Source organism: Vanessa atalanta, chromosome 9, assembly GCF_905147765.1.
Source record: "Vanessa atalanta chromosome 9, ilVanAtal1.2, whole genome shotgun sequence".
Lineage (NCBI taxonomy): Eukaryota > Metazoa > Arthropoda > Insecta > Lepidoptera > Nymphalidae > Vanessa > Vanessa atalanta.
The window spans coordinates 10,958,174-11,074,574 of NC_061879.1; the positions used below are offsets into that span (position 1 = coordinate 10,958,174).

The window sequence follows — 116,401 nt, forward strand, 5'->3', positions numbered from 1 at the left end:
ACAAGAAAAGCCGGCAAGTACCTACCTACTATTGGCTGTTCTTCTTGGTAGTATCAACATTCCGAACTGGCGCTTACTTCACTACAAATTCTAAAACAATATCCCTCTGCTGCATCTGTCTATCGGAACGTGATAATCTCAAAAATTACTGAACAGATTTTCATACAGTTTTCGCCTGTAGACTGAGTGATTCATGAATAAAGTATAAATCATTAGGTTATGTGTTGATTTGCTGAAATATGATGGTGATTGTGGATGTCGGATAAAATCATACCGACTGATATGCGCCACGTAAACCAACAGTATAATAATTGTGTATTACAATATAAACGTTATATTTAGACACTTATTCTACTCGTGAGAAGGACACAGGTAGCTAATTAAATATAATTTAATATTATAAATTTAAAAAAAATACATTTTTGTTTTTTTTTTACATTGAAACGATAATAAAACAATAATAAAATAATAAAACAGTTGGTACACTTATATAAAATCAAAACGCTATTGGAAAAGTAACAGTTGGAAGCACAATAAAATAATACGTTTGATGTGACGCTTAGTTGATTCTGGGAATGTGATTCTCTTTAATCTTTATTTTTTTATATAAATTCCGATTTCATTATTTCAGTTAACTATTTATCGTTATGTTGTTACAAATAGATGGAAACTCTTCAAAGGTATTAATTACTGTTAAAGAACCCGGCATAGAATTAGATCGTTCTGACTGACGTACCTGTAGGTACGCACGTACCTACTTATTAAAAACAAGCTTTCATTTAAATGCGTTCAAAAGAAATAAATAAACGTTTACGTAAATAAACATATATAAAATAAACGTTTTTGAGATTTATGTACTCGTATTTACTTAATTTGAATTTTTTTATACATAAAATTATACACGTCAAATTATTTAATTTACTTGTTTATCTACACAAGTAAATCTCTCGACAGCCAACTTATGACAGCTCGGTACATTTTTCTAATTACTATTTGAGAGTTGGAACTAGACATTGAGTGCGGCAACGAAACATTTTGATTTATTTACTATCTCAATCGTACCGATCAATCTCGTTCGTTTGTTCTCCATCTTACGTAACATTGGCGAAATAATCTGTGCCCTGCCGGCACAACTTAAATCCATTAAACTAAGAATTTGATTGACCATTTTGATTGTCAATTCAGTTATTGACACTTGACAGTTAATTTAATGATGGTCTCTAGAATTGAATAACGATATTTGCCATTGAATAAAGTTCTTGTTTAAATATAAAAGGTTATTATTTTGCTGACGGGTTTTGTGTCTTGTATTTATTAATAATAAATGAAAAACAATATAAATTTATGTACATAGCTTTATTTTCGATATTGCAAGGTTTTATACCTATAATACAACAAATTAAAAATTTTAACTTTGTATATGCAAAGGAATTTATTTCTGTTGTCAACAATAACAAAATTGTACTTGTTCATTGAATGAGGAATGCATTCGTCGTATGCAAAACAGATTTCAAAAACATTAAAATCTGTTTTGAATGATTTTTATAAATACAATTGTTAAATAAATTATTTGATATTTGTTATTATATGTTATAAAAATTGGAGAATGGTAATATTTATTTTTAAAAGATTAATTAAAGTTTATCTAGCAATAATGCAGGAATGTAGGTTACTGGAAATTTATAAAACTAATGTATACAATTTCTAGGAAATACATGCAATTCCGATCCTACATATACATATGTGTAAAATAATGTTTCAATGTTTCAAAGAAATGTGTGTATTTCCTAAGAATTGTATGCAATTCCGAGACGATACTTGGAAATATATAAAAACTAAACAAATCCAACTCTGTTAACTCTGACTCTGCGATGTTGACGGTCTTACCCTCAGTGTTTCTCAAGAAACCTGCAGAGCAAAAAAGAGATGTATATTACGTAACGCCGTAGGCCATCGAGTTTTGAAATCTCGATGATGGTTTTATAAAATGTTATAAAATATTCTTCTTTCATAAACGCGATGCGAGACTCGGCGCCATTTTGAGATCTTTATAAATTTCCTAGGAAAAAATATTATATAACGACGGGTTACATACTTTTCTTGTAGGCTTACTAAATACACGAGTTTTATTTTAAATTACTATGTATGACACTTTTTTAATCAGAATAAAACAATAAGTCAAGTGAGAGTGACTATAATTCTGATTAATATTAATGAATCGGGAAAAGATAAGATTTTCAACAAACATTAAAAAATTAGACGACGACTCGTCATCAGACGAAAGTTCCAGCCAGGAAAGTTGAAGATAACGAATTATAACTGTCTGAATAGGTTTATTTTACTTTAATACATATTTATTTTAATTGAACTTGAAAATATTTAGTTCAATTTTTTTTGTTTAATTTCGGAGGTACAAATCTATTAATGTAAAGCCATTCGCTTTTTTCAAAATATATAAGTTTTAGGTTTGATTGTATTCTGTAATTTATAATATTTTATCAATATTTGAGTCGATAGACCTATATATAAAGCGATTATTCTATATGTAATGTATGTCATTCCGTCTATATCTATAACACATGATAATTGTAAAAAAATGCAAATGAATTAAATGATAAAAACCTATTCTTTTATTGTATTCAAATTTCCGTTTCCATACTGTTCTCTATTGAGGAGTTTCTTCGTCTAATGGCTTTAGACGAAGAATTTTTATACAGAGTATAAAAATGCAATGTCGTTGGAACTGAAAGAAAATGTAAAATTGCAACTCTATTAGATAGAATAAGCGATTCTTTGTTTCAGTGATTTCATAGGATTTCACCAACACAAACAGACATTGCAGTTTAAATAAAAGCTTGTAAAAGACGTACACATTTATGACATTATAATATATGTAATAAGTTATATATAGAACTTATATATTTATATACATAAGAATTATTAACATTAAGTCCTTAAATATATTCCAATTGAATATATATATTAGGTCCTATTACATATGAAATTAGCGTTACTGACCACTTTGATCTGAAATATCTCTTTGGTTAAGAATTCCAAATTAAAATTTATAAAGTCATTTAGCTGGTATATTTGAGTTTTGAAAATATTCATTCATTTTTTTTTGTTCTTAGGCGTCGCTTATTACCGCACAATGGAAGACATGAAATATTGGTATATAACGACACTTTGCCATTATCATTATTTTCTGTATCCATCTGTGGCTACCGAGCGATCGTGGGTAGGCGGGCGAGGAGAATTAAAACCACGTGTTTAAATGTTTTACAATATAACAGTAATACAACCAGCACTTTCGATTTATTATAATAAAGTAACGACGCTACGCCAGGCACGTCTTGCTTACGAAAAATGCTCATGCATTACACAAAAGAGCCTGAAGTTGCGTCAGAGTGAAGAAACGTCCAACCGCACTATATCCCATGTTACTGTCAAAAATGTCATTATTACTTTTTTTCGTTTCTTGACACTCTCAAAACACAGTGGCCCGTCATATAAATAAGTACGAATTCTACCGTGGCACCAGTGCTGCAGAAACAGCTCGAAGGATTAACGTACGTTACGTACGTACGTACGGTACGTTTTTGGTTTTTTTTTATGGTATAAGGGGCAAACGAGCAGGAGGCTCATTAGCAGCCCGTAAATGTCCCACTGCTGGGATAAAGGCCTCCTCTCCCTTTGAGGAGAAGGTTTGGAGCATATTCCACCACGCTGCTCCAATGCGGATTGGCGGAATACACATGTGGCAGAATTTCAGCAGGAGGCTCACCTGATGGAAAGTGACTACCACCGCCCATGGACATCTGCAACACCAGGGGGGTTACAGGTGCGTTGCCGGCCTTTAAGAAATAAGTACGCTCTTTTCTTGAAGGTTCCCAAGTCGTATCGGTTCGGAAAAACCGCCGGCGAAAGCTGGTTCCTCAGAGTGGTTGTGCGAGGCAGAAAATGCCTTAAAAATCGCGCTGTTGTGGATTTACGGACATCTAAGTGGTGCGGGTGAAATTTAGAATTTTGTCAAGATGTCCGAAGGTGGAATTCAGCTGCCGGGATAAATCCAAACAATTCCTCGGAACACTCCCCGTGGAAAATTCGGTAGAAGATGCAGAGTGATCCAACATCTCTACGCAATGCCAAAGGATCGAGCAGATCAGAAAGGGCTTGATCGTCGATAATTCGAGCTGCTCTGCGTTGGATACGGTCAAATGGAAGGAGCTGGTACTGGGGAGCACCCGCCCAGAGTTGAGAGCAGTACTCCATGTGAGGCCGAATTTGCGCCTTGTATAGACAAAAATAAAACTGTAATAAAACTGTATTAATCCAGTACAAGCAAATCGGGAAAATAAAAAAACTCAAGCGATGGATACCTCATGGAACTCGAATGAGTGAGTTTAAAATCCCTTCATTATTTGTGAAGAGAAGTGGATACTGTACGATAATCGGAAGCGTACGTCGCTATGGCTGAACCCTGGAGACCCAGCCAATCATACCCTAAACTAAAATCGACTCAGAAAAAGTTACTTATGAGTGTTTGTTGGACTAGCGCCGGTGTCGTTCACTACAGCTTTCTAAAAACTGGCCAAACGATTACGGCTGATATCTTTTGTCAGCAACTGCAAACCATGAAGGAAGAACTAGCTACTAAACAACCGAGATTGGTCAATCGTTCTAGGCCACTGCTGCTTCACGACAACGTAAGACCACACACTGCGCAACAAACAACCCTTAAGTTAGGTGAGCTACAATTGGAATATCCCAATATCTAAAATTGGAATAATATATATCGTACTCCCCGGACCTTGCTCAAACAGATTATATTTTTTTTCCGGAATTTGGCCAACTTCTTACAAGGACAAAAATTTAACTCCGATGCGGCAATCCATACCGCCTTCAAATAGTTTATTATTAGATTATCGCCCCCATGGTTTTTTTAATAAAGGGATCAATGAACTACCTATGAGATGGCAAAAGTAATAACAACGGTGCATACTTTGATTAATTAAAAATATTTTACTAAAAATACTTTATATTCCTTCCTCTTCCACAATGATTGTACAATAACATTTATCGTCTATATGTAAATAAATACATACATGTAGGGTTTATTTATTTTAGATAAAGGATTACAGATATAATATATACAGAGAGTTTCGAACTATGAACTATTAAGTAAAGATCGCAATACAAAATTAAATACCTAAAATGAGCATCCGTCCGTCTCCGTCTATATGATATAGGCAACATGACCGTCATATAGCTCCATCGAATGATATTCTAATAAATAGATATGTTATACACTTACTAAACAACAGAAAAAAGTGTTCCTCGCCGTGGGCCGTTTATTTTACATTTCGCTACAAGTAAAAAGGAAAGCTTGATAAAAACAATAAGAATAAAAGAGACAACAAGATGTTTTAATTGCGTGCGAATGTAAACAAATATTATTCGGGCCACCAATCACCGCTCGTTGCCATCATAGACTAACAAATTCATTAGGCAGAAGGTACAAACCACGTGTACAGAATTTGTAGCCGGGATTTAAGCCTATATAACAAATAAATAGTATAAAAGGAAGGTGAAAAACTTAAGACGTTTTAAAAAGAAAGAAATTCACATATTATAAAAACAATCATACACCTACGAAAAGATTCAATTTATTTATTTTTTGTCTCTTAGAGAGCATTTTAATAGTAAATAGTTTAGTAGTTGAGTAAGCTGTTCTTTCGGAATGTAATCTTTTTTCTTTAAATCTTTCAATATCAAGGCTATGTTGGTAACACGTTTCTTCAGTCTTTTATTTTGTTGAACTAGGACTTTGTTTTTTTTCTGCAACAGTTTTGTCTTGCATGTTAATTCACGTACGCGTTTTTTAAGTGCTGCTTTTCTGGGTGTTTCAAAAATATCTTCCATATCCTGTACGCTGACATTGTCAAGACTTGTCGGGGAGTTTTTAATATTTATATTAATGTTTTCCTGGGAAATAAAACAATATAAGCAAAATATATCTCGTCACTACTGAGGTAGGCTAGAAATATATATAATATTTATATATATACAAATATTTCATTTAGGTTTTTACTTTTTTATTACCTCTATAACGGGAACAGCGTTCTTTTTGAGAAGTGTACGACCTTTGTTTGACGAATATTTATCGGTAGCTTTGAAATGATTGCTACAAATTCTACTACTTTTTGAAGGCGTCCAACTGCATTCACTTCTTTGTTTACGAACAATTGCGATCCATTCTTGAAGCTGAATCTCAGAAGTCGGAAACCTACGAAGAAAAGACGGTAAATAGTCAAACTCGCTGTTGTCACACAGTAATAGTAATAATATAAACGATTTATTTCTTTGTTAACGAACAATAGCGATCCACTCTTGAAGCCTGATTTCAGTGGTAGCTTTATTTTAACATATTATGTTGACGATAAACTATTTATATTTTCTTTTCTTATATTCGACAAGTTTAATTTATAATTAAATGTATCAAACAAAATTATAAAAGGGTTAATAAAAGAAAAAGAGAACTTTGGAGTAATGATGACTTTACTGCCTAATATTCGCATCTGTACTTTTATTATATGTCCGGAACGCATGCATCCTTGTCGTTCTTATGACAAAAAATGTATTTTCCATCTCTTTCTTTTTTCTAACCTCCAAATATTAGAAAATAAATGAAATATATTAATAAATCAAAGTATATTGCTTACTTACATGTGGTATGAGATCCCTTGTGTTTTATTAACTTTGGTATCGTAATTGGTACACTTTCTAAATACACACGATGGCATTTTGGATAGTTATTATGAGGAGCGGGAAACGTATTACTCATTGTCGTGCGCGACACAGACTAAAGACGATACATCCCAATTAGAACGCTTTCTAGTCTTCACCTTTTGCGCGTTTTTAACATATCTGTTTACAAGAACATCATTGGCTCCATCACATTGGAACCGTTAGAATTTTTTTTTTTTTTTAAACTATAATTGATGCTAATGGCTGTAGAAATCGTTATTTCTTTTTTGGACTATCAATAATTACATAGAAAAAACATCAAGTACTTCTTAATGTTCTAACTGTTAGAAATTATTTGACATAAAGTATGAAATGCGTGCTAAATCGTTTGACGTTTAATGCGTTTACCAAAAAAAAAAAAGCGCCATTAATGTTTTTTTACCCATGATGCCAATGATTATAAATTGTAATTATTGTCAATAATCACATTATATTGGCTTCTGATATGATAAAAAAAAACTTACTTATATTAGGTATGATAACAATAAGACTTGCGACATTGTTCTGTTTGCAGATGATACATCCCTTATTTTTAAACTTGACAGAAAAATAAACAACTATGACGTTTCAAGCAGTGCTCTGTCCCGGGTTCTTGGTCCAAAAAAACTAAATGTATTTTGTTTTCTCTGCCAAATGTCAAATCAAATTCTTCTTCTTCTTCATAGGTATTCCATTTTAAATAATGAAAAGCTTGAGTTTGTTGAGTCGACGGCCTTTCTAGGGATAGCCCTTGACTCCAAACTTCAGTGGGGCACCCATTTGTATGCCCTAGCAGGGAAACTAAGTAGTGCAATTTATGCAATAAGAACAATAAGAAAACTCACGTACTTACGTACTGCTAGACTAGTTTATTTTAGTAATTTTCAGTCTTATGTCATAGAAAATGTTGCTATGGTGTAATGCAGCAGATATTGAAATAAGAATAAATACTTTATTCTGCAGAAAAGAGCTATCCGAACTATTTACAATATTAGCTCTAGGACATAATTACGCGAAAAATTTAAAGAAATAGGTGTATTAACGGCTGCTTCACAATAAATTTATGATAATATAATGTTTATACAGAAGAATATACAAAAGTATTCCATAAAAGCTGACATACATACAATTAATACAAGAAATAAGAATAAACTTGTAACCCCTACTTTCCGTTTGCATACGGTACAAAGAACGTTTTTGGGCAATGGTATACGCATATATAATAAGATACCGGGAAATGTAACCAATTTACCATTTATGAAATTTAAAAAGTTTATTAAGACTAAATTAATAAATAAGTCTTATTATTCATTAAAAGAGTACTTTTTAGAATAAAACGCCTGGACTTAGGCTCGGTTTCCATCACAGGACACTAATTATTGTAAAAAAACAGCATTGTAAATCTGTTTATTTGAAAAGAGCAACTATGCGAGTTTCTTGCCGTTTCTTCTCGCTTTTTTTTTTTTTTTTTTATGTCATAAGGTGGCAAACGAGCAGGAGGCTCACCTGATGGAAAGTGACTACCACCGCCCATGGACATCTGCAACACCGGGGGGCTTGCAGGTGCGTTGCCGGCCTTTCAGGAAAGAGTACGCTCTTTTCTTGTATCGGTATCGTATCGGTTCGGAAAAACCGCCGGCGAAAGCTGGTTCCACAGAGTGGTTGTGCGAGGCAGAAAATGTCTTAAAAATCGCGCTGTTGTGGATTTTCGGACATCTAGGTGGTGCGGGTGATATTTGGAATTTTGACGAGATGTCCGAAGGTAAAATTCAGCAGCCGGGATTAATCCGAACAATTCCTCGGAACATTTCCCGTGATAAATTCTGTAGAAGATGCAGAGCGATCCAACATCTCTACGCAAAGCCAAAGGATCAAGCAGATCGGAAAGGGCTTGATCGTCGATAATTCGAGCCGCTCTACGTTGGATACGGTCAAATGGAAGGAGCTGGTACTGGGGAGCACCCGCCCAGAGGTGAGAGCAGTATTCCATGTGAGGCCGAATTTGCGCCTTGTATAGTCTTAGACGATGGGCCGACGTGAAATACTGTCTTGCCTTGCTGAGCACACCAAGCTTTTTTGATGCCAATTTGGCTTTGCCTTCCAATTGACCGCGGAACTGAACGAGACTCGAAACATCAACGCCAAGTATTCCGATACTAGCTGTAGCGGCTAACGGAATGTTCTCGAATCGTGGAGATACGACAAATGGTGTTTTTTTAGCAGTTAACGCGCAAACTTGCGTCTTTTTGGGGTTGAAGTGAACTGAACTCGCTGGAGGATGATGATTCCGAAACGGTGGCAGTATTTTAAAATTGACGATTCAAAAACGCTTCGTTGTGAAGTTTAATTGAATAAACTTGATTTGATTTGATTTGATATTTATCATTTATAATGAAATATTTGGTCTATTTATCATTGGTAAGGCATTTAAATAAGTTAACTTAAAGTTCGTGCTAAATAAATCGACTTAAAGTATAGTGTAAACAATGTAGGTAGTTCTTGAGCAAGAAATAATTCAGCTTTTTTCGTCAATGACGTCACGTCGGCGGATCACAACTAGCTAACAGCCACAGATAGAAACTATTAGATTTTTAAAAAATTTTTTGTATTTAAAGCAGTGCATGTTATATGTAATAATAATTATATTATATATTATAATTAATCATGAAACCAGTCAGTCGGAGCAATCCCGAGTATATATTAATTAAATAATTGGTGCAATTGTATCTTACCGCGCAATAATTCGCAAATATTCGACGTAGTACATAATATTATATTGAAATACAATAAACTAATTACAGTACTTAAATCTAACAACATTTCTCTTCGGCCGCTCATAACTTGAGATTAATCTTTGTACTTTCAGGTCTCAGCAACATCCTCCAAAGCAGTAACTAGCTAATATTTAAAAAAAAAAGACGAGGGTTTTATAGGAAAAAATACTCACGAATTGCGATGCGAATATCAATATTCGCAAGTGAGATTATAATATTTGTAACAATAGAAAGCAATTTGAACATATTAAACAATTTAGTGAATGAAACTTTACTTATAATACTAAATGTTTATATTCATTTAGGATTGGGTTATTAATTATGCTTGTTAGTAGTTACCTATAAACAACATAGAAAGAACGACGGATAACGATTATTTCATTACAAAGAAAAAGGAAGTATTTAAACTGTAGTGATTGTACATTATCAACAATATTATTTAGCAATAAATATAATTGCAAAGGGTAGTTAATATGAGAACGATAGAAGTAAACGCTTTGTCATAATTACGCGAACATAATCCGAATCGCTTAATAGGAGTCTAACTTATTGTAATATTATACATAATTAATTTTAAGTTAACTTTAATAGAGCTTGTTTTTATGGTCTCTTTCACTTTTAATAAATAAAATTTCTTTTTAATAATGAATCACAAACTTCGTCAACACTTCTAATAAGCTATGAAATGGACGGCATAATTTCTGTAATTCACATATCATATTTTCTCAGCCGCTGGGAAAATTACACTTACAAAATTTTATTGGCAACATTGTCTTATTATTCATCCCTCAGTAAAATAAGGCTCTGAAAAGAGAATCTTTTAAGTTGGCGGGTCAAATTGTTATTCTTTTTTTCTAAGTAATCCAAAGACCACAGCAATGAATTAAAGATTATTTTTTGTCTATGGTCGGCTTAATTTGATAGACACTATAAACAACTGTTTTGTTTATTATTCTCAAATCTCTCATTTTTAAATATAAATATTAAAACGAATCTGACTAAAGCACATACGATTCTTACATCAAATCATTAAAAAAGTACGAAATGAACAAGATATGTAGAATTTGCTTAGAAGAAGGCGTTTTATCGTCAATTTTTGCAAAAAATTATGCGGTATCGCTATGTGTAATGATACAATTCACAACAAAAGTTAAGGTAAATTGGTGGCAGAGATTGATTATTACACACATATAAGTTATTGTTCCTACTGTATCTGTAAATCTGCACTATTTTCAGATAAGAAGTAACGATGGTCTACCAGAACAGATTTGTAGCAACTGTGTTTATAAATTAGGAGTAGCCTATCATTTTAAGCAATCTTGCGAGAGCGCAGATACACGACTTCGTCAATATTTAGGCTTACATACACCAAATAGGTATTTAAAATCATAATTGATAAATTGTTAAAATTTGAATATAAGGAATTCTCATCATTAAAATATTTTTCTATTACAGAACCAAAGACGCGATGGTTATGACTGATGCTATGGTAAGTAAAAAGATTAAGTCTATTTGTATTAAATATAAAAATGTTACTACATTGTCATATAAAACGAAAAATGGTACTCACGCCCGTGAACAATGTACTTATTACAATGTTTCAATTACTTACACTATGGTTTATATTTATTATTTTTACAAAATTTTATACAAGTTTTTAATAGAGGACCATATTAAATATCACTTAGATTTTTTTTAATAGACACTCAGAAAATAATAATAGCAATTTATTTTATTATTTTTCAGGTTGTAACTCAACGGACTGTAATTAAAAATTGGTAAGACATTTTATTATCAGGTTTCTATTTATAAATACAATCTCAAGTTTATGTTGCCCTTACAAAGATACTCTGTACCTGGTACCAATATTTATGGACTCTATTTTTCTCTTCTGTTTCTTAAAAATATTAACATTTTAGCCACTCATGTCCTAATATAAAAAACCTAATTTATTAAAACTTAATTTGTTCGGTTAGAAGATATAAAGTGATTATTACTTCTTAGGTGTCCATGATTAAGCTAGATGTTCTTGACATTATTCCTGTTTTAGTAAATGTAAAATTGTAGAACAGAAAAAAAGTTCATCGAATTATAAAAAGAAAGCTGAATCTGAGAAATTAAAAAGAGGACCCAAACCAAAACCGAAACAGGAACACACTTGTTATCAATGTGATAAACAGTTTAAATGCAAGGCACAATTGGAAATGCACATAAGGTAAAAATAATTATTTTTAGTGCCCTGTAGTTTACTGTAGTCTAAAGCCTCCTCTCCCTTTTGAGAAGAAGGGTTGGAGCCTGTTCAAATGCCAGTTGGATACACATGTGGCAGAACTCCATTGAAATTAGATACATACAGGATTCCTAACACAGTTTTCCTTCACCCAGAGCATGAATTTTAAACACAAAATTAAGAAATAAGAATTCAGTGGTCAGCCTGGCTGCTTATGAAAAAAGTGTATTAATTCAATTTAATTAATATAAATTTTCAATTAAATGTATCATTCAATGTATCGTTATCACAACTCTTCTTCCTACCTTGTCCTAAAATTGAGGCAGGTGCTATAAAAAAAAAAATAGAATGACAAATTTATGTATATTATTATTAAATATTAAATTGACATGTATTCAATTTGTTATGAATTATACCAACTTTCTGGCTGCCTACATGACATGTATGGAATTCATACTTGTCTGTTGGGGCTTATTCTCACAGAAATGTATAGTTGATACAAGATGCTCATAGTTCTGCATAAACACCCTAATAACCAGTGCTAAATAATAAACATAATGGCATTAAAAATGTTACAAAATTACATTATTATTTTTTTAAATATTATTACAGGACACACACGGGAGATAAGCCATTTACTTGTATGTTTTGTCCACGCAAATTCACTCAAAAACATAACCTGACAATACATCTTCGTATGCATACTGGAGAGAAGCCGTTTCAATGTGATGTATGCAGGTTTGTGATAAAGATATGTAGTATGAAGTGTTACTATTATCATCAGTCTTTTGCCTTGTTTACCACTTTATACACTGTACATATCAATTACTATAGAGGTAGCATAAACCCTTATACACTCATACATATCCTTCTGACATACTGTTAAAAAATATATGATTTAATTTAGGATATAAAGATGATCCTATAGTCAAAATATTATCTTAAAATAATATGAAATTACAAATATTTATTATTATTTACAGTAAAACATTTTCTGCTCAAGGGAATCTACAGGCGCATTTAAAAATACACACTGGACAAAAAGACCATGTAAGGATAATTACTTTTGTTTGTTTTGTGAATTTAATGTATTAAAAGAATATAATCAATTTATTTTATATTTTCTTCTAGGTTTGTTCATTATGTAAAAAATCTTTTATAACGTCAAGTGAGCTTACAAGGCACATGTTTAAACATAGAGGAGTAAAAAACTTCAAGTGTGATATATGTGGTGCTGCTTATGTGCACAATAGAGACCTGGTAAGTATTGTTAAAATGGTTACTAGATATTGTGAGTAGATACTCATTCTTATTATGTGATATTCTAATTAGAGATTATGTACACTATTCTCTTAAAAATAATAGTGTTATGTACATTCACATCTCTAATTTGAAAGAGCTATATGAATTTATATCTCTTTCTCTTGGTTTTGTCTTATGGTGGTAACAGGTCTTCCTACTCAATAGTAAGTTAGACAACAGTATAAGACAGTATAAGATCAAATTAGAATGTGATTGGCAGTTATAAATGTACAATCTCTGTTAATTAATGTCTGGCTGTATATTAATTCGCAATCTTTATTTAAGAGACACATGTTCTATCTATTGAACTATATAGCTCAAAGCATAAGTTTCCAGTCAAATTAGCATAGTTGTAAGTTTTCTTATATTAAATCTAACACCAGAAATCAAGACTAAAATGTATTTATTATATTTCAGAAATTGCACCAGTTGAGGAAACATGAAATATCTGAAAAAAACAAGACTCAAAATGAATATAATAATAGCAACAATATAGATATAATTGGTATAGATGAAAAAAAAAGTATGTCACAACCTGTTAGGCACGATGTTACAGATAACAAAATCCCAATTAATATTATATCTGGCAACCATACACTTTTATCATATGAGAATAAAATTAAAGAGGGTCATCAATATGCGAGTAACTTATCAGTTAATGATCCTTTGCATTGTACAATTTGTGGAGAGAGCTTTCAGTTTATGGCACCTTTAGCTCAGCATTATCTTAATCATCACTCAAAAGTATAAATAATATGCAGACAAACAGTCAATCAGGAATTTCTAAATAAAAAGTTATGACTATAATTAAGTCCTGCTTTCTTTGTTAAACAAACTTTATAATACTGTGAACTTGAGGCTATATATCAAACTACCTGTCCTTTCATCCATCTTGAACAGCATGGCTTTAATAGTATTACAACCTAATGCATCAATATGCTGCATTTAGGAGCAACTAAGCTATTCTACACTGCATCATCTGCTTCCAAAGTAACTGCTCTTCCCTGCTGGTGATGATGATGTATAGTCTAGAAACTTTTTTGTATAAATGAACAATATAACATAATGCAATAACATTATCAAATTGGACTGATGGAGATAGAGAATAGTTTCAAACAAATAAATTTGAGTTTAAACACATTAAAGAGGTGGATTAAACCTTTTTTGATTTAATGTAATATTTATTGCTAATGTACTAGTAATAGTACTACTACTATAACTGTATTCATTTTAGATTCATGTTATTTATTAAGTGTAACATGTATTTACATGTTATTATTATTACATAAAGCAATAATTAATAATATATAAATAACACCAACAAAAAAACATATTCTCATTTTATTTACCAATATACCCCTATGATAATATGATAACTTTTATATCTGTGAAAAAATTAATTTATTATTGTATGATTTAAATGTAGAACAGAACTATACAAGTAAACAAATGCAGGTATCTCAATAAGTTAAGAATTTATTAAAAAAAAGAATTGATTTGTAATAAAAGAAGTATATCTAATCATAATTTATTTAATTGAAAACATAATTCTGCACTAGCTTCTTGGTATTTTTGCATAACATTTTTTAAATAACGAAGTTTTAACGGATTGGTACCCATGGCTCCAATACATCTGCTATCTTCTTTCTCTCTGTAAAAACATTGTAAAATAAAATATTGTTTTAAAACTTCGAAATGCTAAAATATGCATGTGGAATCTAAAATATAATGTTCAAACATCATGTTTAATGCTAATCAAATTTAATTATTAATGAGATCTTATGGCAAGAATGCTTGTGAGCATTGTAAAAGATTTTCTCATTTTTTATATCTATAATCATCGATTCACACTGCTATAATCCAGTGAATGAAGGTTTTATGTTGCAGATTTTTTGAGTTACAGTGGTTGAGATTTGTTAAAATAAAAAAGGAACTTAAATTGCTTGCTAATTAATTAATTTGCAAGTTTTTGTAGTTGCTTTATTATTAAAAATGAAAATCAAAATTAGGAGGTACTTTGCTTTTGGTGCTACAATTTTGAACTGTATAGACCAAGAACATATGTCAAATTTATAAGTAAGTAAATAGTACTCCAAGGGGCAGACTTGAGCATCTTATATAGTATACAGTTTTTTTTACAAAAAAAACGAAAGTAATATCAACTGACAATGCAGTCCTCAATGGCAGAAGTGGTGGTGGTTTTTAGTATATTAATACTATTAGTGACTTCCATGGCTACCTAAATAATAGTATTTGTAGGTTTTGGTTATTCTTGTTTACAAATATAGAATATAGTTTCAGTATAGAAAATGTTTAAACAACATTGTAATCTGATAAAATTGACAATTAATAAATTAGCCCTTAATGATGTAAATGTTAGAAATCAGTAACATAAAAATAGGAACTTGGAATATTTTTTTTTAATTGGAAAATAAAATGTTTTAAAATAAATAACCTAGAATAAAAGTAGGAAACACTGGAATTTATCCTATTTAGTGTATAAATCTATATTTATTTATTATAATAAAATTACTGCATACCAGGTGTCGGAAAATCATCAGGATGTAATTGTATGTAGTGCCTTAGAACTGCGTCTTTCTCTGCTAAATATTCTTCACGTTTATTTGTAACATACGTTAAAAGTGATGTCCATACAACTACGCCTGCAATATGCTTTTGTATTCCTAAAAATTACAGTCTAATTAGGAGTGCATTTTAATTTATTATTATTTTGCTTTTGCCATTATGTAATGTTATTACCGCTAAACAGTGGCCTTTTTGTGCCAAAATTGAGCATAACGCCTGTTCCGACCCCGAAAACTGTACCGAGAAGGTACGGCCAGTATTGATTTAAAACAGGCTTCTTTCTTCCTTCATTTCCTAAGTTTAGTAACTCAATTGCAGTCAAATTCGAAGACATTTTTATTATTTTTTCCTTCAAGACTCAAATAGGTCTGAGAGTTTTCTTCTTGATTGAGATTAAATTGTCAATGTCATTTGAAATTGAAGTTAAATAAAAACGTGCTGCTAGCTCTAAAAATTGTATTAATCTGTCTATTTTGTCTTTAAATATTATTAAACCTAAATAATTATTTTATGTTATTATATATTCTATTATAACTTATCAAATAAAATTTAAAAATAACAGAGAGGCAAATTAAAATTGTTTCAAAAATCTAATAAATACAAACCATAGAATGCGCACTATTATTTTATTTATATAATCGAATTAAAGTATCGATAAATCGATTAATAAAATGTTATGGTGATGACTGATCAATCAATAGATGCATTTGTCAAAAATTTAAAAACCAAATGAACAGAGTTCTAAATTGTGAAATGATATACAACAAAAGTATAATTAATTTTTGATAAATTTTTTTAAACGAAATTTTATAAAATACATGATATATTATTCATATAGATACTATTCCTTTATTTTACTACCTACATATTAAGGTTACTAGTAAAACTATATTTCCACAAATTTAGGTTTTTAAATGTTCAATACTGCTATAAATATAATATAGGATATAATTATTAAAGTTTTTTTTAATAAAAATATACTTTCTTTAAGTGGGTAATGCTACTACAGGTTCGGTTCGAAATGTAGATTATGTCGAGAAGAATCGACAAGAAATTATGTTATTCAATTGTTGGGAAATATTAACTTTTAAGTTATATTGCTATTGAGTAACAATAATATAATTAAAACTTTATGATCTTATACAATTTCGAGTCTAAAATATATTATTTATAAAAACACTGCAGCACTGGTGGTTTATATCGTGATATATTTATTCTTTAATTCCAAAATACAAATTTATATTCTACTACAAAACATAACTACTCAGAGAAATAAAAAAATATATAATTTTACATCTTTTATCAATGTTAAAACTTATCTGTTATAATTATGAAATTCAAAATTATACTATAAATATTAAGTACAAATTTTTTTTAATAAGAGCTAGCAAGTATTTGGATAATCACACATCTGTCAACTCCGTTTCAGAACTTTCAGATAATACTTGTCAGTTGTCAGTTGAAATCTGTCAAATTTTATTTACTAACCCAATAACACACTCACGTGTTATTTGACTTAAATCGAATATAATATATTTATAAATTGAATATATTATAATACTATAGTTACTATAATCAATTACTAACTAACTAATTACAACATGGTGAGTTTCAAAATGATAAGTATTCATATATTTTTTAGTCAAACATATATTGTTCTTTGATTATTACAGGGCAAGCAAAAAAAAACGAGAAAAATCGTCGAAAAAAGATTTGCACAAATGAAAAAGATTATTAGTCCAAGTGATAATAGAATAAAAGCTAGTGAGAGAGCGGACCCGAGAAAAAAAAAGAAAATTGATCCACATGAGGTTAAGATTCGTGAAGTACCGCAAGCGAGTTCTGCTTTATTTTTTCAATACAACACCCAATTGGGACCTCCGTATCACATTTTAATTGATACAAATTTCATAAATTTCTCTATAAAGAACAAATTAGATGTTATACAGAATATGATGGATTGTTTATATGCTAAATGTATTCCATATGTAACGGACTGTGTTCTAGGGGAGTTGGAAAAGCTCGGTCGTAAATACAGAGTTGCCCTAAGAATTATAAAAGATCCACGATTCGAAAGACTTGCTTGCTTACATAAAGGTACATATGCTGATGATTGCATAGTGCAAAGAGTAACACAACATAAATGTTATATTGTCGCAACTAATGATAAAGACTTAAAGAGGAGAATACGAAAAATACCAGGCGTGCCTATTATGTATGTCGCTGAACATAAGTACACTATAGAAAGAATGCCCGATGCCTATGGGGCTCCTAAAGGTGCAGTATAGTAAATAAGTCAATAAAATGTTATTCTATACATTTTGTTTTATTTAATACATAAGTAGTATTTATATTTAGTACAAATAAAAAAGTCTAAAGTTAAGAAAAAAGTCATTTATTTAATTTTTCTTTATATAACTTATATGTAAAAATCTAAAAGATATCACCTTTGATTATTTATATGCCTAGAAAGATAGGCAAAGCTGAGAATGCATCAAAAAAATTGTTGCCAGTTTGTCACTAAGTACATGCAAACTAGTAAAGAAGTATAATATTTGGCTAGCGTCAAGCTGTCAAACGCATGATAAAATAAAATTGGCTCTTTTGTTTAGTTTTTTTGCAGTGCAACACCATCTAAATATATAAATAATCTGAGGATAAAATCTTACAAAACTTACTAATTACTAGTTACATGAATTTCATTTCAATAATTTCCTCATTGAAAGTTACTAATTATAAAACTACAGAAATAGAACTCACAATGACATTATAAAATTCTCAGTATAATAATTTTAAGTGTATAAATATTACACTCACAGTTAAATTACATGGTACTAATGGCAATCACTTGAAGATGTAACAGCATAGACTGCTAAAATATTTGTTATTATTATTTACATACAGAGAAATATACATTCATATGACAAATACTGCTTTAAAAAGAAACTAGATATGAAAGGCTATTTTCGTGACATATTAAGAACATTTTTGAATTACAATTAGGCAATTAAATTGTTGAGTTTAAAGCACCTGGAGATCCAACAACGTCAATGATTTCACCTAAAGGCTTTGCTTCTCCATCAGCATTAGTGTTGCATATTGAAGGAGGGATGCTTAAAGTCTGAAACAATCAGAATATTAAAAGTAGTAACTAGGTCAGGTTAATGCATCTCTTAAAAATAATTTTTTGTTAAATATTTTTTTAAGGTAAATTGAGATTCTATTGAAATACTACCCAATTTCAGTAAAAGTAATAAATATATAATAGATAGTACTGAAAGGAAAAGCAACATTAATAATTATTATAAATAAATGTTACCACACTTTATCATTAAAATAATACAAGATAAAAAACATAATCACCTTTCCTGGATTTAGAGCTTCGTATTGATGTCTTAAGGCTTGCAGTTCAAACTCACACGAGGCTAGCGCATTCTTCAGATCCAATGCCAGAGCAAGATCAGAACGTAATTCATTAAAGTGTTTGCAAATAGCTTCAGTTGGGGTAGGAGCAATATCTGTATGGAATTTGATATTTTAAATAATATTCAAGATTTATTTCATGCTATGATTCATTGAAAATATTCTATTCTCTAAAGGTACAAGTAGATGACACATTGGACTATTAAATCCATGTCAAGCCTTTGAGCAAGGTAACTGACATAACATGACATAACTGCATCACAATGTTTGGTCTTCAATTGACAACTCATGAAGAATTAGTAACTACTAAAGTTACATAATTTTATTTTAAAGGTCCTTGATAGACTAGGCTGAATTAATGAAATTGCTCTTGTTCCAAATGACACTATAATACCTTAATATCTTATATTTAAAAATTAAAGGTCAAATGAAAACTTACCAATATTCATAAGACGTAACTCTTGTTCAATTGCTTTTGTTTTACGCTGGCCAACACCTGGAGGTAATTTCATACGTTGAGACCGAAGCCACACACCAGTTCCACGTGCTTCGGGAAACTTTATACCAGACCACTCTACTGTCTGTTGAAAAAGAAAAAAAATATATTTTAGATAAAATTATATTAATGGTCTAGCAGACAAATGTGCGAAGTGCATAGTAATTTAATAATTACAGCAAGAAAAAATGGTAAAAATGTATATTGAAGCAGTAATAACAATTATGTATTATTGTACAATTATAATTATTATATTATATATGTGAGAACAACTTCTAACTTATATTTTATCAGATTATTTTAATTTAGGCCCATTGGTCCCAATGTTTGGCTAAAGCCTTTTCTGCATTTGAGAAGACTAAAAGCTTATTCCACTATGCTTGGTTCTTTGATACACATAATCCAGATTCTCATCAAGACAAATTTAATGAAACAAAATTAACAAAAGCAAATTGAGTTATGTTTTTCTGGGTTTTAACCTGTGATCTTTGATTTAATGTAAGCCATAGGTGATCTTAGCTAGCAGTAAGAATGTAACTCACAACAGTCTCCACTGTACGCACTGGCCTCTGCTGGGTTGCCAGCTTTTTTTTATGTAGCTTCCTATCGTGTCGCCTCACTATGTTTGAAACTGTATTCGTTGGCATAGCTGCTTCATTGGTCACATTAGCCTGATTGTTTGTAGTACTGTTACCACTATCGGCTCTTGATATTAACTTTTGTAAGTCCTGTGTTTTTCTATCCCTTTCACGTTTTCTTGCTTCAATCTTTTTCAATTCTGTTAGTAACATCTGTTCTTCATCAATCTAGAAAATAAAACATTTATCAATACTCCCAAGTGGCAATTACAGATTACAGACCATCTTAGGATACAATGAAAAGTCAATACATTTTTTCAATAGTTATATGGATAATTTAGAATATTGTTACAAATAAGTTGGCATTTAGCTGTCGGCAGGTATAAAAATCTTCATTGCATTATTAGTAATATATGTAATGGTCAAATTTAATTTAAAAAAAAAATCATGTTCTTTGATTAAGGAAATAAAACCCTTAATATTGAAATATCTTAAAAACCTTGCTAAGTGCACTTTAATGTTATAAATATAAAGTTTCTTTACATTATCATGTTTGATATTACTTTTTATGTACTGATAATTGACTGAAAACTTGCATTCCATAAAAGTAATTTTGGAATTTCAATGGTAAATTTTAAAATAGCTTACAACCTAATATATGTTCTCCATAGACCTATACTAGCAGGCCTAGGTATATTTACTAAAAATGTTTTGTGTGTCAGTTGTGTACCTGTTCTTGTGTTCTGTCAAATAGCCTTTTCAATTGTTCCTTTCTTTTCCTTTCGTGTTCAGCATCATAATGATATATTCTTTTTTCTCCATTCACCATTGTCACTGTGTTAGACCATGGGTTTGTCTTAACCTGAAAATTTAATAAAATATAAATAATAATCATTGTATTCAATTTTGATTGTTAGTACTATGATGTAGTAGATCTCACTTTGCTTAAGATACTACAAATATTGTAGTATCTCTCTTTTAAATCCTCCACACTTCTGTCTCGAAATGCAGCTTTATCCCATCGGTCATGTATAACAATGAATCTCAGGTCGAACCTTTGACAAAGGTCAATTAAGTGGTCAGTTTCTGCTTGACTCCAATCTTCTGATTTAAGGTATTGATTATATTCTGATTCAGAGTATGAAGGAATTGATACTTGCTGTAATAACATTGAAAAATTAATATAATATATAATAAAAATTAAACCCGTGCAAAGCAAGGGTTCTAGTATTAAATATTGTAATTGATTATTAAAAAAAAAAAACAAACTGCACAGTACAAATAGTTATTAATAATATAACATACCTTATTGAACTGTGCAAATGGGTATTCTTTAGCTTCGTCTGAGGCTCTTTTCCAGTGATGAAAAACAGCATTGTCTTTGCGTGCTGGGTTTGTGAATGGTGCCCATACCCATTTTCTCACTTTTCTCATACCAAGCTTTGCTTTTGTTTGTTTATAGGCCTTCCCTTAAATAATATTAAATAAATTTTTCAAATTAAGATATAATATTGGTTGTTATATATGTTATACAAGATATAAATTTTAAGGTCAGCTAATAGTATCAAGTATCTGTAAAATTCACCATGAGACATTGCATGCAGAGTGACATATAACATGTCTTTGTTACTGTTTTAATATATTAACTTATGTAGTTACCGGTATCCGTAGGTAGAAGAGGAGGCAAGTCCTTATTATCGTTGTAAAGCAAGGCAAACACTTCACGGTGCATGCCTTCAGGACGCCGTACAGCCTTAGTTGTAACATATTTCTTTTTTACTTTGTCACCGTGGATAATACTGTCCCTTGTTATTTCTGATGCTCCTGGGTGTTCTATGTCTAATATATCTAAAATATCTGCCATTTTCTTTGCAAACTTGAACTTTTTCTTAATTGCACTAAGCTATAAATTTTTTATCACTTATATATTTAAAACCAAGATAATAATTAGTTTACATTTTTATAAACACACACTATGTGATTAAAATTTATATAATTAATTTAATAATAAAGCTTCAAGTAAATATAGTATAGGTAATAAAGTAGCTTGACCAGCTAGAAGCTTCACGGACAAATTAATTACAATAGACATCAAATTCATAAGTCAAACTTCAAACGATACAGATACAAAATATAAATATTAGTCTGTGTGGCGAATCCTACGTGTAGCAATTATTACAATAATAAAGCTCCCATTAACGCAGCCCTTCAATGCTAACTTTGTTGGCCTATAATTTGATATTAACGTATCAGCTTAAGTGTTTGTGATGAGAAAAATAGATGAATAATTTATAATAGAAGATGTTTCGTAGAAGTTTTTGTTGGATCATGGGCTCCATTCACAAATCCAGTAAAACATTACACATAAAGTTTGTAATAAGTGGATTATTCAAATATCACGATAAGCTGTTTTTGGTTTATATGTCGATATGTTAAAATATTCGCCTATTCACATTATTGTAAAGTTGATATTGACATTATATTTGACAATTGAGTTAGAAATACTGGCAAGTCGGTCACATTGCCCAAATATAAATATTTAAAAAAAATCTACCGTTTAATTTATACAATTCGAACGGATAAAACAAATGAAAAACTAGAGAAAAAAAGAAGTTGTGTGATTAATTTACGGAATTGTAAATGATAAAATAGTTGTGTTGTTATTGATGAACCAAAGCAAAAGTGAGTTTATATCATTTTTAAATATTTTACAAGGTAAGCTAAAACCGAATACATAATAGTAGATATCTAAGAAAAGGAACAGGTAGGTAGAACAATAGGTATGTGTATATCGTGTATAAGATAGTCTCGTTGGTTTAGTAGCTAGGTTTAAGACCGCAGATCCCGAGATTCTGGATTTAAACATCGCGTCGGGTCGATAAAAAGTTATTAGTTTTTTTTTTTATGGAAAACTTCTCAGTAACACGCTGGAGTCTGGAAGTTGGAAGTGTGTACACCCGTGGCTCGGAAAGCAGGAAAATCCGTTGAACATGCTCCTGTACTCTTGGGCCGTATCGGATTTGACATCGTATCGGATTATGCGAATTAGCTGGTCTCGCTTGACTGGCCGCTGTGTCAAAAATCGGTCCTGACGACGTTGCTATGTATCAGATTTTGATTTGATTTGATTATTTATTTGAAAACGATGAGGTCAGAATCTAGCAGTATGATTATAAAAAAAAAAAAACTTTAATGCTTTAAATATAAATATAAAATATGAAGAGATATGTTATATACATACATCACGATACGGCACACGGGGGCGGGACAGTAAAGTTTAATGTATTTGATTATTTATGTGTAGATAAAATTTCAAATCTACAAACGCGTCGAAAACAGACACTAAGTACGCGCAGTCGCGCACCCTAAAGTAGTATGGCGTGTGGCGACTGGCGAGTGTTAAGCATACCCTTAACACTCGCCACACGCCATACATACGCCGTGACATATACATGTCACGCACACCAAGATAATAACGTTGGTCCGTTTGTTTTAGTTATTTTTAGTGACACTCTATCTATATTTAAATGTATACATATATAAAATCCAAAATTTAGATATAATCTTCAATAGCAACAGATCCGTTAAAAATGTTTTCCTAATTAGATACTGACATTCTGTGCACATTTATCGAATGCTATTGAGATTATCTGCAACAATCCAGTAACGGCTTTGTTTCTATTTCCTTCCAATAATTGTCACATCAAAACACTTATTATTCTTAGATGAAACCAATTGTTGCAGTGTAGTACGTTTTTAGATCGCAAATTTGAGAAGTCGTAGTGAAATTTGGGACAGAATAGTTTGCAATGTTCGGTGTTTGCTTGTTTTGGTGTGTGGCTCCACTTACAGCTTGTTCTGTAGACAGTTTTGAATTCCTACTACATTACCATACTATTTTTTATACTGTACGATTGTATAGTAGGTAGTTGCTGCCTGTTACATCAGTTTACAACGTCCATCAGCCGAGTATACAGTGTCTTAGCTCTCTGTCGTTATTTAATATTTATTTTATTACAAGTATAATTAACACATTAAAAACGATTGGATTATTAATAAAAGTTAAATTACATATTCGTGCTATTTATTCATCATTTATAAGGTATTTTTCGGATGTGAAATTGATTGTCTGAAAAACATACTTATTATATGAAAACCAGCCATTAAATTATTTAATAAGCTTTTGTCCTAATTTACAATTCGGTTCAGCGCTCGTCTAATACCAATTGAATTATCATACGGTACCTGTAAAGTAAAACAATAAATTATACAATATGTTAAATAAATGATGTATACGTATTTACATACTACTTAAATTTGAAAAAGTATTCGTGCATCCACTCGAGTTTCGGTCAAATTTGGATCGCAATAGTATCGGAAACTTATCGTTAACGATTTAAATTAGTTGAATTGAAGAATCTATACGTTTCTCTAATATTTACAAAAAATCTTACCAAAAGACCGGCAACATTTATCCAATAAAATCTCAGTCTTTCCGATTCCCTAAAGTAACCCTCAATGATATTGTTAAAAATAAGGGTTTCTCTTGTTTTATTCAAAAAATCTGATTGACCCGACCATTCGAGATGATTGATCCATTCGAGCTGCCCTAAAAATTTTAAAAATATTATAAAAATGTTATTTTAAACGTGACATAAACAGTTTGAAACAGCGTAGTTTATAAAAAAAGTTCTCATTTGTAATCCGGACATTCAGATTAAGGTTTTTGTACTTCTTTAATATATTTGCATTTCATTTCACAATCAGTCGCACAATGGTGCGGCTGCGGAAAATATAGTGATTGCATCACAGATTATGCTCCGAAGTCTCGACTAATTTAAAGAATTTAGAGAAAATGCAACCTTTGTTCGTTATTCAGTTTACTAACTTGTATGATTTCTTAAAATAATTAATTGTTTTATTTCAAATGTATTATTATTAATATTTTATAAATAAATATTTGTAAACTAGCTGCTCGCACCGGCTTTGCTCAGCTATATTACAGATTCCGTCGTAGGTACACGATTTGCTACTACTGGACGTGGCGTTATACCTATAGTCCTCTTCGATAAATGGGCTATCTAACACTGAAATTATTTTTCAAATCAATCCAGAAGTTCCTGAGATTAGCGCGTTTAACCAAAAGAACATACAAACGCTTCAACTTTATAATATTAGTATAGGTCTAAAGAAAATAAAATAGGTAACTCTTACCTGGAGTGTTTGAAACTGCATCAAGATTACCGTTGTAGATACTAATACTTAAATTTGTGTTTTTGAGAATGTGTTCCACTAAAATATAAAAAAAATAAATGGTAATTTATGTTTTTATTTGTCAAAAGTTGGCCACATGAAAGTAGGTCAGACTTATGACTAGTAGTATTTGTAGTAGTAGTAATATGTAAGTTTCGTTGATTGAAATAATCGATTGATGATTGTTTTTAATGTGTATTTTTAATAGCGAAATACTTTATATTTTCCACTTTCAATCGTAAAAATCCAACTGATGGTGCTACAGAAGGTTCATCAATTACTATACCTTTGCACATTAGTTTATATACGCACTCAGCTCGTCTGCTGAGTCTTGCTATTACGAGTATCTTCTGAAACAAAAACGATTTAATTAAATAGAAGTAATACCTTTGTCAACATTAGGTTTCATGTAAGTCTTTTTGAAAGCATGTATGGCATCATCTCGCCGTCCATCGTATTTAACGGAATCTTCAATGCCCAATGCTGGAGCCACAACGTTATTCATAAAATCATTCATATTATTTTTCATATTGAATTCGCTTTCAATGTAACTCATCTCCCCGAAGTAATCTAAAAGAATACTCACATTATTATTTGTCTTTTTACGATTATAAAATACATTGTAAATCAATTTTAAAAATAGTGAGTGAAGTAGAGTATATGAAGCTGATAAAATGAAAGTTAGTAAATATAATAAATAAAAGTAACCTTGATTAGGCAGTCTCGTCATTTTTTCAACAATGTGATCTAAGTTTACAGCCACAGCTCCAGCGTTCTCATTGATAAAAGATCCAAGTGAAATGAAATGATTGAAAGCACTTTCATATTCTTCTGAGCTAACTAAGTCGGTAATTGTATTTGACAAATTTTTAATAGCTGCTCGACCTTTTTCATCTATGTAGCCCAGTTCTTCTAAATAGAAACCAAGTTTAGTAAGAACCAAGGCTGGCGAAACTATAGGATTCCCGAGTATAACTCCTTTAAAATTACCAGATATATCTTTTTCCTGAAATTAAAATATTGCCATGAGTAATAATTGAATGAATACTTATGCAACAAATTAAGATGAACAAAAAATTGCATTGATTTCGATTTTCAAGAGTAATTTTTTTTGCAGTAAACGATAAATTGCATGAGGATAAAAAATTTTTTTAAGGGGCCGATATGGCCCACTGGTTTGTACGCGATAATTTCTGGTTCAAACTCAGGCAGGCACCACTGATTTTTCATGTGCTTAATTTGTGTTTATAATTCATCTCGTGCTCGGCGGTGAAGGAAAACATTGTGAGGAAACCTTTCGTTGAAATTAGGCACATGCGCCTAATTTCAACGAAATTCTGCCACATGTTTATTCCACCAACCCGTATTGGAGCAGCGTGGTGGAATTTGCTCCAAACTTTCTCCTCAAAGGGAGACGAGGCCTTAGCCCAGCAGTGGGAAATGTACAGGCTGCTAATACACATCATACATTACGTATATAAAATATTTTTTTTAAACTTACTTCCGATAATCTTATTGCCAATGAGAGGGCTAATTGAGAACCATCTCCTTGGCCACAAATATAAATTGGTGAATTGTTGTACTCTTCGTGGAGAGAATAAAATGACTGTAATGTTCTTAGTAAATGTTCGACTGAAAAGAAATATTATTATTATTTTATTAACAGGGATAGAATTACAGATAATAGATTCTCATTTAGAAAGTAACTTACCATTTTGTTCAATATCAGGAAAATCGTCGGTATTTTTGGAAACGATTGAACTAAAACCAGTACCCAAAGGTGCATCGACGAATAGTAAATTATAATCGTTAACCTTTAACAATAAAACATAATATATTAAAATATTTGTATCATGTTTTTAATTTAGATTAAAACTTTCTAACAAATAGTTGTCACCGATTACACATCGCTTAAATACATGGTCAATGTATGTGAGGTGCCAAGAATTTAGACAGTCAAGTGTTTAGAAATAAATATTTAAAGAATTCTTTTGAAGATAGTTCACAATAAATAGTACACAAGAAATTGTAGGTTAACCCTTTTTTGGTACATAAAGCAACTGATTTTCTTTATTGAAAAAAAAACGCAAATGGGCCAACCATTCGGTCACTATTATATGGGCAATAACCTATACGCATTTTCACTAGAACAAATATTAACTATTCTTTACTACGTAAATGCGTCGTCAATTATGGAAGCTTTTACTTGTGCGTAAATACAACCACAATTACCAAGAAGTATTACCACCAGAAAATATTATATATTTTTGTATGTCGAAATACGAACCCAGGAGTCGTTTCTTCTACTTATGTTATTGTCATACGGACCAAACATTCTGAAGTTGGCTAAAAAACTTGGTGGTGTTCCAGTAGCTCCGTGTAACCACATCAATACAGGTCGAGATGTTGGAGATGCAGAAAGTGTTGGGTAGAACCACCAAAACATATTTCCTTGGTCCGAGATTCTTGTATATGCTGCCGTGTACTTGACATCTCCAATACCTTTTCCTTCCAATCCTAATAAAGATTTGATTGACTGATCAATAATGGTTTATAGTTGTATACATAAACATAATATAGACATTATAATATTGTATTATAAATAAAGACATCAAAATAAATGCCCGACTTACGTATTGTTTCATAGAGTTCGTCAGCACGAATTAACCACCAGATCAAAACACCCAAGCCAGCACCTAGTATAACTCCTAAAGTCACTAAAGTAATTATTATTTTTTTCGACATTTTAAATTCGTAATATTTACTATTAGGCTACTGACATTAATCTACCGATGTCACCATCGATAGATTAAACTCGTATTGTTATTAATCATAAAAAAATATCGTTTGTGAAGATATAAAAAGGAATTAAGATTGTACAATTGATATTTCATTACTATGCAACATATTTTTTTGATTAGGTATTTGATGTCATGCTTTATTTAATGCGTAAGTAAGATAAAACTAATAAGGTTCAGAGATCTTAATATATATTTAAAAAATACATTCTCGAGTTTCAGTAGTGCCAATAAATAGACATTTAAAATTAAAATTTAACGCAGACTCATTTTGCAATAAGGCCAATGGGATTACAAAGAATGAACATTTTGATCCCCCAAATTAATGATAATGGCCATAAGTATGTTAGGCGAACTTTGAGTAGCAATATTTAAATTCGACATATCGATCAAAATGCGTAGACACTCGAACTTTTTGCTCTCAGCGTTTAACTCAAGGCGCCCTAAAATATCCTTCTTACATCACTAATTGCTTGATATAAGATTTAATTGAAAGTATATAATTGAATATAATGTAATATAGAATAGAGAGAGTCTTAATTTGAATTGATTAATTACCGAAGATAGACCTGAATGTCTTGGAATAGATCTAGATAGATGGAATAGTCTCAACTTATATCCATCAAATAAATAAAAATGATTGTAGGAAAAAAATAACCTCGAGACTTGTATTGCTTGATGTAATCTGAGTAAGTGAGCCTTCGTACCGCTATCTACATATTTCCGCTGTCTTTCCGCTCAGTAATATATTGTAGTTAGTTTGTATACGCGTAGATTTTATAATGTCTCACAAAATTAAATAACAATGGGAATATTTTTCCAGTTCCGTATATGTGTTTTGTAACAAGGCGAGACAAATAAATTGCGAGGTCTATTTAATGCATAAAGATTTATTTATATAATAACATTGGAATGAATAGAATAAAAAAAATATCAGATTTATACTATTTAATAACAAATACATCAACCGAATGACGTCATGTCACGAAGAAAGGCATTGCTTCCTTCTGGGTTGTCTCGTGGAACCTGCAATAGAAATAAAAATTTTATACAAAGCAATGAATTGTAAGTAAAATCAATTAACTAAAGTCATAGTTATGACCATAACTAGATTATTTTAGTAAAGGTAATTATAATTAATATATTTGATGTAAGAACGACTGCGATGCGATTATGCTCTTAAAAAATCAGTGACCCAAAAGTTTGATTTACTGAGTGTTACATGCGAAAAAGGGTTTTTTGAAGTAGACTAAATGTGTAGCTTGTGCAATTGTTGACCTGCTAAAGCTGAGTCTGCACGTTATGATTGATTGTCCGTATAAACTGTCGACCAGACTGACAATAATATTATGATGTATCTGCGAATCCTATTATTCTGGGTACAATGCTGATTTGTTTAACGCCACTATCGCCGCTATCAAAACTCTGCGAGGTTTTGCAAAAATTGCGTCAATTTACTAAAGCGTTATGGATTCAGTTTCGTGTTTCGTTGTTTGTTAAATTTTTGTTTGTAGTTTTAACTGCAGCTGAGAAAGAGCGTGTATAGACAGGACTTTAGAGTGGAATGATCATATTTTTACTTGATATTTTAATATTTGTTATTGTGTTTTTTTTATTACCAATCATTTAATCAGATTCAAATACCGCTTATACATTACTTTCCATTCGGTAATATATTTGTTTACTCACGCTGTGTCCAGCCATATTTATCCAGAAAAATCTAAATTTGCCGTAGGACTTGTAGTAGCCTTCAAGCCGATTGTTCTCCCAGATCGGCAGCCGAGGTGCGTTTTTATATCCGTCAGCTCCCGGCCACTTAAGACGATCAACCCATAACATTTGTCCTGGAAAATAGTAAAGGCTGTGAATATATGATTTATGTTTTGTCGTATGTATGATGTTTGCATTGTGCTACCTTAGGAATCTTACTGGTAACCAAAATATTAAATAGCTTCATTTGTTCAAAATAGTTACATAATATATGTTTTTTTTATTACCTATTCGCTTTGAAAAGAAACAGTTGTAACTTTTTAAGTAAAGAATACCAATAACATCATATGAGTAAGTATCCTAGAATATTGAAAATTCTTAAGGGAAATTGTTGCTATTATATAGGTATTGTCTAATAGTCTGTAAAGCTATATTATAATAGTCTGTAGCTTACTGGTCTATTTCGCCCGTTTAAGAGACTTATGGAGCTTTATTTATTAATAGGTATATTATATAAATACAACATTAAATTCACGCTCGTCACGTCAATTATTTAAATTTAAAGCTGGTGACACTGCGAAGCGATAGTTGCGCTTATATTATAATACTAAATCATTATCAAAGCGCGACTTACCTTCTGATATAAGTTATACGAATACGTTTATTAGTTTAGTAGGTTTTTTTCAGTTTGACATTAAAGAATAAACAGTCTCATTTATAGTAAAAATTATATTTATAATCGTGGTACTAGTTCTTTTCGCTAAGAAAGAGAATCATCGATCTGATTTTGATCAATTAAAGTACAGTCTAATAATAATAATATATAAAATATTACTTACCAGGAGTATCACAGATTAAGTCAAGATTACCGTTGTATTTAGTGATAATAATATCTGTTTCGTTAAGGAGTTTTTCGACTGGAAAACAAAGAAAGTTTAAATAATATTTATATATTTTGAATTTGTAGTTTTTATATTTTTTATATAAGACAAAACACATTATCTGCCTTGGTTTTCATGTAGGATTATATATTTTTTTTGTATGATTTCTGTAAGCGGACGGGTGAATGGTAAGTGTTCTACAGAAAGGCGTCCATAGACATCGGCGCTGTAAGAATGCGCTACCTACGTTTAGAACTACTTACTATAAATGTTCCTTGTGCCTGCAGTTACACTGTCTCATTCACCCTTTGGTCTGTTGGATAATCTCCGTTGGAGAAAAATCAACGTAACCAAAATCGGTAAAGATGATTGCCCATTATATTAATCATCAACTTTTTAATTATTTCGATGACGTCCATTTTAAGCAATGCCTATTTTAAATTATCTTTTTTAATAAATAATCTAATCTCGGAAATAGGTAAGTGATATAGATACCAAGTGAAATTTAGATATTTTATCTTTTATGAAATAACAATTTTTATATGTATATCAGTGAGAAAGGGTCAATGCTTAGTTTTGTGGTCCTCTGTAGAGTTTTCTTACTAAAACAGTTCTAGTTTTACTGAACGTCATTTGAATGCGATTAAACAAATATTTTTGTTTTTGACTGTCACATAATATTTGTATTAAATAGTAATACGTAGATTATTTTTTTAAAGTATTAATTACAGTGTTATTATTCGATTAATATATTTTGTACAGAAAAATGACTTTTCATTATTCACCTTTTTATCTCTTTGTATTTTATTTTATAAGTAATTCAATTCATAGTGTCAAATGTCATTTTGCAAGATAAAATAAATGTAAAGCTACCAGGAATGTAAAATCCTACTGAAATTAATTGTCAAGAGACGAATAATTGTCATAGCGAAAAGTTTTTCATTTATCATTTATACATTTGAATGACTCAAAAAAAAAAATAGGTCTTCGATATGAATTTGCAATAAAAAAAAGTTCATAGTTACCGCCGTCAGTAACCGGCTTCATAAAGTCTTCTCTTAAGTAATTGAACACCACATTTGAAAGGGAGCCCCATGTAATATTTCTGTCAATCTTCAACCACTCTTTAACTTTTGTATTCATTAGCTCGTTAAGGTTCCACTCTTGATTACGAGGCGACGTGTAGTGTCCGTCACGAATCATCATGTCTCTTGCAAATTCTAGACAAAATTTATACATTAGCAACCGTATATACTCAAGTAAAAAAAAAAATTATAAGTAAAATGTAATATTACCGTAATCATTTTGAAAAGTATCCGGCCGAGAAGTCCACGTTTTAGTCAGTATATTATAAAAATCAACATTTGTCGTTCTCCTAAACACGGCTTGCTGGGTTGCTGCCCATTGCGACGTGGATTCGTAGTATTGTTTTTCATCAAAAAGTCGTTTGGCTTCCATAGCATTTCTTTGTATGTCATCGTATCCTGCTTGGTCAACGAGGCCAGCTGCGAGGAGCAGAGGTCCCCAAGTTAGTGTGGCATCGACTGGTGAGATCCATGCGTTACCCATAGCGATACCTCGCAAATTTGATCTAATTGAACCGGCTAATTCCGCCTGTTAGGACATAATTTCCGGATTTTAGCAAACAAGTCACATGTTTAATTTATTCTCGAACCTTAATGTTAATGTCACAGAATTCTCATACAATATTATACGAAGTGATTTACAGGATGCTAAATAAGTGTGTACATTACGATGTGTTTCAGGTTTTAGAGTCCCGTAGTTAAAACCCGTCTATTTTTGTCACGTCCGAGAGAGTAATTTTTTTTTTATTACATTAGCAGCCTGTAAATTTCCCACTGCTGGGCTTAGGCCTCCTCTCCCTTTGAGGAGAAGGTTTGGAGCATATTCCAACACGCTGCTCCAGTGCGGGTTGGAATACACATGTGGCAGAATTTCGTTGAAATTAGACACATGCAGGTTTCCTCACGAAGTTTTCCTTCACCGCCGAGCACGAGATGAATTATAAACACAAATTAAGCACATGAAAATTCAGTGGTGCTTGCCTGGGTTTGAATTCGAAATCATCAGTTAAGATTCACGCGTTCTAACCACTGGGCCATCTCGGCTTTAAGTGTAAGTAGAGAAGAGTAAGAGTAAGAGTGTAAACTTAGTATTAAATAAATAGTTATTAAAGTAGCAAAACAAATCTGGAGTATGATGTTTATCCGATGGAGAAATATTGTGTATATTCCGTTTTCGTTGATGTGTATTTTTTTTATGACCGGAACCCTACCGATTGTTTACTGAAACTTGACTTGATAATATTAGTTTATTTTACTGGTTAACAACTTTTTGTCATATACGCTTTGTTTCATGACGTCTACCATTTCGAGTCTATTCAATTTGTACGTAAATATTCCACTTTGTAAGTACTTTTAACGTAAGTAATATTAGTAACACCCTGTAAATGTCCCACTGGGCTAAGGCTGCCTCCCCCCTTTGAGGAGAACGTAAAAAGTAATGATTAATGCTAAAAAAGGTACGTGCGCATTGATAAATCCAAATTACATTAAAAAGAGGCATTTGAAAATATATGTTTTTTTTTTAATTATATTTTAGTATTCATTGGTAAGATTAAAGATTATTCACTCTTCTTACCTTTGATTTAATGAAAACAATAGTAAAATGTTGTATTCATTAAGGATTTAAATATATGTACATACCTATTTTACCTTTGTTAAGTGTATGATTACTCGTTAAAAAAAGTATTCATGCAGATATTTAAACAATTAAAGATAATCTTTTTAACATATTGTACTTCAATAAGTGTTAAAATAATAAAATATCTTTTATTAATATTAAATTATTAATATTAAATTTTTTCGATATACATGTGATCATTATGAGTACAGTAATTATTTTAGGAATATAGTTTTTTGTATTAATATTTGCTGAAGTCCTCAATGTCAATAACTCTTATGTAAATAAATTACAGTTCGAATCCGTTTCAAATCGCCGTCAGATTATTAACACACATAATATATCATACATATGTTTTATGCGTCCTGTGTGAAAACATGAATACAAAACAAATCCTGAATAATGTACGTATTCTAAATTATTAAAAGGGTAATTTAATAAGTACCTCACGCATTCGGATACCCATGTCAATTGCCATTTTCCCTCCGTACGATTGTCCGTAAATGTAAAGTGGAACTCCTTCAAATTCAGGATTAGCTCGATAGAACCCTCGCATCAGTTCAACAAAGTCCAAAGCTGTAATATAATGGGACGTACGGACATTTGTATGTATTTTATTATGAACATAAATATCTTTATTTTCTTCATTATATATAAATCAAAATGGTAGGGCTTCGTTCAAGCTACTCAGGGTAGGTACCACTCATTATACAAACGTGAGTTAAATTAAGAGGCTGAGGAAGCCAGTATAACTATAGCCATAAGTCTATGAGCGTTAAGTTACTTACCATCGGATGACCCATTTTTCAGTAAACCTACTTATTTTGTAAAAAAGAACCTCTTTATTTTTATAGTTGAGCTTTCGTCACAAAAGTGGACCGAAAGAGATCGCTAAAGCGCTATGGCTGTCTGCTATGACGATTAAAATATAAAATTTGGGTGCAATATAATTAAATTATTATATATATATATATATATATATAATAAGAAGTACCTATCTCATCATTAGTCCTTGTCAAATATTTCAAATCGTCGACGTAACTGAATCCCGTACCTACGGGATTGTCAATAAAAAGAACATTGAAATTCTTAACCTGAAACAAAATTACATTTGATAAACCTTTTAAAATTAGCTAATATTTTATGGATATTGTGAAACAATAAATTGTGGTTTGTTTTATTGTATCGTTTTGCCACTAGGAGCAATATAGCATAATTATAAAAATAATTAGGTGGATTTAAAATTCAATTAAAAGATTTGTTGACATGTTAAGCTAAAGCTTGTTAAAAATATTATACTAGTAATTAGTTGTTTGACATTTTTAAAAACAAAAATTACATAAAAAATCATCCCTAGTATAAAGATGCACTAGTAGTTTTCATTAATTAGACACGTATATGATCTACAAATCTTTCACAAAAATAACTGTTATTGTCCATAAAAACTTACTATGATATACGGCCCTGGCCGCCTAGATTACTACAAAATATTATAATATTTAATTAGCTACCAGATTTGGTGTGAATTCGTAAACACTAAACGAAAAAAAAACATACGTACAGCAAATAATTATAAATATTTTTTCATCGTTTGTACCACATACCCAAGTATAATTTCTTTCTTGAAGCGATAGATCAAGAGGTCCAAGTATTTCGAAATTTCCAATTCCAGTAGAAGAACCCCCAGGACCACCTTGTAGCCACACAATGAGTGGTCTTTCTGTGTGATTTGTTACATTTGCAGTTGTATGGAAAAGCCAATAAAACATGTGGGCCCCCTCGCGAACGGTTACATGCCCAAAGTCTTGCTTAAAGTTTTCGAATTGAGCTGAAAAATAATTAAAACGTGAATACGCATTATCTGAGAATCATACAAACCTGGTTTACCTGGGAAAATCGTCTCTTTTCGTAAATTCTATTTTAAACAAACATTGCCGATGACATTCGAAGCTTCCTTTCTCAACTCCAACGTAAACTTATTTCGCGATTAACCGACGCCGTGATTAAACGACTAATTGTTTCTTATTCGAAAAGTATGGGTTTCGGAGTATATTTAAATCTGATTTATTTAACAAGATACGCATTTATGAATAGCTTTATTATATAATTAAGAAAACGTAGGTACTTAATGACAAATATTCAGTTTATTCAACTAACTATCCATCGTATCAGGTGTACCTAGGAGAGCATTATATTCACCATGCTTTTTCTGATGTTTTGCATGTTAGTTATTAAATTGTTATAGAAAATATACTAGGAAGCAAACAAAACGGCAAAAGTATTCGTCATTAAATTAATTGGAATGCACAGTAGTTTCGCAGAGCTTCCGAACACTATTCAAAATTTGGAACTACCTTGAAGAAGTACCATCGGCATTTAAAATACTTAAATTAAAAGAATTAATAAAAAAAATACTCGTGGATTTTATCAAAGATTCAGCAAATTTTTAGTTTAGAAGAGAAGTGTGTACTACACTCAGTTCGCAGACAAAACAATTCCATTAAATAGTACATGGGCTTCGAACAAATATTACGAGATTATATAGAATTTATTTAGAAAACATTTAAGGATTGAATTGCAATTTTTACCTTTATTTCATCCACTGAACTGATCTATATATAATAATTTCTAGAGGTGTCAATATCCCTGATTAGAAAGCAGTTTAAATTTTGACACAAATATATCTATGTTGCTGGTAAAAAAATAGAAATATATCCTGCCAAGTCTCTTTCACTAGTTTTTTCTCAGGTCTGAGGTGCTCCTTTTTAACCAGGTTGCACAATTTTCAAAGTCAATAAGGAAGTTTAATTGTGCAATTTAATAAATTAATTTGAATTAGACTATTAAAACTTGCTTAAGTATAAGGATTTTATTTAATTGTGTGTCAAATGATATATATTTGTATATCATTTAATAGATTATGCACTAAATGTTAAGTAAGTTGAATGTAAGTTATATTTAGGCATTTTATTGAATTTATCTTGACATGAGAAAAGGCTCGTATGAAAGGTAGAATTTATTTTTAGACTGAACCAAACCTGTGGATTGATCGATCGTTGGAAGCCGGTTTACAGTGGCTCGTATCGAGTGACGTTGAAAGCATAAACAAACTATTCATGTCTGGCTAAATTGTCAGTAATAAAATTCTATTTAAATATTAATTTACATGTGTTGTAAACTGTCATTCTACTAGACGTATATTTGAGTACATCATTTTATAAATCAGAAGATCTTATCACCCTCTACTATGACTATTCAACTCAGTTTTCCAATATATAGTTGCACTAAGCAATAATATTTAGGTAAATGTTATTTGAGCCAATCAGAAAGAAACACTTTGAGCGAAAATAATCTTCTTGTCAGTTCTTAACCAATTTGGTAATGATATATTATACATAAAATGTAACCGTTTTTAGTACATATTTATTTGAATATGTTTTTTTCATAACAACTTACGGTAATTTACTTTTGGGTTTCGGTTTAGGATGAGAATTCAGAGACTAGAACAACATATATATCATTTATCTGCCAAAATTTCTAACCAATTGTCTAAAAACTCATACAAATTTTTGCTTAAACTTTTATTTTTTATTTTTAGGTCTTAATGCCGGGCGGATAGTTAGTAACAATAGTTGTAATAACGCATCAATTAGTTTAAATAATGAAATCTCACCATGTACATGCTTTCCTGATATTATTGTAACTAATAACAAACACAAAATCATATTTTAGTGAGTTCGTTCCAATTGTGGAACGCCCCAATTATTTTTTAAACTGAACTAATAATTGTTACCTACCGATACAGAAGCGATATCATTTATCTATTACCGAGATTAGATTATTTATTAAAAAAGATAATTTAAAATAGGCATTGTGTGGAATGGACGTCATTAAAATAATTAAAAAGTTGACGATTAATCTTTATCGATTTTGGTTACGGTGATTTTGTCTCAACGGAGATTATCCAACAGGCCAAGGGATAAGTATTCGTATAATTTTATAGTGTACTTTGCGGAAACATACTTAGGTATGATACGCGTCAAGTTGATTTACAGACTTTCGTGCGTGGCTTTCCGTTAAAAATAATTTTTATTCTGAGATTTCTTCCACTAACTTTTAAATTCTACGTATAAGTCCTACATCTAATATGCTTAGTATATTATATTTATAATGAAGAAGAGGCATATTAATTATAGTGAAAAAATATATGAAATGTTACATTTATAACAATATAATGATTAATAATATCAATAAGTTATAAATACTAACGAACATAATATTATATATATATAATAACAACGTAAGTAACCGATAGCTGATACACAAATTATTACAGTAAAATAAATAATGATTAGTTATTATATTTGCAATTGACTCGAACAGTTAAAAAATATATTAAAATAGTTTCTCTAACATTAGTGTTTATAATTAAAAATATTGAAACGGTTTAAAAAATATAATTAATTTCCTTGTATACGTCTACGTCACGTATTTAATTATTTATCAATCATTTTGTTCCTTAACTTCCCATTAGAAAAAAACCCGTTTAATTCAAAGTTTTTTTATGAACATCGCAAAAACATAAGTAATTGTTATGATTACTTTGTTTAAATGAATATTTGAGTCACGTTTCTATAGATAGATACTATGTAATAGAAATTAAAAGGCTTTTTCTGAAAGCAAGAATTAAAAGGTTTAACTATCGAATTTAGTTACGATTTACTGAATAAATTTTCGTTATTTCGTCGGTTCACTGCAAAAACTTGTTAAGTGACAAAAACAAAACTTTTAGAAAAGCAATTAATAACTTTGCATTAAATTCTCTAAATTGTTATATTCGTAACTGTGAAAGCTATAAAAAAGTTGAACACACTTGAATAGATAGATAGATTACTTTATTAATTTAATGGAGTAATAAAAAATATAACTTTGTATTTTTAACTTTATAGCTAAATATTTTTATTAATGATTTAGTGTCCTTTAAACTTTGAACGAAATTAGAATTAAGGATTGAATTAATTAATTATGTCTGTCTATTTTAAATAGACCGACATAATTATTTAGGTACTTGAATAGACCTGAATTTTTTTAGTTAAAAACTGATGAAGTCCCTTTTCATATTTGAAGCAAAGTTGAAATCTAAATCAGTCCAGCCATTTCACATTCAATAAAAAGTTTGAGTATTGCTTCCACCATTGGTCACGTTGAACTTGCATTTCGAATCTATTTATCAAATTTAAATTGGATGCATTTGAGCATTAAAAATATTTCAAATCATAACGATTTAAATATCTTCTTTTACAACGCCGATGTATATGGGCCATGGTGAATACTTACCATCAGGTCTTACATTTGCCCGTCCACAGTAATAAAAAACATTATTAAAGTATTCACAGCGCAAGATAGACCAGCCGTTATGTAAAGACTCTTTTTTGGACTATAATGTCAACCAGACTTAGTGTTAGTATTTTCGTGATAACGTTCTCAGCAAGGAAACCGATTATTACCCAAAGATTGCGCGTTCAAACCCAGTTCGGGCACCACTTAATTGTACGTGCTTAATTTGTGTTTATTAATACCTTAGGATGTAATCGTTGGCATTGAAGAATCCAACGATGTTCTGACACACGTGTGTTTACACTAACCCACATTGAAACAGCGTGTTAGAATAAGCTCCGTACTGTCTCCTATAGGCGTGAAAGCCTTAGCCCAGCAGTAGGTTAAAATCAAAGTCAAAATAAATATTCATTATTCAAGTACGCTTTTATAAGCACTTTTGAATCGTCATTTAACAAACTATATTAAGTAAAGCTACCACCGGTTCGGAATGTAGATTCTACCGAGAAGAACCGGCAAGGAACTTAGTAGTTACTCTTTTTTAACACCTAAAACTACAGTCATGTTAGTTAAATACAATTATATATGTATGTTATATATCCTGCCTGGAAGTCAACAAGCATTAATTCCAAGACCTTTTATCATATATATAATCTTGTATTGAATAATATGCCTTCTTTACCAATGTATGTTTTACAAATGATTTGAATTTATGAAACGGCAAAGTGAAAACATTTATTACATTAGTCATTAGTCATAGTTATTACTTTCTGCAATATTTACCACGACTTTATGAGCTTTTATTGATTTTATTTATATTGAATAAAAGTAATTAATTAATCAAAATATGCTGTAATATACCTTATATTTATGTATACTAATTGTAATATAATACAGTACTGTTCGTGTCTATATTTGTCAATGTTATCTTTCTCGGTATGTTTTTTATTTTTGTTTAGTTTACTAAAATTAATTAGTGTTTTAGTAATTGGAGAATTATGAGAAAAATTGTTATTATACGAGTGAATAACTCACTTGTTCAATAAACAATATGTATATATGTACAGTTTATGATACAGACAGGTAGACGGACGAGCAAATAAGCCACTTGTTGGTAAGTGGTCACCACCGTCCATAGACATTGGCGCTAAAGGAAATATTAACCAATTCTTACATCGCCAATATGCCAGCAAGCTTGGGAATTAATATGCTGTAACTCATTGTGTTGTACTTATACTGGCTTACTCACCATTCATACCAGAACTCAATAATAAGTATTGTTGTTTGATGAAGACTATTCGAGCGGATGGTACTTATAAAAAACAAAGCCCTACCAACAAGTAGAGTTAATAGTAGGTACTTTGAAAAATTTGGTCAGTAATATTTTGCTATCAATTCATCCTCCAGGATGGTTTTGTTAAGAATAAAAATCTCTTTAAATTATTTTAATTTGTTTTTCTTGGTAATTTTTATTTAAAACAAATTGTCAGTAGCTCTCACTTGGCAAATTGGCGTCCATTCTATTGTATGATTGAAGGAAGATAGTGCACTTATATTTGTACACATATACTTGTACTATTGTATATATTGATGCATTCGCTACATATTTTTAATATTGATGGGATTGGCGTTCATATTTTACAAGAGATTATATTCGATTTTCCATTCTATTCCTTTTAAAAATAAGTTTCTACTAACAAAGCATAGCAATGCTTTCTATAAATAATTTAACTGCCAAAAAGTATAACAAACTTTAGATATTTTTCCGGATAGCCTTGATTTCCAACGTATCTACAAGACATTGGATACCTCTTTCGTAGGGAATAAATCCTTTAGATTTATCTACAAAAACGACGTTGACGGGAGAGGTGTGTGACCAGTGTGCTTTCTCGGTTGAATTGTAACTCGGCCGGTTTCTAGTTCTTGGTCTTTTAACCGGTAATGATATCATCCGTAATTCGGTCTCAATATATGCGAAACGGAAACGAATGCAACTCTTGGATAATCAAAACGTGGAAATTTATGAAAATATGGATTTCCAATAATGGGTGCTATTAAAACTTCTCTCATTTGAATGTTCTATTTTATTCGACTATTTAAAAAAATATTAAAAAATATTTTAAATATCATGGGAAAGTAGGGATTATATGGTTGACATATCTGTATATCTTTGCGTGGCTTTGTCGTTCCCAAATGGATGGACGGATTATGTTTTTTTTTTGATAGATGAGAGATATAGGATAGATTTCAGTGGTTTGCCATCGATAAAAATAAAACGACAAACAACGAAACGTTTTAAATTTGTAATTCAACCTTGTAATATTAAATAGTTATGACGCCAGTGAATGTTCCGTCTAAATAGGTCCAGCCGTTCCAGAGATTAGCCGGAACAAATTATACAGATAAAAATTTAAAAATATGTTATTTTGGTATATCTACCGTGTAACATATGCATTTAGTAAAAGAGGTTATTTTAATATTACAAACAGACACTCCAATTTTATTATATGTATAGATTTATTTTCAAATGCAAAGAGATAATTTAACACCACTGGAACCTTTAAAGAAAAAGTTTTAACTTCATCAGCCCTCGTTCCATAACATCCCGATTTTAATAAAACAAACGTGTTGTATATGTTACCCAAAGGTTACTACAGTAAATCAGTGAAAACCGCATCCAAATCGGTTAATCCGATTCCGAGATTAGCAGTAACAAACGAACGTATAAACAAAAAAAACAGTCAAAAATTCTAAAAATCATATTTATGTGGTCTATTGCGTTAATAGATATCAATAATATTTTTTTTAAATATCTTCTACGTACATATGTACTTCGATTAGTTACGATTTTATTATATGTACAGATTAAGTATTCTTCTTATATTAATCGAAAACGTACTTACTTTATAAGTTAAATATATCAAACTATAATAGTTTATAGTTACTATACTAATATTATAAATGCGAAAGTAACTCGGCCTGATACTCTTTCACAGTCAGCCCACTGGATAGAATTACATAAATTTGATTTCAGGTAAGCTTGAACCCCAAGGAAGGACATAGGCATACTTATTTATATTTAATACCTAGTCGAACACCAAAACCACGGGCGGCAATTAGTGTTATATTTTTTTATATATAGCTTATTACGACAATGTATTCTGAGTTCAATTGTTTTTAATCAACAATATCATTGAATATAACACCCGTGCGAATTCGAAACAAGTAGCTACCGTTATCGGAGAGTATACTAATAATGGGCAGTAATAAGTGGTGTCAGATTAGGTAAAGCACCAGAGAGTTTGTTTAAACTGTATAATTTTCTTTTCTTTTTTATTTTTTTTAATTCAAATAAATACATTTAAATAGACTATCAGCTCTATGTTTGTTTTATAAATTCTAGGGTACAGTTGAATCCTCGATTTAGATAAAGGTTTTATCTAGCACGTGAAAGCGATACACTTAAGAAATAAGTGTTTTCAATCTTTTCTTTTCTTAATCTTGTCAGTTAAGTACGATTAGATTGAGATCATTCTTATGATTTCATGACTTTATAGCTACTTAGGTTATACACATTTATATCTCAAACTGATATTTTACATGTAATGCAGTTATTATTTTACATGTATTTGCATTTCATATATTTAAAGATTAGAAACACTTCGTTGATTATTTAATCTGTTAAGGTAAAATCAGACAGTTTATTGTCGTTCATTTTGGATTTTCACCCAAAGTGACATTTGCTTTACTTAAATAATGAAATATAAATAACTGATAAATTGATTAATTAATTAACCGAATCATCGATGTAAGACATGAATATTCACTCGAGTGAACGTTCAGAGTGAATCGCCTTAAGATAGTTGATTAAAAAGTCGGTGGTGAGTAACGAATAACTATTATAAATAAATAGACTCATTGAAGTGTCTAGATCATTGTATATACCGTTTATGTGAACAGAAGTCACATAAACGGTATATACAATGATCTCACCTTACATTAGCAGCCTGTAAATTTCCCACTGCTAGGCAAAGGCCTCCTCTCCCTTTGAGGAGAAGGTTTGGAGCATATTCCACCACGCTGCTCCAATGTGGGTTGGTGAAATACACATGTGGCAGAATTTCGTTGAAATTAAACACATGCAGGTTTCCTTACGATGTTTTCCTTTACCAGCGAGCACGAGATGATTTATAAACACAAATTAAGCACATGAATATTCAGTGATGCTTGCCTGGGTTTGAACCCGAAATCATCGGTTAAGATGCACGCGTTCTAACCACTGGGCCGCCTCGGCTCATCTCACCTTATCCTTTAAAAAATATAGAAAAATCTATTTTTCCGTTACGAGCGTTTTATTTTAATAGGTAAGGAACTTTAAAATAATAAATACGTTGTATCTTGTAAATCTTCAACTTGGTACTCAAAATAATGGCGCCAGTATTTTATTGTGAATAACAAATACGGTAAACTGCAAAGAATCGCTGAGTTTATTTTATTATATCTATAAAATCTGTGCGAAACGTTTTTAGAAAAGATTTCAATTTTATTTAAATTACCTTGAATGTGTTTTTGACTGTTTATTGTGTCAATATATATATAAAAAAAAAATAATAATAAATAAGGTTGTAACATTGATAACGTTATACAATATAAACCATAAAAAAGCATGGAGTCAGTATTTGTTGATGTCGACAGAATATATAAAATTAATTGTAATTTATTAACACACTTACTCGTATGTTAATTAATTGGTGCTAAAGAGTAAGTACTGAGTTTTTACCTGGATCCTCGTTATAATTTGTAGTTTCCGATCTGGTTAGTTTTCATTTAATATAATCCTGGATAATATCGATTCTAATATACTTGAATAAAGCATATTTTGATTTTTTTTACATATAAATTATAAAATTAAATATATAATGGATTGTGTACAGACACGGAATTATAAATTCGAGTTTATGTATCTTGCAAGTTTTACCCGCCATCTTCAGCCCCGTCCCAATTATACAATTCTACAAATGTTATAAAAACGGTGTGTTGACGGAAAATTACATTCGTTATGACTTCAGTTTGATACTCAATATTCTAGATACAGTTTGTTGAAGTTGAGATGTTTGTAACAATATAGGAATACTTACGATAACGTTACAGTATATTGATTATTTTGATAATAATCGAGAAGTAAGGAACACCTAGTTTCCGACTCTGCAAACTCAATACGTCTGTTTAAAGAGATGTTACTGTTCCCTTCAAGAAACCAGGTACTGTTACATAATATTTCAATTAATTTTATTTTGCGCCGAAGTGGTCCAGTAATTAAAACAAGTAAAACATGAACGATGAATAAACTTGATAATTACAAACATGAAAATTCAGTGAATTGCCTGTCTATATATCATTCGAAGTTTGTGTTTATAATTTATGTAATGTAATGTACAAAATATACCGATATGCCAAGTAAGTATGAAAAATTTGGTATGAACTAAACTTGAACTTCAAGGAAGGAATTTTAATACCTAATACCTGACAACCGAACCCTAAAACGCGAGCGAAGCCGCGGGAGAAATCTAGTATAACTTAAAGTAAGTAAATTTGTTACGTGTTAAATACAATAAATTGAAATATCCTGTGATTTTTCCCTGCCTATCTTAGTTAGATATAATTTTAACTTTAATATTTTTAATATTTAAATTTCGGTTGGGCTCGTGATTTCGTCTAGTTAGTTAAGATCCATATAACGTTGATTTTGTGTAATAACCTTGTTTGTGTGTGATAAACCACGTTTATCTTTTAAATGCGTTTTTAATATGAATATTATGTTTAATTAATTTGAATAATATTTATATATATATTATATGTATGTATGTACTCTCCAAAAAAGCTCGACCAACATTGGTTTAATTTTAATATGTGACAGGCTTACAAAAATACATATATGTATATTTATTAAAATAATAATAATAATTCATTTTCATAAAATACTATTAATCCGCACAATCCGTTGTAGACCTTGCCCCAGAAAGGATGTATTGACTTTCCAGAGCTTGACACTCGATGTTTGTTAATATTATCGTAAACACTTCGTTACGCAAATGTAAGTTTTTAAATTTTGAAAAAACATAAAGAGGCTGGGTAATATTTAGTTTTGGAAATCGGAATAGCAAATAAATGGAAAATATAACTATTCCACGAGTTCATGATTTATACAGTGGCTATTTTTATAATTGATTTTTACGATTATTATATTTAGTTAAGTTCTTATTGTAATCAGGAATTTTACTAACTTATAATGGTAATGATACGTGTCCGATTCCATTCCGGTCCAACTTAGACTATTCCTCACAAAAAATAGCCTCAGCTTAATCGTAACTAATTCTACTCATTACTATACGATCCCGATTATATTCCGATCCAATTTTGACTAAGTCGCAACTGATCGTTGCGTTGGGACTATGATCGACCATGTATGACCAATATCGAGCCACACAATTGTTCTATATATACATCTTACCACACACTTTTTCCTATTGCTTTTATTAGTGAACAGTGGGACGCCCGCGAAACTTCGCGTTTAGTCAAAAAAAAAAAAATGGAAATTTCAAAACCTATGGCAGGTATTGTTTTGATTTCATTTCGTTGTAAACTGCAAGACTGCAAGTTGCAAATCCCCATTTGGCGCCAAAATTATGGACATTATTTAAATTATTTTTTTAATGTCAAATAGCACACATTAGTTCCGTTAGAATTGTCGATAGCAATATACTTTAATTTTGTTTACGTTTTTAATTTTTTTTTTATACAGAAGTAGCACCGCTCTCTATACGGCCAGTAACTTTTTTCGCTATCTAAAATTAAATCTTTGTTAAATTGTAACAATTTCGTAATGTGCAATCAAGAATTCTCTTTATTTATCTGCACATCTACGGCTACAGGACTTCAAAATGAAACCATAATCGATTTTTTATGTGTAGCAATCGTCCCATAATCACTGCCATAATAACTTACGCTATTAATATACAAGATTATAACATTGTAACGGCTCTAAATCTAATTGCAAATATTAAATGATTAATTATGGTTAGATGCAGAAAGTTATTGTTATTCATATATTTATTTTAAATGAACATTACTCCGTGACAGTTAATGTAAACTTTAACATTTATTTTTCCCATTTCTTTTAACAGAAAAAAGTGTACAGGATAATGATTAATGATATAGATAGAATTTTCTGTTACTTTAGAGGTATATAACTCTTATAAAATTTATTATTTATTTTACTTTTACACAAAATATTCCTTAAAAAAATGTAACTAACAAATAATTATTATACATCTAATTTAACAGTTTCATAACAAATTTTAAAAATCAATTTTCCATCTTTGTTTATTTGTTAAACAGAATACGAAAATAACGTAAAGCAAATCAACTTTTGTAAAACATCATATTTCCGTGCCATAGCGTGCAATTCAATTTAAATACTTTTAGAACCTCATATTTTCATTTAATTTTTGTAAGAGATGCATGAAACACTACTAAGTGATATGTTTTAATGTGTATATTGTGTGTATCATAATTTATCTGAATACAAACGTTTTTTGATTCATTTATACATTTTAAATAAAACCATACACAATTGCGGATCACTAAAAGATAATCTTGTATATTTTCGTTACATTAACTCATTATCCTAGACCTTATTTCGCTGAGTTATCATAAACGATTACATTACAATACGCAGACCGTAAATTCAGTAAGAATCCGTTAGGTCGTCATTTAATTCACGCCTAGGTGTCATATTATTTTGTTAGTTAAATGATTTGTTCTGGTCCTTGTCGTTCGACGTCATTTATCGCATTAGCGGTAAAGTACAATCTCACATGACCACTGTGCAAACGCGGATTTTTTTTTTATTCCATTGTGATCTCTAATCAAAACAGATCGTAAGAAGTCGTAGCTGGTGCATTCATAGCCGGCGGTCAAGAGGCACCGGTCTCTCGCCTGCTCTATTTAATTTTTATTCGCAAATTCTCCACGTAGTAGCAAGGACTGTTGTCGCGTATCTAGGAAGACGTACTCGAGCTAATATCGACTCTTATATATTTTTTTTATCTTAGAATAACGTCGTGTTTCAAGTGAGACGCTTGACTCACTTTTTCGAGATGACTAAAATACCAGAAGCATTTTTGAAACAGGTATGTTTTTTTTAATGTATATTTTTTATATAAAAGAAATTTCATCAATAATAATAGCTTATACTTACATAATTCTTGTATTGTTTACTATATTAATACATATAAAATATGAGTAAAATATTTAATTAAGAATTCGATACTGTAATGCAAGTAAGCATCATACATTTTGTTTTTTATATATAGAAATACGGCTTGTAATTTTATTAATAATCGACGTACCATAATAATTTAAATAAACAAGTTCAGATTGAATTGTTATTTCGTTCTCAGGAAGCGTTTGTGTTTTACAGAAATCGTTTAAATAATAACGATCAGCGTCGTTGCCGTCATTATTTTTTATCTTTTATTAAAATATGTTTTTTTATCAAGTAAGTTATTATTAAGTAAGATATTAAAAAAAACGCATTTTGACATATTTTTTTTAAGTCGTTATCAACACTTAGAAAATACTAAGAAATTAATATTACCCATAGGAGAGAATAGGTATATACATAAAAAAGGAAAGACAAATAAATAGATATACAATGAATTTAAAATACGTATAATTAATGAGTTTTTACTCATTATAATGTATCCATTTTTATTACTTTTTTACATTATTAGTAGGGTTATTCTGTAAGTCACCTTCTATTCTGTAGTCACCGCGGAACTCAATCTTAAAATGTTAGGATGTGATATGCGACACTGACAATAATAATTACAAGTACGCATATGAAAATGCTGTATCACCGTCACTTGGCTGTCACCAACCTTCTCGAGTGAGATACGGAGTGAATTCGTAAATAATCGCAATGCAAATCAAATTTTAACAATTATTCTTTTGAAAACGTATTGACGCTTGACGCTTGATTAAAAATATGATTTAATACAGTCTCATATGTTATTCTCTTCATTAAAAAAAATATTATGACAATTATTTTTAATGTAGAAAGCTTTGACTTAGACGTGCGAATGAATAGTTTTAGCAATTTTCCGGTTTTAATTGGACACTAGTCGATACTAAACATGAATTGAAGTTTTAATTGTTCTACTTCTGTCTGTAAAAATGTCACGTTCAGCATTTAATTCCCTAAAATTGATTTAAGTGTTAAATAATGTAATTAATTTAATTTTTTATCACTACGACCTTATTTGGATGAAGAAAACTGCATTAAAAGAAAGATTTAAGCTCTGCTAATCGAAACTGTTTTGTTCTTAAAATCCTTTTTAAGTATGTACACTAAAAATGTTATAGGAAATATTTATAATAAATTAAAAGACCTTCAGTGATGTAGGAAGATTTAAAAGTGAAGGTAATCGAGTAAAATCCAAACTGTGTTTGGTGGTAGGACTTTGTGTAACCCCGTCTGGGAAGACATAACGTCTTCGTTCCCAAGGTTATTAACGCATTGGTGATATGAATTTTTAATATTCCTTAACAGTACCAATGTCTATCGGTAGTAGTGACCACCCGCCAATAGGTGTCCCGTTTGCTAATATCCGCTTACTATTTTATTTTAACGTACGTGGTCAGAATTAAAAGGTAAGATTGTCTATTGATCTGTAGACGCATCCTGCTTATTATTAATAATACACGCAACGATCAAAATATTAAACTTAATAGCAAATATAATTAAATTAAGATAATTAATAATTTATTAATAATAAATGTTATCTAATTTTAACATAGTTATTACGAATAAACTTATAACGTAATACAAGAAATAAAAAAAAATGTATTATAGGTTCAATTCAATCATTTCCCGCTTTGTTTTATAAAAAAGTAAAACGATTTCAATTTCCTGTTGCAATCAAATGTGTTTATGCCATGTACTGACTATCTAAACTAGCGCACCAAATGTTATTCTATTTTTAAAAATTCCAACAATTGCATGCAATTACTTGTATTTGGGAAAATGTATTATGTATTTACGTGACATTATCGTTGTGCATACCATTTCGACTTCTATTTTACATCACTGCAGAGATTACATTCGTATTACAGCGACATAATAATAACATGTTGATTTCCCAAGTAAAGCTAGTTGAATTGGCCTCTAAATACTATTGTATTTTTTTCCTTGATGAAACTCAAGGAAAAAGTGTTTAAACATCACACAAAATTGCAAATATCTCCATTTCGTGTTTACAATTACAGTAAATCTGTTTATTAACTCGTCATGGAGATATACAATTATGTTTCGATGACAATAGATTTTAAATCACATTGTGAAGAAATTATAAACAATGTTCTTGTTTAATTTATTACTGTATGGTTAGAATTATGAACGGGACTGTACCGGGGCCCGCGGGTTATACTCTTTCGTATTAAACTAATTAATTATCTTAAAAATATTTTATTTTTATTTATATCGATCCGATTCGAAAGGTCAGTGAACCAGAGTAATTACGAACACGAGGAACATAACGTCTATTTTTCCATGATTGGTGGCTTTTCACATTATAGGGATGGTAAATATATGCCAGTCTGCCTACATACGTTAAATAATATATACCTTCTAGAATTTTATCTTTTCGTTAGTGATAATTCTGTGATTGATATGTTACGTCTATTCTCTATATACTTCAGACTGAGCAGAGATTTTATCGTAATAAGTAGTTCCGATATTTTAAAGAGATACACATTCGCACTTACAGATTATGTATACATATATAAATATATATTTGCATATTAAAATATAATAGTATCCTTGTAACTAGCACTCATTTACAAAGAGTGATTCTAACAATATTATAAAGTTCTATTTCCCACTACACGCAAAAACTAATCCGATTGACATGGAATTTTTCATAGAGATTCACATAGAACAAGCCAACATTACATTAACAGCCTGTAAAATTCCCACCGCTGGGCTATGGGCTATTACTACTATTACTGTTAACTATCGTAAGATTGTGAACTGCTGGAAATGTTTACAATGTTTATATCTAGATAATGATCTATCGAAGTGAAGTTCGGTTTAATTATAAAAAGTAACCTAACCGGACGATTTTAAACTATTGAAATTTTATTGCTTTAATTTGTAAGTTGAGTCACTGTCCAAAAATATTCGATGGCTTACAATCTTACAAGATATATTATAAATATTCATATATATTTTCATTTAAAATTTCACGGAGATCTATATATATAAAAATGAATTGCTGTTCGTTAGTCTCGCTAAAACTCGAGACCTGCTGGACCGATTTGGCTAATTTTGGTCTTGAATTATTTGTGGAAGTCCAGGGAAGGTTTAAAAGGTAAGTAAGTATGATAATAACGCTAGGAATTTAATAAAAACAACTTTGTTTTTCCTTAGAAATAGGGATGGTCGATTAATATTGATTTTCGATGATCATCGATGTTAGACAATAAAACATAGATGTTTTAAAATTGATTTAGCTTTATTTAAAATATCGTTACATCTATTTCTCAAATTTAATAATTTCTTCCCTTTAGGACGACGCAAAGTTTACAAAAAAACACCGATGTCATCAATTAACATCGATGTTTAGTGCTCAATAAACATTGAGTATCAATGCTCGGTATCGATGTCATTATCGACGCCATAATCATGTTTTTGCAACATGGTAACCAACAAACCAACCAACAAATAAATCGAACCTTTATTGACGATTGATTCCTCTTATGACAAAGAGTGCATTCTGCATCCTACTATCCCCCTATATATTATTACTCTTTGCTTCTATCTTTGTGAGTGACGGTTACAACTACGTGCGCGAGAACTTTCTTTACTTCGGTGATCCTTTGCGATGTGCTCTTTTTTTAACCTTTGTGATAATGACACTTTACTACAAAGGGCGCGAGAATTTTTCTTACTTTTTTTACGATGCCGAGGAGAACATGAGCTGACTTAGGTTGTCGCAGTCAATCAAATATGCGAAGAGCTACTTCACATGTTAACCGTACTAATGACCAGAAAGAGACAGATCGAGAAAATAGTCATATAAAATTAAATGTTAGTAGCATAATGAAATTGAGAGATCTCGCAGACTCAGTGCTCCTGTGATTCTGAAACGATCCTGCATTCCACTGTGATCCAGCAATAGATTATTGTGCCGACAAATAGGTAAAAATTGGGGAAATGACAATAATTGGTAAATATTATAAGATGTTACAATACCAGTTGGTAAGCGTTGTGTTCACAATCCAACAGTGAAGAGAACTATTGTCCATGAATTACAATATTTTCTTCATCGGAACAACAATTTAGTAAACATGTTCAAAATAGCATTGGATCGAATGCCATCCGAAAGCCATAATATTGTCGTTCGAGCTGACAAAACACCTGCCGATGAGCCGATGCCGATGAGGCCGATGACACACAAGGAGGTTTAATTCGCTCACCATTGACGAAGTGGATGATGTCATTGTAGGAGAAAATTTACAGTCTAGAGATATTGATATCGTCGGAATAATGATTTGAAACATGTATCTGAAACACACAGGACTTATAATGTGTTACAATCTCCTTTGATCGTCTGGCAGGGGGAAGATGGGTACCATTTTAATATAAAAATGGTTACACAAGTAACAGGCGCTGATGCCAAACAGATGCCCACAAAAAGTTATTGCTATGAATTTCTATTCATAAAGACTCATGATACGTGTAGGTGAAGTAAATCTTATTACTATCATATTCTGAGGTGCTTTTCCATCAGTTTGCAGTTGACATGCATGTCAAAATTGAGGCTGAACTATTGACATACATCCGTCTGAACCAAAGACAGCTTCGATCAGAAAAATACATTAATTATAAATGCTATGAAACAGTCGGCCCAAAATTGCATGCAATAGTTACCAAACACATGATACCCGTGTATCTATCTGTATCTAAACTCTGCAAGGTTTATACCTTGCAGAGTTTTCAACTGTATGGTCGACGGCACGTGTTCCAAGCGATTCCCAAGAGACCTGATTGCTGAAACCATCACGGGAAATGATGGATACTCATTGTATCGGCGGCGATCAGTTGCGGACAATGGTCGATTGGTAGTTGTGAGGGTAAAAGGAAAAAATGTTGATGTAGACAATCGTTGTATTGTGCCATACTCGCCAATTTTATTAATGGAGAACATTGTAACTCTGTGAAGTCTAAAGTACATATGTAAATATTAGCAAAGGTAGCGATATGGCCGTCTTCGCTATAACCGATGCAAATTATGAAGTATCACAGTACCAGATGGGTCGCTATGTAAGTAGCAACGAAGCAATATGGCGAATCTTTCCATTTGTGATCCATGAAAGACAAATACAGTAGTCCAAAAATATAATATAATAATAAATTATATATTAATTACATGTGTAATATATAATTACACATGTAATTAATTGAAAATAATAATAATAAAACCTCATTTATATCAAGTATTTTTTTATTAATTACGAATTTCTATTGTTTGTTTGAAAATTTATTTTATACGAAAGTTTAGCTTTTTTATTTATCGATTATGGCAGTACGAAGTCTGCCGGGTCAGCTAGTAGTATATAATAATAATTAATCAATAATATGTATATAATTTTTATTATATGTAGGTATTGATTGTGATATATTTTTATTTACGTCATTATTAATTATTATTACCTTAAGACACTATTAATATGAAATATCTATTTAATTTAAATTAATTTTGCTTTGGCTGGCAAATGTATACCGGCTTGATTACGCAATTATGATTTAAGAGAAAAATAAAAGTATTTTAAAATATTTCAAGTAATAGTAGATAGTTTGGACTAAATTCTTTATCTTGGTGATTCAGACTGAGATATAACGCATGTATTATACATGAATGGCCCACGACTCAGCTATTGAATTGGTATTTTGTCGGTCGCCCGATACGGCGTATACCTACTGAAATTACTAGATAGACTTCTTCCGTTGATCATGCGATGCGTGATTTACTTGCCTTTGTTTGCTTTTGAGAGATTTTTGTAGTTAGTCGCGTTTAAATTTTAGGTTTTTTTTAAATATTTATTAATACGCAAAATAATATGTCGCCTTGACGATAGTTAAAGAAAAAAATACATAATTCCACTTAAATTTCAAAAAATAAACCGTCTCATTTCATTCAACAGTTTCGATGACATTATCAAACAATACTTTTTTATCGATCGTTTTACTTAATAATTAAAAAATATTACGAAAATAACGAACCACATAAACACATCTAATGTGTAAATAATTATGAGATGATAATTATATTATTAGTCTTTAATTTGGAAAAAGCTACTGTCACTTTACCAGAATCGACCAGTCAAAATGATGGAGACTATTAATGATAATAATTTAAGAAGGATTATTTACGATGTCATAGAATGTGGTCAGTGAAATTATTGTTCATTGGAAATTGGTTCGTAATATCCTAAGGAGAGACTATTGAAAAATTACATGCAATTTTATTGTCTTTAGTGAAATTATTATATTCAGTTGAAGACATGATGTTTTTTTCTGAACACTTTATTTTAGTATAATATACTATGTACTATGTTCTGATTTCACATTCTCACTGTCTAACTTTGAAATTGTTTATTGAAAAAAATAATACTTTGAATATAAAAGTAGTACCCACCGATTCGAAATGCAGATTCTAACGATAAGAACCAAATAAATCAGTAATTACTGTTTTCCACCAATTACATACCTTAAGTATGTAGATTAAATATAATTCAATTGATATATTTGAAAATAAACAAATAATAATGACAAGTTTTTTATCGTTTCTATTATATATTATTTTGTAACATACCTTATTTTTACCGCTCATACTTCTTAACAGACCCAAAAGCTTTTCGCACGTCTAAATATATTGTCTTTAAAACTACTGGTCCATATTGCAATGAAAAAAATCTGTGTATATCCAATATATTTTAATTTATTATGATTCGTATATCATTTTATTTTCTATACAATTGTAAATAAACCCCATAGAAAATAGATAAGGAATAAATAGTGTAACAGCATTACTTTAATTCGTTTGGCTTGACTATAGTAGTTGTACTTATATCCGCGTATGTAGTTACACGCACAGAAACTTAAAATGACAGAAACTGAAAAGCGGCAATTGGAATAAGCGCTCTTAATATGATACTAGTGGGTCATCCGGTTTTGTTTTCATTTAATTTCATTGCAAACTGCAAGTTACTCATCCACATTCAGCGCCGAAATGATGAAACCTTATTTAAATGATTTTTTTTATGTCAAATAGTATGCATTAGTTCAGTTAGAATTGGAGACTGTCAATCACAATTATTTTAATTTTGTTTACGTTTTTAATTTTTTTCCTAATAAAGCCGTAGTACCGCTCTCTAACCTGCCAACAGCTTTATTCCGCTTTCTTAAATTAATTCTAATAATTTTAGTAAATTGCTTTTAAGAATCTGCTTTATTTTTCTGCACATCTATGGCTGGAGCTCTTCAAAATGAGACCATAATCGGTTTTTATGTGCAGCTATCGACCCAGAATCACTGGGGCAAAATCGGCTTACGCTATTACTATTTATTTTGATAAGAATTCGACGAAATTTATCGATTATTATTGTCCATTTTAGAGATCTGTAAATTTATTTTTACTTACAATGCTTTCCTCGTTACTGTTATATTTTTGGCAGTGTTCGCTGGTTCAAGTTCAAACAATTTGAATAAAATTCCACTTAATGTTAGACTAGTGAGACTAGTGATAATATTCTTAATGTGCGAATTCATTGACCTCCATTTTAATATTTCTGCTTATGCTAAAAAAATACTTTATCGTTTATAACACGAGCATATAACATATGTTCTTTAAAAACATATATAGATATAATTTCAGAAAAATATCTGTTATTATCTATATCTTTATAATTAAGATCGGATATATAATGTTTCCGTTTTCGTTTCCAAAAAAAAAATTTATTCTTATTAAAATTTCCTACCGAGTAATTCCTGCTTGTTTAGGTTTATACAACCATAAAGAATTTGTTGCTCGACTAAATAGATATAGTAGAGTAGAGTCGTGTCAGTAACTCTTGTGGGCAAATGTATTCGGTCGAGATCCCAGAAAGCGATCAAAATGCATCTGTTGCCAAATAAAATAAAAAAAACATGAATTAATGATATCGTGGTTCATACTTTGAACTACATTGCGCACCTTGGGCGTGAAACTGCCAATTTTTTTGTTAAATAAATTATATGTAAACGAGCATAAAATGCCAAAAAACTCCGTAGTTTCTTTCGTCGGTTTTTATCAGGTCAGGGCGTTTTCTTTTTCGAACCGGTGGTAATGTTTACTTTAATAATAAATAAGTAAGTAAGTGTAATGCTTCTATATTTAATTTTGGTTCGATTTGATTTGATTAGAAAATACTGCCGAATAAACCTACAGTTTCTTTGTTAAATTTTAACGATTGTGTTATTATTATCAGTGGAAAGTTAGCTTATGTATATTTATATATTGTTATTACGCTATAAGTGTCATGTCGTTGTTTGTTTCCCTAAAATAAAATAAAAAATTGTAAATTAAACTTTTTGTCTTCTATGCGTTACTTAACCATTACGATTGACATGAAACTTAAGTAAGTTGTTCCGGTTACACCCGTTTAGGATTCTGGCCCGAAGAAAAAATTGTATATTTGTACTTCAAAATGACCTCTTATTCTTATGTGAAGTCGGGACGTGTAGCTTGTTTATATATATTCCGCGGTAGAGTTATCAAGAGAATTGTTAGAGTATTACAAGGTTTTTATTTTAAATATATTAATAAATTATTCAAACTAATTAATAAAGACCGAATTACAATGAGAAATAAATATAAATTTTATTTTTTAAAGGAAAATTTTTTATCAAGTTCAAGTAACATTTATTCAATACATTACTAAATACGAAAATTATATTATAATAATTATTCAGTAGACATGTATTGTTTGATAATATTATTGTGTTGTATATTTATTTGTTTAATATTAATTCCAAGTTTCGATGAATAATCAAGTATACTTGGTTACCTACTTCTAAGTTTATCCTTAAATCCCGATCTATCTCGTTAGAATCCGTACAATGTGAGTCGGTGGTATTTTTAGGTTAATTATGTCGATTTAAAAATGCTTTTAATCTAAAGAAGAAGGCTCTTATTCGGATTTAGATATCTTTTTTAGTGACACCTTCGAAATTAACAGTTTATTTATTTATTACGAAGCAATAACGTAATACATACATGTAAATTGTAAACCGCACGGAGCAGCTAGTCCATCTACATAAGACGTGTTAATATAAAAAATATCGACCTTCCTACATAGAAAGTTATTAAGAAGCTGATTATCGGCTTTAATTAGCGAAATAGCTAATCTTCTAGTTAGATCACATAATGTTAAGATTAACTTTAAAAAAATGACAAAAACCAAGGGAAAACCTATAGCAACATATAAATCGGGGTAGATAATTATGTTTAACGATTTTTATCACGTTTGAACTAGCGGCTGAAACCAATTACTTAATGTGGTTTTCTAGACCGGGAAAGAAAATCCACAATAATATCACTTAAAGTAAGCAAGCCAGCACTGAATATTTTATTAGGAAGCAAAAATGACTCTGTACTGTCAAAAACATAACCATCATGTTAAAAAATTAAAATTTGTGGTTATTGAAAAAAATTAAAAAATGGAAATTCGTTAATGAAATATATAAAATTTTTTGCTGTGGAGAAATTCACAAGTAAAACATCTACACATAAGAGAGTAGAAAACGACTGCGTAGCATAAACCTTTTGCCACCACAGCATACGAATTAACCTTAGACACCACACATCGTGTTTATCATAACGAGGTCTTGTCGTGTAAATCAGCGTTGTACATTGTAAAAACTCGTATCATCACATCGTAACTTACTACGTTGCACTGAATGTATGTTACGTTCGTACCATACCAGATGCCGTAGTCATCACCAAGGCAGACAGATGTTACCCATTGATGTTTTTGACTCGATCGAGTGAAAGTGTAATAATAATAATGGCAATAGCAATTAGATAACGTAAAAATCTTGCCCATTGTAATATTTACAACGGACGTTGTTCCAAAAACCCTCTCGACTAACTTAAACGCCCTGCAAATGACCGCATCCACCATTCCACAATTATTCAGAAGGCAGTTATTCTCAACACCTGCCGTCTCATACGTAAGTTCTTCTCATCATCATATGCTTAACTCTACAATGGCTGATACACTTCACTTAGGCTTACATTTCGTGTATCGGTTTTATTACCTCTATAAAAGGGAGTAAAAAAAAGAAGAAGAAGAAACATAATAAAATTAATAATATATACAAAAGTCTTTGAGCTTATGAAGTTAAAAAGGTTTTTAATTATGATACGATATTTTAATTATACCACGGTGACTGAGTTCACATTTTATCAATTACAAATTGGTACTTGGTTAATTCAATCCGGGTGAAGAAACGTTCTTTGTTGACAGAAACGACCTTCGGCGCTTCGCTGACTCTTCAATTAAGCAATTATAATGAAATGCTTAGGTTTTGACATTGGTTTCCTAGACGGAACTGATGGCTTTACTAACACAGTCTTTTTTTTTTATTTATTTTTTTTCAAGTGCCAATATTAATGGAATACTGCTTTGAATAATACTTTCAAATATTTTTTAATATTGTAGACATATTTTTGGAAATATATCGATTTATCGCGATCTTTTTTCTTCGATAACTATTTTTTTACATCGCTACTTACATTTGCGACGCCACTGACGTCCATCAGATGAAGTATGTTGAATGTTATCTTAGAATCTGAATCAACGACGAATTTGTTTCACATTTATGACTGACTATTTTGTGGAGTGGAAATTTGAGATAAGGAAGAGTAGATAATGTCGGCTATTTTGTGTGTGAAGTTATAGGAAAAAGCAAAAATCTAACGTATGATTCCAAGTATAGACCCAGACAAACACCAGTAAATTTGAATGTGCTTAATTTGTGTTTATAATTAATCTTTTGTCGGGATGGGGGAAGGAAAACACTGTGAGAAAACCTACATGCTGGGTATGTCACATATATCCACTAACCAATATTGGAGCAGCATCTTGGTACAGTAAGCTTCTTGTCCTCAAAAAGAAGAGCAATTTACATTGTAATCTTACAATACTGTCTTTATAATTTAAATGTCCAGTATGTGTATACAAAATATTTTGAGATCATGATTTAAGAGATAGGATGGTACAATGAAATTGCCATATTTTGAATTAATTTCTGAGTCTTTTATATTGAACTTGACTCAAGGCTACGTTAGGATACCACATCTCCCAAGGTTGGTGGGGTATTGACATTGTAAGAGGACGGTGGTGACGTTTTGATATCAGATGGCCTGATTGTCAGTCTAACTATCTTTTCTTTACATAAATGTCACACCGCTAATTAACTTTCATTTTTCAAAAAAACGGTATTATGTAACGATGTAGTACCAATAACTCAAAAACGACTTGACTAATGTAAAAGATAATATTTGATTATATTAAGGGAATCCATATTTGGGTAAAACGTAAGTTATAATAAACCTCGATTAGTCCAAGAAGTTGAGTGATTATCAGATTTTAACAGTCAGCATTTATCACCAAAAGTTTGAGCAAAATTTCAGCGCAATCTTTGGCAAATTGTAGTTTAAAATACGGTAGTATATTTGACCCTACACATTTTACCTAATACTTCTAGTTTGAGTTAAATAAAATATATATTTTTTTAAAAGTGCTGACTCTTTGAGTATTACTGATAAAGGCCATTGTCGTTTATCACTGTCTAGAAATAAAGTCTAAATAAAAAGATTGAGGATGCTGGCGTGTGGGTTTTTCTTGGAGATATCCTGTGACGTAACAACCAGTGCTTATTTTTAAATTATTTTAGTTATGGCTCACCTTCGGCGCTTCACTCGCTTTCCTTATTATTGGCCTGGTTCGAGGATATTCAGCTTCCGCAATACCTTCAATAGAAAACCTGGAACCGGATCTCATTCAGCATAGTGAACAAAAATCATGGATTGGTAAGTATTCAATTAATTTGTTCTTAGCTTATCCGAACTAGAATATGTCTTTGATTGATACTCGATTTTCGCAAGTGTGATTGACCAGTTATGTAAATTGAAAATACGGTTTTTTTTTGTGTAATTTATTTATATTTTATGATGCTGTTATAGATTTCATTGAAATTTCAAATATGTTAACGAGTAAAACGAAACACAAATTTCAATGCGAGTCTTATTGAAACCGACCTGTTCAAGTATCAAAGCGTAGAATGTGAGAATCGGGGTAATTGAATATTATGCTTTCATACGTAATTAGTCTATTTGACGCTGATATTTTTACTCTACAGGTGCGATACCACCGTTAGGTGCCTTCCTGGGCAGTATGTGTTCCGGACCATTAATGCAACGTGCGGGCAGAAAACGAACTTTGCAACTGACTGCACCACTTTGGGCTGCCAGTTGGCTAATCCTCGGATTTGCACCTAACTTTCCGCTCGTATTGTTGGGTCGTATCATGTCAGGCCTTTGCGTCGGTTTCGCTTTAGCGCCAGCACAAGTATATGTGAGTATATTATTTATTACAGTTCAATATATATTATTTAATTAAAGTGTGTAATATTTTTAAGTAAACTTAACGCTGACTTTGTATTAAATGACTAACTTTAGTCTTCATTATATTAAAATCAATTTTTGATTTTGGTATTATGCGTGAATGTTTCTTGTAATACGACAAAATATCTTACTTAGCTGGAGTTGGTCTAGATAATTAATTATATTAAAAAAACGAAGGCTTACACTTAGACTCTAATAACGTTTTGTAAAACTTTTACGACACAAGCTACAATATATATGTGTAGTTACAAGTAGTTACAGTCGAGTATATATATCATCGGCTGAGAGAACGTTCCCTGAACTCCAATTGGTGTTGACGCTTATTACAATAGAAATATAAACGCTTATACAATCTATGAACGGACACCCCTTTTCTTGTCGCTGCATTAAAAGACTTTAATTTAGTAAAAACCTAATTTAGTACAACATTATAATACATGTGACAATACAGAAGTAAACCAAAAGGTATTCAATGCAAGTGTGTCCACGATGGTTGAGGATATAAATTGATCATCGACGTAATAACATATAAATAGTGTACACATAATTATGTTTCATATCTTGATAAGACATGTGTTGCAAAAGGATGCAGAGCTGACAATAATATATGTGTACGGATGTACATTGTACATATATACTTTAGTAATTTTTAACAGCAGTATAGAATGATATATAATGCTCTTTTTTACAAAAGGAACAATTTTTTAGTCGCCACAAAAAGTTTGTGATCACTTTAAATTGTTTGAAAAGTAAATATCGCTATATGTACATATAATAATCATTTCGAATAGTTTCAAATAAGATGCCAAATATAAAAACATAGAGTTTTGAGATTGTTTGTATCCTACAAAACGATACAGTATTGGTAATACTCTTCTCCTATTCTGTTGTTTAAATATATATATTTACTTTTCGTTTAGAAGTTATTATAATTCGATTAGATGCTATTTCCGTGCTACTAGAAGGTTGAAGTCGTTGGAGAATTCATTGTTTTTTCGTCTCTAATATTTTGAGAACAAAATATGATGTTGACTTCAAACGGCCTGCGTAATACCATAATGACCATCGTATTAAATTTTGATTACCTTGGACATAGGATGTTGTCGTTAATGGTATTCAGTGGGAAGTTGACAACTCAAACCAATTTACAGCAAAACTATTTTTTTTTTATGTTATTAGCTAGAATTATACTCACAGGCTCACTGACACAAGTCAATTTTAGTCGATGTAACCGCATAGGTAATATCGACCTGATTCGATTCAACTGTACAGACTATTAAACAAATTAAAGCAATAAAAATCTATTTAGTATAAGTTTGCTATATATAATTTAAATTTACATTTGCCTCAAACTTTTAGTTGAGCAACAGACGTTTCAAACAGTTCCAGTCACGTATGATTATTGTTTTTGTGTAATCCCTTATTTTAATTTATTAAGTTTATTTCTAGTACGTCAATAGTATTTACGTAGGTGATAGATCTAAAGCAGATGTCAGTATAGTTAACAGTTCAACATTGTTACTTATAAGGAAGTCCGTGTTTATTAATAATTGCTCAGTGTAATACAAAACACATTTGTTTATAGCAATGTATAATTAATATTTATATCGTAAGTAAAATATATTCTGCCTTCAAATGCCGTTTCGATTCAGTTTTACTTACATAATATATTTTTAGAAATAAATGCAATTCGATATTCTAATGTAAAAAAAAATTGGCAAGAATGCAATAGTGATTGTAATATTATGAAGTATTTTTATTTACTGTAGGTATTTTATTTTTCGGATTGGTGCTCTCATTATATACACATATTTAAGAATGTTTAGGAATAAGAATACTTTCTAATATGTGAAGTAAATGACATAAAATGTATGTGTATTTGAATCAAGAAATGACTTAATAAGTCTTGTTGTAAGGTAAGCGAATGCTGTGATCCTGAAATCCGTGGAAGGCTCGGATCTCTGCCTACACTGTCCATGTCACTGGGCATTCTAATCTCCTACTTGGCCGGTAACTGGCTGTCATGGAGACATCTGTCGTTCCTCTCCGCCTTGTTCTGTGGTAAATATATATTTTATTACAAACAAAGATAAAGATTTAGTATAAGATAATTAAATTATTATTATTTTAAATTAAATATTCGACAGAAACAGAACGAGATGCAATTTTTTTAAATATTTATCTATACATATAATAAAATTGGAGTGTCTGTTTGTAGTATTAAAATAACCCATTTTTACTAAATGCTTATGTATGTATACACGGTACATTTACCAAAATAACATTTTTTACAATTTTTGTATGTATGTCTCTCTGTCTATCTGTCAGTCTATATGTCTGTCTGTCTGTTTGTTCCGGCTAATCTCTGGAACGGCTGAACCGATTTCGACGGGACTTTCACTGGCAGATTATTCTGGCAGATCATTTTATTTTAGAATTATATATAGAATAAAAATAAAATAACGCTACAATATCCAAATAACTTAAATTCAAACAACGCGCACACAGCTAGTTCTATATATTATTATTTTAAATTTACATAAAAAAAAATATATTTTTATTTGGTCGATATTTAAATTGCACGCGTAATGAAAATATAATACGTGAACATGTTGTCTTTGCGTTATTTATTAATACCATCATTTACTACATACAGATAAATAAATATCAAATAGTGTAGTTAACACTTTAATAAGCAACTTCACTATAATTTGCTGTACGCCAATTTGCGACATAATGACGCTTGTGGCTTTTTAGCGTTAACAATGTATGTATATATAAAAAAATAAGTATCTTATTTGAAATACCCGGGGGGCAATTCTACAAATGAATATATTAATAAATTGTCACTTCATCGCAATTGAATCGAAAAGTAATTATTGCTGTTTAGCCATTTTCCTATTCTACTTATACAACAATCCTATTGCGGTTCGGTCGAATGTGAAACTTATCGTAATCGTTACACATTAGCAGAATAGGACCTCCGTTGCGACTTAGCTGAGATTTAATTTTGTAAGGAATAGAAGAAGTTGAATCGCAATAGAATCGGGAACGTAACGTTACCTTTAATAAATTAGTAGAATGGACCATGTTACTACTTTATACTCGAGTACTCAAACGATTTTGATATTTAGTTATCTTCAAAATTGTTTTTCTTAATTCACTTATTGTTTTTTTTTTTTTTAAATTAAATTTAGATGTTACATCGTAATTAATCGATGATCATGATCAATAAAATAATTTTATGTATTAATGTCTTAAAAATCTTATTAGAAATTGCAAAATAAAAATTATAAATAGCTCAGTATTGCAAAGTATTAGTATTGCGGAGAATAGTAGCAAAATAGAGTAAATATACTTTGAAAATATATTCCAGTTGAATGGCAATTCTGATTATCTTGGCAAAAAAATGAATTAGTCTTTTCACTAGTAGACGAGAAGAGGTGAAGTTTTGGAAATGCCGCTGCACTATTTATGCTTTTATAGTATAAACTAGCTGTGCCAGCTACTTATTATTAAAAAGTTATTGTTGTAGCCTGAGTTACTCTTTATAACATCAGCTATTCGCCAGTGAAAATCCCATTAAAATCGGTCCAGCCGTTCCAGAGATTAGCCTAAACAAACAGAAATACAGACAAAAATGAAAGTAAAAAATATATTTTGGTATATATCTACTATACATATGAATTTAATAAAAAGCGGTTAATTTAACATTACAAACAGACACTCCAATTTTATTATATTTATTTATGTAGTGATTGATAACGTGTATACGTATTAATTGAGATTGTCATGTCCTCGGGGGTATTACAATATATCTTGATTAAATAGTTTTGATTTCCGAGATATTTGTCACCGAGTTTGGCGGTCAGCAGAACTATATTTTTATTATTCTTATAGTTATATATGACCTTAGATTATTTATATATATATAGATAGAATGTCGCATAACAAAACAACTAAAACAAACGGGCTAACTTTATTATCTTGGTGTGCGTGATGGCTACGCTTTACACGTGCCAAACGTCAAACTACTTTACTAGTGTGCATGTAGTTAATGACTAACAGTTGGTTACTATTTCTTTCGTCAAATCTCAAGACATCTGTTCATAATATTATATGTTGTATATTTTGTGATATACTGTTGGTTTTGGTTAATAAGAATCATAATTATATTTTATTTCTTTTAGCGGCTTTATTTTTTGTTCTACTCCCGTTACCTGAGTCTCCAATATGGTTGAGTTCAAGAGGCCTGGACAACACATCCGCGGTCAAGTGGTTGCAACTCTCCCAACATGCCATAGCTACCGTCAAAGAGGACGATCAAGAGTGAGTTTGGTTTGAATAATTAAAGTACATTAGTAATTTGATTGCTCGATTATATATACATCAATGCCAATGATCGTTAAACCAATCTGACAAAATAATTATGAATACGAAGTAAGAAAACTGTTTAGTTTGTTTTTTTTTTTTTTAATATCGCGCTAAAGTAAATAAATTATTATCTCAAATGCGTTGTATGTATATCACCAGGTCTATTATAGTTATTGAGCTGATTATGGTATATTTAACTTTTTTTATTCTTGCAGGCACAATGAAAAAGTAGAAGAGCCCAAAAGTCTATTTACACGCGAAGTATTCTTTTCTTCAGCGGTTATCAAGCCCCTCATTGTTGGGTTTGCCTTGCTCTTCTTCCAACAATTCAGCGGTATCGACGCCGTCATCTTCTTCACAGTCGAAATATTCCAAACCGCTGGTAAGGATACGTATAGTCTAGCATTTATTGTAACATGACAGGACTATGGTTAATTCTGATAAAAAAATAAGCTATTTATTACGCACTTGTCTTTGCAATTTCAAGGGACGCGAAACAAACCCGGAAATCGTCGATCGAAACCCAATCTTAGATTCGTTAGCATTATCACTATCTACGTATGCACTAAACATTATTACAAGCTTGCAATTTCTCATGATTTTTAACACAGATAAATGTGGTTTTGAACTTAACAAGAAAACCGTCCTTTGTACTAAGAACGTTCTTTTTACATAACTTTTTTTTGGTTTCTGAATTTAAATGGACTTAAGTCCATTTCTAAATTTAAAAAGTAGAACATAAGCACATGCATCCCCAATTTTCGTCTTAATTTGTTGAAAAGGTAATTATTTTATATAAACATATATATTTTTTCCTGACCTTCCGTCAATTCGTTTTTTTTTAAATTATATTTAGCCTTTCTGGGATTTGGCATCTTTCATAGTGAAATTATAATTTAAGTATCTATAAATGAAAACTTAATGAACTGAATGAATATAATAAAAATGTTGTCATATTGAGCCTAGTTGATATTATCGTGTGATTTATAATCTGAAAATTAATGTACTTTATAGTTTTTGTAATGTGTTGAAAAAAATTGTTTGTTTCTTGTCAAGCATGTTTTGATATCGTTGCTAACAGACTTCATGCTGTCTTATTTGATTCTAGGCATCATAGAAATCCCTTTATTGCCCATTCTGAGCCCCATCTACTTTTTCTTTCTTTCTTGACACAATTTTGTGCTTAATATATGCATTCTAATATTGAATCAGTCGTAATTGTTCCCAATTTTTATATCGCAAGGCAAGAAAACACCTTAGTCTGCAATAACAGGCGCGTAAACACATCCATATACTCATGAATATATTACACACGCACACACACTCATGGACATACAACACATAAGCGAAATTTGGAATAAAAATCCCTGAGGAAATTAGTGCAATTATTCAATGTTATGTAACAATACAATACTTCCTCGATATGTATTTCAAGGCGCAATAATAACATAATTAAGCGTTTAACGTTTAATGATAATAATGATACGCTGGCTCCGGCGTCGCGTTGATTTATTTTATTTAATTATACAACCGTGTAACGTAAGTAATATTCATGTCTTTGCCAGTTCTCATGTGTAGTACTGCATATGTGCATATCAAAAATACTCCTTAATTCGTTGGTATTGTTCTATGAAAAGCTTTTAATTTTGGTTCTAAAAGGTCTAATTGGTTCATTGATAGTGATTTTATCTCTTAGTTTTGTAGCCTTTGAAGACTGTTAGTATGAGGTTGTCTTTTGTTTAAATATGTAGGCAGACTGGCAATCAGAGCAAGTGAAAACACCGTTTTTATTTGTAGGAAGCAAGCTAGACGCGATGACAGCGACGATCATAGTGGGCGCAGTGCAGTTGTTCAGTAACGGCGTCAGCACCGTCCTTGTGGACCGAGCGGGCCGTCGGCCGCTGCTGCTGCTCTCTGCGGTCACAATGTGTGTTTCCATGTTGTCCATGGGAGCTGCTTTCTACTTTCAATTTGAACACAACTCTTTACTGGGGTGAGTTAATGTACTACGAATATTTTATGAATTGCCTTTAATTAGTAATATGTATTAATGTTATTCAAAAAGTAATAGTCTGTGTCCGATATATAGGAATATTTTTTTTATTTTTTATTATTAAGGACCATCAGCAGTCACTACATTTACACATGTTATACATAAAAACATATACTAAATATGCATTTTTAGGTACAATAATTGATCACGTTAATAACATACAAAAAATAAAAAAAAGCAATAAAAAAAAAAAAATTCGCGTCGATTGGTCCATATCCTCACAAAGACTCTCATTATTGTTTGTTAAAACAATAGCACTATTTGTAACGAAGTTTGTGTTAGGGATTTCAATATAATCTCATGCCTTTTTAAAACGGATGCCTGAATATTTTGTATATGTTTTTTTGAAAGGAAAATACGGAAGGATAATATTTTCAACTCTGTTCAATTTACGTGAAATGTATATAAAATATTATGGAATATTTTTTTTATATTAAAATTGCATTCTAAAACACAACTCAGTCCAATGACACGGTGGATATGTGAAAAATAAACAATTCGAAACGGTTCTAACTCGAGTTTCACGTTTATGACGACCATTAGAGTTTTCTTTCAAATGATTTACTTTATTCATCGCCATGTACTTGTTAAATCAAATTCAATTCCTTTGTATGTGCGGACAATAGTTTTTTTTTCCTTTTTAATAGTTTAAGGAACGCTAATTGAATGTTGACTCTTGGTTAGCGCGTATTGACATGTGCTCTAAATAACATAATTATTATTTATGTACAAATAACATACATCAGTGAATCATCGCTTGCCGAATTCGTATATAAATATAATATTTACGTATACTTTAGTGATATTTGTTACTATGTAAATATAACTCACATCGCTAGTAAATTAAATGTTTCATTACTGGGCTAAGGAGCCCCTCCTTTTTAAGGAGAAGGTTTCGAGCTTATGTCAACACGCTGCTCCGATGCTGGTTGGTGGTTACACATGTGGCAGAATTTCATTGAAATTAGACACATTCAGGTCTCTTCACGGTGTTTTCTATCGGCGCCGAGCACACGTGATGAATTACAAAAAATTAAGCACATGAAATTTCAGTTTTGCTCGCCTGGTTTCGAACCTGCAATCGTCGGTTAAGATGCACGCGTTCTAACTGCTGAGCCATTTGGCGAGCACTAGTAGATATGATAAAATTTATTAAAATTACATGAAGGTGGAAGTTTCTTTGTTTCTTTCAGCACCAATAATACTTCGGGCATAAAAATATACGCAGATTTGTGTGCACGTCCTGCGTAATTGACTAAGAAATTCAGTTACTTTCAGTATTATTAGTATTTTAATGAAATCAAATTGTAATCCAAATTTATAATTTAATTAAAAATAGGGTTGCGGTTCCGAATCTCTTAAGCCTTAAGATATTTTTGCCGGCACGTCTTCGAAATGTTTTCAAGCGAAATTTATTTTAAAATTTAGGTAAAGCCTGTTAGGGTTTATATAAATGTATATTTCTTAACTAACTATTTTTTTTCCGAAAGATATACTCAGATGATTATATAAATTCCACGACAACATATACCGAAGGTATTTTTTGTATATATTCTCCATAATTCTCTAGTCATTGAATTAAAGAAGCAAAGTATTTATATTTTATGAGTTTATCAAAAGACAATTTCTAAAAAATAAATTAATACAAACGTGACCTCAATGCCATTAATATAAAAACTGAAAACATAAATTAAATTAATTACTATTTTAATTGTATATTAATATATTTTTTTAAGCAAATTCAAAATAATTAATGAATTTACGCTAAATTGTTATCGGCGTACAATAGTATTAGTGACATTCATAACTGCGAGATGTTTGTGTGCGTGAGAAGACTAAGACTTAAGACTAACTTTTAACTAGAGAATTAAGACGGCAAAAATGTATAAATTAAAATATTGTACGTGAAGTTCTACACAGATGTGGTCAACCAATTCGAAGAATATTTTTCTGTTATTCCAGTAAATACTACCAAAGGATTTAATGCGTCACCCAATGACGCTTTAGGCTTATTTAAATTTTACTTTCCCAAGATTGAGGTAGAATTTTCCTTTGAGAATATAACTCCTTGCGAAGTATTAAAAACTTTTAAAACATTGAATCTTAAAAGGACCAGCGATCTATGGGATCTATCAGTTGCAATTATTAACAACGTAATTGTCGACTTGGCTCCTTATTTAGCTGTCATCTTTAATAAATGTGTAGAATCTGGGATTTTTCCTGATCTATTAAAATTAAGTAAATAATCCCATTAAGTCCGGTGATAAAAATGACCCAAAAACTATAGACCAATCACTATTTTGACAATACTAAGTAAAATATTTTCAAAAATCGTGCTTAATCAATTGTTATTATACTTTAACTCGATCAAGTTATTATATATACACTCTCAACAGTTCGGTTTTACCAAAGGTCGCTCGACTACTGATGCGGGTATAGCATAAGACTTGCGACATTGTAATGTACATGTATCATCTGCATTATTCCTTATTTTTACACTTGATAGAAAAATAAACAACTATGACTTTGTAAGCAGTGCTCTGTCAGGGGTTCTTGTTTGGCTTGACATAAATAATTTGGTCCTAAATGCAGAAAAGATTAAATGTATTTTATTTTAACTGCCAATGTCAAGTGTCAAGTCAATTCTACTACGGTTTTTTCAATAATGAACGTCGAATCGACGATTTCTAGGGATTACCCTTGACTCCAAACTTCAGTGGAGCACCCAATTGTGTACCCTAGCAGGGAAATTAGTAGTGCCGTTTATTTATCCAATAAAAACTATTTCAAACTCACGGACATAAGTTCTGCTAGACTAGTTTATCTATATACTATAGATAATGTAGCAGATATTGAAATAGTATTTATTGTGCAGGTATATGGTACAGAGAACTTTTTCGGGCAATGGTATACGCATATATAATAAGAAATAATACACAACCAAAATTACCATTTAAAAAAAATAAAAAGTTTTTAAGACTTAATTAATTTATTAATCTTATTATTCAATAAAATAATACTTCATAGAAAGAAAACGCCTGGATTTAGGCTCGAATTCCATCACAGGACTGATTGAACTCTAATTGTGAATAGCATTGTAAATCTGTTTATTTGGAAAGTTGCTATTATTCGAGTTTCTTGCCGTTTCTTCTGTCGGAAGCTGCTTTCCGGAATGGTGGTAGTGTTTAAATATTGACGATTCAAAAACACAGCTTACTTGAATAAAATACATTTGATATGATTTAAAAGCATTGATAAATAAGGCATGTTACACAATATAAACTTTATATTGAAGATAAAAAGCGTGGACTTAGTATTTGTTGATTTCTAGGTAGAATATAAAAATATTTAATTGTACTGTCAGTAAGTACGCTGTAATTAAAATGGTGGTAAAGAGTAATTACTGAGTTTATTGAACGAAGAAATGTTTTTGTAAACAATTATTGGTTTTATAAATTTACGTACAACCTTTTCGCTTATCTTTCACGGTTATGTTAATTTACACTTAAAATGCGTGCGGACCGCAATACACGCAATTAATAAAATATTCGTATTAGTAGTTCAATAATATACATACATACATAATTGTCATAAAAATATATGATAATAGACAATAACATATTAAATTGTTTACAAAATAATTTAAGCTTCTAATTTCATCAAATAAGCTGATAAGACTGTCTAAACGAAATCCGTTATTTATATGTATATGTTTCAGACCGCGCTTCTCTCTAGAAATTATACATATAAACATAATTGTTACCTTATATATTTTGAATGTAGAGATATTTACAATTTTAAGCCAAGAAGCGCGAGCCTCCCTTCGCGAGAGTGTCATATTTCGCCTCTCGTGGGAATTTAAACTGTAACAATAGAGCTCTATATCAATAGGTAAGTAGTTCTTTGCGTATAACAAACAATACTTACGTCTATAATTTTATTGTGACTGTAAGAAATAAATGCAACCGGGAAACTTAAGTATTTAAAAGTATAGCAAAAGTTTACTTATTTAGGTAATGCTTTTTTATATTTATTCGCCATCATAAATTGCATTATATAAAAGGTAGGCGTACACAACTTTAATGCTTATATTTTTATTGAATATATTTCTATGAAAAATAAAAAAATATATAGTAATTTGGCACAAAAACTGTAGCAGCGCATTAAGGACGGACCCATTATGTTTTATATAAAAACTACAATAATTATTTAAAAAAAATAAATATATATATATATAATATATATATAATCATTTTATGAACGGAATGTGTTTGTAGGTTAATTTTTGTATTTGTAAGTTGTATGTTTTGCAGTAGTAACATTCATCCCTGTGTATAATATATATATATCCATCCCAATATGTATGTCAAAATATACTTTTATCGAGTGGACTTTTACAAGCACTTTTGAATCGTCATTTTACGGAACTATATTAAAAGTAAAACTGCCACCGGTTCGGAATTTAGACTCTACCGAGAAGAACTGGCAAGAAACTCACTCGTTATTGTATCGATTCTCATCATTCCGCTATTTCACCATTCATCTATTTCAACATCATCTTAGATGAATGTATTCGCTCTTCATCCACTGCCTTTCACAGTTTTATATTAAGATAAATCTGTAAGAACAAACTCGAAATTCACTGCAGACGATCGTAAATAGTCAGAACGTGACACGCGACATGAACTATAATAATTATAATATTCAAAGGACGCGCGTCAAGATAGCGTATCCATTGTAAGTCGGTTTTTACTGCTTGAAGTTAATTATTACCGAGTTGGCCCAGTGGTTAGAACGCGTGCATCTTAACCGATGATTTCGGGTTCAAACCCAGACAGGCAACACTGAAGTTTCATGTGCTTAATTTGTGTTTATAATTCATCTCGTGCTCGGCGGTGAAGGAAAACATCGTGAGGAAACCTGCAACCCGCTTATAGCAGCGTGGTGGAATATGCTCCATACCTTCTCCCCAAAAGGGAGAGGTGGCCTTAGACAAGCAGTGGGAAATTTACAGGCTGTTAATGTAATGTTAATGAATGGTATTCCAGATTTTACATAAATAGTTCTTCTTTCGTAACAAAAAGGTTAATCTACGAATTCGTATTCATTTCATGTAACTTTGATTAACTTAACTTATTATCATGTTTACGTTGAATTTGTCGCCTTGGACAAGTAATAATCAATTTAACCAAGCTCAAGAATTTGAATGTACATTTTTTTTATTGTAACCGGTGATATAAGATTTGATTACACGAAGGCCTCAATTATCTTCTATATTAATAGCGTAAGCCGTTTTCGTCCCAGTGATTATGGGACGCTGCACACAAAAAATCGATTATGGTCTCATTTTAAAGAGCTCCAGCCGCAGATGTGCTGTGTGTAATTCTTGATTGCAATTTATTAAATAGTTATTATTTAATAAATAATTAATTTAAGAGAGCGGCTATAAGGCTGTATAAAAAAAACAAATGTCAAACGTGCGAATAGACGTCGTCAGTTTGCAATGAAATAAAAATAAAAAGTAGTCTGTCGGTTTCGAAATTTGTAAAAATCTGTTGAATAAACGAGAAGTTTCGCGACCCACTAGTACAAATAAACATTAAAAATTGCTTCTGTACAAATTATGACCGCGTGGAATGGTGGCAAGCATGCTAGCAGTATTTCCCCCTTGAATCGCAATTCCGATCGCCTGGAAAAAAGAACCATTCCTACAATAATTATTTATTTTAATTTAGACATTTATTTTAAAGGTACCTGCCGATTGCCAGCTTGGTGGTGTTTATGCTGGGATTTTCACTTGGATTCGGAGGTCTTCCGTTTCTACTGCTCGGGGAACTGTTCCCCGCACATTACCGTTCTCAACTGTCCGCCATGGCCAGTGCCGTGAACCTCATGTCCATGTTCACCGTAATCAAATCTTATCATGCTTTGGAGGTAAGAAATTATGTCAATAAGGTTTTATTGATGAACGTTTTATTTGAATCAAGGTTAATCATAAGATCTGTTCACATGGGACGTCATTTCTAGTTTGGTTGTCAAATAATTAATAAAATAAATGTACCGTTTTAGCAACTCTATAAAATAAGCTTTTTTAATGTCTAAAATAAATGAAAGTTTTTTTATAGAGTAGAGTATTAATGCCCCAAATGAATTAAGAAATTACTAATATGTAACCTATTTACACCTCCTTTTAAGCTTGTCTCTTGTGTTAAAAGTGGGGTCGTCTCCACTTTTAACACAAGTGACAATAGCCCAAGGACTCAGGATCGATCTTGCGACTTTTTACATCGCTGGGCGGCCCGTAAATCATCGAGCTATTGACGCTTCGAAATATATTATATATTTCTAACAGATTGACAGAACTGTTTGCGAAATTTCTGGTCAATTTCTACAGGTTACTGGTTTACATAGATAGTAATTGTACTGCAACAGTAGTTCGTTCGTAACAAAATATTATATTTATAAATATCAATGGTTCGTACTTTTTCAGCGCGTATTGACTTCAGCGGGAACGTTTTGGATGTACGCTTGTTTCTGCGCTTTGGCATTTTTCTTCGTTGTATTCATGGTTCCTGAAACGAAAGGGAAATCTCTCGCTGAGATAGAACAACACTTCCGGGGCAAGAAGAGGAAAAATGAAGTCGATTTGAAATCGGTTCAAACGAAATTTTAGTCATAGGAATGAAATAAATATACATAAGAGATACGGTTGAAAATGTACGTCTTCGGTTTCTTGGAAATAGTTGTTTATATGTCAGTATTAATAACTCAATATAGTTTTAGAGAACTTGGTTAAAAATCATATATGTTTCAAATCTGTTACGAGCGAGACCGTCGATTGTTAATCGTACGGGTGCATTTATACTGAAATAGTTGTCTATTTGTGTATTGGTAATTTTTGTGCCTCAGAACGTCAGCAACGATTACATACAGTATTACATTTATTGACAATTTGATTTGTCACTAATGCGCTGGAAAACACGGATGTTTCCATTTTGTTTCTTATGACGTAGCTTTATTACACATTTAAAATTCGTTGCTTTCATGATTTCACCTCATTAACTTTGTGAATTATGAAGTTGGACCTTTGTTGTACTATTAATTATAAAACATAATAAAAATAATTTGTTCAGTGAAAGAGATTCTCTTGTATGTTATTAACTTTTTAATAAACTTTATTACATTTGTTTGATAATTTAAGGACTAAATGTGTCGTTTTTTTTGTAAAACTAACTGAAATAGTTGGTGATTTTTGTTAATTATACGATATTGTAATTATTTAACTTTTAGTAATGACAGACACTTACCAATTTTCCTATAGTCTAGACGCAGCTTTACAATATAAACGCTACTAAAATAATAATAATGTGTTGATATTTTAAGTATTTGATGTCTGTGATAATGTTTTAATTTTAATGTATGTTTGACGTTTCTCATAGTTTGGTAAATACCGTAAGTAGGATAATTGTGTAAAGCCAAATATATTGTATTTATGCGGTTGATAAAACTGCTCTGTGTGTTAGCAAAACTTTAACAAAGAGTATTTATTGAGTTGCATAATAAACTTGTGATATTGCATTAAAAGATTTTTTATTTTCCGATTTCCGATTTTACTCAAATCGTACCGATTCTGTTTTACCGGTTTCTGTGACTTTATGGGACTTATTTTTACTTAGTAAGCACTTTTCAGTCAAAGAAAAAAAATTATGACATGTCTAAAGATGGTCTTCGTTACGATACATAATGTAACATCCAAAATAAAAAAAATTGACAATTAATATTGTGTGAAAGTATTGAACCTTTTTTTTTATTTCGATGCTTTTTTTTTTTAAATATTAACAATCACTCAAAAATTAACTAAAATGTCACAACACTAATGTGTTTACGAAATGACTCGAATGAAGCCTCCTTTAGATAATAAATGCAATACATATCTCAATTACATCCTACGATTGATGTTCCCATTCAGATGTATATATTTTTTTACTGAATTGAGTTATTTACCCACGAGGTCACTGACAGCGACACAGACTCATGGAAGAGATTGCGGGGTAGCATGAGCGAAATATAAATTAAAATGTAATTCAATCGATTTATACTCCGATTTTTTGGTTCCATTTAAGATTAAATTATTAATAGAAATCTTGGAATAGGAATGTACGATATGTTTAGCTATCTGCCACAACGGCGAAGTTAACATTGCGACTTCACATGCGTTCAGAAATTACCGGCGCCTGGTACCAACGCTACAAACCGAGAATTATATTATTATTAAATAATATGAAAATATTAATATTGGTACTAACGGTGGAACATTAAGAGCCCGTTACTTTACTTTAATAATACACATAGTATTATTATCACTATTGAGCCTTGTTTTATTTTATTTTCAGTAGGATAACAGAAGAAGAGGGTTATTTATGCTATCTATAACCGGGGCCTAAAAGATTCGTTAAAGTGTAAATTTAAAGAAATTTAATCTATGACTATATATGTACGAAATAATTATATATATGTACGAAAAAACGTAAATGTTTTTTCCAGAAATTGTGATGCAAACGTATACATTGCCCCACAAAACTTTTTTGTCAATTGTAAAATTTAAAAGAATCGTTAAAGAGCGTTTGTGTGCTATAGGATATTACAACACTAGTGACTTCTTAGTTGATTGCACACTTTGGGAATGAGACGATCGCTTCCAGGCTGTTTCAAATAACGAAAATATATTTATTATTACGTACATAAAACAATATTTGTAAAAAACGACATTGAAATAAAAAATTGAATAAATCTCGCTGTGTTTCTTTCGCCAGTTCTTCTCAGGTCGGGTCTTAGATTTTTGACTTTGACTTTTGAGAGATGAGAATTATAATATATTTTTTTAACTATTATATAATAATATTAATTAATAAAAACAATGAAATATATCATAAAATTAGAAATGAGCACAAATAAAATTCAAAATATTTAGATTGAAGTGAGGGCTATCATGACATATGTCTAAATCTTATACTTGATTACTATAATAATGGTGATGTATAACAATGATAACCTCTATATGTTGAAACTTTTTCCTAATTGCGTTCTATATAATCTGGTATAAAAGAAACGACTCGTATTACGGGAATTAACGTGAGGTACGTTTAAGTAGAATCTTGATAAAAGTTCCGGATCGGAATATTATTGTTAAATAAAAACTTCAGTGCCATTATTTTTCACCTAATCTCCAGACTTTGTATATTAAAAAAAATGCATCTTTCATTATAAGACTTCAAGTTTATCTTAAATCTATGACAGTTGACGAAGAAACTTTATTTCTTAATTCTTTTTTTGTTGTTTTGTTGATTCTGTTAATGTGCAATTTTTTGTTCAGACACTATATACTAAAAAGTTCTTGTAGTAATAATATCACTACATAGTCTCCTGTCATAGACCCGTTCCTTTTTCTCGATGCGCGTACGACATTACAATATCCTTTCCGTCTCTTCGGCTGGATTTGAACCATCGATTGAGATGCAAGTGTTCCACTTTGCCATCTCAGGCATTTTTTCATATGGATATTATATTTTACAACATTATTTACATGCCTCAAACTATCTGAATAATAACGATAATAAAGAGAAATAATATACGGCGAGTAGCATAAGAAAATTCAAAATATCATTAATATTTAGTTAAACTCAACTTAAGATTTCTGAGTAGGCTTTTACAAGCTCTTGAATTTTAACGTAAAGCAAATACCGATTCCGAAGGTAGAATCCACAAAGAAGAAAGTAAGACAATCAGTACTTTTTATTTTATTCAAATTTTAAATACTTATACTAAGTCTTATTAAGCCTAGCTCTTCTGAATTTTCCAGTTGTATAGATATTACTAATACTATTACTTTTTTAAATTTAATAACTAATAATTTAATTGTTAATTAAAAGATAACGCAGGACGATAACCATTAAACGACATGGACATACGCGATTATTTTTGATAAAAGTTTTTATAAATCAATATGTTCAAAATAACAATTATATCCTTTTCTTATATACCGTATCAAAAATTAACTCTCTCTAAATTGTATTTTACTATCTATATATATTTTTGACGAAATAATATGCGTTATCAATATTTTTTTTATTGAGGCTTCAGGCTTACTCGATATACGTAAAATTGCGTGACTGTATTAAAATAATCGAGTGTTGCTCAGAGAAAATGACCAAGAATAATTTTGGGGTAGAAAAGTACGTCTTTATCGCGATCAATATACATGTACTTTTTTATGTCATAGGTGGCTACCACAGCCCATGGACATCTGCAATACGGGGGGGCTTGCAGGCCTTAACACACACATGTACACATAAAATTGCCACGTATTAGGAATATAATGACAATTGATTTAAATCGTGTCAAATATTAAATTTAGTGTAAAAATTTTATTCTAGATATGGCTCATTATAAGTAGTGTGTTGTCGTGTGTTAGGACGTTAATGAGCGAAAAGATTGCATCACACGACCCAACTGTGGAAGAGCACGGAGTAAGCTCACGATCCGATTTAGTTTGTATTTGTAATAAACCAGGGCTGCTAGTAACATCTCTCTCTGTGTTGTCATATTAAATTTTTTAAACAATTTAACGTAATGGTTAAGGAAATAAAAAAATAACTCTGTGATTTAAGTGCATTTTATATTTTTATATTTAGAAGTATTTCATTAGTTTTTTATTATTCTTCAAATTATTTTATATCCAACGTGAAGTATACAATTATTTTTTTGAAATATATCCTTACGGTTTATGTTAGTCGATTTCTACAAAAAATATTTAAGTTGTCGTGTCTTACCTAAAATTGTTATATGATTATAGATGTTATTTTATTTAATTTTTTTTTTTTTAATAATTTAATCATAAAATATCTTTACATTTTAATGCAAATTAATTTTATAAATAAAAAAATAATGAAATGTTGTCATTTTATATCCAATGCCATAGCCCTGCGTATAATTTACTAACCAAACTAAAGAGTATGTAAATGGAAACAGATCTATAAAATAATTGTTGACTAGTCCGGTTTGTATACATATTATACTAAAGTAAAACATATTAGATACATAATAAACTCTGTTTGTTAAAGTCCATGGTTTTCTTGTTTTAGTCTGTAATATGCAGTTACCATAGCTGATATACTAAAGTTTTGTCAGACCATTTATGTTATAAAACATTAAGCGAAAGTCTTAGTATTGTTTTATAATGGCAGGCAGACGAGCAAATGGACCTCTAGATGGTAGGTGGTCACAACTACCCATAAAGAATGGCGCTGTAAAAAAAATTAACCATTCCTTATATCACCAATGCGCCACCAACCTTGAGAGCTGTGACGTTATGTTCCTTATGACCCTTTTGTTTTCAAGTCACTTACAACAATTGTTTGAAAGATGTTTGAAAGATATAGTCTACTTAAAGCAATTACTAACTATACTTAAGTATGTTTTAAATTTATTTTGCGCGACTACATGACCATCGTACTTGAATTTAATACGTAATTTATGTACTATGAAGATCTCATGAAGGCTATCATAATGTAGAAATTAGTATAATCATATACAAAATTGTCGATAGATGATATCATTAAGAATAAATAAACCAAGGTACTTGAAAAATAATAGGAATATTCAATTCGTATTACATGAATGGTTGAGCGCTTTCGTTCGATTTTTTTTTTCATCTTAAGCTTAATTCAAAAAATCTTTTTGATATGTTTATTAAAACATAAGCAAATAAATGAACGAGTTGCTTGTTTTGTTTAGCGTGTCAACGGTGATATAAAAGATACCTGTAAATTATTGCAATGTCGAGTGCCGCAATAATTTCAGCTGCTCGCAATTGGAGATGGATGCACGAAATTAAGCCGAGACACGATGCGCGTGCGCACCTCTTGGATTGTTGTCAATGCGACATTCACCAATATGATCACTATATAAGTTTGGTTTGGATATTCAAAATATATTCCAATTCTGAGTTCAGAAACAGAAACATCTAAGAATAATAACTTAAAATCGAGTATTGTTATTATTTTTCACTCTGCAAATATGTTTTTGGTACGTAATATTTGTCTTTTCAACATTTCATATTTTTAAATATTTATCTGCGAGATAATTTGTTCGGTACATTAACAATAAATTTATTTTATTTTGCAGTGGATTCTGTGCTTAGCTGCTTTCGCATTAACGACGAGCAAATGCGAACCACCAGTAAATAGCTATCTACCTCCTAACTCAGGATCTGGGAATGGAGGACGTCCATCGTCACAATATGGGCCTCCAGGAGGAAGTCAGGGAAGATCTCCGGGTGGATTTAACTCCGATTCCTCAAGCTTAGGAAATCAAGGCAATGGTTTTAGTTCAGGGGCAAATCCGTCTTCTCCATCAGCAGAGTATGGAGTACCAGGACAAGGAGCCGGAGGTTTTCCCAGAGGTGGTTCACGCGGATCTCAAGCACCGGGGCAAGGCTTTGCTCCAAGTTCCGAATACGGAACTCCTAATCAACGTGGACCAAATGATGCTTCAAATGGACCATTCCGTGGACGCGGTTCATCACAAAGACCTGACTCTTCTTATGGAGCACCATCTGATCAATATCGATCTCCGGGCGGTACTGGCTCTAATGGAAGAAACGGAGGCCAAGGTTCGAGGCAACCATTTGGTGGATCTCCGTCTTCGTCGTACGGCACCCCTGATTTCGGTAATGATTTAAATAGTCAAAATGAAAATTATCGTGGATCAGGGGTAAATGAATCTAATGTAAGTTATAAATAAATCACATAATCGGTTGCTGGAAAACGTATTAGGGTCTCTTAATAGTTTTATGATGACATATATGAATTACGTTTCGCAGGGACCCGCTAAATATGAATTTAGCTATGAGGTTGATGATCCGGCGACAGGTACTAAGTTTGGTCATTCAGAACAGCGCGATGGAGATGTGACCACAGGGGAATATAATGTAGTTCTACCTGATGGCAGAAAGCAGGTGGTCGAGTACGAGGCAGATAGTGAGGGCTATAAGCCCCAAATTCGATATGAGGGTTTGTTTATCGCGTGCATGGCGCCTGCGTATATGTATTTTGTTTATTTTAAAAATATATTACTTTTAGTTTTTTGTAATTTATAAAGAGGGTACAAACATTATTCGAATAACTTTATATCAGAGCACTAAAAACATCAAAAGTTCGCTTGAGAATGATTTACAGATAAATTATTTATGATATTGCCACCGTTGAAGAAGCTGAAGTAAAATTTACATATTTCTTTAACAGGCGCTGGTAGTGGGACAGGTTCGGGTTTCGGACGTGGTAAGTTTTTCATGAAATATTTAAATATCCAGTACATGTGATTTATTTGCTTCTAAGTAATCGTTAATGTTCCGATAAGAATGGCTTTTGGTTTTTAACATACCTTGGTTATCGCTGATACAATAAATATAAATTACATTCCTGATAGTAAGTGGTCAATTCTACCCAAAGGAATTGGTGATATAACAATTGTTACCGTGGCATCTAAGATGATAGTGTGTCCATTGTGCTTTTAACCACACTGACTAACTTTGCCCTTCAAACTAAAAGCATTATTGGAATAACTGATAAATAGGTGTTACTTACCTAGACGAGTTTGCACTAAGCCGTATAGCTTTATAGTATTGCTGTTAATAGTAAGAATTAACCAAAGCTCGTGGTTTTTTTCAAGGAGGTGCTCCAGGTGGAAACCAGGGATATAATAGTGCACATGCAAGTGCGGACGCTTTCGCCGGAAATGGTGCTGGTTACCCACAATCCAGCGGTGGGCCTCAAGGTGGAAGATATCAACAACCTGGTTTTGGCCAAGACTCAGGTTCTTCTGGTTATCCTAGTGGAAGACCTGATGGACAAGGATTTGATAGCCAAGGACAGGGATATCCTGGAGGTAGAGGCAGTGGCGGCTTTCCTGGCAGTTCACAAGGAGGTGGGAATTACCCCGGTAGCCAAGGTGACGGTGGTTATCCCAGTGGACCTCAAGGCGGCAGGGGTGGCCCGCGGGGAGGTGGCAGAGGATCCAATGGTTTTGGAGGAAGCGATGGTTATCCAAGTGGTGGTCCCAACGGTCCTCGTGGTTCCGGATATTGATTACACCTCAAACGTTACGCGCGATACAGTCGATTGTTCACTCGCTTATCCCTATCAGAATTTTTAGCAAATAAATACACAATATAAAGTAAACACTTGTTATTTTATTTTACAAATATCTGACGCATAAAACTCATAAAGTCTTGATTTATTTATATATTAAAAAAAAAAGAAAAGTAAGTCCATCAAAAAATTTTCAAATTCGAAGACAAATATTTAATTCAAATAAAATAACACTGAATTAACGCATCTTATTACAAAGGTACTTAAAAGTTCTAATCGTATTAAACACGCATTCAGAGAAACCTCAAATTAATTAATATTACAATATTAACTGTTATCTGCTTACTCTTCTGGGCGTCAGTAAGGACTCGAGAATTATTATCGAATAATTTCAAAGCAAATCTATTTAAATATGAAGATGTCTTATTGGATTATCTTCGTTTCCTGCCTTGGCTGGCACCGACTCCACGAGTACCTAATAATTTGATTTTATTGCAAATTATATTAACTGTTTCATGAGTTTTCTTTATAAAAACCACTCATTACAATTATTACTTTTGAATAATATTTAATTATTTATGATAAATTTTCATAAAAAGTATAAGGTAAAGATTTGAATTTGTATGGCTAGGAATTAATTTTATGTAATTTTTTTGATAATTACGAATATAAATGCGAAAATTGTGAAAAATAAAAAAATAAGCTATTTTTGTTTAATTTTATTAATAAATTCTAATATATTGAATATAATACCAAATATTTTACTTCTTTTTTAAATAAAAAGGCATCGGAATATACAATTATATCACATTGAAAAATGTTATAAATCTTAATTATTAAAATAAATGACTCCTTCTACTTCTAATTATTATTTATAAAGTGTAACTAAATAAATTAATTACAGAATTTACATATACATGTCTTTTAACTATACAATTTTTTAAATGTATATTGGACACAATATTTTCTCATTTAATTTCTAATAGAAGTTTAAAACAAAATGCTTATCACAAATGTAACGCTAAGGAACATCATATTATTTTATGACGATGAACCTTGAACTTTACCAAAGCGTTTTCGATTTTCTTAACATTAATAACAAAATGCAAATAACGTTATTTTTATAAATTTTATAAGGCATTATATGTCTTATTTATATGAACATTCTCAAGAATATGATAGATGGTAAGATGGCCCACGGCGAAAGTTTTGAAGCTGCTTTCTTGTCTGAAAAATATTAGTAAATTGTTATTTTGGAAGATAATATTAAATTTTAAAATATGAATATAGTTCAAAATATGTCTGACTGAATGAATGGTAATGTAATATATTTACTCATGAATAGTATTGTTATAAAATACGTAAGAAAACTGAGCCGATTTTAATGAAATTTGTTATGAAGAATGTTTGAAATCTGAGGACATGGGTTACTTTTTATTCCCAACACATGAAGACCAACAAGACAATAGATCGGTAGTTTTATAATTTTTTATCGACTGATGTTCCTATATAGACGAAACGATGCTTTTAAAAAAAAAAATGTTGGAAACATGAACATTAATATATACATATGGTCCTCTACGATAATAATTAACGCCCAATTTCGACAATATTGGTATCTACATTAACGTCAAATAAACTAAACTTTTGTATGATACGCAAAAGTCCCTTGATATTGTTAGTCTTTATTTATTAACGTAAAAAATATATTTTAAATAGTTACATGAAATAAATGAACCTTGAATATCTCTATCACTTTGCGATTCGGCCGCCGGCAAAAAGTCCGTGTTTTCCTTGAAAACGGTCTCTTCGTAGTTGTTCAGTGCAGAATAGGAGTTGTCAATTTGTGTCGGCTCAGTTACTTGTAAAATATGGTGAATAACTTCTTCTTGGTAAAGTGGAGCGAGAGAAGCTTGACACTGAAAAATAATCACAGTTTTGCTTTCTTATTCTATTCGATTTTCAAAATATTGGAGATGTGTCCCGACGTCACACGTCTAAAGACTTACTTCCAGAATTTATATATTTTTTTAGTGATTTAAATATATTTTAAGTATTTCTTATTGTATTTCTAAAAAATAGACTGTAAATTAGAATGACATCATTATGCAATCTCATGTGTTTAAATTTAAAGAAATAGCGCATCACATTTTTGAAGACGAACGAGCTGTTGAGCAGCAAAAGTTGCTTGTTAATCGGAATACGTTAAGAAATAATTATATAAAATAACAACAAAACATTCTATTGAACCTTTTCTTTTTACAAATTATAAAGATTATGGTGTAATACTTTTAACTGTAATATGTTAACTAATACAAGGCACAGACATTTTTTCCGTACTCTTCCCCTGTCAACCACGCCTCAGCGATTGGATTAAGAAACAAATGTATAATGTTTATAGCATGGATGACATGTGACAGAAGATGTGTTTATTTACCGAATGTAAAAATGTAATAACCGCCAAAGTTTTTTATATCATGATAAAATTAAACAAAAGTTTATAAAAGCCCTAAAGCAGATTAGATTATTTGTAAATATAATTATCAAACGTTTATCCCAATTACTTATAGCATTACGAGTATAAATATTAAAATAAATTTTAATTAAAACATTTTATTTTTACTTTGAATATTAGATTTACCCATATTAAATCAAATAATATTTCGTCAATTTTATGCTTTACCCCTAAACTTGCAATTTCTCTTAATACGAGCTTGAATCCAGAACAAACAACTAAAACTTTGCACATTAGAGTAGTATAGTATGCCCTCTTACCTTAAGTGTCAGTACGCCTTCATGGAAGTGGTTCTGTCTTACAATAAAACTCAATTCTAAGATTGTATCCCGAGCATCAGAACGTTCTCTTGATGTTTTGTCCCAGGGGCCTCGTAGGTAATTCTTAGGAGCTGGTAGGTCGTTAATAAGCCATTTTATTTGCGCTTTAGGACGAGATCTCGTTGACGTACAGTTAACTACGAGTAAGTCACCTACTCTCAATTCATTTTTAAGACCTATCATTTTCGGCGCATGGTTTGGTAGAACTGAAAATGAATATAAATTTAATTCAATAATTATTTGTATCTATAATAATAGAATTAGATTTTATATTTAAAATAATATTGATTTACTCACGATGTATGCTGATTTCTTTATCGTCAGAAACTGTATCGAAGTAAGGTGCTTCCCCTGTCACCTCACAGCGATAGCGACCACCAGAATCTTGCGTTATGTGTTCAAGAGTTATAACCGTACTGGACGATCGGGATATCTTAAAATTTGTATACTTTTAAAACAATATGTACATTTTGTTAAGAGATTGTTAGTGTCCTACTTTTGGGACAAGACCGTCTCTTTGCTTAAGGAAATTTATAGTTTGTTTCAGCACGCTACAATGTTCGTTCGTCAAAACATTACAAGAAACAAGAATTATAATCACAAATTAAGTTCGTAACAAATCGGTCCTATTTACCCGGATTAAAACCGATTACAATTCTCCCGTTGTACTAACGGCATTCTCAAACCGTAATTTGATTGAACCGTGATTTTTATAAAAAGAAATCAAGAACACCGACATCAAATTTTCAAAAAACAATATTAGAAAAATAAAATAGAAACGTGTACGCGAAAACAATTGTGAGGGAGTTTGAATAATATTGTATAAATTATTCAAACTCCCTCACAATTGTTTTTGTTGTCATCTTTGATGTTGTTGTTGTATTTAAGTTTCTGTGTATAGTAATCTTTGATTTGATTATAAGGTGTGTCTTCGTGTTTGTGTAAATAGGTATTTTTTAGCATTAGCAACCTGTAAATTTCCCACTGCTGGGCTAAAGGCCTCCTCTCCCTTTGAGGAGAAGGTTTGGAGCATATTCCACCACGCTGCTCCAATGCGGGTTGGCGGAATAGACACGTGGCAGAATTTCGTTGAAATCAAACACATGCAGGTTTTCTCACGATGTTTTCCTTCACCGCCGAGCACGAGATGAATTATAAACACAAATTAAGCACATGAAAATTCAGTGTTGCTTGTCTGGGTTTGAATCCGAAATCATCGGTTAAGATGCACGCGTTCTAACCACTGGGCCATCTCGGCTCAAATAGGTATGTTTATTTTAATTCATATATATAGAACAAATAATGAAATTGAACCCAAATTCTATTTGTCTGAAAAAAACAATAGGCGCGATCTAATTTTTACCGCAAAAAGCACTATCGAGTTGGTGTGCAGGTGTGGTTTTTAGAAACAAAGCGGGCAGTAAAAGCGACTAGGCTAGATGCAATTCAGCTAATATTGAATATTGCTATTTTTTAATAAAACATGTGTGAATTTTTCGCGGAATCTAATTGCAGTCGACATCATTCAGATAACGCTTATATATAAAACGTTAATATATAATTTTCATTACGTTATATAGATACATTATTGTCTCATCAATAAACGCTTATTATTAATTTAAATTTATTTTAATTTACAGTTGATTCGCTTTTGATATACAATATAAATCCTATTAATATTATAAAGGTGAAAGTAACTCTGTCTCTCTGTCTGTCTGTCTGTCGCTTTCACGCCAAAACTACTGGACCGATTTTAATGAAATTTGGTACACAAATAGTCTTGAGCCTGAGAAAGGACATAGGCTACTTTTTATTTGGAAAAAAGGGCTGTAAAGCGTTGAAAAGGGGGATGAAAGGTTGTAAGTTGTTGAAAGTATTGCCATTTCTAGAACTAGAAGCATAAAACTTATACTTTAGGCTGTACACTTATAAACTAACATATCATGACACCCACTAAGGAGCAAATTTTGGAAATTCTACCCCTAAAGGGGTGAAATAGGGGTGGAACGTTTGTATGGAATCCGCTATTTTTTAAGTTAGAAATATGAAACTTTATTTTTGGGATACAGATTAAAAGAAGTAGATACTCATTAAAGTGTTTGCATATTCTACCCCTACGAGGGTGAAATAAGGGTTGAAAGTTTGTATAAAAGTCCGTCATTTTTGAAGATTGAAACATGAACTTTATTTTTGGGATACTGATAAATAATGAGTAGATACGTATTTAAGCGTTTCTTGATATTTTAGGCTTAAAGGGAAAAAATAGGAGTTGCCATTTCATATACAGGTTAGTCTGGAAGTCCGTCAATTTGAAGTTAGAATCTCAAAACTTTATTTTTTGGCTACCGATTAAAAATGATTTGATTCGCATTTAAGCTATTCTGGATATTCTACCCTAAGGGTTGTAATACACACCAATGTGGTTCACAAAGAGGTCTTACATTAACGTAATATTTTAAGTGAATTTGTTAATATATTCATATTCTACGCGAGCGAAGCCGCGGGTAGCAGCTAGTTAATAATAATTACATAAAGTTCCTAGCAACAAAATATTTAAGAAGCATAATATTGTAGTTCGAAAGTAAACGATACACACAATTGATAATAAAAATTAGAAATAAATTTTAATAATATTATTTAAAACGGTTTACATTAGAAAGAGATAGAGATAATGAGAAAGAGAGGGAAAAGCTTACTTTATTATTGTTACGTGATGATTTCTGATAGTTCTCTGTAAGCCACGTGAAAGAACATCTACTAATTAACTGTTATACAATATAAATTGTCAAGTCTGTCGGTCTGTCTTTTCGTTCACTTTAATAGTATTGACTTGTTATTTTCTACATGGTATAAAACAAAGTCGCTTTCCGCCGTCTGTACGCTTAGATCTTTTAAACTACGCAACGGACTTTAATGCGGTTTTCATCAATAAACAGAGTAATTCAAGAGGAAGTTTTATATGTAGGATATATGCATATTATAGAAGAGAAAATTAAAAAAATTCAAAAAATGCGTGATGGTCCCGGATTAGAATAGGACCTCCCCAACTCTACCCGTGGGTGTCGTAAGAGGCGAATACCCTTTATTCAAGGCCCACTGCATATCACCTGCACTTTGGGCTACCCGCACGGTGGCGGGTAAACCACCACCACAGCATTCCCAAGGAGGGTTGGTGTCAGGCAGGCGGCCGACCATAAAATTTAAGCCAAAACTCTTAGCAGCATGGACAGTAAAAACCATACGAGTGATAGGGCTAGGGCGTTCCCCACAGGCGACGCGCAGGGGCAGCACCCGGCTCCTGTGGGAAACGGACAAGGGTTGTCGCACCGGAACGGGCGAGTGCGACGTAAGAAGCGAGTTCGATGTGTGAGAGAGTTAAGATTGAGTTGTGCAAGTTGGAATGTAGGAACGATGTCTGGAAGAGGAAGAGAGCTAGCAGATGTTTTGAAAAGGCGACGGATAAATGCAGCGTGCCTGCAAGAGACAAAGTGGAATGGTGCAAGGGCTAGGGAAATCGTAGAAGGATATAAATTATTCTATTGTGAAAGTGATGGCAAGAGAAATGATGTGGGTATAGTTTTAGATAGTAGGTAGAAAGAAATTGTTGTGGATATAAAAAGAGTGAATGATAGACTGATAGCGATTAAACTGATTGTGGACGGCATGACACTGAATTTAGTAATTGTGTATGCGCCACAAACAGGCTGTGAGTAGAGCGTGAAAGAAAAGTTTTGGGAGGACTTTGATTGCCTGCTGATGAATTTACAGGATAGCGAGGAAGTCTACGTGGGTGGTGACTTTAATGGAAGAGAGAATGATGGATATGAGAGAGTGCATGGTGGGTGGGAATTAGGAAATCAAAATGCTGACGGCGAGATTTTTACAAACTGCCTGTGCCTTCGACCTGGCTATAACAAACACGTGGTTTAAGAAAAAAGAGGAACACCTAATAATAACCTACAATAGTGGCCACCACGCGACACAGATAGACTACTTCCTAGTGAGGCGGAGGAGTCTATGCTGTGTCAAAAACTGTAAAGTGCTGCCAGGCTAAGCATTAGTTGCCCAACATAGGCTTGTGGTGATGGAGGTTAAATTAAGTGTCTCCCCCAAAAACAGCCAAACACAGCCCGACCAAAGACGAGATGGGTATGATAGAGAATGATGGATTTGCTAGTAGATTTAGGAGCCATATAGTGGAGAAAATGATAGAAATGAATGAGATGGAAGAGAAATTGGTAGATGAATGTTGGAATGTGATGGCCAGGTGTATAAGAAAGGTCGCAAAAGACGTGTTTGGAGAGTCGATAGGAAAATATCTACTAGATAGGGATACATGGTGGTGGAATGACGAAGTGCAAAATGTACTGAAAGAGAAGAAAGTGGCATTTAAAGAATGGCAGGTTGTAAAAAATGTGAATACAAGTTTAAAAAATGAAAAAAAGGAAGTTTACAAGAAATTTAAGAGGAGAGCAAAGAAGGCGGTAGCAGTTGCCAGAGCCAAGGCACACGAGAAGTTGTACAACATACTGAAAAGCCCTAGAGGCCAGAAGGAACTCTACCGAATTACGAAAGAGAGAGAAAGACGATCGAGAGATATAACACATATCAAATGCATGAAAGATGAGGCTGGTAAGGTGTTATGCAGAGATGAGGAAATAAAAGAGCGAAGGAAGATTTATTTTTAAAAGCTTATGAATGAAGAGAATGACTGGAATGGTATTCTCCAAAAGGCACCAGTAAATAAGGGATTAGTAAGAGAAATAAGCATGGATGAGATAATAACAGCAGTCAAAAGCATGAAATGGGGAAGCTTTAGGTCCAGATGACATACCAGTTAAAGTATAGAAGGTGTTAAAGACTGACGGATGTATGTGGTTGACTTTATTCTTCAATAAGTTGTTGCATGAAGAAACCATCCCTCAAGAATGGTGCAGTAGTGATGGAATGGTAGAGATGTACAGGATTGCAACAACTATAGAAGGATAAAGCTCATGTCACATACTATGAAAATATGGGAGAAAGTAATAGAGAGAAGATTGCTAGAAGAGAGTGAAGTTCATTGATCTCAAGAAAGCGTATGATAGGGTGCCTTGTGAAGTGTTATGGTGGGCATTGAAAGAGAAAGGTTTGCCTGGGAAGTATGTGGAGTTAGTTCGTGCTATGTATAGGGGATCCTGTACCTCCGTCCGATCGTCTGCTGGCAACAAACCGACCGACCGAAGTTCAGTGTGGCTGTAGGGTTGCACCAAGGGTCGGCTACAAGTCCTTACCTCTTCCTGCTGATTATGGACCCTCTAACGGCGGGCATACAAGAGGAGGCACCCTGGTGCATGCTTTTTGCCGACGACATTGTACTGGTTGGTAAAGATGGACTTGAGATCCAGAGCAGATTGGAAGATTGGCAACAGAAACTGGAGAATGTTAGCTTGAAAATCAGTAAAACGAAGACTGAATACATTTTCTGCGATTTCGGCGGTCTCTCCGGTCCTGAAGCCATAGTGCTTGATGGCGTGGCCCTTCCAGTCTGCTCCGACTCCCGGTATCTCAGTTCACTCATTCAAGGCGATGGTGAAATAGATCGAACGGTAAAGCACATGATTAACACAGGGTGGATGAAATGGCGGCAGGTTACGGGAACAATTTGTGACCCCCGTATTCCCCTTAGACTTAAGGGGAAGATCTAGAAGACCATGGTCAGACCTGCAGTTCTATATGGATTAGAGTGTTGGGCTATAAAAGGGTTGACTGAAAGACAATTGCATGTGGTGGAGATGAGAATGCTGAAAGCAATATGTGGTGTTACGGATAGAGTAAGGATGAGTACATAAGAGGAAGTTTGAAAGTGGCACCGGTAACAGAGAAGCTATCTGGAAACCGGCTGTCTTGGTATGGGCATGTTATGCGGAGACATGAGGACCATGCTGTGAGAAAGCTTTTGAATATGGATGTGGATGGATATAGAGGTAGGGGACGATCCAAGAAATGATGGATGGATTGTGTGAAAGACGATATGGTTAGAAAGATTGTTACTTGTAAGATGACGTCTGACAGAGAAGTATGGAAGAAGAAGACATGCTGCGCCGGCCCTAAGTAAAATCATGATAAGGGCAGGAGGATGATGATGAGTAGAGAAAATTAAAAATTCATGGTGAATAACTGAATAAAAAGTAAAAGTTTTTTTTTTAAGTACAATAATGAATAATTAATCCATTTTCAAGTTTTAAGTGTAAGTAAAATTCATACGCCATAGCGGCGACTTGTACATTTATATCTTACAAAATAATATTAATTAACCGTAAGCTTGGGACCAATAGTCAAACGAGGCTTTACTTATTTCAGAGCTAAATGAGTTTACTCACCGCGATGGCTGAGTAAACTTTTATCCGGATATTGAGTCACAAGGTTATAAACAAGAACATATTAATATCATAGATTTATTTTGATAATATAATATATACTATTATGAAATATAAATATTTGAAAAATGGTATTTCGTCGAGAATTATCTTGTACTGACGGCTTACAATTCGATGTTTTAATTCACTTTGCCGAACTTAAATGTGGTGTTATAACTTTGTCTTAATTCTTCGTTGTTAAATAACGCTAACTCAAATTACGTATTCAGTATTTTAAAAATAATAGTGTCGCCGACGTAAGTATTACCGCTTTGCTCAAAATTTCCTGAAAAAGTCTCGAAATCCGAGAGGTGCACAAGGAGTTACTAGTGTAAACTCTACAAAAACAGTGAAACGGCAAATACGACTGGAGAGAATTCAGTATTAGGACCAACATACTATCTAAGGCACGGAAATGTAAACATTGCTAGTTCCAATCTCTAGGCTGCTCCTGATCATTGGCTCAACTTAGCATTTGAAACTCAGGATGGGCGATCCAATATAGATAACAAACTAACGCGGCAGATTGTATGTTATTTAAGTAATATAATATGCATATCAAAAATGTTTCAGCAGTTGTAGTTTCGTATACAATGATCGACGTGAGAACCAATGCAGTACGACATTTAGTATCAGAGCAGTTCAGGTGTTTCGTATTATCCTGAAACCGTTGCAATATTTCTATCGCTCAAATTTATGGACGAATTCACTTCAATAACATTGTAACAAAAAGGAATGAGTGTGTGTGAGTTTCTCTTATGATTTTCCTTTTGTCGAGATGGGGGCTAAAAATAAAATTTCTAAAAACGAGTATTGCACGATGCTACCGTTTGTACATGCTTGTCGTGGAAACACTGGACGGTTTTTAATAAAACTCGGTGAGGCTAGGATATACGTGAAACGCAGAAAAGGTTTAGGACAAAAAACAATATCACTATAATCGTCGTGTAGGAATATTCTAAGTTATTAATATTGTTCCATCTGGACGTTACGATACGTTGATAACGTATGGTGTATTTATAATTACTGGGTCATGAGACAGGCCAAGAATAACGGTAAGATTTAGGATCATTAAAGCTTATATCTTCGTACCGTAACAGTGGCACTTCTATATTTATGTCTATATATTCACAAATAGAAATTGCTATAACAGCTAACATATTATTGTTAAATGGCTAACATATTAAATAATTATTATATAATTGAGTGTTAAAAGTATGTTAGAGAGAAAAATTGAGTGTTAAAAGTATGTTAGAAAGTAAAAATTAAGTTGGGAACTAAGATGTCATGTCCTTTTGCCTGTTACATTGGCTCACTCACCCTTCTAACTAAAATACATGAATATACAATCCTGCTGTTAGGCGGTAGATTAACTGTTTGTAGAGTGGGTAGTACCCGGACGGACTTGCATAAGTAAAAAAATATCTTTTAGGAGTTACGCAAAAAATAACTTATATACTAACATCAACGAAAACACCTGGAACGTAAAAATAGGTCGTTGATTCGCTATTTGAAGGAACATAGCCGTAGAATTGTCTGTCGTCTTTATACCACTTGACTGAGAACAGGTCGTCCCCTTCTAGATCAAACTGACAGCCCAATAAAGCTTGGCCGCCCTCTGCAGCGTGACCTGGCACTCGGAGATCGAGGATACGAATGCTTTCCACGACACCTGAAAATTGTTAAAGAAATATTTTTAAATTATATAATATTGTGTAATATTAATTTGTATTTTAAATCGATTTATTGATATGTGAGTGGTAATTTGGTTGTGTGCGTAAATGATAATAAAAAAAAGGTATCATAGCAATCAGACTTTTGACCCATTTTAGGGATTTTATATCCCGGTAATATGTTTTAATACGTATGTATGTTACTGTAAAAGCTCGAACTATGGTAAATCTTAAGATTTTGCAGTAAAGTCTAAGATTTACCGACATGAGTTGGTAAAGGTAGCTAAGTGAATCTCATTATGCTGCCAATATGCCAGTAAGACATTTGAAGAGCACGCACGCACCCGTGTAATTTTTCGTCATCTAAGCTTAAGTGAATTTGCTGTAGTATTTTCTCGTGTATAATATCTAAGATAAACATCACAGCTTACTGCATGACTATACTTTTACTTTTTAAGTCATAGTATATAAATGGTCGCGTATCTGATATAACTTAAACAAAATATTCGAATATTCATTTCACGTGCAAGCGCAGCTACATCGCATAGCTTAAATCTTTCTACCAGCAAAAAAATTCATATATTAAATTTTGCAAAGCAACATAAAAATGAAATTAATTTATGTGCAGCGAAGGGATGCGCCGTAATCCGATAATCGCCGTAATCAGTGATCGTGTTAATTCGCTTTCATTCATTAAATTCAATCACTATTCATACAGAATCATAGTTGTTACATCTCGATATTTCTTTTTCACGCACGTTAAAAGAACAAAAGACGCTGCCTTTCCTGAAAAAAATTGATTAAAAAAAACCAATTAATTTTTAAAAGTCTTTCTGGTCGGATTTCATAAGATTTTAGGAGAAACCTTTTCGTCGAACACAAACAACACAACTATTAGACGATTATTCGTTTTCTAAATAAATAATATCGGAATTATTTGTAATAAGTTCGATTTTTTAAACTCCTAATAATGAGAAGACTCAATCCGTAGATTAAATTCTTTGTGTTTTAAGTGCTCTGGGTTTTCTTTGACCTGAACGAATTTCGACCTCGGTCATCAACATCGTGGACAATTGAGCAGACGACACCACAACCACTTTCGGTTTCTTTAGTTTAGTACAATAAAAAAACAATAACTTTTTACTATTAATTCGCAGGACAATTAAATTAAGTAAATGTAAATTCACTCTTATACGCAATTAATCAAGGTCTAAATTACAATGATCACCGGCTACGATTCAGTCTATTTTAATTTCAAGCCTTATGTCTATCGCCCGTGCTTCCAAGGTCATTGACACGTAAACATAAAATTAGGTAATTTAGAATTTTCTCATATATAGAGCAAGAATAAGAGAACATTGTGTTAATATTGTTAGAATCATAAGTATATCGCATAGTTAATAAGGCGTAATTAAATTACAAAATTGTATTTAATTTCCTAGTCCCTAACTGCCCTTATTCGAATGTTGAGTATATGATCGTTTGTAACAGAGAAGACTTAAATAAATAAATATTGGACAGCATCACATACATTACTTTGATCCCAATGTAAGCAGCTGAAGCACTTGTTATGGAAAATCAGAAGTATCGACGGTACCACAAACATCCAGATCCCAGACAATATAGAAAATTAATAAACTTTTTCTACATCGAACCCGGGACCTCAGAGTAGCGTACCCATGAAAGCCGATGTACACACTACTCGACCACAGAGGACATCAAATTGTTGATGTGACAGAATTCGTCTTATATATTCAATTTCCAAGATTTTCAGTTGTATTGAGTGAATTACACGGATAGGAACCCGCGATGTTTGTTTAAGATCCTTGTGTCGCATTATCTGGGTTATAGCTTTAAAACAAAGAATTAACGTCATGAGCACGTTTTATGTTCCTAACGCAAATAGGTTTTTCTAAAATAAAAAATATATTATTTTATGAAATTAAAACATGTAATTTTAATGATATTTTAGATTCAATAGTGGATTTGTTCGACCTATTCCATGAAATTTATATATATATATAATGTAAAATGTTCGAAAGTCCATGAATACCTATTTGAATTTGAAGAGTGCTAAATATTTGTACGTATTCATATCTATTCAAGGAACAATCTAGCTTTTTCCCGGCATTCTAAATGGTACGAACTATAAATTTTTTGTTCTAAAATGTTCTTGTTTTCATTAATATTTTCCCCTAACTCGCCGCTTTTATGGTCAGTAAAACGTGAGCCGAATACACGATATTTAAAGTTGAAAATTTGCCTGAACCGTTTCCCACAAAGCAAGATACATCTCCTGACTTCCTTCCGTTATATTTTACCTTAATAATTATCTTGTACATAGTTATGTTTATTGTAAACATATGTAATAATATATTATAATTGTAAAAATAATTTGAGGAATAATGAAAGCATTCATTATGAGAATTGCGTGAAATTAAATTAAAATGTAAATGATTCACCATGTTTCCACAGCAATAACGTAATTATCAGTGCACTGTACATCGTGGATTTAATATTTTTAACAGTCTGTCCACATTCACTCACGTAAAAGGATTATCCAGATTTCACTTCATAACACACATTAATTGGAAATTTTAAACATAACATAATACACAATTATTTAAACAGTTCATTAAATTATGTCAATTTTGAGGTTAAAATCAGCCGTTTGTGGTGGTTCGACAATAAAATGGGACGGCGATTTCATAGCGACGTTCTATATTTAAATGTCGAAGCGACGCGTACGCATGCGCGGCTGATGTTCGCACATTTATTCGAAATTTTTTTTCAGTGCGTGCGATTAATTTATGCGAGGTATCTTAGAATTTTAACGAAAAAGGGAGGTGTGGCTTTAGCCATAAATAAGTATGTATGTATGTATTTTTCATCATTTTAGAACGTAAAACAAGCGCTTAATTAATTATAAATAAATATATAAATTAAAAATATATACATAAATTTTAAAATATATACAAAAAATTCTGCACAAGTGTAGTTTATTCTTTACAAAGTTCTTAAAGAAACTTAGATTTTATCGTTTTATTCTTATTGCATAAAGTTAAGCTGATGATACGCCTTCTAGATCAGGATCAACATTATTTTTTGCAAGAATATATACATAATAAAAATCCTGCGTTGCTGTCTCTATTGTGAGTTAATAAATATTTCCAAAAATATCAAGAGCATTTACTGTCGGACTGAGTTGAAATAATAAGTCGTACCAAAAAAAAAAAATGTATATCCAAATATAATTTATCAAAATAGGTTCTTAAGAGCACTTTTGATAAGATCATTCATAAAATATAAGAATTTTACAAGATAAATCAAAATTAATTTCACGGAGCGTCGGTTTCATTTATCGGTATACATTATAATCTAGGAGCAGGAGTACCGCAAGGAGGATTTCTTGAGCCTCCTTATTCGCTAATCTATTAAACTATATTGTGCCCGTACAATTTATGCTTTCGCGATGTATATTAAATAATAATATTATTTCATATATATGTCGAGTAAAATAATGAAATAGGCATGTCTGCTATAGGTGTATATAAAATGAATTTTATGCCAATTAACTTCTAATCATCTTAAGCTACTTCTACTTTATGTTGCTACATCAATATTTTTTATGCCTTTATTTTTATATATTTTTTTTATTGATGGTTGAGGTATTGCACCCCAGCAAAAAAAAGCCAACCAGTTGTTGGAGCCGAGATGGCCCAATGAATAGAATCCTAACCGATAATGGCGGTTTCAAACCCAGGCGAGCACCACTGAATTTTCATGTGCTTAATTTGTGAATTAGCTATAAAACTCAAAGGGAAGGACGCTTTATCCTACCCATTGGAAATTTAAAAGTTTTTCTTTATTGTAATACCTTATATTATACTTATTCTGACATAAAAATTAAATACACGTATAAAATAATTTTAAAGGAGAGGAAAGTATAACTCTTATAAAGCGTAAGGATTTCCAGTAAACGAGGGCGATTTTAATTAACTCGATAAGTTATGTCAATGAGTCATATAAAATTGTGCCCCCACTTTAAGTTATGCATGATTTTAAAGTGAAAAAAGCATGGGGATATACCGCATTAGTCATTAATAAAGAATGCCATAAATTTTTATAATACATTATTGCCTGCAAACAAAAAATAAATGAATATTCATAATAACATGGTTCGGCGTTATTTTTGCAATAATAGTCACGCCTTCGTTTCTAACTTAAAATAAATATTTTAGTATATATTTATGTTTATTTGTTGTAGTAATTGGATTATATTTGAATTCGCGAATGTATGCATGATTGTTATAGAAATCTTAGGTGGTTAATTTTTCTACTAAATAATCGTAAATGATGAAATGATTTTTGTGGAAGTATACAGTACATAATAAATGTCATAAATAACAATAATTTACCAAAAATTTCCAATAATTGATTAAGACATATAACAAAGTAAAAGGCGTAGATGCATTGAATAAAATAAACAATCAATTAAAGAATAGGTTTATAAGAGAGCAATGACGATAATATATCTTTATAAATATTAATTAATAATTCTTCAAAGACGAATATAGTGCGTGTGATTGTATGTGTCTTATACCTACTTAATAAAACTCTTACGACACATCACTGACATACAACGTGAGAGTGGTATTATATATATAATATGGAAATATTTAAGCGTCAATAGCACAATGGTTTACAAACCGCCTAGCGATGTAAAAAGTCGCAGGATCGATTTTGATCCTGGGCTATTGTCGTGACCACTCCTAAGACAAGTGATAAATTTAAAAGGCCCCTTTATAATAAAAAACGGATATATTAGTAATTACTTAATTCAGTTGGGGCATTGCTACCATTTTTTTTTAATATGGATTAAAAAAGAAATGTTTTTTTTTTTTTTTGTTATAACTAATTCCTAAAGTGAAATATATAATTATATGATAATTTTTTTTTTATATTTCTCTTTATAAGCAATAGTCAGTTGTATTAGTAAATAAAAAAATCACAGTGTGTTAAATAGGGTACGAAAGTTTATACGAGATTGCGTTATATTTGTACTTCAAAATGTTGAAGTCGGATAATGAAATGGTAAAAAAATGAGCTTAGGTAAGCGGGTTACCCAAAATCACTAATATTTGAAAATAAGTCGGATTGTTTCTCACACGATGCCAGATACAATAAATATCTTGAGATAAAATTTGGCTGCGTAAAATTTGGTACAAAACAGACACCTTTTTTTTTTAAATGTTTTATATGGTGACCGTCAATTAAAAAATAATTGTTAAATTAATGTAACAGTTATGTATAATCCTTATGTCTGAGGCGCAAGCATATTTTCGTACTTGTCTAACATGTCCCCGGTGCCTCCAATCAGATTGCGAACTTTGTACGTGACTTCCAAGTTTGCCGACAGACAGTAAGATGTCGCTTCTATGCATATAACTTTGTGTTACTGGTTGTAACCTGTTTAGGGGATATCAAAAGATTCCAAATTGTCTAACGTGTTGCGTTTTAGATATATTGGTGTGGAAACTTCCACATTTTTTATCATGTTTATTTATGTAAAAAAGTTTATACTTATTTATAATATTAAAATAAAATGATTGTGGCAACCTTGAGCACTTTGAAAGCAGTCTCTAAATATCACATTGCTGGAGAAGTCCCACTTTACTATTAAGAAGAAGATACACTGCTGTTGGATAGATCCATTTCGTCCGACACATTCCACGCGATGATCATATGAAACCCCAATATAAAAACATAAAACCTCAGCGTTGTCCGAACTTATGATCACGATCTTGTATAAATATGTATTCACTGGGTCAATTCAATTTTTAATTCCCACTTTAGAGCTTTCTTTATAACACGTAAAAAGTAACTGACACGGAATTTCCTCGTACCGTAACTGATATAATTTTATGATGGACTCCAGCCACGTTGTTTAATATATAATTTATGAAATATAGCTAATTATGTAAGCGTAGTGGGGCACAAAGTGTCGGTCGGGGCACTCTTCTTGCGAAAGATGGCAATAATTTAACAGATGTAACAAAACTTTGAATAAGGGATCCGCAAAACTCAAGCCTACAGACGTTAATGCGACGCAAATTACAGCTATCATTATCTAAGATGACTAAATGATTAACAGTACAAAGCAGATTTTAGTCGTAAATATAAACAACATACACCAGGAGACAATGCAAAGCCTAGATTCAACAAAATTCAACAGGATTTAGAATCTAATTAAATTTGTACATAGTCATTAGTAATTATTAAAATTTCAACTGGAATGCTGCCTGAGATGAAAATATTTTTGTACTTAAATTAGGCACATGCAGGATTCCTCGTGATGTTTTCTTTCACCGCCGAGTACGAGATCAATTATAACACAATTTAAGAACATGGAATTTAAGTGGTGCTTGCCTGGGTTTGAACGTCCAGTTATTTAAGATGCACGCGTTCTAACCACTCGGCCATATTACCTCATCCTATGAAATATGAAATTCTGTCACATGTATCCACCAATCCGAATAAACGAAATAAGGTCTAACCAGTGGAGCATTTAAAGATTTTACTTATATTCATATGTATTTACTTCTAATATTGAGTAAATCACAAACAGAGGGAAAGATACAACATGAAATACTTTTACGAGACAAGTACTTTTAATTCTATAATATAATTATTACGATGATTTTCAAATTTAAATATTATGTACATAGAAATAAGTATTAAAATTGTACTGACAGTGTTTAATGTTATAAATAGATATAAAACGATAAAGTTTAAATAGTATATTTAAATGAAACATACTGTTATATAAAAGTGTTCAAACAGGGCTCTAATGTAGACGATTCGTTCAAAAACAATAAAGTTAGTCCAATATCCAGTTTTAAATTAGTTTCGCCCGAACATTTGTCCAAATTAGTTTTGTGATTAAATCGTTTGGACAACTAAAATTCCAATATTAAAATAAAGTTCTTTTTTTATACTGATGATATTCGCAGTCGTATCTTTATTGAAAAGTTAATAAGACTACATACAGTTTGATGATTTAGAACTTAAAATGAATCATCGATATTTTTGTGTCAAAAAATTATTTGGAATAGAAACACATAGTCGTCAATAGTGGTCAATTTGTGGTAACACCTGATGGTAAATGGTTATCAAGGCCCATAAACATTGGTACTGTAAAAATATAAGCATTCAATTAAATCCCCAATACGGTACCAAACTTGGGTACTAAGATGTCGCTTTTTCTTGTGGTTACACAAACTCACAGAATATGTGATGAGTCGTTTGTATCTGCCCCGACGCTTGTAAAATGTCCTACCAAGTAAAGTAAGTATAATCAATTAAAATATACATTTTAGATTTTACGGTTTAATTAGTTCAATTTCAAATAAATCACTTCGTTAGACAAACGTAACATCAATGAAAACACAAGTAATTTATGATAATAAAATAACATATGAATTCTCTCCACGAAGGACAAGGGTAATATTGGACAAATACGACTATTTGCTAGCATTAAATACAAGCTTCGGGTGTTAATTAAGCTGGGCCGCTAGGACTGTGGTCGCCCTTCGACCCTCCGACATTTACTTCAATCAAAGACGTATGCTACTGGCATATGCAACGAGTTCCGACTAATGTTTGATCGTCCCCACTCGGTGTTCGTTGCTATCGATATTCAGAGCTTTGATAACCGGCTTTTACCAATATTTTAAATGTATTGAAAGTCCGTTATGGAATTCATTTGAAATTGATTCACATATTTTATTGTTTCTTTTTTTAAGTGATGAGTCTGTCTGGCTTCACTTTCTCCTACGCAACTGGCAGCGGTAGGCAGGCAATACTTATACTAATCATTTACATAAACAAGATCCTAATATACATTTTCTAGAATTGTAGCTAAGAATAAAATATATTTTATTATTAATAAAGTTTTTTTTTAATTAATAACCTTTCCTTACATTATTATATTAATATACATAAAATTAAAACTTTTCTCGAGTTAAACAATTTCAATATTAAATAGTTCAACTTAGATTAGTTTAAGTTATCACATCTGTCGGGCGTCCCTTGACGCACATTTAGTTTTATTTTGAATTGGTATGATATTAATATACAGTGGTTCTAAAATATTCAGTCGGAGGTCTTGATCGATACCTTTATATATTTTTTTTAAAATATTATTCAAGAGCGAAGAAGACACACATATGTTACGACTAAGCCTCACAACAGGTCTCCTAGATTGGCTAGAGCTTCTTCAGTTGAAGATGTTATTAATATTTTTTTGGTTAAATATATTTTGTATACTTGTAAACATATATTTTTTTAAATTATATATTAAGAACAATAATTCAGTTTTCTATCGATATCATAGTGTCTGATATACTAGTTATTTGAGTATTCTGTACGTACAAAAAAGGTTCAACCCTAATTCCAGATTCTATGAGATTCATAAAATGTGTCATTATATTACAAATTATTCTGAATAATTAAATATAGGCTTAAAAATATCTATATATGTGTATACAGAAAGAGAGCCGAGATGGCGAGTGGTTAGAATACGGAAATAGTACAGCGGGTTTTTTATTGTTTGCACAACTGCGGCCGTATGAGGCTGGGAAGTGAATAAACTTTCGACCTTCAGACTGGCTGCAACTGAGAAATTTTGATTGAAAACCCAATAATATATTATTGTCCCTCCTCGGGACTTGTATCTAGCATTTTGAGATCTGATTTATAAGCTAGCTACTTTATTTTAGAACTTAATTTTTTTTCTCGCTGGAAGAGCACCTTTCGTAGTTTACTTACATACCGCGCCTAGTACATACTGTGATGACGGTTGATCCGCTTACAAGTGCCTCCAATTCCTAGGGGGGATCCTCGTGGTACTAAGAACTACCCTAGTCGAGTAGAGGTGGAGTGAGAAGGAGCGCGTAAAGTACCTTTTCCTCCTCCCCGATCTTCTTCAGCGAAGCGGATCTGCAGCGACGTTCCCTTCCCATTCCCGTTCCGCGGAAGCTAACTAATGGGACTAGACAAACGAGGTACAACAGATTTTAAACGGCACCCGCAAACAATAATTTATACAATAAAAATATCAAGTATCGAAAGCGGTTCACAACTATTACTATTGAGAAACATTTATTAAGTATCCTACTATGGTCTTGTATGTCTTTAAATAATAGGTACATCTCCGTATTCATATTACGTTAACGCTAACGTGATAGTTTCCGTTTAAGACGCGCACTCGGGGCACTGAACTATTAAGCACAACTCTCGCGATAACTCAACTGCTTCATATTACTTTTCTTTACTCCTCCCTCCAGAGACAAATAAAATTCGACACCGAATTATATCAAAAAGTTCTTGACTTTATGGCTCTCCTCTTTGAATACATTTGAATAAACAAAAAGCCGATGTTAAGTTAAACGAACGGTTAATTCTCGCTAGAACTTCTAGCGGAAAAATAGTAAGAATTAATCACGATATTAAATCGGTATTAGGTTCGCAGAAATAAAGACCTTATTTATACGACTTGACCGACAAACGGAGAAATAAATCTAAATGAAACCTCAGGTCGCCGGAATGAATGATTAAACGGAGGAGTTCTTGGTTTGTTTTCACTTTGGCTCGGACAATAGAGTGTGGTTGGAGTAAGGGAAAATTACGCCGCCCGCGGGAACTCGCACCAGTAAATCATCATTAGGCGTCGTGCTTGCGGGACATGCCTCGTCTTTATAAAAGATTCAACCTAATACAAACGAGACGGGCGAGTAATGGGAAATTTACTCTTGCTTAGAAAACAAATTCCAACATAAGATAAATTATGTCAAACAATAAGAATTTCCATACTATTATAATAAGTGGAACAAAAATAGCATCTTAGTTCAGGGTGCAGAGCAATATCTTTAATGTTGTTGTGTATTTAGCCGGATAGAAAAATAGTAAATTTATAAATACTTAGCTTGTATTTAGAATTGAAAATTTGCTTGTCGATAAAAGAAAGCGTCATCGGGAAACATGAAATTGTTAAGGATTACTCGAAAGAAGTACAAAGAAAGATCATCTTGAATTTACACGCAACTACAACAATTAAACTAACTACAGGCAAAAGGGACATGAGAACTTAAGTTTCTAAGGTTGATGGCGCATCTGAGATATAAGGAATGGTTAGAATTTCTTACTGTGCTAATGGGCGGTAATACTCACTGTCACGTGGCCCATACGCCCTAACTATTACCTATAGAAAAAAAGACTTGTATGAAATGTTAATATTAATTGTAATAATAGATAAGGTACAAAATGAAAATTTATACAAATATACAGATGGTAGTCTGGAGCAGTTATTTGCTTCTTTTATTCAAATTAAAATTCGACCAATCAAATATAGAAGATCGGAAAAATAAAATTGTTTTTGGTTTTTTTAATGGGTTAGATTGGCGAACGAGCATATGGGCCATCTGATGGTAAGTGGTCACCACCGCCCATAGACGATGGCGCTCTAAGAAATATTAAACATGCCCTACATCGCCAAGCGCCACCAACCTCGGGAACTAAGATGTTATGTCCCCTGTGCCTGTAGTTACACTGGCTCACTCACTCTTCAAACCGGAACACAACAATCCTGAATACTGGTGCTTGGCGGTAGAATAACTGATGAGTGGTAACCTACCCAGACGGGCTTGTACAAAGCCCTACCACCAAGTAATAGGAGATAGTACGATGTATTACAATTATCGGGTTTAAGAACTTTATTTAAAAGAATTTACATTCACTTAAAAAAACAATAATACAAGTATAAAAAAATTATGAGCGAAGAAATCAAAATAAAAAACGTTATATAATACTTATCGCTTACGCAATCAAAGTTGCAATTTCGAACCGGCAAATTGGATTAATAGATAGTGTTAGAGAGAGTTGCATAAAAAAAAACAATCGACTGTCTTATATGAATAAAAACTAATGCTTTGTCTGGTGATTAAGAGGCACTGGTGTGGGGGTTCAAAATATTTTATTAAAAAACAAATATCCGTACAATGTTCGGAAGAACAACTAGTGTATATGTATATTAAATAAGTTCTGATACAAAATATATATCCGATATAAGTTTTGTCGGAAATTAAAAAAAAATGCAAAAATAAAAAAAATATTAAAAACGATTTATAAAACAAGTGCTTGTGAATTTTATTGTATAAGACGCACAACTCAAACGTCTCCAAATTAAAATTTATATCACAAAATATGAAGCATAAAAAAAATTATGTAAAGATAGATATTAAATAGAAACGAACAACAATGAACTGTAGCGATATGTTAATATTATATGACCGATTTATTCAAGTGTCGAACTTTTACTCAAGCCTATACCCCTAAATTTAACACGGTAGTCGTATCAACTTTACATATAATGCCTTATGTAACTGGTTATTAAGGTTTACGAGGGCCGTATCGCGAACTTTAATGTACGCAGAGACTGACTCTTCTTAATCCTATTTGAGAATATGACCGACGTCAGTTCTTAACTATGTTAATAAGTAAAATATTAATAAGAACAAAGGCAAACCAAAGCAAGTTACCGAGAATTCATTTAACGTTAGTTTTATTACATTTTTGATAAGTTCCAGCAACTTATACACTCGGGACATTTGTAGAAAGTTAATCTTCATCTCTTTTGTTGAAATGACGCTGAGACATACAACTGTAAGGCACTACTGCCCTTCTTTGTGCTGTACTTGGCCTATTAATAACATTTAATACTACGTTATATCATATTTGGTTTAATTAAAAGAAACTGTTGAAAATAAATCATAGCAGCCGTATTATTAAGAAAGTTGATAACTTTTAAAGCGAGACATTTTGTAATATCGGACGGACGTAAAGTTTTGTTAATCAAAATAACGGTGAGCTACCGGGTCAGAGTAGTTTAGAGGATTGAACTCCCTCGCCTCTGGGATGCGGGACTACGTTGGAATAATTTGAATTTATTAAATTGTACTCATTAAACGTGGGATAAATGCTTTTATTTAGGTAATATACAAATAAGGTTAGGATTTCGTGTTTTTTCATTAAATTAGTAATAGGACGGAACGAAATATACGATGGTGTTCAAACATTAGACGATCTAGACTATTATTTACACAAAATTGGCTTAAATTATATTGATAAAGAAAATATATATTTAAAAAAAATATATATTTTTTCGATCTTCTACATTTAATTGGTCGAACTTAAATTTAACTTACAAGACCAGTGATACTAGTTTTACTAGTTAAGTACTACTTATAGAGTTTGTTTGGTAGCTGAGCTTTGAAGAATATGTGTTCAGAAGATACTTAGTAATTACCACATATTTTCTAATCATCTATTCTACGCCAAACAGCATTGCGTTCTGGTTTTAACGGTGAGGGAGCCAGTGTAATTACAGATACAAGGGTTGGTGGCCAATATGGCCAATGTAAGCAACTGGTAATAATAGTTCACATACCATCAGGTGGGACATTGGACAGTCTGCCTACTAATTTAAATGAGGAAGATATATTTAAGTATGTCTAAAAAATCATATCTCATAACATGATTTAATATATATGTTCTTTAACGAGACATTTATTAAACGATATTTCCAAATATCGTCAATATAAAAAAAAAAAACCGAATATTAGAATTTTAGATGGCCAAATGCTTTAATCAGAAAACGAATTTGGACAAATGTTCGGGCAAAACTAATTTAAAACTGGATATTGGACTAACTATATCAACGTCTTAGATTCTATGGTTGGCAGCACTAGGTGCAGCCCGGGAGATGTCATGAACTTCCCCAAAAGTTTACGTCCAATTGAGAAACCTTCTAAAAATAGTGAATAGAGAAGTTATTCGTTTATTCTGTAATTCAATCGTATTGCATCTATTTGTCATCTTTGACGTCTAGACGTCAACAAAATTGGTTCAGAGCAGGGATAGAACAAAATTTCTTAAATATAACCAACAATTATGCCAATAACATTAAAATTATTCCTCCAAAACAAAAAAAAAACTATATTCCATTTGCTTTACACTTGTATCCATATTATTATTATAAATAAAAGTTATAAGTTTTAATGTAATAAAATCGATTTTAATGAATATCACCTAAATCCTTTGTCTATGATCGTTCCTGGGCAGCACATATAACATAATAGTAGAAATCACTTATACTTCTCACGAATGTATTATCCATGGGCAGAGGCGCTTTCCGTCTGGTGACCTTTTAGCCTTTTAGTCTGTCTGATTTCTTACTATAAATATATTTTGACCTATATACTCTTTTTATTCACGTGGATTGTCTGATTCGATATTTTTAAATAAGATTAAATTATACATTTATCCATTGCAGAATTTGATTCAACGATGGTTTTCTCTACCAACGAGTATTAGACGAAATATTACTAAATTTCACTTAAAATCTTTGTGATAATTGTTTGAGTTTCAACCGATATTGTTGTTATAACGACTGTTCTATAACGGTTCCAAATTAATCGAATAATAAATTCTACAATATCGTAATTCAAATATGCAATGACTTCAGTCGGATCGCAATACTGCCGGGTAATCTTTGTATGCATAATGTCCCAAATTGCATTAAAGTAACTTTGCCAATACAAATTTACCTTGAGCTCATTCAATATTGGTAAATTACTTGTTTGTTCAATAGTTCAGTAATGGTTATAATAACGAACCAATTGTGAAGAGCCGGATGCAGCCATGTAGAAGGAAGTGTGATCCGTCGCCCCTAACGTGTATATATGTATGTTCGCTGAGAATAGGTGACAATTAAACTCATCTTGGGGACGAGATGGCCGAGTTCTTAGATGGCGTGCATCTTAGACCCAGGCAAGCATCACTTCATGTGCTTAATTTATAATTGTTTATAGTTAATCTTGTGCCGTGGCGAAGGAAAACATCGTGAATAAACCTGCACGTGTATAATTTCAACGAAAAATTGCACTCGCGCTGAAAAAACTTCCAAATGTAACAACATTTTCTAAAATCAAATCGTCTGTATTTTTCTATTAGAACATAAAATCCACGCTTGTCACGTCAATAGGCTAAACCAAAAGCGGGCAAAATAGCAAAGCATATATGTATATCATAATGTAATGTAAATACTACTGAACCCGGTATTCTTCTGATATAAGTTTTATTTTTAGTGCCACCTACTCATCAGATTTTTTACCGCCAAGGTAAGGTTTAAGGTTGGTGGCGCATTGGTGATGTAAGGAATGGATAATATTTCTTATAAAGCCATCGTCTATTGGCGGTGATGACCACTTATTATCAGGTGGCCCATTTGCTCGTCCGCCAACCGATATCATAAAAAAAACAACATAAGACAAATGTACTAAAATGTGTAATGTAAATAAGGTACATGGGACATAACATGTTAGTACCCAAGGTTCATGCGGATGGATCATATTTCTTACAGCACTTACCATCTCGGTGACCACTTACCATCAGTGGCTCATTTGCCCGTCCGTCAAATCATATAATAAAAAACAATCTCAGGCATTGCCAAAAAAATGTCTGCTCATCTATCAATACAGATTAATTAATTTCCTAAAACTTTTTTCATTTATCTAAAATTACTACATACAAAACCATCGCGTTGAAATTTCGATTGTTTCCCTAAAGTGGAACGATATTCTACATTGTATTCCTAAAGCTACATTAACAGAATACAATGTCTTGTTGATACTTACTATGTAAAAAAAGCTACGCGCTAACTAAGCACTATCGTCTATGTGTCATGGTGCTAATGAGAAAGACCGTGAAGTGCACACTGAAAAGACATCCTACCGTGCAAGTCCTTATCAGCCTTTAAGTATTCTTGAACGAGATACCGCTGGTACTAATTACTATGTTCCTATAAGACGCTGAAGTATTGCAAACATAAATAACAGAAGGAATTCTCAGTGTTATTTGAAGGATATTAAACCCATAGTTTAAATGAGGTACGTCTGTTTTTCGACTATACATAGTTTTTTGTTGAATAGCCGAGATGGCCCAGTGGTTAGAACGCGTGCATCTTAACCGATGATTTCGGGTTCAAACATAGGCAGGCACCACTGAATTTTCATGTGCTTAATATGTGTTTATAATTCGTCTCGTGCTCGGCGGTTAGGAAAACATCGTGAGGAAACCTGCAGTGGAAAATTTACAGGCTGCTAATGTCAAATGTAATAGTTTTTTATACTAGTGGTCGGCCATTGTTCGAAATTCGAACGTAATTTATTGCTTATAAAATGTTAGATGCTTTGATTCGAAAGATACGTAAGATAAATGAGGCTCAATCATACAGTATGATACTTTGTCAGCGCTAAAATTAATAAATTCAAATATTAAAAAAAATTAATGGATATTTTATTGAAATATTAGCTTTCTGCACACCTTCTCCACAAAAACTTTAATAGTGTTTAATAGTGCCAAATTTAATGTACCTCCGTCCCCGTCTTTTTGGTAAAACCCTTTTTATAGTAGTATAAGGCTATTAGTTAACGTTTTAATATAGAGATTTGTTAGTGGGAAAATAGTTAAAATGTTGTAAACAATAGTTCACAAAAACAAAATCAATTCCGGAGAGTTTCTTCAATCCAAGGATTTTGACAAATAATATACAAATATAATAATTGAAAAAAAAAAATAACTTTAGTTTTTAGGAAAAGGATAAACTGTAAAAAAATGTCACAAATCCTGCCAATTACAACGCCTACAGATATATTGTTACATTTCTTTGGTGGTAGGGTTTGCGCAAGTGTATGTTAAGTATGTATGTGTACGCGAAGTGTATGTTATAATTAGATGATTTTTTTAATATTTATTTTGTTACCATCTTATATTTTGAATATACAGAATAACATAATTAGAATTTTAAGAAACATCGATTAAGCTGATGAGTTGTAAACCCCATTTTCAAAAGTATTATATTTTATCTCTACTCAGAATACATGTTAGATGTATGCAAATATAACAGCACCAAGAATTTTACATAAAACGCGAAGATATAAAGTTACGATAAACGCTAAGACATAAATCTAGACTAAGAATAATACATCTGGATTATAAATACAATATGTAAGTATTGACATAAGTAATGTATTTTCATTTAATATAATATCTTTATATATTCTTACATATATATTATATGTAATAATATAATAGTGTTGTATTAATTACATATAGAGTAGAATTATATTTTACTTATTTGCAAACATTTGATTAGTTGTGATTTTATTTTTGTTTGATATCCTTGTTTGTTTTAGAACTGTTTGTCTTCGCAATAAAAAATAAGTAAATAAAATAAAAAAATATATGTAATGTCGCCAAAAACGTACAACTTGTGATTATAATAATAGTCCGTCCCGAATTCGTACGGGTAAAATTCATACAAAATTTTGTATCCATCACATTACAAAGTCATCCCTTGAAGTTGAATTTTTTTTTAAATTTTTAAATAGTTGAAGTTATATATACTATGATGAATTTCAAGTCAATTGGATCTAAAGTTTCGGAGATCGTGGTGTGTTAGTGGTATTTCGCTTACATACATATAAAAATATAGATTATACCAAAAAAAAAATAGTAGTAAAATGCTACATCTCTATTGCAAATACAATTATAAATAAATGGAAAATGTTTGGAGATATTAAATTTGTTGATCAATATTAATAATAAAATTAAAGGATTTTTTTTTTGTCATATTTATTAAACTTGACAAAAATCTCTATTACAAAGAACAATTTAAAAAATAATATAAAAAGTTTACAAAAATTAAGAATATACAACAACTTATCATAATCAAAATTTGAACTCTTACTCTAAGTATAAAGAGGCGGCTACATTACCCAATGGAGCAATTGAGGCTGTTATTTCTTGTTGAAATTAAGCAATATATTTTGTACACGATTTCACTACAGGAATATTTTCATATTATAAATAAAAATATACTAAAATACAGAAAAAAAATGAGCTCTGAAAGGCTCTCATTATGAAAATATCTTCGAGATTCTTATCGATCAATTATTCCATAATTTATCATATAATAAGTATATATACCTTAAATATTTAACTTATTATTTATTTCTAGAAATAGTGGTTAGAAGATAACCGTATTCTCAGACCACTGTTCCCTAAGGGTTGGTTTACTTAACGATGCATTTTAGGGTATTTATGGAAACAATTAATTTTGATTGAACTATATCTTTATATTTACGTCTAGCCAAACAAAATTTATAACATACTGATAAATTGAAGGAGGCAACCATGATATATATTCTATATATTATGTCTGCACTTTTAGTTCTTATCCAAAGATCAATTAATTAAATGTTTTTATTTTTATTTACATAAGAATTATTGCCTTATCTCCCAATTTCGCGAGATAGATTACAAACTAACGGTATTTACAAGTCTTACACACTTACATATATCTTGATAGGTACTACCAGCTACAACTGTCTTTTGGGAATAATACGAGTACTGATGATTGACATTTAACTCGAAATCACTCACAAAGTTATACATTTCTTAAGTATTCAATAATTAATTAAATTCGCTTTAAATACCTGGTTATTTTATAATAGTATCCTCAGTTATTTAACGTTCGGGAATTGGACAGACTGATTGCCTTTGACACGATCAATTTGGACTTTACTAATTCTATAGAATTTTTAGCTTAATGACTTCGAAGTATTCGAAGACTTTGAAGTATTCAAATATTTTGATAGATTCTCATAATAACGTAAAGGGAACCCCCTTCATTATATTTGTCATCTCAATAAAGATGTTTCAGTTATTTTTTAGCTTGACAGCTAAATATTGACATATTAAAGTAATATTGACATATTAAAGTCGGATTTTTGTCGTTTGGATTTGTATGTGTTGTACAAAGAAGTTTAGTTTTAAATTAAGGAACTTGTTTTTTTTTTATTACTATACGAAAATCATTATTTTGAAATGAAATCAAAATAATTGTTTTATAATATTTGCAAAATGTTCTCTTCCTCAATCAAACGACTAACAAAATTCTATAAATAAATCAAACGAAATATACCACAATACATTTACTAAACTCATATTTTAATTTTGTTTGTAAATATAGAGAGCGGCGTTTAAAAAGATAGTACTTATCAGATCCGATCGCCCCTTCGACGTCAACACAATAGCGTGTGCAATATCCAGGCATTCCCATTTAAATTGTTACCCTCAGTTTCCTTACGAACTGGGGTTAGTTGAATGCAAGAGTCATGTCAGGGTGTATTACGCGAGGGGATTGCTTGATGACTCACGTTACCAATGACAATTGATCGGTCTTATTTCTTTGATTCCATTCGTCTCTATCGATACTGGCCATAGAATGTATTGATTTCCTTGTTTAGGTACTTATGTTGTATTTAAAAAAAAGTGTGGGGATTTAAAGAAACAGAAGAAAGCAGTTTTGTTTATTACAAATTGCAATTTTCTAAATATATTTGTGGGTTATACACAGAGTTATTACAAAGTGAGGGTGGCGTGGACGCTTGTGTGACGTTTTAGATAATTAAACTAAAAAGATAAAATTATAAATATAAATTTAAATGTAACAATGTAATTCGATATTTACGAGTACTATTTTTAATAAATATAAAATAGTATTTGATTAGTGTTAGGGCTTTTTGCAAACCTCAATCAACAGATATTCTACCACCACACAGCAACACTCAGTATTGTTGTGTTCCGGCGTGATAGTAGAGTGAGCAATGTTACTACATGTACAGAAGATCTTGTTCCTGTGTTTCTTTCAATCAAATCAAATTCCTTTATTCAATATAGAATTACACTTACTTATTAATTGTTAAAATTAATCACTACCATCGGTTCGAAGAAAATACATACCTGACCTGATAAGAGACGGTGAAAGAAACTCATCGTTTTTTTTTTTCAATTTGTGATTGCTTATATAAATTCAATTTCATAGAGAAATAGTCAGGAAGCGATGGTTTTATTTCCAAGGTGTGCTGAACTCACTTACTCACTATGAACTGACCTTCTGCATACAAGCGATCTTTTACAAAAATAAAATTTGCACCAGAGGAATTTGAAAGCATTTTAGGATCCTATTTTAAAAATTATGAATTTATTTATTTGCAAACATTATCTATTTTACAAATTATTTATTCATTTAATTTTCTATTATTAATAAATATGAGACTATTGTTGTGTTCCTAACTGAAGAAACTACTGAACCCATTTACATAAAACTTATATCAAAGGATGCAGCGCGTTTCGGTGAAGGCTGTCTTTGTAGGTCGATGGATGGCGTTTTTCTTATTATTCCTTTTATTAAAGATTTTTTTTTATGAAGCTTTGAAATTTTTATATTAAATTCAATTTGTTATTGCCAAAAATAAATATTGTTGAAGGGAGTTCAACTATGGAAGTTAACTAATAAACAAAGGGGTCTACTTCTTATATTATTCATAATTATTAAGAGTTTAAAATCTCAATTCGAATACTGAATGAGTTCATTATAGAAATAGTTTGCCAAATAGCCTTGCCAAACAAATCGCCTTAAAATCCGTGTCAGGTAAAATTTTGTGTGGATCATTGGCATTATTCTGTAATTCTCTATTTTGTAGAATGCTAGTTTTCTTGTAAACACATCGATTTTTTATTTATACTTTAAGAATGGACTCCTCAAATGAAATATTTTCTTGTAAAATAAATAAAAACGTACTTTTTACTGAACGCCTGTTGAGTGCTGCATTAAGAATGTACAAGACACGTATGTAACACTGACATGCAAACATCTAATGGGCTTGTGACATGCACATCGCAGATAAAACTTAATAACGTCTCCGACATGGTTAGTTTTTTGAACCCCCTTTTTTCATCAACAATAAAAATCATCAATATTAAACTTTCACGGTAATATGTTATCCATTTCATATAATTATAATTCTGTCGTGGTCACGACAGGTGCAACTCTTATGAAACGTTTGGCAAAATAATAAAAAAAGCATTATGTTGACTAAACTATACTAATTATTCGGCACGATTTGTGGACATGATTGTACATTTTTTGCGGCCCCACCGGCATATTTCCAGTTTACGTCATCTCATCACCCAACATAAGTCTACCCTGAAATCAGATGAGGAGGAGATTCCTAATCATTTGGGTATATTATACGTATTAGTTGATACGAGTTAACCGCTACGGTCTTTTTAGTATTTTTTCGAGATTATTTTAACAGCTGCATATTTTTAATAGTAATAAACTAATTGTTTATAGAGCGTCTGCCGTAATCTTATCGTAAATACTGGTACCAAATTGGTTTAGAACGAATATAGTTTTTGTTAGCAGCTGGGACCAAAGGCTTAACATGTTATCCGAAATACGAAGGAGAGACTCACAAGGGCAACACCGCCTAAACTAATATATCCCCGTCTAATACAAATACTTATACATAACAGCTCGGTCATAGATATTGATTTTTTTTTATTTATTATGGGTTGCTAAAGTGCTTGACCAATAGACAGTGTCTACATTGCTTAAGCCGTCAATGCCACATGACCACACCAACCACCAGATCTAAGATGTTAAGTTTATGTAGTATGGGTCAGCTGATGCTTATTACCACCACCACTACTTCACCGTCAATACCCCAAAAACCTTGGAACTAAAATGTTACGACTCTGTCTGTTGTTGTGACTGTAGTTGTCTAGTTACGCTGACTTCCGCACCTCTCAAACTCGAAAACAACAACATTCAGAATGTATTACATAACTTTGTTTACAAATGTTGAAAAAGATTAACTCTTGAGTTTCTTGCCGGTTCTTCTCGGTTGAATCTACATTCTGAACCGTCGGTAGCTTTATTTTTAATGCAGTTGTCAAATTGTTAAATGACTCAAAACTATTTGGTAATGCTACACGAATAAAGTATAATTCTTATTTATATATTCTTATTTCTTATTTCTTATAGTGTGAGTGTGAGTGTGAGTGTGAGTGTGAGTGAGAGTGTGAGTGAGAGTGTGAGTGTGGTACCTACTTAGACTTGCAAAAAACTGTACACCAGGTAATATTTTATAACAAAATTTTGAATGTAATTTTCTTATTTATCATTAAAACTGAAATAGCAAAGATAGTATTTATGTTTGGTGGTGGCATAACTGTTCCAATACATAAATAGGTAAACAACTTTGTTAAGCTACTTATATACTGTACATAGACTTTTAAGCACATTAAATAATCACAACTATTCTTTAAACGGTTGGTCAATAAATATCGTCAACATATCCTAGGTGGTAGGGCTTTGTGCAAGCCCGTCTGGGTAGGTACCACCCACTCATCAGATATCGCCAAACAGCGGTTCCCAGTATTCCCAGTATATATATTTTTTTCCAAATGGCAATTGGGTGATGCTAAATGATCATCTCCCATAGACATTAGTATATGCCCTTTGAACGCTAATGCACCCTCAAACTTGGGAACTATAGTGTTATGTCCCTTGTGCAGTGTAACTACTGGTTTACTCACTCCAAACCGGACCACAACAATACTAAACAATGCTGTTTGTAGTAGCATGTACTTGTATTATGTTTTGTTCTGTACACGCTTGTTAGCGGTAAGCTTCAATCCGTAAGCCTTTACCTTACGATCTATGTAAGTGGCGTACGTGTCCGTGAAATTGATAACGGATCGGAAAAAAAGGTTTTCTCAGGTGCGTTTAATTATTACAATAAAATATTGCATTTGTTGCGTGTTGTATATTCTTAGGTAAATATAGATTTAATAAATACCTAGAAGAAATAATCATTAAATGTCACAAATAACATATATATATTTTTTTTATTTTCTAAAGTTTATTTTAAGATTTAGCGCAAATGTAACAAAATATGTTTTAATCGTTAGACATTTTTAGCAAATAAAAAAAGAACTATTAATTCAGCGATTTTATTGAATGTTACGAGATATTATCATTTAAGTAATCTGTTACGACGAATACGTCACAAATAAAATCTTCTTAGATTTAAAATCACAGCCTACTAAATAAGTATTTAAAAGTTGTCAATATTTAAATTGCAATCAACTGGTATAATATTGTACTAAACTTGTTAGTAAAAATTCTTTTAATCGTTGCTGACACATGCTTAATGTTCCCACGAATGAGGCATTTTCTAGTGTTAAGAAAAAAGACAAAAGCTACCAGGTCGCCCTGACTATAATAGAAAAACGGCAAAAAAGCCAAACCATTTAAAGTTCGTTTGATACTGCCGCAGTTAGACATGCCGCGACTATTTATATGGCAATATTTTCAAGAGGGACTAGTCATCTGCACAAGACAGAGCACAAGTGTGTGCAAACACAAAATAAAGTGTACTTTGTATCGTAACCTCATAGTCGGATGGTTTAACGTGCTCTTCGAGGTACGGGATTGTAACCGACGAACCGTGATTTGAACCCAGTACAAGTATGTATCTTTAGACCAACTTGCCACTGATTCAGTACTTCTATTATTCAACATGCAATATCGTGATTTTTTGTTGGTATTTTTAAAGAATTTAAGTGAAACAAAATTGAAAAAATTATGCTAGTGACCGGACGTGTTTACCAGTAGAAAGAAATTATATGAGGTTGCTGAACAAAAGAAAATACCTTTTGTATCCACATTTTTATTACTTTGAGCTTTCATACTCATTATTTACATAATTACATAATATATAATTATATACTAACAACAATAAGCAACAATTTCAACTGGATATTTTAAAATAAATCGCAAAATATCTCAAAGTAGATTGATAATACTTGTTTTTTATGTTACAGAATAGGCTTAAGATATTTAATAATCTTAAGGTTGCCCACAGGCAGGACAACTTATCACCAACCGGCCAGTTCGCTTGTTACAAAAAATGCGTATCGTTTTTATTTCGATGTAAATACAGTTTCTTAAGATCCGATATGTTTTTGATGAACATTGTACATGATTATTTAAATTCCGACAATATTTTTTCTCATTTCAATAAAACCTGTACAAGTACTACTGAGTTTTCATTCGCTTATCTTTTGTTTGTTTTTTTATAATAACATATATGTAAGTTATAATTGATATTGTAAATCAATGTTTATGGACGATGGTAGCTGACCAACAGGTGCGTAATGCAAAGAACGGCTACCGATTTCTTAAAAAAAAAAAACTACGGTTTTCTTGACAGAAGAACATTTACAAACCCACCTTAGCAGGTGTGAGCTCAATATTAAAGTAACAGAGGCCTGTCAGACAATGCAAATAAAAGTATCGCATCAGATACCATACAAAATAAATATTGAAAATATTCTTTGTCTCCCCGTATTTGTATTCCATGATCCACTGGATCTATTTTAATTAAATTGAGGAGGATAGTGATGTATTATACTCTCGTGTCAACATTATGGTATCAATATTTCAGGAAATGTATAAATGTTTCAACGTGATCGTGGAATAACAATTTCGCGATATTCGACGTCAATACGAACCGCCGCAAAATTCGAAACAGACGCAACCTTGACGTGCAAAATGATTGATCGCGCGATCATATGTGTGTGCTGAATCTTTTCAAAGGGTAAGCATACATTTATAATATTGAAATTTCAACATTTAGTTTGTAGGTATAATTTAAGCAATAACAGGACTACCGCGGAGTTCAATATTTATATTTATTATATTTAGAAATTGGGACATTAATCCTTGGAAATTACTGTCGGCGCCTATCCATTATTTTGCAATTGGACGACAAATGTAAGAATCTACTCGATAAAAAAAAACTGCTTAATGTAATAAAGATATAATCAATTATTTTCTTTTTTATAATACAGTGCATGTTAGAAACATAAACGTACTGGAAAATGACTAAAACACAAGCAAAAATAAACAAAGGAACTATTTCTGCATTGAATTAAAAAATGCATTTACGTAATTGAAAAACATTTCGAAAACTTTATGTATTCGATTTAATTACTTTATTTTCTAATTCAAAATCCATGTATTACGTAACTATGGTTGTTTTATCCTATTATGACAAAGGTTACACCGCCAATTTCTGCGTGTCTATATCGCAGGGTCAAAGTAATTATTGTAAAAGCCGTGATATTTTAATTTTCACTGGCAACATTCAGGTACTTTGTAAATGATTTTAATTAAAATATCAATAGAAAACAATACTAAAATTTGGACATTGGTGAAGCGACAACAAACAGAGTAAGGCGGTGATGGACTGGTGGCCGAGACAAAGGAGAGGGGAGCGTTGGACGTCCAGCCGCAAGATAATGTCAAAGTCGCAGCTCGAATCTGAAACGGATTGTCACAAGACCGAAGCAGGAAAAAGCTTGTGGAATAAGGCTTATACCCAAAAAATAAGTGGTGTTTGGAATGCTAATGCAAGGGGTGTTGATGCCGTTTGACTAAAAATATTCTGTTTTTTTTACTTCTTTTTTTCAAAACAATTCTCAGCATTTTGTAGTATATTTGAACGTGTGTGAAATATCAAATTTAATAGAAATTGATTTGTGATAATCGACAACATTGCCAAAATTCCGTGCAAGTCAGTGTAATGCCACTAATGAAATTAATGTAATCACAGCTTTGACAATAACCGTTCGACATACACATATACATATGTACGATAGATACAAATTTATATTTAAACAGCGGATAAAATTAAGTTTTATAACGTCTATATTATTATTATTTTACAAATTTCGACCCCGATCAGTGTGAAACGGATCCGTAGTTTTTCTGAAACATCGAGTATTCCTCGATAAATAACGTCAATTAATAATAACAATAATATTGAACACTAATGGTTCATTTAGTATTAAGATTAACTATACTATTCATCCCTGTACAGCCTTATCATAGGATATTTTTTAGCTTACTTTATAGCATTGTTAAACTTTTTCAGCGCTACACAACGTCGAAAACTTCGTAAAATTAGCTTAGAATAAAATCCATTTTAAAATCAAAAATTTAAACATTGATCGAGTTTTTATAATCATATATTTCTTTATTATACATACAGTTCTTAATTTGAAACTGAGAAAGTTTCAAATTAAGAACCAAGATTGAATAAAAAAAAAAATCTTCAATAATTACATAATTATTTTGTTGGCAAAGATTTTTACAAGTGGTCTCAAAATGTTCGCTGGCAGTGTACATAGTATACAGAATACTGAAATACCCTTGTTTTTTTTTAATTAAAA

General features: G+C 31.5%; 10 protein-coding genes across 11 annotated transcripts; 4 read left to right on the top strand and 6 right to left on the bottom strand.

Moving 5' to 3' along the window:
* Positions 1–5,670: 5,670 nt before the first annotated feature.
* On the bottom strand, positions 5,671–6,827 carry LOC125066441 (THAP domain-containing protein 2-like). The gene is made up of 3 exons (XM_047674511.1): positions 6,727–6,827; positions 6,103–6,286; positions 5,671–5,985 (listed from the first exon to the last, which is right to left on the bottom strand). The coding sequence occupies exons 1-3, from the start codon at positions 6,801–6,803 to the stop codon at positions 5,671–5,673; spliced, it is 576 nt and encodes a 191-aa protein (XP_047530467.1). The 5' UTR covers positions 6,804–6,827.
* Positions 6,828–10,515: 3,688 nt separating this feature from the next.
* Positions 10,516–14,235, top strand: LOC125066128 (gastrula zinc finger protein XlCGF8.2DB-like). The gene is made up of 9 exons (XM_047674053.1): positions 10,516–10,715; positions 10,797–10,936; positions 11,016–11,049; positions 11,307–11,338; positions 11,611–11,775; positions 12,403–12,528; positions 12,774–12,840; positions 12,922–13,050; positions 13,510–14,235. Exons 1-9 carry the CDS (start codon positions 10,605–10,607, stop codon positions 13,840–13,842), a joined length of 1,137 nt encoding a protein of 378 aa, XP_047530009.1. The 5' UTR covers positions 10,516–10,604; the 3' UTR covers positions 13,843–14,235.
* A 373-nt stretch (positions 14,236–14,608) lies between these two features.
* Positions 14,609–16,083, bottom strand: LOC125066131 (NADH dehydrogenase [ubiquinone] 1 subunit C2). The gene is made up of 3 exons (XM_047674055.1): positions 15,853–16,083; positions 15,633–15,776; positions 14,609–14,743 (listed from the first exon to the last, which is right to left on the bottom strand). Exons 1-3 carry the CDS (start codon positions 16,010–16,012, stop codon positions 14,694–14,696), a joined length of 354 nt encoding a protein of 117 aa, XP_047530011.1. The 5' UTR covers positions 16,013–16,083; the 3' UTR covers positions 14,609–14,693.
* Positions 16,084–17,151: 1,068 nt separating this feature from the next.
* Positions 17,152–17,995, top strand: LOC125066129 (rRNA-processing protein FCF1 homolog). The gene is made up of 2 exons (XM_047674054.1): positions 17,152–17,282; positions 17,352–17,995. The coding sequence occupies exons 1-2, from the start codon at positions 17,280–17,282 to the stop codon at positions 17,964–17,966; spliced, it is 618 nt and encodes a 205-aa protein (XP_047530010.1). The 5' UTR covers positions 17,152–17,279; the 3' UTR covers positions 17,967–17,995.
* A 62-nt stretch (positions 17,996–18,057) lies between these two features.
* On the bottom strand, positions 18,058–22,234 carry LOC125066126 (DNA methyltransferase 1-associated protein 1). Its single transcript, XM_047674051.1, has 8 exons — positions 21,835–22,234; positions 21,481–21,644; positions 21,116–21,334; positions 20,906–21,037; positions 20,140–20,403; positions 19,541–19,682; positions 19,042–19,196; positions 18,058–18,799 (listed from the first exon to the last, which is right to left on the bottom strand). The coding sequence occupies exons 1-8, from the start codon at positions 22,037–22,039 to the stop codon at positions 18,686–18,688; spliced, it is 1,395 nt and encodes a 464-aa protein (XP_047530007.1). The 5' UTR covers positions 22,040–22,234; the 3' UTR covers positions 18,058–18,685.
* Positions 22,235–24,363: 2,129 nt separating this feature from the next.
* LOC125066442 (retinoid-inducible serine carboxypeptidase-like) lies at positions 24,364–28,214 on the bottom strand. Its single transcript, XM_047674512.1, has 9 exons — positions 28,062–28,214; positions 27,716–27,945; positions 27,140–27,242; positions 26,930–27,060; positions 26,137–26,434; positions 25,816–25,998; positions 25,390–25,467; positions 24,630–24,784; positions 24,364–24,420 (listed from the first exon to the last, which is right to left on the bottom strand). Exons 1-9 carry the CDS (start codon positions 28,171–28,173, stop codon positions 24,364–24,366), a joined length of 1,347 nt encoding a protein of 448 aa, XP_047530468.1. The 5' UTR covers positions 28,174–28,214.
* A 927-nt stretch (positions 28,215–29,141) lies between these two features.
* On the bottom strand, positions 29,142–46,797 carry LOC125066127 (retinoid-inducible serine carboxypeptidase-like). Its single transcript, XM_047674052.1, has 9 exons — positions 46,793–46,797; positions 35,125–35,298; positions 34,515–34,614; positions 33,966–34,096; positions 32,113–32,431; positions 31,843–32,037; positions 30,776–30,853; positions 29,916–30,070; positions 29,142–29,252 (listed from the first exon to the last, which is right to left on the bottom strand). The coding sequence occupies exons 2-9, from the start codon at positions 35,287–35,289 to the stop codon at positions 29,190–29,192; spliced, it is 1,206 nt and encodes a 401-aa protein (XP_047530008.1). The 5' UTR covers positions 35,290–35,298; positions 46,793–46,797; the 3' UTR covers positions 29,142–29,189.
* LOC125066125 (facilitated trehalose transporter Tret1-like) lies at positions 44,055–73,657 on the top strand. Of its 2 annotated transcripts, none has more exons than XM_047674050.1 (9): positions 44,055–44,118; positions 58,923–59,058; positions 59,388–59,602; positions 61,569–61,713; positions 63,843–63,981; positions 64,242–64,408; positions 65,824–66,019; positions 71,830–72,013; positions 72,570–73,657. In XM_047674050.1, exons 1-9 carry the CDS (start codon positions 44,092–44,094, stop codon positions 72,750–72,752), a joined length of 1,392 nt encoding a protein of 463 aa, XP_047530006.1. In that variant the 5' UTR covers positions 44,055–44,091; the 3' UTR covers positions 72,753–73,657. The 2 variants fall into 2 exon arrangements, with proteins under 2 accessions (XP_047530006.1, XP_047530005.1); XM_047674049.1 differs by lacking the exon at positions 44,055–44,118 and adding an exon at positions 46,813–47,049.
* A 4,497-nt stretch (positions 73,658–78,154) lies between these two features.
* Positions 78,155–80,223, top strand: LOC125066443 (pro-resilin-like). The gene is made up of 5 exons (XM_047674514.1): positions 78,155–78,163; positions 78,263–78,865; positions 78,960–79,149; positions 79,381–79,416; positions 79,808–80,223. Exons 1-5 carry the CDS (start codon positions 78,155–78,157, stop codon positions 80,221–80,223), a joined length of 1,254 nt encoding a protein of 417 aa, XP_047530470.1.
* A 1,140-nt stretch (positions 80,224–81,363) lies between these two features.
* On the bottom strand, positions 81,364–93,825 carry LOC125066459 (junctional adhesion molecule 2A-like). The gene is made up of 6 exons (XM_047674530.1): positions 93,595–93,825; positions 90,923–91,131; positions 83,359–83,494; positions 83,002–83,267; positions 81,965–82,145; positions 81,364–81,453 (listed from the first exon to the last, which is right to left on the bottom strand). Exons 1-6 carry the CDS (start codon positions 93,635–93,637, stop codon positions 81,380–81,382), a joined length of 909 nt encoding a protein of 302 aa, XP_047530486.1. The 5' UTR covers positions 93,638–93,825; the 3' UTR covers positions 81,364–81,379.
* Between the last annotated feature and the right edge of the window lie 22,576 nt (positions 93,826–116,401).

Bases quoted from the DNA above. Each gene is read 5' to 3' on its own strand.
- LOC125066131 (XM_047674055.1), bottom strand. From the start codon at position 16,012: ATGTCTTCGAATTTGACTGCAATTGAGTTACTAAACTTAGGAAATGAA. The intron at 15,777-15,852 runs GTAATAACATTA...TGTAATTTTTAG, and splicing joins AAAAAGGCCACTGTTTAGCG to GAATACAAAAGCATATTGCA. The intron at 14,744-15,632 runs GTATGCAGTAAT...ATGTTTTTACAG, and splicing joins TGATGATTTTCCGACACCTG to AGAGAAAGAAGATAGCAGAT.
- LOC125066128 (XM_047674053.1), top strand. From the start codon at position 10,605: ATGAACAAGATATGTAGAATTTGCTTAGAAGAAGGCGTTTTATCGTCA. The intron at 12,529-12,773 runs GTTTGTGATAAA...TATTATTTACAG, and splicing joins TTTCAATGTGATGTATGCAG to TAAAACATTTTCTGCTCAAG. The intron at 12,841-12,921 runs GTAAGGATAATT...ATTTTCTTCTAG, and splicing joins ACACTGGACAAAAAGACCAT to GTTTGTTCATTATGTAAAAA.
- LOC125066443 (XM_047674514.1), top strand. The intron at 79,150-79,380 runs GTTTGTTTATCG...TTTCTTTAACAG, and splicing joins GCCCCAAATTCGATATGAGG to GCGCTGGTAGTGGGACAGGT. The intron at 79,417-79,807 runs GTAAGTTTTTCA...GTTTTTTTCAAG, and splicing joins AGGTTCGGGTTTCGGACGTG to GAGGTGCTCCAGGTGGAAAC.
- LOC125066441 (XM_047674511.1), bottom strand. From the start codon at position 6,803: ATGCCATCGTGTGTATTTAGAAAGTGTACCAATTACGATACCAAAGTT. The intron at 6,287-6,726 runs GTAAGTAAGCAA...TTTTCTTCGTAG, and splicing joins CAAGGGATCTCATACCACAT to GTTTCCGACTTCTGAGATTC. The intron at 5,986-6,102 runs GTAATAAAAAAG...TTTATTTCCCAG, and splicing joins ACGCTGTTCCCGTTATAGAG to GAAAACATTAATATAAATAT.
- LOC125066125 (XM_047674049.1), top strand. From the start codon at position 47,017: ATGACTAAAATACCAGAAGCATTTTTGAAACAG. The intron at 59,603-61,568 runs GTGAGTATATTA...TCTTGTTGTAAG, and splicing joins TAGCGCCAGCACAAGTATAT to GTAAGCGAATGCTGTGATCC. The intron at 64,409-65,823 runs GTAAGGATACGT...TTTTATTTGTAG, and splicing joins CGAAATATTCCAAACCGCTG to GAAGCAAGCTAGACGCGATG.
- LOC125066459 (XM_047674530.1), bottom strand. From the start codon at position 93,637: ATGTACAGTGCACTGATAATTACGTTATTGCTGTGGAAACATG. The intron at 91,132-93,594 runs GTGAATCATTTA...AACAATTTTCAG, and splicing joins GTTATTGCTGTGGAAACATG to GTGTCGTGGAAAGCATTCGT. The intron at 81,454-81,964 runs GTTCATTTATTT...AATATTTTTCAG, and splicing joins AAGTGATAGAGATATTCAAG to ACAAGAAAGCAGCTTCAAAA.
- LOC125066442 (XM_047674512.1), bottom strand. From the start codon at position 28,173: ATGTCGAAAAAAATAATAATTACTTTAGTGACTTTAGGAGTTATACTA. The intron at 27,061-27,139 runs GTAAGTTACTTT...ATTTCTTTTCAG, and splicing joins TCCTGATATTGAACAAAATG to TCGAACATTTACTAAGAACA. The intron at 25,468-25,815 runs GTATTACTTCTA...TTTATATTTTAG, and splicing joins GAAACCTAATGTTGACAAAG to TGGAACACATTCTCAAAAAC.
- LOC125066126 (XM_047674051.1), bottom strand. From the start codon at position 22,039: ATGGCAGATATTTTAGATATATTAGACATAGAACACCCAGGAGCATCA. The intron at 21,645-21,834 runs GTAACTACATAA...ATATTATTTAAG, and splicing joins TCTTCTACCTACGGATACCG to GGAAGGCCTATAAACAAACA. The intron at 21,038-21,115 runs GTGAGATCTACT...TTAAATTTTCAG, and splicing joins TTTGTAGTATCTTAAGCAAA to GTTAAGACAAACCCATGGTC.
- LOC125066127 (XM_047674052.1), bottom strand. From the start codon at position 35,289: ATGTTTTATTGGCTTTTCCATACAACTGCAAATGTAACAAATCACACA. The intron at 34,615-35,124 runs GTATGTGGTACA...ATTTTGTTTCAG, and splicing joins AAGAAAGAAATTATACTTGG to GTTAAGAATTTCAATGTTCT. The intron at 30,071-30,775 runs GTAAGTAATATT...ACTATTTTCCAG, and splicing joins CTTAATCTGTGATACTCCTG to GACAAATGTTATGGGTTGAT.